Below are 144,179 nucleotides of genomic sequence, written 5' to 3'. Positions count from 1 at the left end.
ATTATCCATTTTTTCAACCTTTGAGAAGAAATAAATTGAAGAGCCAGATAAACCGCATGGCATTCAGATGTAAATACGGAGCATTTTGAATGTAATTTTTCAGATATTGTGGAGATAGGGGTAACAACAGCGCTTGCAACATGTTCAAGGCCTTTAGAGCCATCTGTAAAAATGGAATTAAAATTACTATATTGTTCTTGGTGTGAATTAAAAAGCTGTAAGTAAATGTCAGCAGCAGTTTGTGCTTTTGTCAGATTGTTAAAAATATCAATAGTTTGGAGAGAAATGACGTCCCAAGGAGGTCTTAATTCGCTCGCAGGTAAAATATTAAAGTCTTCTAGGTTTAGGTCAGATAAAAGCTTTCTTACTCTCAAACCAAAAGTCGGTATTGCAGAGGGTCTGTTACTAAATAATCTTTCATAAGATGGAGTTGTAACATTTGAAAACATGGAATGTATATGATGGCTTTTGACATGAAAATAGTATCTTAATGTTAACTTATTGCGTCGTTCAGCAAGAGTTGGTTCATGATATAAAACGTTTAGACTTTTTATGGGTGATGTGCGAAATGCTCCTGTTGCTATACGTATGCCGGAATTATGGATGGTGTCAAGATATTTAAGAACAGATTTTCTAGCTGATCCGTAGACAACGCAACCATAGTCGAGTTTAGATCGAATGATACACCTATAAATTTTGAGCATGGCATCTGTATCTGCACCCCAAGAGGTGTTTGTCAAAACTTTAAGTAGATTTAATTTCAGTCCACAGGTTTTTCTTAAGTGCTTAATATGAGATGCAAAAGTAAGTTTAGAGTCTAAGATCAAACCAAGAAATTTTGTTTCGCTTAAAACGGGAATGCGGAAGTTTTTGAGATACAGTTCAGGATCGGGGTGGAGCCCTCGTCGTCGACAGAAGTGTATACTTGTTGTCTTAGTTGTAGAAAAATTAAAACCATTTAACTCAGTCCATTGGGATAATTTATTAATAGCGAGCTGCAATTGTCTTTCGATAGTGTGCATATGAGATGCTTTACAGGAGATCCGCAGATCATCAACGAATAACCTGCCGTCCACTGTAGGTGGTAATGTAGTTAAAATATCGTTAATTTTTATAAGAAATAAGGTTACACTAATGACACTACCTTGAGGAACACCTTCTTCTTGATTAAAGGTGTCAGATAAAGTGTTATTCATTCTAACTTGAAATGTCCTGTCTGTTAAAAAGTTTTTAATAAAATAAAACAAATTTCCATTAATATCATAATTTAAAAGGTCCCTTAAAATACCATATCTCCACGTTCGATCGTACGCTTTCTCAATATCAAAAAATATTGTCACAAGATGTTGCCTTTTTAAAAATGCTTCACGTATATCAGTTTCTAAAAGCATTAGATTGTCAATAGTTGAATTACATTTGCGAAATCCGCTTTGTCTCTTAGATAATATGCAACGAGATTCCAATAAATATATTAACCTTGTGTTTATTATTCTCTCTAAAAGTTTGCAAAGACAACTAGTAAGAGCGATTGGTCGGTAATTAGTAGGATGAATAGGGTCCTTACCTGGTTTAGGAATGGCAACTATATATGATTTTCTCCATATTGATGGGAATTGTCTATTCAGCCAAACTCTATTAAACAGTTTTAAAATTATTTCCAAATGCGTATCAGAGAGATGTTTAAACATACTATTGTGAATTTTGTCGGGTCCTGGAGATGTTTCTTTACATTTATTAATAGCAGATTTTAATTCAGTTATTGTTAGAGGAGAATTGTAGTCATTATGAAGTTCAACAGAGGGTTTAAATACATTTTTCTCAGTTTGAGTTTTGTATTTTTGGAAAGTTTGAGAGTAATTTTCTGTACTAGAGGCTCGGGAAAAACTTTCAGCTAAAGTATTTGCTATTTCTTTAATCTCTGTTATTTTATTTCCATTTACTTCAAGATGCGTAATAGGTAAAGGGTTGAAGTGTCCAGATATTTTTTTTATTTTAGTCCAAATTTCTTTTGCTTTCGTATTGTTATTTATGGTACTTATATATTTAATCCAAGATTCTCTTTGGCTGTGCCTTCTAGTTTTCCTTGCAAGTGCACGGGATTTTTTGAACAGAATTAAATTTTCAACAGTTGGGTATCTACGGAATATTCTCCAGGCTCGTCTTTGTGCTTTATGTGTTTGTCTGCATTCTTCGTTCCACCATGGTTTTGGGTATTTAGGTAAATTATTTGAAGTACGTGGAATGGAATTTTCAGATGCGGATATTAGAGAATTTGTAATATGTTGTGCAGCTTCTTCAATATTACCATTATAAACGATTTCTTCGTCGAATGCTAGGGACTCTTGAAAAAGTGTCCAGTTTGCTAAGTGTGTTAGCAGTCTAGGGGAGTGCACTGTATTCGTATTTCCAGGTTTCAAAATATTGATGATTAGTGGAAAATGGTCGCTATGATAAAGGTCATTCCAAACAAAAAATTGTAATAAGGTATAAATGCATGGTGAACACAGTGTCAAATCAATGGAATGGAATGTACGAGATGGAAAGTGGAAATGTGTTTTTTCATCAGTATTTAGTATACAGAGTTGGTGGTCGTCTATTAATGTTTCTATTTGATTCCCGCGAGAATTTGTGTTATCACTTCCCCAAGTTATGCTATACCCATTTAGATCACCTGTGATTATAAACGGTTCTGGTAGTTCAGCTATTAGTTTGTTTAGATCTGATTGCAATATTGATTGGTTTGGTGGAAGGTACAGACTGCATATTGTGATGAGTTTTGATTGAAATGTAACTTGTGCTGCTACTGCTTGCAAGGTAGTTGTCAATAGAACAGGTGAAAATGGATAACTTTTTGAAATCAAGAGAGATACACCTCCGCATGCCTTATTTCCATCAATAAAATCTTTCCTTAGATGCGAATATCTTTGTACATTAGCTTTGTGGTTAGGTTTCAAAAATGTTTCCTGAAGTGCGAAACAAGCGGGATTATGTTTTTCAATTAAATTTTTGATATCTGGAAAATTAACATAAAACCCACGACAATTCCACGATATGAGTTTATCGGCCATTATTTTTTATTTTTAATGTTTTTGGGTTTCAGGTTTTCTGGAGTTTCCATCCCTTTTTCTATTTGCATTTGAGAGTTTTGAGAAGCATCTGAGCAATTCTCGTCGTCTGTAATCATCGTATCAGATGAAAGCTGATCCTGTTGGCTGTTTGGTTGTTTTTTCCGGTTTTTATTGAAACGATTTTGTCTGCTTTTAGATACATATTTAGGTTTACTTACCAATGGGGATTGAGTTAATTTTTTGTGAAGAACATTGACCATTTGCGGGGTTATTTTCAGGTATTGACTGTTTTTAATAGTATTTTGAGATAACTGATCAGAAGTTGATGGGGTTGAGACTTTGGATTGCTGAGAAAGCTGTACAGTTTTAGATTTTAACGTATTGGATGTCTGAGAAGGAGTTGTTGTCAGAGCTTTTGAACATTTGGGTGATATGGTAAGTTTTGTATTTCGAAGTTCAGATTCACTATTGTCAGTCTGTATACCTATGGATTTAGTTGTTTTTGAAGTTTTTACCACTGAAGCATAAGAAACATTAAGTCTAGGTTGTGAGCTTAAAAATTTACTTTTGGCTTCAAAATATGACAAGTTTTGCATTACTTTAATATTTAATATTTGTTTTTCCTGTTTCCATTTAGGACATTGGCGAGAATTTGCAGAGTGAGATTCGGAACAGTTAGTACATTTTTCTGGCTGATTACAGGTTTTAAAAGTGTGACCGGTTTCGCTGCAGTGAGAACAAGTCTCTTTTCCTCTACAATTGTTGGTGGAATGTCCGAACTTTTGACATTTAAAGCATCGGAGGGGATTGGGAATGTAAGGGCGAACTTTACAGTTTCGGTACCCTGCCTTAATATCATCAGGTAGTATAGAAGTGTTGAATGTTAAGATTATGTGTTGAGTGGTAATTATATCTGGACCTTTTTTTATGGTTATATGCCGTGCATCTATAACTCCTTGACTGGAGAGACCTTCGATTATTTCAGAAATTGGGAGTGATTGTAATGTCTTATCAGAAATGACTCCTTTGGATATATTTAGAGTGTTGTGGGGGATTACTGTGATTTTAACGTTTCCGAGTTGAGTTAATTTCAAAAGTGAAGCAGTTTGTTTGTTTGAATTTGTTTCGATTAATAAATCTCCGGATGGCATCTGTTTGACATTTTTAGGATTACCAATGTTTGTTTCCAGTGATTTTTGAACTAAAAATGGTGACATAGATGATAGTTTCCTTTCTGTAGAGCTTAGTATCAAAAATTTTGCTGTAGTTGGGTCATAATTTAAGCATTTAGCACGATTGAAGCTGGGTGAGGAGTTTGTTCCGCTTTTGTTTCGGTGTGCAGAACTGAACACCATCTCTTCATTTTCAGCCATAGAAAAAATAATCAACTTCCGCTATCAACTGCACCACCCACCACGGAGTCCAACTTAGGGGATGCAAGTAACAAAAAGAAATGCATTACTTAACACCAGTGCTGGTCAATAGCTATACGCCCGAGAGTCACCCCTGAAGCAGCCTCCACCCTTAACGAGGTGCCCAGTAAGTGACCCCGGGCTTGACCCTAGCCAACAGATGAAGTTTGTGACTAGCCGATTGATGCATACGGGCCACTATGCACCTCCCGTTTACCTGAAGCAGGGGCCAAAGCAGTGTGTTGGGGTACCAAGATGCCCCTCAACTACCAGGATCCCCTTTTCCAGGGACACGGGTCTCCACGCACGGCGAACACGCGGGTGGTTTTCTTCCCATCAGAGTTCGATATAAAACCGAAACAAAGACGAAACGCCCTTTACCAGTCAACTTGGCAACCACGACAAGAATGAAAATTTAATAAATAACTATAATACGAACGAAGAAGTGAAACACAATTAATAAATATACATTTATATATATAAACGCAACAAAATAATGCATTATCAAAAGTATAAAAACTTATAAATATTTGCTCACTAGGTCAATGTAATAAATAATGAAAGTCAGAAACTCAAAACAGGACCGTCGCAAGAGAGAAATAGAAAAATGCTCAGGTCCAGCTCGGGGCCCCGGGTGCGCCGTGCCCGTCACACAAGAGTGTGCCCCTGGGGGTCATATAGACAAGAATCGAGAAATATTCCAACACCCTATTCACGCAGTCACTAAACTAAATCTAAGTATCTATTTTCGCAATTAATTGTATACTTCATTGATATGTTGTAGTTATTGCTTTATTTAGAGAGAAAACTAGTTTCCTCCAATCTTTGCTTCATATTTAATTATTTCCTCAGAACTTTTATATTTGTCTTGCATATAGACAAGAATCGAGAAATATTCCAGCACCCTATTCACGCAGTCACTAAACTAAATCTAATAATTGTATATTTCATTGATATGTTGTAGTTATTTCTTTATTTAGAGAGAAAACTTGTTTCTTCCAATCTTTGATTCATATTTAATCATTTCCTCAGAACTTTTATATTTGTCTTGCATATAGACAAGAATCGAGAAATATTCCAGCACCCTATTCACGCAAACACTAATCTAAATCTAAGCATCTATCTTCTCAATTAATTGTTTACTTCATTGATATGTTGTAGTTATTTCTTTATTTGGAGAGAAAACTAGTTTCCTCCAATCTTTGCTTCATATTTAATTATTTCCGCAGAACTTTTATATTTATCTTACATATAGACAAGAATCGAGAAATATTCCAACACCCTATTCACGCTGTCACTAATCTGAATCTAACTATCTATTTTCTCAATTAATTGTATACTTCTTTGATATGTTGAAGTTATTTCTTTATTTGGAGAGAAAACTAGTTTCCTCCAATCTTTGCTTCATATTTAATTATTACCGCAGAACTTTTATATTTTTCTTGCATATAGACAAGAATGGAGAAGTATTCCAACACCCTATTCCCGCAGTCACTAATCTAAATCTAAGTATCTATTTTCGCAATTAATTGTATGCTTCATTAACATGTTGTAGTTATTTCTTTATTTAGAGAGAAAACTAGTTTCCTCCAATCTTTGCTTGATATTTAATTATTTCCGCAGAACTTTTATATTTATCTTACATATAGACAAGAATCGAGAAATATTCCAACACCCTATTCTCGCAGTCACTAATCTAAATCTAAGCATCTATTTTCTCAATTAATTGTTTACTTCATTGATATGTTGTAGTTATTTCTTTATTTAGAGAGAAAACTAGTTTCCTCCAATCTTTGCTTGATATTTAATTATTTCCGCAGAACTTTTATATTTATCTTACATATAGACAAGAATCGAGAAATATTCCAACACCCTATTCACGCTGTCACTAATCTAAATCTAAGCATCTATTTTCTCAATTAATTGTATGCTTCTTTGATATGTTGTAGTTATTTCTTTATTTAGAGAGAAAACTAGTTTCCTCCAATCTCTGCTTTATATTTAATTATTTTCGCTGAACTTTTATATTTATCTTACATATAGACAAGAATCGATAAATATTCCAACACCCTATTCACGCAGTCACTAAACTAAATCTAATAATTGTATATTTCATTGATATGTTGTAGTTATTTCATTATTTTGAGAGAAAACTAGTTTCCTCCAATCTTTTCTTGATATTTAATTATTTCCGCAGAATTTTTATATTTATCTTACATATAGACAAGAATCGAGAAATATTCCAACACCCTATTCACGCTGTCACTAATCTGAATCTAACTATCTATTTTCTCAATTAATTGTATACTTCTTTGATATGTTGAAGTTATTTCTTTATTTGGAGAGAAAACAAGTTTCCTCCAATCTTTGCTTCATATTTAATTATTACCGCAGAACTTTTATATTTGTCTTGCATATAGACAAGAATGGAGAAGTATTCCAACACCCTATTCCCGCAGTCACTAATCTAAATCTAAGTATCTATTTTCGCAATTAATTGTATGCTTCATTAACATGTTGTAGTTATTTCTTTATTTAGAGAGAAAACTAGTTTCCTCCAATCTTTGATTCATATTTAATCATTTCCTCAGAACTTTTATATTTGTCTTGCATATAGACAAGAATCGAGAAATATTCCAGCACCCTATTCACGCAAACACTAATCTAAATCTAAGCATCTATCTTCTCAATTAATTGTTTACTTCATTGATATGTTGTAGTTATTTCTTTATTTAGAGAGAAAACTAGTTTCCTCCAATCTTTGCTTCATATTTTATTATTTCCGCAGAACTTTTTTATCATTCTTACATATAGAGAAGAATCGAGAAATATTCCAACACCCTATTCACGCAGTCATTAATCTAAATCTAAGCATCTATTTTCTCAATTAATTGTATGCTTCTTTGATATGTTGTAGTTATTTCTTTATTTAGAGAGAAAACTAGTTTCCTGCAATCTTTGCTTGATATTTAATTATTTCCGCAGAACTTTTATATTTATCTTACATATAGACAAGAATCGAGAAATATTCCAACACCCTATTCACGCAGTCACTAAACTAAATCTAATAATTGTATATTTCATTGATATGTTGTAGTTATTTCTTTATTTAGAGAGAAAACTAGTTTCCTCCAATCTTTGCTTCATATTTAATTATTTCCGCAGAACTTTTATATTTATCTTACATATAGACAAGAATAGAGAAATATTCCAACACCCTATTCTCGCAGTCACTAATCTAAATCTAAGCATCTATTTTCTCAATTAATTGCAAGCTTCTTTGATATGTTGTAGTTATTTCTTTATTTAGAGAGAAAACTAGTTTCCTCCAATCTTTGCTTCATATTTAATTATTTCCGCAGAACTTTTATATTTATCTTACATATAGACAAGAATCGAGAAATATTCCAACACCCTATTCACGCAGTCACTAAACTAAATCTAATAATTGTATATTTCATTGATATGTTGTAGTTATTTCTTTATTTAGAGAGAAAACTAGTTTCTTCCAATCTTTGCTTCATATTTAATCATTTCCTCAGAACTTTTATATTTGTCTTGCATATAGACAAGAATCGAGAAATATTCCAGCACCCTATTCACGCAAACACTAAACTAAATCTAAGTAGTATCTATTTTCTCAATTAATTGTATACTTCATTAACATGTTGTAGTTATTTCTTTATTTAGAGAGAAAACTAGTGTCCTCCAATCTTTGCTTCATATTTAATTATTTCCCCAGAACTTTTATAGTTGTCTTGCATATAGACAAGAATCGAGAAATATTCCAACACCCTATTCACGCAGTCATTAATCTAAATCTAAGCATCTATTTTCTCAATTAATTGTAAGCTTCTTTGATATGTTGTAGTTATTTCTTTATTTAGAGAGAAAACTAGTTTCCTGCAATCTTTGCTTGATATTTAATTATTTCCGCAGAACTTTTATATTTATCTTACATATAGACAAGAATCGAAAAATATTCCAACACCCTATTCACGCAGTCACTAAACTAAATCTAATAATTGTATATTTCATTGATATGTTGTAGTTATTTCTTTATTTTGAGAGAAAACTAGTTTCCTCCAATCTTTGATTGATATTTAATTATTTCCCCAGAACTTTTATATTTATCTTCCATATAGACAAGAATCGAGAAATATTCCAGCACCCTATTCACGCAGTCATTAATCTAAATCTAAGCATCTATTTTCTCAATTAATTGTATGCTTCTTTGATATGTTGTAGTTATTTCTTTATTTGGAGAGAAAACTAGTTTACTCCAATCTTTGCTTCATATTTAATTATTACCGCAGAACTTTTGTATTTGTCTTGCATATAGACAAGAATCGAGAAGTATTCCAACACCCTATTCCCGCAGTCACTAATCTAAATCTAAGTATCTATTTTCTCAATTAATTGTATACTTCATTGATATGTTCTAGTTATTTCTTTATTTAGAGAGAAAACTAGTTTCCTCCAATCTTTTCTTCATATTTAACTATTTCCGCAGCACTTTTATATATAGACAAGAATCGAGAAATATTCCAACACCCTATTCACGCAGTCACTAAACTAAATCTAATAATTGTATATTTCATTGATATTTTGTAGTTATTTCTTTATTTAGAGAGAAAACTCGTTTCTTCCAATCTTTGCTTCATATTTAATCATTTCCTCAGAACTTTTATATTTGTCTTGCATATAGACAAGAATCGAGAAATATTCCAGCACCCTATTCACGCAAACACTAATCTAAATCTAAGCATCTATCTTCTCAATTAATTGTTTACTTCATTGATATGTTGTAGTTATTTCTTTATTTAGAGAGAAAACTAGTTTCCTCCAATCTTTGCTTCATATTTAATTATTTCCGCAGAACTTTTATATTTGTCTTGCATATAGACAAGAATCGAGAAATATTCCAACACCCTATTTAAGCAGTCACTAAGCTAAATCTAAGTATCTCTTTCTCAATTAATTGTATACTTCATTGATATGTAGTTATTTCTTTATTTAGAGAGAAAACTAGTTTCCTGCAATCTTTGCTTGATATTTAATTATTTCCGCAGAACTTTTATATTTATCTCACATATAGACAAGAATCGAAAAATATTCCAACACCCTATTCACGCAGTCACTAAACTAAATCTAATAATTGTATATTTCATTGATATGTTGTAGTTATTTCTTTATTTTGAGAGAAAACTAGTTTCCTCCAATCTTTGCTTGATATTTAATTATTTCCGCAGAACTTTTATATTTATCTTACATATAGACAAGAATCGAGAAATATTCCAACTCCCTATTCACGCAGTCACTAATCTAAATCTAATCATCTATCTTCTCAATTAATTGTTTACTTCATTAATATGTTGCAGTTATTTCTTTATTTAGAGAGAAAACTAGTTTCCTCCAATCTTTGCTTCATATTTTATTATTTCCGCAGAACTTTTTTATCATTCTTACATATAGACAAGAATAGAGAAATATTCCAACACCCTATTCTCGCAGTCACTAATCTAAATCTAAGCATCTATTTTCTCAATTAATTGTAAGCTTCTTTGATATGTTGTAGTTATTTCTTTATTTAGAGAGAAAACTAGTTTCCTCCAATCTTTGCTTCATATTTAATTATTTCCCCAGAACTTTTATATTTATCTTACATATAGACAAGAATCGAGAAATATTCCAACACCCTATTCACGCAGTCACTAAACTAAATCTAATAATTGTATATTTCATTGATATGTTGTAGTTATTTCTTTATTTAGAGAGAAAACTAGTTTCTTCCAATCTTTGCTTCATATTTAATCATTTCCTCAGAACTTTTATATTTGTCTTGCATATAGACAAGAATCGAGAAATATTCCTGCACCCTATTCACGCAAACACTAAACTAAATCTAAGTAGTATCTATTTTCTCAATTAATTGTATACTTCATTAACATGTTGTAGTTATTTCTTTATTTAGAGAGAAAACTAGTTTCCTCCAATCTTTGCTTCATATTTAATTATTTCCGCAGAACTTTTATATTTATCTTCCATATAGACAAGAATCGAGAAATATTCCAACACCCTATTCACGCAGTCACTAAACTAAATCTAATAATTGTTTATTCCATTGATATGTTGTAGTTTTTTCTTTATTTAGAGAGAAAACTAGTTTCTTCCAATCTTTGATTCATATTTAATCATTTCCTCAGAACTTTTATATTTGTCTTGCATATAGACAAGAATCGAGAAATATTCCAGCACCCTATTCACGCAGTCACTAAACTAAATCTAATAATTGTATATTTCATTGATATGTTGTAGTTATTTCTTTATTTAGAGAGAAAACTAGTTTCTTCCAATCTTTGCTTCATATTTAATCATTTCCTCAGAACTTTTATATTTGTCTTGCATATAGACAAGAATCGAGAAATATTCCAGCACCCTATTCACGCAAACACTAAACTAAATCTAAGTAGTATCTATTTTCTCAATTAATTGTATACTTCATTAACATGTTGTAGTTATTTCTTTATTTAGAGAGAAAACTAGTGTACTCCAATCTTTGCTTCATATTTAATTATTTCCCCAGAACTTTTATAGTTGTCTTGCATATAGACAAGAATCGAGAAATATTCCAACACCCTATTCACGCAGTCATTAATCTAAATCTAAGCATCTATTTTCTCAATTAATTGTAAGCTTCTTTGATATGTTGTAGTTATTTCTTTATTTAGAGAGAAAACTAGTTTCCTCCAATCTTTGCTTCATATTTAATTATTTCCGCAGAACTTTTATGTTTATCTTACATATAGACAAGAATCGAGAAATATTCCAAAACCCTATTCACGCAGTCACTAAACTAAATCTAATAATTGTATATTTCATTGATATGCTGTAGTTATTTCTTTATTTAGAGTGAAAACTAGTTTCTTCCAATCTTTGCTTCATATTTAATCATTTCCTCAGAACTTTTATATTTGTCTTGCATATAGACAAGAATCGAGAAATATTCCAGCACCCTATTCACGCAGTCACTAAGCTAAATCTAAGTATCTCTTTCTCAATTAATTGTATACTTCATTGATATGTTGTAGTTATTTCTTTATTTAGAGAGAAAACTAGTTTCCTGCAATCTTTGCTTGATATTTAATTATTTCCGCAGAACTTTTATATTTATCTTACATATAGACAAGAATCGAAAAATGTTCCAACACCCTATTCAAGCAGTCACTAAACTAAATCTAATAATTGTATATTTCATTGATATGTTGTAGTTATTTCTTTATTTTGAGAGAAAACTAGTTTCCTCCAATCTTTGCTTGATATTTAATTATTTCCGCAGAACTTTTATATTTATCTTACATATAGACAAGAATCGAGAAATATTCCAACTCCCTATTCACGCAGTCACTAATCTAAATCTAAGCATCTATTTTCTCAATTAATTGTATGCTTCTTTGATATTTTGTAGTTATTTCTTTATTTAGAGAGAAAACTAGTTTCCTCCAGTCTTTGCTTCATATTTAATTATTTCCGCAGAACTTTTATATTTGTCTTGCATATAGACAAGAATCGAGAAGTATTCCAGCACCCTATTCACGCAAACACTAAACTAAATCTAAGTAGTATCTATTTTCTCAATTAATTGTATACTTCATTAACATGTTGTAGTTATTGCTTTATTTAGAGAGAAAACTAGTTTCCTCCAATCTTTGCTTCATATTTAATTATTTCCCCAGAACTTTTATAGTTGTCTTGCATATAGACAAGAATCGAGAAATATTCCAACACCCTATTCACGCAGTCATTAATCTAAATCTAAGCATCTATTTTCTCAATTAATTGTATGCTTCTTTGATATGTTGTAGTTATTTCTTTATTTAGAGAGAAAACTAGTTTCCTCCAATCTTTGCTTCATATTTAATTATTTCCGCAGAACTTTTATATTTATCTTACATATAGACAAGAATCGAGAAATATTCCAACCCCCTATTCACGCAGTCACTAATCTAAATCTAAGTATCTATTTTCTCAATTAATTGTATACTTCATTAACATGTTGTAGTTATTTCTTTATTTAGAGAGAAAACTAGTTTCCTCCAATCTTTGCTTCATATTTAATTATTTCCCCAGAACTTTTATATTTATCTTCCATATAGACAAGAATCTAGAAATATTCCAACACCCTATTCACGCAGTCACTAATCTAAATCTAAGCATCTATTTTCTCAATTAATTGAATGCCTCTTTGATATTTTGTAGTTATTTCTTTATTTAGAGAGAAAACTAGTTTCCTCCAATCTTTGCTTCATATTTAATTATTTCCGCAGAACTTTTATATTTATCTTACATATAGACAAGAATAGAGAAATATTCCAACACCCTATTCTCGCAGTCACTAATCTAAATCTAAGTATCTATTTTCTCAATTAATTGTATACTTCATTAACATGTTGTAGTTATTTCTTTATTTAGAGAGAAAACTAGTTTCCTCCAATCTTTGCTTCATATTTAATTATTTCCCCAGAACTTTTATATTTATCTTACATATAGACAAGAATAGAGAAATATTCCAACACCCTATTCTCGCAGTCACTAATCTAAATCTAAGCATCTATTTTCTCAATTAATTGTAAGCTTCTTTGATATGTTGTAGTTATTTCTTTATTTAGAGAGAAAACTAGTTTCCTCCAATCTTTGCTTCATATTTAATTATTTCCGCAGAACTTTTATATTTATCTTACATATAGACAAGAATCGAGAAATATTCCAACACCCTATTCACGCAGTCACTAAACTAAATCTAATAATTGTATATTTCATTGATATGTTGTAGTTATTTCTTTATTTAGAGAGAAAACTAGTTTCTTCCAATCTTTGCTTCATATTTAATCATTTCCTCAGAACTTTTATATTTGTCTTGCATATAGACAAGAATCGAGAAATATTCCAGCACCCTATTCACGCAAACACTAAACTAAATCTAAGTAGTATCTATTTTCTCAATTAATTGTATACTTCATTAACATGTTGTAGTTATTTCTTTATTTAGAGAGAAAACTAGTGTCCTCCAATCTTTGCTTCATATTTAATTATTTCCCCAGAACTTTTATAGTTGTCTTGCATATAGACAAGAATCGAGAAATATTCCAACACCCTATTCACGCAGTCATTAATCTAAATCTAAGCATCTATTTTCTCAATTAATTGTAAGCTTCTTTGATATGTTGTAGTTATTTCTTTATTTAGAGAGAAAACTAGTTTCCTCCAATCTTTGCTTCATATTTAATTATTTCCGCAGAACTTTTATGTTTATCTTACATATAGACAAGAATCGAGAAATATTCCAAGACCCTATTCACGCAGTCACTAAACTGAATCTAATAATTGTATATTTCATTGATATGCTGTAGTTATTTCTTTATTTAGAGTGAAAACTAGTTTCTTCCAATCTTTGCTTCATATTTAATCATTTCCTCAGAACTTTTATATTTGTCTTGCATATAGATAAGAATCGAGAAATATTCCAGCACCCTATTCACGCAGTCACTAAGCTAAATCTAAGTATCTCTTTCTCAATTAATTGTATACTTCATTGATATGTTGTAGTTATTTCTTTATTTAGAGAGAAAACTAGTTTCGTGCAATCTTTGCTTGATATCTAATTATTTCCGCAGAACTTTTATATTTATCTTACATATAGACAAGAATCGAAAAATATTCCAACACCCTATTCACGCAGTCACTAAACTAAATCTAATAATTGTATATTTCATTGATATGTTGTAGTTATTTCTTTATTTTGAGAGAAAACTAGTTTCCTCCAATCTTTGCTTGATATTTAATTATTTCCGCAGAACTTTTATATTTATCTTACATATAGACAAGAATCGAGAAATATTCCAACTCCCTATTCACGCAGTCACTAATCTAAATCTAAGCATCTATTTTCTCAATTAATTGTATGCTTCTTTGATATTTTGTAGTTTTTTCTTTATTTAGAGAGAAAACTAGTTTCCTCCAGTCTTTGCTTCATATTTAATTATTTCCGCAGAACTTTTATATTTATCTTACATATAGACAAGAATCGAGAAATATTCCAACACCCTATTCACGCAGTCACTAAACTAAATCTAATAATTGTATATTCCATTGATATGTTGTAGTTTTTTCTTTATTTAGAGAGAAAACTAGTTTCTTCCAATCTTTGATTCATATTTAATCATTTCCTCAGAACTTTTATATTTGTCTTGCATATAGACAAGAATCGAGAAATATTCCAGCACCCTATTCACGCAGTCACTAAACTAAATCTAATAATTGTATATTTCATTGATATGTTGTAGTTATTTCTTTATTTAGAGAGAAAACTAGTTTCTTCCAATCTTTGCTTCATATTTAATCATTTCCTCAGAACTTTTATATTTGTCTTGCATATAGACAAGAATCGAGAAATATTCCAGCACCCTATTCACGCAAACACTAAACTAAATCTAAGTAGTATCTATTTTCTCAATTAATTGTATACTTCATTAACATGTTGTAGTTATTTCTTTATTTAGAGAGAAAACTAGTGTCCTCCAATCTTTGCTTGATATTTATTTATTTCCGCAGAACTTTTATATTTATCTTACATATAGACAAGAATCGAGAAATATTCCAACTCCCTATTCACGCAGTCACTAATCTAAATCTAAGCATCTATTTTCTCAATTAATTGTATGCTTCTTTGATATTTTGTAGTTATTTCTTTATTTAGAGAGAAAACTAGTTTCCTAAAGTCTTTGCTTCATATTTAATTATTTCCGCAGAACTTTTATATTTATCTTAGATATAGACAAGAATAGAGAAATATTCCAACACCCTATTCTCGCAGTCACTAATCTAAATCTAAGCATCTATTTTCTCAATTAATTGTAAGCTTCTTTGATATGTTGTAGTTATATCTTTATTTAGAGAGAAAACTAGTTTCCTCCAATCTTTGCTTCATAATTAATTATTTCCGCAGAACTTTTATATTTATCTTACATATAGACAAGAATCGAGAAATATTCCAACACCCTATTCACGCAGTCACTAAACTAAATCTAATAATTGTATATTCCATTGATATGTTGTAGTTATTTCTTTATTTAGAGAGAAAACTAGTTTCTTCCAATCTTTGATTCATATTTAATCATTTCCTCAGAACTTTTATATTTGTCTTGCATTTAGACAAGAATCGAGAAATATTCCAGCACCCTATTCACGCAAACACTAATCTAAATCTAAGCATCTATCTTCTCAATTAATTGTTTACTTCATTGATATGTTGTAGTTATTTCTTTCTTTAGAGAGAAGACTAGTTTCCTCCAATCTTTGCTTCATATTTTATTATTTCCGCAGGACTTTTATATTTGTCTTGCATATAGACAAGAATCGAGAAATATTCCATCACCCTATTCACGCAGTCACTAAGCTAAATCTAAGTATCTCTTTCTCAATTAATTGTATACTTCATTGATATGTTGTAGTTATTTCTTTATTTAGAGAGAAAACTAGTTTCCTCCAATCTTTGCTTGATATTTTATTATTTCCGCAGAACTTTTATATTTATCTTACATATAGACAAGAATCGATAAATATTCCAACACCCTATTCACGCAGTCACTAAACTAAATCTAATAATTGTATATTTCATTGATATGTTGTAGTTATTTCTTTATTTAGAGAGAAAACTAGTTTCCTCCAATCTTTGCTTCATATTTTATTATTTCCGCAGAACTTTTTTATCATTCTTACATATAGAGAAGAATCGAGAAATATTCCAACACCCTATTCACGCAGTCATTAATCTAAATCTAAGCATCTATTTTCTCAATTAATTGTATGCTTCTTTGATATGTTGTAGTTATTTCTTTATTTAGAGAGAAAACTAGTTTCCTCCAATCTTTGCTTCACATTTAATTATTTCCGCAGAACTTTTATATTTATCTTACATATAGACAAGAATCGAGAAATATTCCAACCCCCTATTCACGCAGTCACTAATCTAAATCTAAGTATCTATTTTCTCAATTAATTGTATACTTCATTAACATGTTGTAGTTATTTCTTTATTTAGAGAGAAAACTAGTTTCCTCCAATCTTTGCTTCATATTTAATTATTTCCCCAGAACTTTTATATTTATCTTCCATATAGACGAGAATAGAGAAATATTCCAACACCCTATTCACGCAGTCACTAATCTAAATCTAAGCATCTATTTTCTCAATTAATTGAATGCCTCTTTGATATTTTGTAGTTATTTCTTTATTTAGAGAGAAAACTAGTTTCCTCCAATCTTTGCTTCATATTTAATTATTTCCGCAGAACTTTTATATTTATCTTACAGATAGACAATAATCGAGAAATATTCCAGCACCCTATTCACGCAAACACTAATCTAAATCTAAGCATCTATCTTCTCAATTAATTGTTTACTTCATTGATATGTTGTAGTTATTTCTTTATTTAGAGAGAAGACTAGTTTCCTCCAATCTTTGCTTCATATTTTATTATTTCCGCAGGACTTTTATATTTGTCTTGCATATAGACAAGAATCGAGAAATATTCCATCACCCTATTCACGCAGTCACTAAGCTAAATCTAAGTATCTCTTTCTCAATTAATTGTATACTTCATTGATATGTTGTAGTTATTTCTTTATTTAGAGAGAAAACTAGTTTCCTCCAATCTTTGCTTGATATTTTATTATTTCCGCAGAACTTTTATATTTATCTTACATATAGACAAGAATCGATAAATATTCCAACACCCTATTCACGCAGTCACTAAACTAAATCTTATAATTGTATATTTCATTGATATGTTGTAGTTATTTCTTTATTTAGAGAGAAAACTAGTTTCTTCCAATCTTTGCTTCATATTTAATCATTTCCTCAGAACTTTTATATTTGTCTTGCATATAGACAAGAATCGAGAAATATTCCAGCACCCTATTCACGCAGTCATTAATCTAAATCTAAGCATCTATTTTCTCAATTAATTGTATGCTTCTTTGATATGTTGTAGTTATTTCTTTATTTAGAGAGAAAACTAGTTTCCTCCAATCTTTGCTTCATATTTAATTATTTCCGCAGAACTTTTATATTTATCTTACATATAGACAAGAATCGAGAAATATTCCAACACCCTATTCACGCAAACACTAATCTAAATCTAAGCATCTATCTTCTCAATTAATTGTTTACTTCATTAATATGTTGTAGTTATTTCTTTATTTAGAGAGAAAACTAGTTTCCTCCAATCTTTGCTTCATATTTTATTATTTCCGCAGAACTTTTTTATCATTCTTACATATAGAGAAGAATCGATAAATATTCCAACACCCTATTCACGCAGTCACTAAACTAAATCTAATAATTGTATATTTCATTGATATGTTGTAGTTATTTCTTTATTTAGAGAGAAAACTAGTTTCCTCCAATCTTTGCTTCATATTTTATTATTTCCGCAGAACTTTTTTATCATTCTTACATATAGAGAAGAATCGAGAAATATTCCAACACCCTATTCACGCAGTCATTAATCTAAATCTAAGCATCTATTTTCTCAATTAATTGTATGCTTCTTTGATATGTTGTAGTTATTTCTTTATTTAGAGAGAAAACTAGTTTCCTCCAATCTTTGCTTCACATTTAATTATTTCCGCAGAACTTTTATATTTATCTTACATATAGACAAGAATCGAGAAATATTCCAACCCCCTATTCACGCAGTCACTAATCTAAATCTAAGTATCTATTTTCTCAATTAATTGTATACTTCATTAACATGTTGTAGTTATTTCTTTATTTAGAGAGAAAACTAGTTTCCTCCAATCTTTGCTTCATATTTAATTATTTCCCCAGAACTTTTATATTTATCTTCCATATAGACGAGAATAGAGAAATATTCCAACACCCTATTCACGCAGTCACTAATCTAAATCTAAGCATCTATTTTCTCAATTAATTGAATGCCTCTTTGATATTTTGTAGTTATTTCTTTATTTAGAGAGAAAACTAGTTTCCTCCAATCTTTGCTTCATATTTAATTATTTCCGCAGAACTTTTATATTTATCTTACAGATAGACAATAATCGAGAAATATTCCAGCACCCTATTCACGCAAACACTAATCTAAATCTAAGCATCTATCTTCTCAATTAATTGTTTACTTCATTGATATGTTGTAGTTATTTCTTTATTTAGAGAGAAGACTAGTTTCCTCCAATCTTTGCTTCATATTTTATTATTTCCGCAGGACTTTTATATTTGTCTTGCATATAGACAAGAATCGAGAAATATTCCATCACCCTATTCACGCAGTCACTAAGCTAAATCTAAGTATCTCTTTCTCAATTAATTGTATACTTCATTGATATGTTGTAGTTATTTCTTTATTTAGAGAGAAAACTAGTTTCCTCCAATCTTTGCTTGATATTTTATTATTTCCGCAGAACTTTTATATTTATCTTACATATAGACAAGAATCGATAAATATTCCAACACCCTATTCACGCAGTCACTAAACTAAATCTTATAATTGTATATTTCATTGATATGTTGTAGTTATTTCTTTATTTAGAGAGAAAACTAGTTTCTTCCAATCTTTGCTTCATATTTAATCATTTCCTCAGAACTTTTATATTTGTCTTGCATATAGACAAGAATCGAGAAATATTCCAGCACCCTATTCACGCAGTCATTAATCTAAATCTAAGCATCTATTTTCTCAATTAATTGTATGCTTCTTTGATATGTTGTAGTTATTTCTTTATTTAGAGAGAAAACTAGTTTCCTCCAATCTTTGCTTCATATTTAATTATTTCCGCAGAACTTTTATATTTATCTTACATATAGACAAGAATCGAGAAATATTCCAACACCCTATTCACGCAAACACTAATCTAAATCTAAGCATCTATCTTCTCAATTAATTGTTTACTTCATTAATATGTTGTAGTTATTTCTTTATTTAGAGAGAAAACTAGTTTCCTCCAATCTTTGCTTCATATTTTATTATTTCCGCAGAACTTTTTTATCATTCTTACATATAGAGAAGAATCGAGAAATATTCCATCACCCTATTCACGCAGTCATTAATCTAAATCTAAGCATCTATTTTCTCAATTAATTGTATGCTTCTTTGATATGTTGTAGTTATTTCTTTATTTAGAGAGAAAACTAGTTACCTCCAATCTTTGCTTCATATTTAACTATTTCCGCAGAACTTTTATATTTATCTTACATATAGACAAGAATCGAGAAATATTCCAACACCCTATTCACGCTGTCACTAATCTAAATCTAAGCATCTATTTTCTCAATTAATTGTATGCTTCTTTGATATGTTGTAGTTATTTCTTTATTTGGAGAGAAAACTAGTTTACTCCAATCTTTGCTTCATATTTAATTATTACCGCAGAACTTTTGTATTTGTCTTGCATATAGACAAGAATCGAGAAGTATTCCAACACCCTATTCCCGCAGTCACTAATCTAAATCTAAGTATCTATTTTCTCAATTAATTGTATACTTCATTGATATGTTCTAGTTATTTCTTTATTTAGAGAGAAAACTAGTTTCCTCCAATCTTTTCTTCATATTTAACTATTTCCGCAGCACTTTTATATATAGACAAGAATCGAGAAATATTCCAACACCCTTTTCACGCAGTCACTAAACTAAATCTAATAATTGTATATTTCATTGATATTTTGTAGTTATTTCTTTATTTAGAGAGAAAACTCGTTTCTTCCAATCTTTGCTTCATATTTAATCATTTCCTCAGAACTTTTATATTTGTCTTGCATATAGACAAGAATCGAGAAATATTCCAGCACCCTATTCACGCAAACACTAATCTAAATCTAAGCATCTATCTTCTCAATTAATTGTTTACTTCATTGATATGTTGTAGTTATTTCTTTATTTAGAGAGAAGACTAGTTTCCTCCAATCTTTGCTTCATATTTTATTATTTCCGCAGGACTTTTATATTTGTCTTGCATATAGACAAGAATCGAGAAATATTCCATCACCCTATTCACGCAGTCACTAAGCTAAATCTAAGTATCTCTTTCTCAATTAATTGTATACTTCATTGATATGTTGTAGTTATTTCTTTATTTAGAGAGAAAACTAGTTTCCTCCAATCTTTGCTTGATATTTTATTATTTCCGCAGAACTTTTATATTTATCTTACATATAGACAAGAATCGATAAATATTCCAACACCCTATTCACGCAGTCACTAAACTAAATCTTATAATTGTATATTTCATTGATATGTTGTAGTTATTTCTTTATTTAGAGAGAAAACTAGTTTCTTCCAATCTTTGCTTCATATTTAATCATTTCCTTAGAACTTTTATATTTGTCTTGCATATAGACAAGAATCGAGAAATATTCCAGCACCCTATTCACGCAAACACTAAACTAAATCTAAGTAGTATCTATTTTCTCAATTAATTGTATACTTCATTAACATGTTGTAGTTATTGCTTTATTTAGAGAGAAAACTAGTTTCCTCCAATCTTTGCTTCATATTTAATTATTTCCCCAGAACTTTTATAGTTGTCTTGCATATAGACAAGAATCGAGAAATATTCCAACACCCTATTCACGCAGTCATTAATCTAAATCTAAGCATCTATTTTCTCAATTAATTGTATGCTTCTTTGATATGTTGTAGTTATTTCTTTATTTAGAGAGAAAACTAGTTTCCTCCAATCTTTGCTTCATATTTAATTATTTCCGCAGAACTTTTATATTTATCTTACATATAGACAAGAATCGAGAAATATTCCAACCCCCTATTCACGCAGTCACTAATCTAAATCTAAGTATCTATTTTCTCAATTAATTGTATACTTCATTAACATGTTGTAGTTATTTCTTTATTTAGAGAGAAAACTAGTTTCCTCCAATCTTTGCTTCATATTTAATTATTTCCCCAGAACTTTTATATTTATCTTCCATATAGACGAGAATAGAGAAATATTCCAACACCCTATTCACGCAGTCACTAATCTAAATCTAAGCATCTATTTTCTCAATTAATTGAATGCCTCTTTGATATTTTGTAGTTATTTCTTTATTTAGAGAGAAAACTAGTTTCCTCCAATCTTTGCTTCATATTGAATTATTTCCGCAGAACTTTTATATTTGTCTTGCATATAGACAAGAATCGAGAAATATTCCAACACCCTTTTCACGCAGTCACTAAACTAAATCTAATAATTGTATATTTCATTGATATTTTGTAGTTATTTCTTTATTTAGAGAGAAAACTCGTTTCTTCCAATCTTTGCTTCATATTTAATCATTTCCTCAGAACTTTTATATTTGTCTTGCATATAGACAAGAATCGAGAAATATTCCAGCACCCTATTCACGCAAACACTAATCTAAATCTAAGCATCTATCTTCTCAATTAATTGTTTACTTCATTGATATGTTGTAGTTATTTCTTTATTTAGAGAGAAGACTAGTTTCCTCCAATCTTTGCTTCATATTTTATTATTTCCGCAGGACTTTTATATTTGTCTTGCATATAGACAAGAATCGAGAAATATTCCATCACCCTATTCACGCAGTCACTAAGCTAAATCTAAGTATCTCTTTCTCAATTAATTGTATACTTCATTGATATGTTGTAGTTATTTCTTTATTTAGAGAGAAAACTAGTTTCCTCCAATCTTTGCTTGATATTTTATTATTTCCGCAGAACTTTTATATTTATCTTACATATAGACAAGAATCGATAAATATTCCAACACCCTATTCACGCAGTCACTAAACTAAATCTTATAATTGTATATTTCATTGATATGTTGTAGTTATTTCTTTATTTAGAGAGAAAACTAGTTTCTTCCAATCTTTGCTTCATATTTAATCATTTCCTTAGAACTTTTATATTTGTCTTGCATATAGACAAGAATCGAGAAATATTCCAGCACCCTATTCACGCAAACACTAAACTAAATCTAAGTAGTATCTATTTTCTCAATTAATTGTATACTTCATTAACATGTTGTAGTTATTGCTTTATTTAGAGAGAAAACTAGTTTCCTCCAATCTTTGCTTCATATTTAATTATTTCCCCAGAACTTTTATATTTATCTTACAGATAGACAATAATCGAGAAATATTCCAGCACCCTATTCACGCAAACACTAATCTAAATCTAAGCATCTATCTTCTCAATTAATTGTTTACTTCATTGATATGTTGTAGTTATTTCTTTATTTAGAGAGAAGACTAGTTTCCTCCAATCTTTGCTTCATATTTTATTATTTCCGCAGGACTTTTATATTTGTCTTGCATATAGACAAGAATCGAGAAATATTCCATCACCCTATTCACGCAGTCACTAAGCTAAATCTAAGTATCTCTTTCTCAATTAATTGTATACTTCATTGATATGTTGTAGTTATTTCTTTATTTAGAGAGAAAACTAGTTTCCTCCAATCTTTGCTTGATATTTTATTATTTCCGCAGAACTTTTATATTTATCTTACATATAGACAAGAATCGATAAATATTCCAACACCCTATTCACGCAGTCACTAAACTAAATCTTATAATTGTATATTTCATTGATATGTTGTAGTTATTTCTTTATTTAGAGAGAAAACTAGTTTCTTCCAATCTTTGCTTCATATTTAATCATTTCCTCAGAACTTTTATATTTGTCTTGCATATAGACAAGAATCGAGAAATATTCCAGCACCCTATTCACGCAGTCATTAATCTAAATCTAAGCATCTATTTTCTCAATTAATTGTATGCTTCTTTGATATGTTGTAGTTATTTCTTTATTTAGAGAGAAAACTAGTTTCCTCCAATCTTTGCTTCATATTTAATTATTTCCGCAGAACTTTTATATTTATCTTACATATAGACAAGAATCGAGAAATATTCCAACACCCTATTCACGCAAACACTAATCTAAATCTAAGCATCTATCTTCTCAATTAATTGTTTACTTCATTAATATGTTGTAGTTATTTCCTTATTTAGAGAGAAAACTAGTTTCTTCCAATCTTTGCTTCATATTTTATTATTTCCGCAGAACTTTTTTATCATTCTTACATATAGAGAAGAATCGAGAAATATTCCATCACCCTATTCACGCAGTCATTAATCTAAATCTAAGCATCTATTTTCTCAATTAATTGTATGCTTCTTTGATATGTTGTAGTTATTTCTTTATTTAGAGAGAAAACTAGTTACCTCCAATCTTTGCTTCATATTTAACTATTTCCGCAGAACTTTTATATTTATCTTACATATAGACAAGAATCGAGAAATATTCCAACACCCTATTCACGCTGTCACTAATCTAAATCTAAGCATCTATTTTCTCAATTAATTGTATGCTTCTTTGATATGTTGTAGTTATTTCTTTATTTGGAGAGAAAACTAGTTTACTCCAATCTTTGCTTCATATTTAATTATTACCGCAGAACTTTTGTATTTGTCTTGCATATAGACAAGAATCGAGAAGTATTCCAACACCCTATTCCCGCAGTCACTAATCTAAATCTAAGTATCTATTTTCTCAATTAATTGTATACTTCATTGATATGTTCTAGTTATTTCTTTATTTAGAGAGAAAACTAGTTTCCTCCAATCTTTTCTTCATATTTAACTATTTCCGCAGCACTTTTATATATAGACAAGAATCGAGAAATATTCCAACACCCTTTTCACGCAGTCACTAAACTAAATCTAATAATTGTATATTTCATTGATATTTTGTAGTTATTTCTTTATTTAGAGAGAAAACTCGTTTCTTCCAATCTTTGCTTCATATTTAATCATTTCCTCAGAACTTTTATATTTGTCTTGCATATAGACAAGAATCGAGAAATATTCCAGCACCCTATTCACGCAAACACTAATCTAAATCTAAGCATCTATCTTCTCAATTAATTGTTTACTTCATTGATATGTTGTAGTTATTTCTTTATTTAGAGAGAAAACTAGTTTCCTCCAATCTTTGCTTCATATTTAATTATTTCCGCAGAACTTTTATATTTGTCTTGCATATAGACAAGAATCGAGAAATATTTCAACACCCTATTTCAGCAGTCACTAATCTAAATCTAAGCATCTATTTTCTCAATTAATTGTATACTTCATTGATAAGTTGTAGTTATTTCTTTATTTAGAGAGAAAACTAGTTTCCTCCAATCTTTGCTTCATATTTAATTATTTCCCCAGAACTTTTATAGTTGTCTTGCATATAGACAAGAATCGAGAAATATTCCAACACCCTATTTAAGCAGTCACTAATCTAAATCTAAGCATCTATTTTCTCAATTAATTGTATACTTCTTTGATATGTTGAAGTTATTTCTTTATTTGGAGAGAAAACTAGTTTCCTCCAATCTTTGCTTCATATTTAATTATTTCCGCAGAACTTTTATATTTGTCTTGCATATAGACAAGAATGGAGAAGTATTCCAACACCCTATTCCCGCAGTCACTAATCTAAATCTAAGTATCTATTTTCGCAATTAATTGTATGCTTCATTAACATGTTGTAGTTATTTCTTTATTTAGAGAGAAAACTAGTTTCCTCCAATCTTTGCTTGATATTTAATTATTTCCGCAGAACTTTTATATTTATCTTACATATAGACAAGAATCGAGAAATATTCCAACACCCTATTCACGCAGTCACTAAACTAAATCTAATAATTGTATATTTCATTGAAACAGTGGCGTACCTAGGGGGGGGGGCGGTGGGTGCGGTCCGCACCGGGCGGCACTTCCCTTTGGGCGGCATTTTTTATATTTACTTATAGCTGTAAAAAGCAACTTATTCATTTCATATTTATTTTCTTTCTTGAATAATATATGATTATTATGATTATTATAAGTTTAATATTTGGTTTATATAAATTATGATTAACTATATAATTTCGAATATTATTCCTCGGTTTATATAAATGCATTTCAGTGTAAATTTTGAATTCTAATTCAAGAACAAGATAATAATTTTATTTTATTGTATTCATTAAAATTCGTTGAATTCGTAAAAGGATCTTTACGATTTTGTTCGGCAATTTTTCCTAACTAAAATTTTTTGATATCAGTTTATAAATATCAGTTTAGAGAGAAAACTAGTTTCCTTCAATCTTTGCTTCATATTTGGGTTGTTTGGGTTTTTGGCGCAAGAGCCAGTTTTGGCTATATCGCGCCTCCAACTAGGTAGATATTCTACAGCTAGGTTCACAATTCTGTTTTGGTTTAAAAACTAGATAGATGTATAAATGCCAATATCTTTAAGGTATGAGAAAATGTTAGAGTGAAAATCATCTCCAATTAGTGAAAACAATGACGGATGGAAGGTACCAAAATGACGCAGTCTCTGGTTTTTAAATTTACTGCATTCTTTAAAAAAATGTATAACAGTTAAAGGTTCTTTACAATTTGTGCATTCTGGTTCTGGTTCGTTTAGAAAAAGGTGTTTATGAGTTATTCGTGTGTGGCCAATACGCAAGCGGTTTAAAAGCACTTCAAGTCTTCGACTGATGTTTAACTGTTTATAAGGCTGTATGTAAGTTTTAATGGCGTGTAGTTTGTTATTAGTTTCATTCTTCCAACAGTTTTGCCATTATGATTCGAGAATATTTTGAATTGATTTTTTTACGTCAGAATAAGTCAGCGGATTGTTCGATAGATTGTTTGTTGATTTTGCTATTGAGTCAGCAACTTCGTTTCCTGCTATATTTGTATGACCTGGGATCCAGCAAAAAGTTATTTTATGTCCTACCTGTAACAAATTATCATAAGTGTCTAAAATTTTATTGAAAATGGAGTGAGGATTAGGAGATCGGTTATGTAGAGCTGCAATGCAACTTTTTGAATCAGAATATATAAACCATTTTGTGCGTTTCTGGGTTAATATGTACTGAAGAGCTAAGAGTATGGCATGAGATTCAGCAGTAAATACTGAACAGTTTGGATGAAGTTTTTCTGAAATGGTACAATCAGGAAATTTAACTCCGCTCTCCGTGTGACCTGCACTTTTAGACCCATCGGTATAGATAGATTTATAGTCAGAATATTCTTCTCTATGAGATTTAAAAGTCTGTTGATAAATGACATCTGTAGTTTGTCCTTTTGTCAAATTTTTAAAAACGTCTAGGGTTTGAACCTGGGTCAATTTCCAAGGAGGTTTTGGCGGAAAAGTCGGTAAGATACTAAAATCCTCTAGATTAAGATCAGCTAAAAGTTTTTTCTTCCTCAAACCGAAAGTTGGTATTGAAAATGGTCTGTTCATAAAAAGTCTTTCGTAATTGGGCATTAAAATGTTATGATAAATAGGATGGTAAGGATGGCTCTTGATATGAAAATAGTAATTTAATGATAACTTTTTTCGCCGCGTAGAGAGGGATGGTTCATGATAGAGTACATTTAAACTCTTAATTGGAGAGGTTCGGAATGCTCCAGTGGCAATACGTATTCCTGCGTTGTGAATTGTGTCAAGATATTTTAGAGCTGATTTTCTAGCAGAACCGTAAACAATACAGCCATAATCAAGTTTTGATCGGATAACACTTCGATAGATTTTTAACATTGAATTCGTGTCTGCCCCCCAAGATGAGTTTGTTAAAACTTTCAGTAAATTTAGTTTTGTGTTACAAGCTTTTCTTAAATATTGAATATGGGGTTTAAAAGTTAATTTTGAGTCAAAAACCATACCAAGAAACTTTGTCTCATTTAAAACTGGAATGCGAAATCTATTCAGGTAAAGTTCGGGCTCAGGATGTAGTCCTCTTCGTCTACAAAAATGCATACAAGATGTTTTACTCGATGAAAAGGTAAAACCATTTAATTCTGCCCACTTCAATAGTTTATTAATGGAATTTTATAATTGTCTTTCAATTGTGTTCATGTGAGAAGCTTTACAAGAAATGCGGAGATCGTCAACAAATAATCTTCCATCCACTGTGGGAGGTAAAATAGATAAAATTTCATTTATTTTTATTAGGAATAGCGTTACACTGATTACACTGCCCTGAGGTACACCTTCCTCTTGAATAAAAGTATCTGATAAAATATTATTCATTCTTACTTGAAATATCCTGTTAGTTAAAAAGTTTTGTATAAAATAAAACATATTACCGGTAATATCATGGTTTAAAAGGTCTCGTAAAATTCCATATCGCCATGTTCGGTCGTAAGCTTTCTCTATGTCGAAAAATATTGTTACGAGATGTTGTCTCTTGAGAAAAGCCTCGCGAATGTCTGTTTCCAGGAGCATGAGGTTGTCAACTGTGGAGCTGCATTTGCGAAAGCCGCTTTGCTTATTTGATAAAATTTTTCGGGATTCTAATACGTATACTAATCTTGAATTTATAATGCGTTCAAGAAGTTTGCACAGGCAGCTAGTTAGAGCAATTGGTCGATAATTTGAAGGATTTTCCAAATCATTTCCTGGCTTAGGAACAGCAACAACATATGATTTGCGCCAAACTGAAGGAAACTGTCTTTCTAACCATACTTTATTGAAAAGACGTAAAAGTGAGTGGAGTTGAGAGTCTGATAGATGCTTAAACATATTATTATGGATATTATAAGGGCCTGGGGATGTTTCTTTGCATTTAATTATAGCAGACTTTAGTTCATGCATCGTTAAAGGTGAATTATAATCGTCACTACGTAAAGGGGGTTTTAGAGCTATTTTCTCTATTCGGGATTTATAGTTTTGAAAGGATTGGAGGTAATTTTCTTTACTGGTGGCGAAGGAAAAGTTTTTGGCTAATGTGTTAGCGATTTCTTTAAGGTCTGTGATTTTATTACCGTTCTCTATTAAATGTGGAATTGGAGAGGAAGTATACTTTCCAGAAATTATTTTAATTTTCTTCCATACTACTGCTGATTTAGTATTACTTGTTATTTCACTTACATATTTAATCCACGAATCTCTCTGACTTTGTCTGCGAATTCTTCGAGCTAGTGACCGCGCTTGTTTAAATAGTATTAAGTTTTCAATTGTTGGATTACGACGAAATTTTCTCCAGGCTTGTCTTTGTTTTCTAATAGTTCTATTGCAATCTTTATTCCACCACGGCTTAGGATATTTTGGTAGTTTTTGTGTTGTATACGGAATGGATTTTTCGGCTGCAGATATTAAAGCGTTTGTAACATATGATGTGGCTTCTTCAATATCGGTATTATCAATGATGTCTTCATTTAGAAAAAATTATTTCTGAAAAAGAGGCCAGTTTGCTAGATTTATACGTAATTTTGGAAAATGCCCTGTAGTTGCAGATCCAGGTTGTGAAACTTTAATTATGAGAGGGAAATGATCACTGTGATAGAGATCACCCCCGACAGAAAACTTCAATACTGGATAAATACGTGGTGAGCATAGCGTTAGATCGACAGCATGAAATGTTCTAGATGGGAAATGGAAGTGCGTTTTTTCATCGGTATTCAGTAAACAGAGTTGGTGATCGTCAATTAACTTTTCTATTTGATTGCCGCGTGAATTATTATCATCACTTCCCCACATTACACTATGCCCATTTAAATCTCCCGTGATTATGAAAGGTATTGGTAATTGAGTAACTAGTTTGTCAAGTTCTAATTGTGTAACAGTTTGGTTCGGTGGGAGGTAAATACAGCATATTGTTATGAGTGATTGAAACGTTATTTGTGCTGCTATAGCTTGTAATGGAGTTGAAAGTGGAAATTTGGAAAATGGATAATTTTTTGATATCAAAATTGATACACCACCGCATGCTTTATTACCAGTTATACAGTCTTCTCTTATGTGGGTATATCCTTTTAACGTAGCATTTTGCTCTGATTTCAAAAATGTTTCCTGGAGAGCAAAACAGACGGGATTGTGTTTTTCGATAATGTCTTTGATATCGGGCAAGTTGATATAAAAGCCCCGACAGTTCCAAGATAGTATTTTTTTTCCCATTATTTATTTTTTAAATTTTGTGTTTTTAGGGCTTAGGTTAACAGGCGTTTCCATACCCTTTTCAATTTGCATTTCCGAGTCGGTGCCATCTTCATCAGTGTACATTTCTTCAGATTGAGAATCTTTTTTGTTATTTATAAGTTTTTTACGGTTTTTGTCAAAACGATTTTGTCTGCCTTTAGAAACAAACTTAGCTTTGCTAATCATTGGTGATTGAGATAGTTTTTTATGCAAGACACTTGCTAGTTGAGGTGTAATTTTTATATATTGATTGCTACTAGGATTCTTTTGCGAAGGAGTCTGTTGAGAGGGTTGTGGAGAGGGCTGAGAAGGTAATGATTTTGAAGTGCTGGGTGTCGGTTGAGTTGCATTAGAGTATTTTGTTGTGGATGTACTGACAAATTTTTTGGGAAGTAAGGTTTTAAATTTCGTATTCTGTGGGTCTGTTTCTTCTTCATTGTATTGTATGCCAATGGATTTCGTTATTTTAGAGTTAGATACGGCAGCTGCATATGAAATGTTTGGGCGCGGCTGTGAATTTAGAAATTTTGTCTTAGCTTCTGTATAGGAGAGATTTTGTGTTACTTTAATGTTTAAGATTTGCTTTTCCTGCTTCCATTTTTGGCATAATCGTGAATTAGCAGAGTGAGATTCATGGCAGTTAATACATAGTTCAGGTGATGTACAAGACTTGAATATATGCCCCGTTTGGCCGCAGCGGGAACATGTTTCCTTCCCTCTGCAATTGTTGGTAGAATGGCCAAACTTTTGGCATTTAAAACAACGTAATGGATTGGGAATGTAAGGTCGGACTTTGCAATTTCTATATCCAGCTTTTACGTTAGTGGGTAATGTGGCTGTGCTGAAAGTTAAAATTATGTGTTGAGTTTCAATAATTTCTGAACCTTTTTTAATAGTTATGTGTCGGGCATCAATAACGCCTTGAGTAGAGAGTCCTTCAATGATTTCAGATATAGGGAGATATTGAAGAGCTTTATCGGATATGACACCTTTTGATATATTTAGAGTATTGTGTGGAGATGCTGTTATAGTAACATTGCCAAGTTTATGAGATTTTAGTAGTGCAGTTGTTTGTTTAACAGACGAAGTTTCCACTAATAAATCCCCTGAGGGCAGCTGTCGGACATTTTTAGGGTTTCCCATGAGTGATTCTAGTGATTTTTGTACGAGGAATGGAGACAAGGTAGAAAGCTTCTTTTCGGTAGAACTAAGTATTATAAATCTTGCTTGTGTTGGGTCGTAATTTGTACAATTTGAGAGGTTAAAACTAGGTGTGGATTTACTTTGATTGTGTGAAAAAGTTGCTTTCTCCATAATGCAAGAGGTTGTTCCGCTGGACACTCCCATGCCCACCATCGAGCCCAACGAGGGGAACAGAGATATCGGCTCTGAATATTTCAGCCTCGGCACTCTGTTCAGGGTAGCTCCAGTTATAGCACTACACCAGAGGAATGTGGATCCGCCAAAACTATTATAGCTCAGGGGCATTCCAATGGCGCAGCACGTAGTCCCAAGCAGGGTGCTGTTAAGCATGCCCCACCAGCCGGTTGAAAGAGAGGGGGACCTATCCTCCTTCCACTCGTCTACAGTGAAGCATGGGCCAAAGAGCACGCAGTCTACTAACTCCAAGATGAAAATGCCCCCTTGGGCGCCACACTCGTATGAGAGAGCAGACAGATTGCTCCAGGTTCCCCTTTTCCACCTTACGAGACGCAGCACACGGCAAACGTGCTGGTCAGCAAAAGCTAACGTTCTTAGTCTGTTTACTTTAAAGGAAAATTGGTTATTTAAAATTAATAGGTGAAACATCATAAATCAGGAAACCCGACAAAAATAGTATAAAACAAACAAAAATCTAAAGATCTACCATCTGTAAATGATAAACAGTGCTTCTGAATGAAATGAAATAAAATTCGCTCACTAGGTCAATATAAATTTTTGATAAAATGTCGGAAACTCAAAACAGGACCGTCGCAAGAGAGAAATGGAAAAATGCTCAGGTCCAGCTCGGGGCCCCGGGTGCGCCGTGCCCGTCACACAAGAGTGTGCCCCTGGGGGGGGTTGTTCAAGAGGAAAGACCTGCTTCACACGCTGGCGAAGAAGTAGAAAGTTCATCAAGTTCTGATGAAGAATCTGCTGCACAAATTATTCCGTCTATTTCTATGAAAGATATTGGATTATGGCCTAACAAAATTGACAATACAAGAGTATTTCTGGTACGTCAAGGTCCCTTTGCAATTCAAAATTTGGACGCCGACTTCAGCGAAGGAGTAAAACGTCCTAATAATACAATCAAAGCCAAAGGTGAAACAAGAAAACTGAGTCAGGACTGGTTTTTTCAAATTTTGCCTAATGGCGAAAAGCTCTTAAGATCGTGGATGGTATATTCACCATCGAAGAAAAGTATTTATTGTTTCTGCTGCAAACTGTTTGATAATCTTTGTCAAGCAGGTTTTAATACGGAAAATGGTTTTAACAAATGGTGGAAACTTAATCCCAAAATTAGTCAACATGAGGTGAGTCCACTGCACATTCGATCATATTCCAAATGGAAGGAATTAGAAATAAGACTTGGACGTGGCGCAACTATTAACAAACTACAAGAACAGAATATTGATAAAGAAATAAAAAAATGGAAGGAAATTCTAACAAGAATACTTGATATAATTAGATTCTTAGCAAAACAAAATGTGGCGTTTCGAGGACATCGTGAAAGTGTTCATCAGGAAAACATCGATTCAATGGAAAATAGAGGAAATTTTCTTGAGCTTGTTGACTTATTGGCTAAGTACGACCCAGTATTACGAGAACACGTAGTAAAAATTAAGATGGGTAATAAATGTAGTATCTCTTATTTGTCGCCGAAGATCCAGAACGAATTCATAGAGCTATTGGGAGGCGCAGTCAGAAAAACAATTATGGATCAAATAAAGCAGGATAAATACTTTTGCATTATATTTGACGGCACTTCTGACATTTCACACAAAGATCAAACCAGTCAAATTATTAGATATGTAGTTATTGATGGTAGCGAAGTTAAAGTTGTAGAATCGTTTATTAACTTTGTAGAAACTAAAGGAAAAACTGCTGGTGAAATCACAGATATGATTTTAACGAAATTAGAAAATGACGGTTTAGATATAAAAAATTGCAGAGGACAGGCTTACGATAATGCTGCCGTCATGGCAGGAAAGCACAGCGGTGTTCAAACTCGTATTAAGGAAATAAATCCAAATGCAGAATTTGTAGCATGTACAAATCATTCTTTAAACCTGGCATGTTTACACGCAGCTTCTACAGCTATCAATTCCATCACATTTTTTGGAACTATCGAACAGTTGTTTTCGTTCTTTTCTTCTTCCACTCATAGATGGAATGTTTTACTTTCTGTCACTGGTCAAGGTGTTAAACGTATTGTAGAAACTCGGTGGAGCACTAGAGCTGCCGCGGTAACTATAGTAAAAAAACATTTTTTTTTTACATTTTAAGCGCTTTGGAAAAATTGACATCTGAAGAAGAAAATAGTAAAACGAGATCAGATGCTGGAGTATTACTCAATTCTATGCAATCTTTTTCTTTTCTATGTTACCTTCATTTATGGGAACCCGTCCTTTTGGAAATTAATGACGCTCAAAAATACCCGCAAATAAAAGGGTTAAATGTCCACCAATGCCATATAAAACTAAATTCTTTGCAAACACATTTCATGGAACAAAGAGATACGCTAGTACAAAACGCTGTTATAGCAGCCAAAATAATTTGTGAAGAGTTGGAGACATCGACTGAGCGTCGAGTTAGAAGGAGAAAAAATATGAGTGGGGAAAATTCGCGAGACGTGAGGCTATCCTTAGAAGAAGAAGTACGAAGAGAAATGTTTTCGTCTATGGACAGAATTATAAAGGAAATAAAAGAACGCTTCGAGCAGTTGCATGGCCTTGTAAGAAAATATTCGTGTATGATACCGTGTAACCTACTAAATGAAGAATTTGAATGTCAAATAAATGACTTGATTGACATTGATAAAGAACAGTTCCATATTGAAAGAAAAAGGATCCAGGTTTTTATGGCTGTACCTACACTAAAAGAAGAGGCAAAACATTGGAAAAACGGGGAGAAGGGCCCTCTTGATCTGCTAAAATTTATTCAGCAGTATAGGTTGGAAAATTCTGTTCCCAACATTGTAATTTTGTTAAGAATTTTTTTAACAATTTCAATCAGTGTCGCTAGTTGCGAAAGAAGCTTCTCAAAATTGAAGTTGATAAAAATTATCTTCGTTCTACAATGAGTCAATTAAGACTACAAAATCTTGCAATAGTGTCAATAGAACAAGAAATTACAAATAATATAAATTTTGAGAGCATTATATACGATTTTTCTAGTATGAAAGCTAGAAGAGTAGATATTATATAAATATATTTACGAGTGCATACAAAAATGTCTAAAAAAATTTACTCTGTGTATTAATTAATATTGATAAAATAACTTAATAATTTATTTATGTGTATTAATTTATAAAAACCACTATTTGATTGACTTATAATAGAAAGGGCGGCAAACTGGAGATCGCCCCGGGCGGCAAAAGTTCCAGGTACGCCACTGCATTGATATGTTGTAGTTATTTCTTTATTTAGAGAGAAAACTAGTTTCTTCCAATCTTTGCTTCATATTTAATCCTTTCCTCAGAACTTTTATATTTGTCTTGCATATAGACAAGAATCGAGAAATATTCCAGCACCCTATTCACGCAAACACTAATCTAAATCTAAGCATCTATCTTCTCAATTAATTGTTTACTTCATTGATATGTTGTAGTTATTTCTTTATTTAGAGAGAAAACTAGTTTCCTCCAATCTTTGCTTCATATTTAATTATTTCCGCAGAACTTTTTTATCATTCTTACATATAGACAAGAATCGAGAAATATTCCAACTCCCTATTCACGCAGTCACTAAGCTAAATCTAAGTATCTCTTTCTCAATTAATTGTATACTTCCTTGATATGTTGTAGTTATTTCTTTATTTAGAGAGAAAACTAGTTTCCTCCAATCTTTGCTTGATATTTAATTATTTCCTCAGAACTTTTATAGTTGTCTTGCATATAGACAAGAATCGAGAAATATTCCGACACCCTATTCACGCAGTCATTAATCTAAATCTAAGCATCTATTTTCTCAATTAACTGTATGCTTCTTTGATATGTTGTAGTTATTTCTTTATTTAGAGAGAAAACTAGTTTCCTCCAATCTTTGCTTCATATTTAATTATTTCCGCTGAACTTTTATATTTATCTTACATATAGACAAGAGTCGAGAAATATTCCAACACCCTATTCCCGCAGTCACTAATCTAAATCTATGTATCTATTTTCTCAATTAATTGTATGCTTCATTGATATGTTCTAGTTATTTCTTTACTTAGAGAGAAAACTAGTTTCCTCCAATCTTTGCTTCATATTTAATTATTTCCGCAGAAATTTTATATTTGTCTTGCATATAGACAAGAATCGAGAAATATTCCAACACCCTATTCAAGCAGTCACTAATCTAAATCTATTTCCTCAATTAATTGTATGCTTATTTGATATGTTGTAGTTATTTCTTTATTTAGAGAGAAAACTAGTTTCCTTCAATCTTTGCTTCATATTTAATTATTTCCGCAGAACTTTTACATTTATCTTACATATAGACAATAATCGAGAAATAATCCAACACCCTATTCACGCAGTCACTAAACTAAATCTAATAATTGTATATTTCATTGATATGTTGTAGTTATTTCTTTATTTAGAGAGAAAACTAGTTTCTTCCAATCTTTGCTTCATATTTAATCATTTCCTCAGAACTTTTATATTTGTCTTGCATATAGACAAAAATCGAGATGAATTCCAGCACCCAATTCACGCAGTCACTAATCTAAATCTAAGTATCTATTTTCTCAATTAATTGTATACTTCATTAACATGTTGTAGTTATTTCTTTATTTAGAGAGAAAACTAGTTTCTTCCAATCTTTGTTTCATATTTAATTATATCCCCAGAACTTTTATAGTTGTCTTGCATATAGACAAGAATCGAGAAATATTCCTACACCCTATTCACGCAGTCATTAATCTAAATCTAAGCATCTATTTTCTCAATTAATTGTAAGCTTCTTTGATATGTTGTAGTTATTTCTTTATTTAGAGAGAAATCTAGTTTCATCCAATCTTTGCTTCATATTTAATTATTTCCGCAGAACTTTCATATTTATCTTACATATAGACAAGAATCGAGAAATATTCCAACACCCTATTCACGCAGTCACTAAACTAAATCTAATAATTATATATTTCATTGATATGTTGTAGTTATTTCTTTATTTAGACAGAAAACTAGTTTCTTCCAATCTTTGCTTCATATTTAATCATTTCCTCAGAACTTTTATATTTGTCTTGCATATAGACAAGAATCGAGAAATATTCCAGCACCCTATTCACGCAAACACTAATCTAAATCTAAGCATCTATCTTCTGAATTAATTGTTTACTTCATTGATATGTTGAAGTTATTTCTTTATTTAGAGAGAAAACTAGTTTCTTCCAATCTTTGCTTCATATTTAATTATTTCCGCAGAAATTTTATATTTGTCTTGCATAGACAAGAATCGAAAAATATTCCAACACCCTATTCAAGCTGTCACTAATCTAAATCTATTTCCTCAATTAATTGTATGCTTATTTGATATGTTGTAGTTATTTCTTTATTTAGAGAGAAAACTAGTTTCCTTCAATCTTTGCTTCATATTTAATTATTTCCGCAGAAATTTTATATTTGTCTTGCATATAGACAAGAATCGAGAAATATTCCAACACCCTATTCAAGCAGTCACTAATCTAAATCTATTTCCTCAATTAATTGTATGCTTATTTGATATGTTGTAGTTATTTCTTTATTTAGAGAGAAAACTAGTTTCCTTCAATCTTTGCTTCATATTTAATTATTTCCGCAGAACTTTTACATTTATCTTACATATAGACAATAATCGAGAAATAATCCAACACCCTATTCACGCAGTCACTAAACTAAATCTAATAATTGTATATTTTATTGATATGTTGTAGTTATTTCTTTATTTAGAGAGAAAACTAGTTTCTTCCAATCTTTGCTTCATATTTAATCATTTCCTCAGAACTTTTATATTTGTCTTGCATATAGACAAGAATCGAGAAATATTCCAGCACCCTATTCACGCAAACACTAATCTATATCTAAGCATCTATCTTCTGAATTAATTGTTTACTTCATTGATATGTTGAAGTTATTTCTTTATTTAGAGAGAAAACTAGTTTCTTCCAATCTTTGCTTCATATTTAATTATTTCCGCAGAAATTTTATATTTGTCTTGCATAGACAAGAATCGAAAAATATTCCAACACCCTATTCAAGCTGTCACTAATCTAAATCTATTTCCTCAATTAATTGTATGCTTATTTGATATGTTGTAGTTATTTCTTTATTTAGAGAGAAAACTAGTTTCCTTCAATCTTTGCTTCATATTTAATTATTTCCGCAGAACTTTTACATTTATCTTACATATAGACAATAATCGAGAAATATTCCAACACCCTATTCACGCAGTCACTAAACTAAATCTAATAATTGTATATTTCATTGATATGTTGTAGTTATTTCTTTATTTAGAGAGAAAACTAGTTTCTTCATATCTTTGCTTCATATTTAATCATTTCCTCAGAACTTTTATATTTGTCTTGCATATAGACAAAAATCGAGAAAAATTCCAGCACCCAATTCACGCAGTCACTAATCTAAATCTAAGTATCTATTTTCTCAATTAATTGTATACTTCATTAACATGTTGTAGTTATTTCTTTATTTAGAGATAAAACTAGTTTCCTCCAATATTTGCTTCATATTTAATTATTTCCGCAGAACTTTTATATTTATCTTACATATAGACAAGAATCGAGAAATATTCCAACACCCTATTCACGCAGTCACTAATCTAAATCTAAGTATCTATTTTCTCAATTAATTGTATACTTCATTAACATGTTGTAGTTATTTCTTTATTCAGAGAGAAAAATAGTTTCCTCCAATCTTTGCTTCATATTTAATTATTTCCCCTGAACTTTTATAGTTGTCTTGCATATAGACAAGAATCGAGAAATATTCCAACACCCTATTTAAGCAGTCTCTAATCTAAATCTAAGCATCTATTTTCTCAATTAATTGTATACTTCTTTGATATGTTGAAGTTATTTCTTTATTTGGAGAGAAAACTAGTTTCCTCCAATCTTTGCTTCATATTTAATTATTACCGCAGAACTTTCATATTTATCTTACATATAGACAAGAATCGAGAAATATTCCAACACCCTATTCACGCAGTCACTAAACTAAATCTAAGTATCTATTTTCGCAATTAATTGTATGCTTCTTTGATATGTTGTAGTTATTTTTTATTTAGAGAGAAAACTAGTTTCCTCCAATCTTTGCTTCATATTTAATTATCTTTGCAGAACTTTCATATTTATCTTACATATAGACAAGAATCGAGAAATATTCCAACACCCTATTCACGCAGTCACTAAACTAAATCTAATAATTGTATATTTCATTGATATGTTGTAGTTATTTCTTTATTTAGAGAGAAAACTAGTTTCTTCCAATCTTTGCTTCATATTTAATCATTTCCTCAGAACTTTTATATTTGTCTTGCATATAGACAAGAATCGAGAAATATTCCTGCACTTTATTCACGCAAACACTAAACTAAATCTAAGCATCTATCTTCTCAATTAATTGTTTACTTCATTCATATGTTGTAGTTATTTCTTTATTTAGAGAGAAAACTAGTTTCTTCCAATCTTTGCTTCATATTTAATCATTTCCTCAGAACTTTTATATTTGTCTTGCATATAGACAAGAATCGAGAAATATTCCAGCACTTTATTCACGCAAACACTAAACTAAATCTAAGCATCTATCTTCTCAATTAATTGTTTACTTCATTCATATGTTGTAGTTATTTCTTTATTTAGAGAGAAAACTAGTTTCCTTCAATCTTTGCTTCATATTTAATTATTTCCGCAGAACTTTTACATTTATCTTGCATGTAGACAATAATCGAGAAATATTCCAACACCCTATTCACGCAGTCACTAAACTAAATCTAATAATTGTGTATTTCATTGATATGTTGTAGTTATTTCTTTATTTAGAGAGAAAACTAGTTTCCTCCAATCTTTGCTTCATATTTAATTATTTCCGCAGAACTTTTATAATTATCTTACATATAGACAAGAATCGAGAAATATTCCAGCACCCTATTCACGCAGTCATTATTCTAAATCTAAGCATCTATTTTCTCAATTAATTGTATGCTTCTTTGATATGTTGTAGTTATTTCTTTATTTAGAGAGAAAACTAGTTTCCTTCAATCTTTGCTTCATATTTAATTATTTCCGCAGAACTTTTATATTTATCTTACATATAGACACGAATCAAGAAATATTCCAACACCCTATTCTCGCAGTCACTAATCTAAATCTAAGCATCTATTTTCTAAATTAATTGTACACTTCTTTGGTATGTTGTAGTTATTACTTTACTTAGAGAGAGAACTAGTTTCCTCCAATCTTTGTTTTATATTTAATTATTTCCGCCGAACTTTTTAATCATTCTTACCTATAGACAAGAATCGAGAAATATTCCAACACCCTTTTCATGCAGTCCACTAATCAAAATCTAAGCATCTATCTTCTATATTAATTGTATATATCATTGTTATGTTGTAGTTATTTCTTTATTTATAGAAAAAACTAGTTTCCTCCAATCTTTGCTTCATATTTGATTATATCCGCAGAACTTTTATATTTATCTTGCATATAGACAAGAATCGAGAAATATTCCAACACCCTATTCTCGCAGTCACTAATCTAAATCTAAGCATCTATTTTCTCAATTAATTGTATGCTTTTTTGATATGTTGTAGTTATTTCTTTATTTAGAGAGAAAACTAGTTTTCTCCAATCTTTGCATCATATTTAATTATTTCCGCAGAACTTTCATATTTATCTTACATATAGACAAGAATCGAGAAATATTCCAACACCCTATTCACGCAGTCACTAAACTAAATCTAATAATTATATATTTCATTGATATGTTGTAGTTATTTCTTTATTTAGAGAGAAAACTAGTTTCTTCCAATCTTTGCTTCATATTTAATCATTTCCTCAGAACTTTTATATTTGTCTTGCATATAGACAAGAATCGAGAAATATTCCAGTACCCTATTCACGCAAACACTAATCTAAATCTAAGCATCTATCTTCTGAATTAATTGTTTACTTCATTGATATGTTGAAGTTATTTCTTTATTTAGAGAGAAAACTAGTTTCTTCCAATCTTTGCTTCATATTTAATTATTTCCGCAGAAATCTTATATTTGTCTTGCATAGACAAGAATCGAAAAATATTCCAACACCCTATTCAAGCTGTCACTAATCTAAATCTATTTCCTCAATTAATTGTATGCTTATTTGATATGTTGTAGTTATTTCTTTATTTAGAGAGAAAACTAGTTTCCTTCAATCTTTGCTTCATATTTAATTATTTCCGCAGAACTTTTACATTTATCTTACATATAGACAATAATCGAGAAATATTCCAACACCCTATTCACGCAGTCACTAAACTAAATCTAATAATTGTATATTTCATTGATATGTTGTAGTTATTTCTTTATTTAGAGAGAAAACTAGTTTCTTCATATCTTTGCTTCATATTTAATCATTTCCTCAGAACTTTTATATTTGTCTTGCATATAGACAAAAATCGAGAAAAATTCCAGCACCCAATTCACGCAGTCACTAATCTAAATCTAAGTATCTATTTTCTCAATTAATTGTATACTTCATTAACATGTTGTAGTTATTTCTTTATTTAGAGAGAAAACTAGTTTCCTCCAATCTTTGCTTCATATTTAATTATTTCCCCAGAACTTTTATAGTTGTCTTGCATATAGACAAGAATCGAGAAATATTCCAACACCCTATTCACGCAGTCATTATTCTAAATCTAAGCATCTATTTTCTCAATTAATTGTAAGCTTCTTTGATATGTTGTAGTTATTTCTTTATTTAGAGAGAAAACTAGTTTCCTCCAATCTTTGCTTCATATTTAATTATTTCCGCAGAACTTTTATATTTATCTTACATATAGACAAGAATCGTGAAATATTCCAACACCCTATTCACGCAGTCACTAAACTAAATCTAATAATTGTATATTTCATTGATATGTTGTAGTTATTTCTTTATTTAGAGAGAAAACTAGTTTCTTCCAATCTTTGCTTCATATTTAATCATTTCCTCAGAACTTTTATATTTGTCTTGCATATAGACAAGAATCGAGAAATATTCCTGCACTTTATTCACGCAAACACTAAACTAAATCTAAGCATCTATCTTCTCAATTAATTGTTTACTTCATTCATATGTTGTAGTTATTTCTTTATTTAGAGAGAAAACTAGTTTCTTCCAATCTTTGCTTCATATTTAATCATTTCCTCAGAACTTTTATATTTGTCTTGCATATAGACAAGAATCGAGAAATATTCCATCACTTTATTCACGCAAACACTAAACTAAATCTAAGCATCTATCTTCTCAATTAATTGTTTACTTCATTCATATGTTGTAGTTATTTCTTTATTTAGAGAGAAAACTAGTTTCCTTCAATCTTTGCTTCATATTTAATTATTTCCGCAGAACTTTTACATTTATCTTACATGTAGACAATAATCGAGAAATATTCCAACACCCTATTCACGCAGTCACTAAACTAAATCTAATAATTGTATATTTCATTGATATGTTGTAGTTATTTCTTTATTTAGAGAGAAAACTAGTTTCCTTCAATCTTTGCTTCATATTTAATTATTTCCGCAGAACTTTTATATTTATCTTACATATAGACAAGAATCAAGAAATATTCCAACACCCTATTCTCGCAGTCACTAATCTAAATCTAAGCATCTATTTTCTAAATTAATTGTACACTTCTTTGGTATGTTGTAGTTATTACTTTACTTAGAGAGAGAACTAGTTTCCTTCAATCTTTGCTTTATATTTAATTATTTCCGCCGAACTTTTTAATCATTCTTACCTATAGACAAGAATCGAGAAATATTCCAACACCCTTTTCAAGAAGTCACTAATCAAAATCTAAGCATCTATCTTCTATATTAATTGTATATATCATTGTTATGTTGTAGTTATTTCTTTATTTATAGAAAAAACTAGTTTCCTCCAATCTTTGCTTTATATTTAATTATTTCCGCCGAACTTTTTAATCATTCTTACCTATAGACAAGAATCGGGAAATATTCCAACGCCCTATTCACGCAGTCATTAATCTAAATCTAAGTATCTATTTTCGCAATTAATTGTATACTTCATTAATATGTTGTAGTTATTTCTTTATTTAGATAGAAAACTAGTTACCTCCAATCTTTGCTTCTTATTTAATTATTTCCTCGGAACTTTTATATTTGTCTTGCATATAGACAAGAATCGAGAAATATTCCAACACCCTATTCTCGCAGTCACTAATCTAAATCTAAGCATCTATTTTCTAAATTAATTGTACACTTCTTTGGTATGTTGTAGTTATTACTTTACTTAGAGAGAGAACTAGTTTCCTCCAATCTTTGCTTCATATTTAATTATTTACGCAGAACTTTTATATTTGTCTTGCATATAGACAAGAATCGAGAAGTATTCCAACACCCTATTCACGCAGTCACTAAACTAAATCTAATAATTGTATATTTCATTGATATGTTGTAGTTATTTCTTTATTTAGAGAGAAAACTAGTTTCTTCCAATCTTGGCTTCATATTTAATCATTTCCGCAGAACTTTTATATTTATCTTACATATAGACAAGAATCAAGGAATATTCCAACACCCTATTCTCGCAGTCACTAATCTAAATCTAAGCATCTATTTTCTAAATTAATTGTACACTTCTTTGGTATGTTGTAGTTATTACTTTACTTAGAGAGAAAACTAGTTTCCTCCAATCTTTGCTTTATATTTAATTATTTCCGCCGAACTTTTTAATCATTCTTACCTATAGACAAGAATCGAGAAATATTCCAACACCCTTTTCATGCAGTCACTAATCAAAATCTAAGCAACTATCTTCTCAATTAATTGTATACTTCATTGTTATGTTGTAGTTATTTCTTTATTTTGATAGAAAACTAGTTTCCTCCAATCTTTGCTTCATATTTAATTATTTCCTCAGAACTTTTATATTTGTCTTGCATATAGACAAGAATCGAGAAATATTCCAACACCCTATTCACGCAGTCACTAATCTAAATCTAAGCATCTATTTTCTCAATTAATTGTATGCTTCTTTGATATGTTGTAGTTATTTCTTTATTTAGAGAGAAAAATAGTTTCCTCCAATCTTTGCTTCATATTTAACTATTTCCGCAGAACTTTTATATTTGTCTTGCATATAGACAAGAATCGAGAAGTATTCCAAAACCCTATTCACGCAGTCACTAATCTAAATCTAAGTATCTATTTTCTCAATTAATTGTATACTTAATGATATGTTCTAGTTATTTCCTTATTTAGAGAGAAAACTAGTTTCCTCCAATCTTTGCTTCATATTTAATTATTACCGCAGAACTTTCATATTTATCTTACATATAGACAAGAATCGAGAAATATTCCAACACCCTATTCACGCAGTCACTAAACTAAATCTAAGTATCTATTTTCGCAATTAATTGTATGCTTCTTTGATATGTTGTAGTTATTTTTTATTTAGAGAGAAAACTAGTTTCCTCCAATCTTTGCTTCATATTTAATTATCTTAGCAGAACTTTCATATTTATCTTACATATAGACAAGAATCGAGAAATATTCCAACACCCTATTCACGCAGTCACTAAACTAAATCTAATAATTGTATATTTCATTGATATGTTGTAGTTATTTCTTTATTTAGAGAGAAAACTAGTTTCTTCCAATCTTTGCTTCATATTTAATCATTTCCTCAGAACTTTTATATTTGTCTTGCATATAGACAAGAATCGAGAAATATTCCAGCACCCTATTCACGCAGTCACTAATCTAAATCTAAGTATCTATCTTCTCAGTTAATTGTTTACTTCATTGATATGTTGAAGTTATTTCTTTATTTAGAGAGAAAACTAGTTTCCTCCAATCTTTGCTTCATATTTAATTATTTCCCCAGAACTTTTATAGTTGTCTTGCATATAGACAAGAATCGAGAAATATTCCAACACCCTATTCACGCAGTCATTATTCTAAATCTAAGCATCTATTTTCTCAATTAATTGTAAGCTTCTTTGATATGTTGTAGTTATTTCTTTATTTAGAGAGAAAACTAGTTTCTTCCAATCTTTGCTTCATATTTAATCATTTCCTCAGAACTTTTATATTTGTCTTGCATATAGACAAGAATCGAGAAATATTCCAGCACTTTATTCACGCAAACACTAAACTAAATCTAAGCATCTATCTTCTCAATTAATTGTTTACTTCATTCATATGTTGTAGTTATTTCTTTATTTAGAGAGAAAACTAGTTTCCTCCAATCTTTGCTTCATATTTAATTATTTCCGCAGAACTTTTATATTTATCTTACATATAGACAAGAATCGAGAAATATTCCAGCACCCTATTCACGCAGTCATTATTCTAAATCTAAGCATCTATTTTCTCAATTAATTGTATGCTTCTTTGATATGTTGTAGTTATTTCTTTATTTAGAGAGAAAACTAGTTTCCTTCAATCTTTGCTTCATATTTAATTATTTCCGCAGAACTTTTATATTTATCTTACATATAGACAAGAATCAAGAAATATTCCAACACCCTATTCTCGCAGTCACTAATCTAAATCTAAGCATCTATTTTCTAAATTAATTGTACACTTCTTTGGTATGTTGTAGTTATTACTTTACTTAGAGAGAGAACTAGTTTCCTCCAATCTTTGCTTTATATTTAATTATTTCCGCCGAAATTTTTAATCATTCTTACCTATAGACAAGAATCGAGAAATATTCCAACACCCTTTTCATGCAGTCACTAATCAAAATCTAAGCATCTATCTTCTATATTAATTGTATATATCATTGTTATGTTGTAGTTATTTCTTTATTTATAGAAAAAACTAGTTTCCTCCAATCTTTGCTTTATATTTAATTATTTCCGCCGAACTTTTTAATCATTCTTACCTATAGACAAGAATCGGGAAATATTCCAACACCCTATTCACGCAGTCATTAATCTAAATCTAAGTATCTATTTTCGCAATTAATTGTATACTTCATTAATATGTTGTAGTTATTTCTTTATTTAGATAGAAAACTAGTTTCTTCCAATCTTTGCTTCATATTTAATCATTTCCTCAGAACTTTTATATTTTTCTTGCATATAGACAAGAATCGAGAAATATTCCAACACCCTATTCACGCAGTCACTAATCTAAATCTAAGAATCTATTTTCTCAATTAATTGTATGCTTCTTTGATATGTTGTAGTTATTTCTTTATTTAGAGAGAAAACTAGTTTCTTCCAATCTTTGCTTCATATTTAATCATTTCCTCAGAACTTTTATATTTTTCTTGCATATAGACAAGAATCGAGAAATATTCAACACCCTATTCTCGCAGTCACTAATCTAAATCTAAGCATCTATTTTCTAAATTAATTGTACACTTCTTTGGTATGTTGTAGTTATTACTTTACTTAGAGAGAGAACTAGTTTCCTCCAATCTTTGCTTCATATTTAATTATTTACGCAGAACTTTTATATTTGTCTTGCATATAGACAAGAATCGAGAAGTATTCCAACACCCTATTCACGCAGTCACTAAACTAAATCTAATAATTGTATATTTCATTGATATGTTGTAGTTATTTCTTTATTTAGAGAGAAAACTAGTTTCTTCCAATCTTGGCTTCATATTTAATCATTTCCGCAGAACTTTTATATTTATCTTACATATAGACAAGAATCGAGAAGTATTCCAACACCCTATTCACGCAGTCACTAATCTAAATCTAAGCATCTATTTTCTCAATTAATTGTATGCTTCATTGATATGTTGTAGTTATTTCTTTATTTAGAGAGAAAACTGGTTTCCTCCAATCTTTGCTTCTTATTTAATTATTTCCGCACAACTTTTATATTTGTCTTGCATATAGACAAGAATCGAAAAATATTCCAACACCCTATTCACGCAGTCGCTAATCTAAATCTATGCATCTATTTTTTCAATTAATTGTATGCTTCTTTGATATATGGTTTTGATATATGGTTTTAATATGGTAGTTATTTCTTCATTTAGAGAGAAAACTAGTTTACTCCAATCTTTGCTTCATACTTAATTATTTCCGCAGAACTTTTATATTTATCTTACATATAGACAAGAATCGAGAAATACTCCAACACCCTAGTCACGCAGTCACTATTCTAAATCTAAGTATCTATTTTCTCAATTAATTGTATACTTCATTGATATGTTGCAGTTATTTCTTTATTTAGAGAGAAAACTAGTTTCCTCCAATCTTTGCTTCATATTTAATTATTTCCGCAGAACTTTTATATTTGTCTTGCATATAGACAAGAATCGAGAAATATTCCAACACCCTATTTACGCAGTCACTAATCTAAATCTAAGCATCTATTTTCTCAATTAATTGTATGCTTCTTTGATATGTTGTAGTTATTTCTTTATTTAGAGAGAAAACTAGTTTCCTCCAATCTTTGCTTTATATTTAATTATTTCCGCAGAACTTTTATATTTGTCTTGCATATAGACAAGAATCGAGAAATATTCCAACACCCTATTCACGCAGTCACTAATCTAAATCTAAGCATCTATTTTCTCAATTAATTGTATACTTCTTTGATATGTTGTAGTTATTTCTTTATTTAGAAAGAAAACTAGTTTCCTAAAATCTTTGCTTCATATTTAATTATTTCCTCAGAACTTTTATATTTGTCTTGCATATAGACAAGAATCGAGAAATATTCCAACACCCTATTCACGCAGTCACTAATCTAAATCTAAGTATCTATTTTCTCAATTAATTGTATACTTCATTAACATGTTGTAGTTTTTTCTTTATTTAGAGAGAAAACTAGTTTCCTCCAATCTTTGCTTCATATTTAATTATTTCCGCAGAACTTTTATATTTATCTTACATATAGACAAGAGTGAGTGAGTGAGTGATGTGAATTTTTGGCGCAAGAGCCATGATTTGGCTATACCGCGCCTAAAACTAGGTTAAAAGTTCAAATAAATTAATAAAAATTTTATTACTTGTTTAAAATTTATATAACTTGGTTAAAATCAAAACTAAATTAAAACTAGAATACTTTTTCTAAAATCAATATAACTCGGTAAAAACTGGTCAATTTATTAAAAATTTGAGCTAAATCAAATTATAAAATCCGATGTCTTTGAGGTAAGATATTAAGTTGGGATGAGGTGAGTCTCCAAGTAAAATTGCTAAAGTCGGGAAGTCACAGTTAAAATACTGTCATCTTTTGATTTTAAATTTCAAACATTGGGTCAGAAAGTGCTTCACGGTTAGATGCTCTCGGCAAAAACTGCATTCTGGTGGTGCTTCGTTTAAAATTAAATATTTGTGTGTTAAACGGGTATGTCCAATGCGCAGTCTGTTGATGATGACTTGCGATTTTCTATTGTAGTTTAATGTTTTAAATGGCTTGATTTCCGATTTAATTTCGTGCAATTTATTGTTAAATTCAGTGTCCCAGTTTAGTTGCCTGAGCTGTGTTAGAGAGTCTGTTATCAAATTTTGAATGTCATAGAAACAGAGAGATTTATTTGAGAGGTTGTTTGTTGATTTGGCTATGTAATCTGCTACCTCATTTCCCGTAATGCCCACATGTCCTGGAATCCAACAGAATATTATATCATAATCTTTATTGCACAAGTCAAAGTATAAGTTTAATATATGCGGGATAATAGAGTGTGGTTTTTTGACCGAATTACTTAATGCATCAATGCAATTCTTTGAATCAGAAAAAATTACCCATTTTTTGAACGGTTGCTTTGAAATAAACTCGAGAGCTACTAGAATGGCATTACATTCTGCGGAAAATACAGAATAGATAGAAGGCAGTTTCTCGGATATTACCTCTGTATTGCACACAACTGCACTAGCAACATGGTGATTAAAATTTGAACCATCCGTATACAACACGTTAAAGTTGTTAAAATTTTGTATTTGAGCATAAAATAACTGTCGGAATATAGCTGGAGATGTATTATCCTTTGTTAACCTGCCATCGAAAATGTCAACAATTTGGACACGTGCTTTGTTCCAAAACGGAATCAGTTCTGCAGTTTCAAATACATTAAAATCTTCTAAATTCAAACTAGTTAAGAGTTTTTTCATCCTCAATCCAAAAGTAGGAATTAAGGCAGGTCTGTTGTTAAAATGTGTAGTACATGATGGTGTTAAAATATGAGAGTATAATGGATGTGAAGGATGGCATTTAATATGAAAGTAAAAGTTAAGAGACAGTTTATTTCGCCTTGAATCAAGTGAAGGTTCGTTGTGCAATGTATATAGGCTATTCATAGGTGATGTACGAAATGCACCCGTGGCACTTCTTAGTCCCTGATGATGAATAATGTCTAGATATCTTAAAACGGACCTTCTAGCAGATCCATAAACAGTTGCCCCATAGTCAAGTTTAGATCTGATTAAAGCATGATAAATTTTAAGCATCAATTGAGTATCTGCCCCCCATGATGTATTTGTCAGTACTTTTAGAATATTTAATTTTGCAAAACAGGATTTTCGTAGTTTTTGAATGTGAGCTGAAAATGTCAATTTAGAATCCAGAGTTAGACCTAGAAATTTTGCTTCTTCAACTACAGGAATGAGAGTGTTATTTATGAAAAGCTCCGGTTCAGGATGAATTCCGCGTTTTCGGCAGAAATGAATACATGATGTTTTGGAGGGTGAAAAAGTAAAACCATTTAGCTCAGCCCATTGTAGAATTTTATTTATTGCAAGTTGCAGTTGTCGTTCTATTGTGCGCATGCATGAAGCTCTGCAGGTCAGGCGAAAGTCGTCCACAAACAGCTCCCCATCGACAGTATTTGGTAGAATGGATAAAAGTTCATTTATCTTAATGAGGAATAACGTCACACTAATAACACTTCCTTGAGGTACACCTTCCATCTGGTCAAAATCATCTGATAAAATAGAATTAATACGTACTTGAAAGGTTCTGTCAGATAAAAAGTTTTTGATAAAATAAAACATGTTTCCCGTAATATTATGCTTAATCAGGTCCATTAAAATGCCGTGTCTCCAAGTTCTATCATATGCTTTTTCTATGTCAAACAGTACAGTTACAAGGTGTTGTTTTTTCAGAAAGGCTAATCTTACTTTTGTTTCAAGCATTAAAATGTTGTCAATAGTGGAAAACATTTTCTAAACCCGCTTTGATTTGTATGGTATATTTTACGGCTTTCAAGAATTTGGACAAGTCTGTTATTAATGATCTTTTCAAGCAGTTTACAAAGGCAACTTGTCAATGCTATTGGTCGATAATTAGTTGGGTTTTTAAGATCTTTTCCAGGTTTCGGGATTGCTATGACTATAGATTTACGCCATGTAGATGGGAATTCTCTTTCTAACCATATACGATTAAACAATTTTAAAATTACTATTAAGTGAGGATCAGTAAGATTTTTTAGCATAGAATTGTGGATATTGTCAGGACCTGAAGATGTAAGTCGAGCATGGTTAAGAGCGAATTTTAATTCTGAAAATGTTATTGGTGAATTATATTCATCAGATGGGTATAATGAGGGTTTCAGAGGTATTTTTTCAACTTTGTTTTTATGAAATTGGAACTTGGAGGGATAGTTACTAGGATTTGAAACGTTGCTAAAAAATTTTTGCCAGAACATTAGCTATGTCTTTAACATCTATTATTTTATTTCCATTCACAAGCAGATGAGGGATTGATTGATTTGGATAGTGACCATTAATAGTTTTAATTTTTTTCCAAATTTCTCGGGATGTAGTATTACTGTTAATATTGGAGACATATTGGATCCAGGATTTTTTTTGACTATTTCTTCTAATTTTTCGTGCCAAAGCTCGTGATTTTTTAAATATAATCAGGTTATCAAGTGTGGGAAGCCGACGAAATTTTCTCCACGCTCTTTTTTGTGCCTTGTGGGCGGAACTACATTCTGGGCTCCACCAAGGCTTAGGATACCTTGGAAGATGGCCAGAAGTGCGAGGTATACTTTTGTCAGCTGCTGTTAAAATGGAGTTTGAAATATTTAATGTTGCTTCTTCAATAGAATTGTCATACACTAAATCATCAGTTAATGTAACACAGTTTTTAAATAGGTTCCAGTCAGCATGCATAAATTTATATTTAGGTTGTATAGTTGAGATATTTCGTATAGATCCTGAGATATTTAAAATTAAGGGATCACTCTGACATAAATCATCGTGAACGCCTAGGTTTAGTGAACTGTAGATATTTGGAGAACTAAGTATTAAATCTATGGAGTGGAATGTTCTGGTTGGAAAATGGAAGTACGTTAATTCATTATTATTGAGTAAACAGAGTTGGTGGTCATCAATTAATTTTTCTATTTGTGCACCGCGTGAATTAGTATCTTTACTTCCCCAAATTATATTATGTCCGTTAAAATCTCCCAATAAGACAAAAGGTTCTGGCAGCTGGTTAATTAAATCATCAATATCGGATTGCGGGATTAATTGACTTGGAGGAAGGTAAATAGAACAGAAAGTTATGAGAGATGTTATTGTGACTTGAGCTGCGACGGCTTGAAGATTTGTTTGAAGATTTACAGTTGAAAATGGATAGCTGTTAGATATCAGAAGGGACACTCCTCCACATGCTCTATTCCGTGATGTGTCGTCCTTTCTCAAGTGTGTATATCTGCGTATTTTTGGTGTGTGAGAAGGTTTTAAAAATGTTTCTTGTAGAGCAATACAAGCAGGATTATATACCTCAATTAAGTTCTTAATATCTGGCGAACTTGTATGAAATCCGCGGCAATTCCAAGTTAAAACTTTTCTTTCCATTATCTTTTAATTTTTAATTTTGAACTTTTTGGAAGAAGGTTGGTTGGCGTTTCTAATCCATCATCAATTTGCATTTGTGGTCCTAGAGGATCATCTGAGTTTTCTTCTTCAGTACTCATAGCATCTGAGGATGGCTGCTGGGTATTTTGTTGTGCTTTTGGACGAAATTTAAATTTATTTTGCCTGCTTTTGGGAATGTATTTCTGTTTGCTTATGACTGGTGACTGAGATAATTTTTTGTGTAGAACATTTACCATTTGAGGTGTTAGTTTCAAATATTTACTAGTTTCAGTGTTGCAAGGTGTTTTAGATTGTGTGGTTGTAAGTTTTGAAGTGTTTGAGTTTTGTTGATTTACTTGAGATGATATTGATTTTGACTTAACTGATGTCTTACTAGGCGACAGAATTTTTAGTTTTGTGCTTTGTGGATCTATTTCTGTTGAGTCATACTGGATTCCCATAGATTTTGAAGATTTTTTTGCTACTACTGCAGCATATGAAAGGTTAGGTTTTGGTTGGGAACCTAACAGTTTAGCTTTGGCTTCAAAATAAGTTAGATTCTGTGTTACTTTTATGTTTAATATTTGTTTTTCTTGTTTCCATTTTGGGCAATTTCGGGAATTAGCAGAATGTGATTCAGTACAGTTGACGCATTTTTCTGGGAGACTACATGTTTTAAAATTGTGATCGGGTTGGCTGCAGCGTGAACAGGTTTCATTTCCTCGGCAGTTGCTAGTTGAATGACCGAATTTTTGACATTTAAAGCAGCGTATTGGATTTGGGATATACGGACGGATTTTACAGTTACGATAGCCAGCTTTAACATCAGTAGGTAATTGAGCAGTATTGAATGTTAATATTAAGTGTTGTGTATTTATTATTTCTGAACCTTTTTTGATTGTAATATGACGTGCGTCTATAACACCTTGATCTGATAGGCCTTCTAAGATTTCTTCGATAGGGAGGGACTGGAGAGCTTTATCGGAAATTACGCCTTTTGAAATATTTAATGTATTATGAGGTGTGACAGTTATGGGTATGTTGCCTATTTTATGTGTTTTCAGGAGTGAAGTAGTTTGTTTTTCCGAGGTAGTTTCAACTAGTAAATCGCCTGAAGGTAGCTGTTTAACATTCTTTGGGTTACCTATTGATGATTCAAGTGACTTCTGGACAAGAAAGGGGGATACAGTAGATAGCTTTTTTACTGTTGAGTTTAAAATTAGGAATCTAGCTTTAGCTGGGTCGTAATTCGGACATTTAGATAAATTAAAACTGGGTAACAAGGTTGTTCCGCTTTTGTTTCGGTGTACGGAACTGAACACCATCTGTTCATTTTCAGCCATAGGAAAAAATAGGCAAACTTCCACTATCGGCGGCACCACCCACCACGGAGTCCAACTCAGGGGATGAGAGAAATAGATTGAAATCTGTTACTCAACACCGATGCTAGCCAATAGCTATACGCCTGAAGGCCACCCCTGAAGCAGCCTCCACCCTTAACGAGGTGCCCAGTAAGTGACCCCAGGCTTGACCCTAGCCAACAGATGACATTCGTGACTGGCCGATTGATGCATACAGGCCTATATGACCTCCCGTTTACTTGAAGCAAGGGCCAAAGTAGTGTATTGGGGTACCAGGATGCCCCTCAACTACCAGGATCCCCTTTTCCAAGGACACGGGTCTCCACGCACGGCGAACACGCGGGTGGCTTCTTTTCATCAGGGTCCAATGTAACACCGAACCAAGACGAAAAGTTCTAACCACGATAAGGATGAGAATCGATAACAAATTAGGAATTGCAACAAGATAAATAATTATATCAACGTAACAATTTTTTTTTTAAATCAAAAGTCTAGAAACCAATTTTCTGCAAATGATATCCAGAATTTGGAGGTAAATATAATAATATTCGCTCACTAGGTCAAAGAAATTATAAAGTGAAAGTCAGAAACTCAAAACAGGACCGTCGCAAGAGAGAAATGGAAGTATGCTAAGGTCCAGCTCGGGGCCCCGGGTGCGCCGTACCCGTCACACAAGAGTGTGCCCCTGGGGGTCATATAGACAAGAATCGAGAAATATTCCAACACCCTATTCACGCAGTCACTAATCTAAATCTATGTATCTATTTTCTCAATTAATAGTATACTTCATTGATATGTTGTAGTTATTTCTTTATTTAGAGAGAAAACTAGTTTCCTCCAATCTTTGCTTCATATTTAATTATTTCCGCAGAACTTTTATATTTATCTTACATATAGACAAGAATCGAGAAATATTCCAACTCACGCAGTCACTAATCTAAATCTAAGCATCTATTTTCTCAATTAATTGTATGCTTCTTTGATATTTTATAGTTATTTCTTTATTTAGAGAGAAAAATAGTTTCCTCCAATCTTTGCTTCATATTTAATGGACAACTGCAGTCAATTTTTTTTATGTTCTTAATGAATTCAGAATGATGGAAAAGTCCTGAAAAACATCTTTTTACCTCCCAAAAAATGCTACTTTTTTAATTAAGAGCAATTAAAAATCGTGTACTTTCGTTTTCAGTTTAAAAAGGAAGTCACGTGACTTTTAAGAAAGTGACGCCATTCGAGCCTGACTCGCGTTTGTTTACACTTTTTCTCCTTGGTGATTTAACGCTTGTTTACGTGCCTAGTTGAACGTCGTTTGTTTTTTTAAAAATATATTTTAAAATCGAAGTGTATTGCTGTTTGATGTCTTCATCAAGTAAATATAAGTACTGTATAGTGCCTATGTGCACTAACACAACTTCCACAGCTCCTGAAAAGATATTTTTTGATGTGCCAAGAAAAGCTGAGATAAGGAAAAGATGGTGCCATCTAATGAAGCGTGATGAGAATAAAAATCCTGAATTTTCTGAAAAATGCCCATAGCCTATAGCATTATCCCCATATGTTTGTCTTGCTGATCTGAAGTTAAAATATATATATATATATATATATATATATATATATATATATATATATATATATATATATGTGTGAAAAAGATGATTTAAAAACTGAAAAACAGAATCTTATTAGACTAAACAACCAATTGAGACAGACCTGGCCTCCCCAAGGCCATAGTGTCGATAAAGAAGAAGAAGTTTTTTATAGCTTTCCTATGTCCATGTAATATTAGTTTGTGTTAATCGCTATTTCATATCTTTCTTTTCCGTAAAAATTCCAAAAGTTTCTGGAAACCTTAAATTATGAAATAGTTATTTAATATAAAATTTAGTATACATTAATTTTTTCTTTTTTTTACAGAATAGGGATAAAAACTATTATATTTTTTTAAATCCTTCAATATGCACACTATCTGCATAACTAGACGCTTTAAAATATAATGTAATAAAAATCTTTTTGATTTTTAATACATCATTCATAAAATGTACCAGTATCTTTCAAAATGGTTCATGTTATTATTTACACCTTGGATTTAACACTTTAAAAAATATTATGAATCAAAACTTATTTTTAAATTTAATAAAAAAATTCGATAAAAAAACATTAGCAGGTGTAGTTAAAGTAAAATATACTAAAATTGAAGATGTGTATTTATGTTTGACAGTAGAAAGGGTAAAAATATTCTATAACTAGCTTGCCTCTGACTATTTCTTTAATTTTTTTTATAAATTAGAATCTAATTTTCTTTAATTTTATTTTATTAAATATTAATTTTTGATAAAACAATAATTTTTAATAAAAATAATAGCTTATTTATTTTTATAAAATCGTTTATAAATTACACTGGTTATCATAAATTAAGGAAAATTCACAAAAATCGCGATAACTCAAGAAATTACACATGGAATTTTATGAAACTTACCCACAATATACAACACATAGTAAGGTATTAAACAACATAAAAAGAAATTATCAGACATTAATAGTAGTATAGAAATTAGCACATGTATAAAATAAACAAATTGGAAGTATCGGTTTGCAATAGAAAAAGTACCTTTAATATGGAATATGATTGCCTCTAGAAGCAATACAGCACAAACAGCGATGTGTGATGCTTTCAATTATGCGGTCTATCAGTTCAATAGGAAGTGAGAGCCATTGCTCTTGTAAAGCAGTTGCAAGCGTGGCAAGGGTCTGAGGGGGCGGATTGATGGCAGATACACGCCTCCCTAGAGCATCCCAAACGTGCTCGATAGGATTCAAGTCCGGGGATCGAGCTGGCCACTCCATGCGAGTAATTGTTTCCTGTTGAAGATAATCATCAACAATGCGAGCTCTGTGTGGTCTTGCATTATCGTCCTGTAACAGGAAGCAATCACCAATTGCCCCGGCATATGGGCGCACATAAGCATCAAGGATGTTGTCTCGATAAACCTGAGCATTCACGGTTCCCCTTGGAAAGACATGGAGGTATGTGCGCCCTCCTAAGGATATGCCTCCCCAAACACAGACACTGCCTCTTCCGTATGCATCTCTTTCACGGATGTTTGATGGATGATAACGGGTCCCAGGTTCTCTCCATATCAAATAACGTCTACTGTCACTTTCTAGACTAAACCTGGACTCATCCGTAAAGAGAACAGGCCTCCATTGATCTGACGTCCAGTGGACATGTTGTCGGGCCCACTGCAAACGGTCTCTCCTATGGCGTGATGTGAGCGGCACGCAAATGGCTGGTCGTCTCGCATACAGACCACCTTCGAGGAGCCTTCTGCGCACAGTTGACGTTGACACCAACCTTCCGGTGGCTGCAGCAAGAGAGGATCTAAGATGTGTCGGAGTAGCGGTTCTATTCCTGCGTGCACTTAATGTCAAATATCGGTCATCGGCACTGGTCGTAACAGTTGGCCGTCCTTGACTGAACCTCCTAGATGCTGAATCTGTGGTTTGAAATTGCCTCCAAAGTCTATGAACCACAGATGGACTCACATTTAGCCATCTGGCCACTTCTGATTGACTCTGCCCTGCCTCTAGTCTCCCGATGGCTCTCCATCGTAGTTCTTCAGGCAAATGATGCCTAGAGGTCATTATTACGAATTGGCTATCTCAGATTTTCAATGTCGCAATCACAGTAAAATTTGTGTGCTTTCTCTCAAACTTGGACTTTTATGCTCCAGGCAGATGACGTAAGCCGAGTGCAGCGCCACTAATTTGCATATTGCAATTTTACTCAGCTACTCTTAGTGGACAACATATGCAAATTTTGCACGGTTTGGCTTACTTTTGAAAGAGTTATCGCTATTTTTGTGATTTTTCCTTAATTTATGATAACCAGTGTATTTTTAATAAAATTGACTTCAATTAATTTTTAACTAAATTAATTTTAATAAAATTGATTGTAATTATTACAAAGTTGTTTATAATTGGTCTTTAATAAAATAATAACTTTAATTCAAATTAATTTTTAATAAAATAATACATTTTATTAAAATTAATTTTTAATAAAATAATTTTAATAAAAGAGTAAGTATAACGTTTATAATAATAATTTTGTGAGTAAGTATAATTATTTGTTTTTGTGAGTAATAATAATTTAGTGTGTAAGAATAGCGTTTAGTTTTATACTTTTATGAAAGTGGAAAGATGTTTTTAGTATACTTAAATCCTTGCTATATTTTAACGTGTACCTATATGTGTTATAACAAATCGCCGTTCCATTTTCACACACAAAATTATTTACAGCCAGGGGCGCCGGTAGAATAAAATATAGGGGGGTGCAACCCTCTAACAAACTACCATCCCCACAAAAAAAAAAGATTAAAACTATTCTGTATGATTGCAATTCTTGTTTGATTAATCAATTTTTTACATAAAATTTTATAACTAAATTGCTTTTCTATTTATTTTTAATTGCTTAAAGAAAATCCAGGGTAGTGCAAGTGCACCTCCTTGCCGACGCCCTTATTTACAGCTACAGTTTATAAATAAACAAATTTATACCTTTGAGCCTTTATGCCTTTGATTTCAGGCGAAATGAAATCTTGGTTCGTTCGGAAAAAATCCATAATCATCTCTTCAGTAACTTGCGGCAAATTGTCCGTTTGAGCTTTTTGAAACCCCTCTTCCATTTTGATTCTATATATGCAATAGATTTCAAAATATTTGCTGCTAAGTACGCATTTAAATACACGCGGGAAAATTTGGAAAAAATAAGTTAAAGAAGAGCTAGTTAAAACCGCAAGAAAGAAAATGCATAATAACAACGGGAAGGTCGTGAGGAGTAAGGCTCTAATGACGTCACACCAATCAGCGGTCGTTTTCGAGTGAGGGCGTTTTCGCTCAAATTAAAATATTAATAATTAAATAAATATTTATTTGTCAGAGTTAAAAATTATATTTTCGTAATCAGGAAATCAATCTTAAGAAGTAATGACTATAATTTGGAAAATTTAAGAGATGCTGCAATTGTCCATTATTTCCGCAGAACTTTTATATTTATCTTACATATAGACAAGAATCGAGAAATATTCCAACACCCTATTCTCGCAGTCACTAATCTAAATCTAAGCATCTATTTTCTCAATTAATTGTATACTTCTTTGATATGTTGCAGTTATTTCTTTATTTAGAGAGAAAACTAGTTTCCTTCAATCTTTGCTTCATATTTAATTATTTCCGCAGAACTTTTATATTTGTTTTGCATATAGACAAGAAACGAGAAATATTCCAACACCCTATTCACGCAGTCATTAATCTAAATCTAAGCATCTATTTTCTCAATTAATAGTATACTTCATTGATATGTTGTAGATATTTCTTTATTTAGAGAGAAAACTAGTTTCCTCCAATCTTTGCTTCATATTTAATTTTTTCCGCAGAACTTTAATATTTATCTTACATATAGACAAGAATCGAGAAATATTCCAACACCCTACTCACGCAGTCACTAATCTAAATCTAAGCATCTATTTTCTCAATTAATTGTATGCTTCTTTGATATTTTGTAGTTATTTCTTTATTTAGAGAGAAAACTAGTTTCCTCCAATCTTTGCTTCATATTTAATTATTTCCGCAGAACTTTTATATTTATCTTACATATAGACAAGAATCGAGAAATATTCCAACACCCTATTCACGCAGTCACTAATCTAAATCTAAGCATCTATTTTCTCAATTAATAGTATACTTCATTGATATGTTGTAGTTATTTCTTTATTTAGAGAGAAAACTAGTTTCCTCCAATCTTTGCTTCATATTTAATTATTTCCGCAGAACTTTTATATTTATCTTACATATAGACAAGAATCGAGAAATATTCCAACACCCTATTCACGCAGTCACTATTCTAAATCTAAGCATCTATTTTCTCAATTAATAGTATACTTCATTGATATGTTGTAGTTATTTCTTTATTTAGAGAGAAAACTAGCTTCCTCCAATCTTTGCTTCATATTTAATTATTTCCGCAGAACTTTTATATTTGTCTTGCATATAGACAAGAATCGAGAAATATTCCAACACCCTATTCACACAGTCACTAATCTAAATCTAAGCATCTATTTTCTCAATTAATTGTATACTTCTTTGATATGTTGTAGTTATTTCTCTATTTAGAGAGAAAACTAGTTTCCTAAAATCTTTGCTTCATATTTAATCATTTCCTCAGAACTTTTATATTTGTCTTGCATATAGACAAGAATCGAGAAATATTCCAACACCCTATTCACGCAGTCACTAATCTAAATCTAAGCATCTATTTTCTCAATTAATTGTATGCTTCATTGATATGTTGTAGTTATTTCTTTATTGAGAGAGAAAACTAGTTTCCTCCAATCTTTGCTTCATATTTAATTATTTCCGCAGAACTTTTATATTTATCTTACATATAGACAAGAATCGAGAAATATTCCAACACCCTATTCACGCAGTCACTAATCTAAATCTAAGTATCTATTTTCTCAATTAAGAGTATACTTCATTGATATGTAGTTATTTCTTTATTTAGAGAGAAAACTAGTTTCCTCCAATCTTTGCTTCATATTTAATTATTTCCGCAGAACTTTTATATTTATCTTACATATAGACAAGAATCGAGAAATATTCCAACACCCTATTCACGCAGTCACTAATCTAAATCTAAGCATCTATTTTCTCAATTAATTGTAAGCTTCTTTGATATGTTGTAGTTATTTCTTTATTTAGAGAGAAAACTAGTTTCCTCCAATCTTTGCTTCATATTTAATTATTTCCGCAGAACTTTTATATTTATCTTACATATAGACAAGAATCGAGAAAAATTCCAACACCCTATTCACGCAGTCACTAATCTAAATCTAAGCATCTATTTTCTCAATTAATTGTATGCTTCTTTGATATTTTATAGTTATTTCTTTATTTAGAGAAAAAACTAGTTTCCTCCAATCTTTGCTTCATATTTAATTATTTCCGCAGAACTTTTATATTTGTCTTGCATATAGACAAGAATCGAGAAATATTCCAACACCCTATTCACGCAGTCACTAATCTAAATCTAAGCATCTATTTTCTCAATTAATTGTATGCTTCTTTGATATGTTGTAGTTATTTCTATATTTAGAGAGAAAACTAGTTTCCTCCAATCTTTGCTTTATATTTAATTTTTTCCGCCGAACTTTTTTATTTTTCTTACATATAGACAAGAATCGAGAAATATTCCATCACCCTATTCACGCAGTCACTAATCTAAATCTAAGGATCTATTTTCTCAATTAATTGTATGCTTCTTTGATATGTTGTAGTTATTTCTATATTTAGAGAGAAAACTAGTTTCCTCCAATCTTTGCTTTATATTTAATTTTTTCCGCCGAACTTTTTTATTATTCTTACATATAGACAAGAATCGAGAAATATTCCATCACCCTATTCACGCAGTCACTAATCTAAATCTAAGCATCTATTTTCTCAATTAATTGTATGCTTCTTTGATATGTTGTAGTTATTTCTTTATTTAGAGAGAAAACTAGTTTCCTCCAATCTTTGCTTCATATTTAATTATTTCCGCAGAACTTTTATATTTATCTTACATATAGACAAGAATCGAGAAATATTCCAACACCCTATTCACGCAGTCACTAATTTAAATCTAAGTATCTATTTTCTCAATTAAGAGTATACTTCATTGATATGTTGTAGTTATTTCCTTATTTAGAGAGAAAACTAGTTTCCTCCAATCTTTGCTTCATGTTTAATTATTTTCTCAGAACTTTTATATTTATCTTACATATAGAGAAGAATCGAGAAATATTCCAACACCCTATTCACGCAGTCAGTTATCTAAATCTAAGCATCTATTTTCTCAATTAATTGCATGCTTCTTTGATATTTTGTAGTTATTTCTTTCTTTAGAGAGAAAACTAGTTTCCTCCAATCTTTGCTTCATATTTAATTATTTCCGCAGAACTTTTATATTTATCTTACATATAGACAAGAATCGAGAAATATTCCAACACCCTATTCTCGCAGTCACTAATATAAATCTAAGCATCTATTTTCTCAATTAATTGTATACTTCTTTGATATGTTGCAGTTATTTCTTTATTTAGAGAGAAAACTAGTTTCCTCCAATCTTTGCTTCATATTTAATTATTTCCGCAGAACTTTTATATTTATCTTACATATAGACAAGAATCGAGAAAAATTCCAACACCCTATTCACGCAGTCACTAATCTAAATCTAAGCATCTATTTTCTCAATTAATTGTATGCTTCTTTGATATTTTATAGTTATTTCTTTATTTAGAGAAAAAACTAGTTTCCTCCAATCTTTGCTTCATATTTAATTATTTCCGCAAAACTTTTATATTTATCTTACGTATAGACAAGAATCGAGAAATATTCCAACACCCTATTCACGCAGTCACTAATCTAAATATAAGCATCTATTTTCTCAATTAATTGTATACTTCATTGATATGTTGTAGTTATTTCTTTATTTAGAGAGAAAACTAGTTTCCTCCAATCTTTGCTTCATATTTAATTATTTCCGCAGAACTTTTATATTTGTCTTGCATATAGACAAGAATCGAGAAATATTCCAACACCCTATTCACGCAGTCACTAATCTAAATCTAAGCATCTATTTTCTCAATTAATTGTATGCTTCTTTGATATGTTGTAGTTATTTCTATATTTAGAGAGAAAACTAGTTTCCTCCAATCTTTGCTTTATATTTAATTTTTTCCGCCGAACTTTTTTATTATTCTTACATATAGACAAGAATCGAGAAATATTCCATCACCCTATTCACGCAGTCACTAATCTAAATCTAAGGATCTATTTTCTCAATTAATTGTATGCTTCTTTGATATGTTGTAGTTATTTCTATATTTAGAGAGAAAACTAGTTTCCTCCAATCTTTGCTTTATATTTAATTTTTTCCGCCGAACTTTTTTATTATTCTTACATATAGACAAGAATCGAGAAATATTCCATCACCCTATTCACGCAGTCACTAATCTAAATCTAAGCATCTATTTTCTCAATTAATTGTATGCTTCTTTGATATGTTGTAGTTATTTCTTTATTTAGAGAGAAAACTAGTTTCCTCCAATCTTTGCTTCATATTTAATTATTTCCGCAGAACTTTTATATTTATCTTACATATAGACAAGAATCGAGAAATATTCCAACACCCTATTCACGCAGTCACTAATTTAAATCTAAGTATCTATTTTCTCAATTAAGAGTATACTTCATTGATATGTTGTAGTTATTTCCTTATTTAGAGAGAAAACTAGTTTCCTCCAATCTTTGCTTCATGTTTAATTATTTTCTCAGAACTTTTATATTTATCTTACATATAGAGAAGAATCGAGAAATATTCCAACACCCTATTCACGCAGTCAGTTATCTAAATCTAAGCATCTATTTTCTCAATTAATTGCATGCTTCTTTGATATTTTGTAGTTATTTCTTTCTTTAGAGAGAAAACTAGTTTCCTCCAATCTTTGCTTCATATTTAATTATTTCCGCAGAACTTTTATATTTATCTTACATATAGACAAGAATCGAGAAATATTCCAACACCCTATTCTCGCAGTCACTAATATAAATCTAAGCATCTATTTTCTCAATTAATTGTATACTTCTTTGATATGTTGCAGTTATTTCTTTATTTAGAGAGAAAACTAGTTTCCTTCAATCTTTGCTTCATATTTAATTATTTCCGCAGAACTTTTATATTTGTCTTGCATATAGACAAGAATCGAGAAATATTCCAACACCCTATTCACGGAGTCACTAATCTAAATCTAAGCATCTATTTTCTCAATTAATAGTATACTTCATTGATATGTTGTAGTTATTTCTTTATTTAGAGAGAAAACTAGTTACCTCGAATCTTTGCTTCATATTTAATTATTTCCGCAGAACTTTTATATTTATCTTACATATAGACAAGAATCGAGAAATATTCCAACACCCTATTCTCGCAGTCACTAATCTAATTCTAAGCATCTATTTTCTCAATTAATTGTATGCTTCTTTGATATGTTGTAGATATTTCTTTATTTAGACAGAAAACTAGTTTCCTCCAATCTTTGCTTCATATTTATCCATTTCCGCAGAACTTTTATATTTGTCTTACATATAGGCAAAAATCGAGAAATATTCCAACACCCTATTCCCGCATTCACTAATCTAAATCTAAGCATCTATCTTCGAAATTAATTGTATTCTTCTCGTTGCATAAAGAAAAACAGTTCTGTTTTTCAGAGCTTATACTAATCTCGGACAGCATGCGTACACTCATTATTTTAAAATCATAATGCGCTAGCCATTATCTAAATACAGCAATAATCACTGGGGTACCTCGGGATTGTGACACCCGTGTTTACTCAAAAGTAAACCCCCTGAGAAATTATTTAGATCATAATTAACTACTTCAGACAGAAAATAATTACTTTTTTACTTATTTAATATTTTTAAAAATTATAATTGGAAACAATTTATAATTAATAGCAGATCAGTATAATAAATTCAAATCAAAGACATATGAGCTCTTTCATGTCTTCCTCTTTTCATAAAAAAAAATTATATTTATTATTCAATAATTTAATGAGATCATTAAAATAGTGAAATAATTAAGTTAATAGATAATCACTGAATTCTCCTTTTTAAAATTCTATATCACTCTATTTTTGACTGAAATCAAACATTTTCATCGCTAGAGCTACCGTCAATTAGTAGTTTTCTAGTTTATTTCAGATTTGAAAATAAATTATGCATAGTTTTAAGATATTTTGACAACTTTTAGTCAATTATTAGAGAAGTTATACTTCCCTCGGCAATGTCCCTGGCTATTCTTTACTTTCATGATATGTATAACCAATACAAATTAACAGTAATTGCTTCCAGTGTTTGCTTTTCCAGCACTTTGATTTCGCCAGTAAAATTCCTAAACACCTGATAATAGCTTCAACATCGAAATTCTCTTAATTTTCTCTTTATGTAAATTCTATAAGCTCAGGTATTATATCGTCATATTATCAAGCAGTCTGGTTGCGTAAAGAAAAACAGTTCTGTTTTTCAGAGCTTATACTAAACTCGGACTGCATGCATTCACTCATTATTTTAAAATCATAATGCGCTAGCCATTATCTAAATACAGCAATAATCACTGGGGTACCTCGGGATTGTGACACCCGTGTTTACTCAAAAGTAAACCCCCTGAGAAATTATTTAGATCATAATTAACTACTTCAGACGGAAAATAATTACTTTTTTCCTTTTTAATATTTTTAAAAATTATAATTGGAAACAATTTATAATTAATAGCAGATCAGTATAATAAATTCTAATCAAAGACATATGAGCTCTTTCATGTATTCCTCTTTTCATAAAAAAAATCATATTTATTATTCAATAATTTAATGAGATCATTAAAACAGTGAAATAATTAAGTTAATAGATAATCACTGAATTCTCCTTTTTAAAATTCTATATCACTCTATTTTTGACTGAAATCAAACATTTTCATCGCTAGAGCTACCGTCAATTAGTAGTTTTCTAGTTTATTTCATTGTAATTTTGAAAATAAATTATGCATAGTTTTAAGATATTTTGACACCTTTTAGTCAATTATTAGAGAAGTTATACTTCCCTCGGCAATGTCCCTGGCTATTCTTTACTTTCATGATATGTATAACCAATACAAATTAGCAGTAATTGCTTCCAGTATTTGCTTTTCCAGCACTTTGATTTCGCCAGTAAAATTCCTAAACACCTGATAATAGCTTCAACATCGAAATTCTCTTAATTTTCTCTTGATGTAAATTCCATAAGCTCAGGTATTATATCGTCATATTATCAAGCAGTCTGGTTGCGTAAAGAAAAACAGTTCTGTTTTTCAGAGCTTATACTAAACTCGGACTGCATGCGTTCACTCATTATTTTAAAATCATAATGTGCTTGCCATTATCTAAATACAGCAATAATCACTGGGGTACCTCGGGATTGTGACACCCGTGTTTACTCAAAAGTAAACCCCCTGAGAAATTATTTAGATCATAATTAACTACTTCAGACGGAAAATAATTACTTTTTTACTTATTTAATATTTTTAAAAATTATAATTGGAAACAATTTATAATTAATAGCAGATCAGTATAATAAATTCAAATCAAAGACATATGAGCTCTTTCATGTCTTCCTCTTTTCATAAAAAAAATTATATTTATTATTCAATAATTTAATGAGATCATTAAAACAGTGAAATAATTAAGTTAATAGATAATCACTGAATTCTCCTTTTTAAAATTCTATATCACTCTATTTTTGACTGAAATCAAACATTTTCATCGCTAGAGCTACCGTCAATTAGTAGTTTTCTAGTTTATTTCATTGTAATTTTGAAAATAAATTATGCGTAGTTTTAAGATATTTTGACAACTTTTAGTCAATTATTAGAGAAGTTATACTTCCCTAGGCAATGTCCCTGGCTATTCTTAACTTTCATGATATGTATAACCAATACAAATTAGCAGTAATTGCTTCTAGTATTTGCTTTTACAGCACTTTGATTTCGCCAGTAAAATTCCTAAACACCTGATAATAGCTTCAACATCGAAATTCTCTTAATTTTCTCCTTATGTAAATTCTATAAGCTCAGGTATTATATCGTCATATTATCAAGCAGTCTGGTTGCGTAAAGAAAAACAGTTCTGGTTTTCAGAGCTTATACTAAACTCGGACTGCATGCGTACACTCATTATTTTAAAATCATAATGCGCTAGCCATTATCTAAATACAACAATAATCACGGGGTACCTCGGGATTGTGACACCCGTGTTTACTCAAAAGTAAACCCCCTGAGAAATTATTTAGTTCATAATTAACTACTTCAGACGGAAAATAATTACTTTTTTACTTATTTAATATTTTTAAAAATTATAATTGGAAACAATTTATAATTAATAGCAGATCAGTATAATAAATTCAAATCAAAGACATATGAGCTCTTTCATGTCTTCCTCTTTTCATAAAAAAAATTATATTTATTATTCAATAATTTAATGAGATCATTAAAACAGTGAAATAATTAAGTTAATAGATAATCACTGAATTCTCCTTTTTAAAATTCTATATCACGCTATTTTTGACTGAAATCAAACATTTTCATCGCTAGAGCTACCGTCAATTAGTAGTTTTCTAGTTTATTTCAATTTTGAAAATAAATTATGCATAGTTTTAAGATATTTTGACACCTTTTAGTCAATTATTAGAGAAGTTATACTTCCCTCGGCAATGTCCCTGGCTATTCTTTACTTTCATGATATGTATAACCAATACATTAGCAGTAATTGCTTCCAGTATTTGCTTTTCCAGCACTTTGATTTCGCCAGTAAAATTCCTAAACACCTGATAATAGCTTCAACATCGAAATTCTCTTAATTTTCTCTTTATGTAAATTCTATAAGCTCAGGTATTATATCGTCATATTATCAAGCAGTCTGGTTGCGTAAAGAAAAACAGTTCTGTTTTTCAGAGCTTATACTAAACTCGGACTGCATGCGTTCACTCATTATTTTAAAATCATAATGCGCTAGCCATTATCTAAATACAGCAATAATCACTGGGGTACCTCGGGATTGTGACACCCGTGTTTACTCAAAAGTAAACCCCCTGAGAAATTATTTAGATCATAATTAACTACTTCAGACGGAAAATAATTACTTTTTTACTTATTTAATATTTTTAAAAATTATAATTGGAAACAATTTATAATTAATAGCAGATCAGTATAATAAATTCAAATCAAAGACATATGAGCTCTTTCATGTCTTCCTCTTTTCATAAAAAAAATTATATTTATTATTCAATAATTTAATGAGATCATTAAAACAGTGAAATAATTAAGTTAATAGATAATCACTGAATTCTCCTTTTTAAAATTCTATATCACGCTATTTTTGACTGAAATCAAACATTTTCATCGCTAGAGCTACCGTCAATTAGTAGTTTTCTAGTTTATTTAAATTTTGAAAATAAATTATGCATAGTTTTAAGATATTTTGACAACTTTTAGTCAATTATTAGAGAAGTTATACTTCCCTCGGCAATGTCCCTGGCTATTCTTTACTTTTTTGATATGTATAACCAATACAAATTAGCAGTAATTGCTTCCAGTATTTGCTTTTCCAGCACTTTGATTTCGCCAGTAAAATTCCTAAACACCTGATAATAGCTTCAACATCGAAATTCTCTTAATTTTCTCTTTATGTAAATTCTATAAGCTCAGGTATTATATCGTCATATTATCAAGCAGTCTGGTTGCGTAAAGAAAAACAGTTCTGGTTTTCAGAGCTTATACTAAACTCGGACTGCATGCGTACACTCATTATTTTAAAATCATAATGCGCTAGCCAATATCTAAATACAACAATAATCACTGGGGTACCTCGGGATTGTGACACCCGTGTTTACTCAAAAGTAAACCCCCTGAGAAATTATTTAGTTCATAATTAACTACTTCAGACGGAAAATAATTACTTTTTTACTTATTTAATATTTTTAAAAATTATAATTGGAAACAATTTATAATTAATAGCAGATCAGTATAATAAATTCAAATCAAAGACATATGAGCTCTTTCATGTCTTCCTCTTTTCATAAAAAAAATTATATTTATTATTCAATAATTTAATGAGATCATTAAAACAGTGAAATAATTAAGTTAATAGATAATCACTGAATTCTCCTTTTTAAAATTCTATATCACTCTATTTTTGACTGAAATCAAACATTTTCATCGCTAGAGCTACCGTCAATTAGTAGTTTTCTAGTTTATTTCATTGTAATTTTGAAAAAAAAATTATGCATAGTTTTAAGATATTTTGACAACTTTTAGTCAATTATTAGAGAAGTTATACTTCCCTCGGCAATGTCCCTGGCTATTCTTTACTTTCATGATATGTATAACCAATACAAATTAGCAGTAATTGCTTCCAGTGTTTGCTTTTCCAGCACTTTGATTTCGCCAGTAAAATTCCTTAACACCTGATAATAGCTTCAACATCGAAATTCTCTTAATTTTCTCTTTATGTAAATTCTATAAGCTCAGGTATTATATCGTCATATTATCAAGCAGTCTGGTTGCGTAAAGAAAAACAGTTCTGTTTTTCAGAGCTTATACTAAACTCGGACTGCATGCGTACACTCATTATTTTAAAATCATAATGCGCTAGCCATTATCTAAATACAACAATAATCACTGGGGTACCTCGGGATTGTGACACCCGTGTTTACTCAAAAGTAAACCCCCTGAGAAATTATTTAGTTCATAATTAACTACTTCAGACGGAAAATAATTACTTTTTTACTTATTTAATATTTTTAAAAATTATAATTGGAAACAATTTATAATTAATAGCAGATCAGTATAATAAATTCAAATCAAAGACATATGAGCTCTTTCATGTCTTCCTCTTTTCATAAAAAAAATTATATTTATTATTCAATAATTTAATGAGATCATTAAAACAGTGAAATAATTAAGTTAATAGATAATCACTGAATTCTCCTTTTTAAAATTCTATATCACTCTATTTTTGACTGAAATCAAACATTTTCATCGCTAGAGCTACCGTCAATTAGTAGTTTTCTAGTTTATTTCATTGTAATTTTGAAAATAAATTATGCGTAGTTTTAAGATATTTTGACAACTTTTAGTCAATTATTAGAGAAGTTATACTTCCCTAGGCAATGTCCCTGGCTATTCTTTACTTTCATGATATGTATAACCAATACAAATTAGCAGTAATTGCTTCTAGTATTTGCTTTTACAGCACTTTGATTTCGCCAGTAAAATTCCTAAACACCTGATAATAGCTTCAACATCGAAATTCTCTTAATTTTCTCCTTATGTAAATTCTATAAGCTCAGGTATTATATCGTCATATTATCAAGCAGTCTGGTTGCGTAAAGAAAAACAGTTCTGGTTTTCAGAGCTTATACTAAACTCGGACTGCATGCGTACACTCATTATTTTAAAATCATAATGCGCTAGCCATTATCTAAATACAACAATAATCACTGGGGTACCTCGGGATTGTGACACCCGTGTTTACTCAAAAGTAAACCCCCTGAGAAATTATTTAGTTCATAATTAACTACTTCAGACGGAAAATAATTACTTTTTTACTTATTTAATATTTTTAAAAATTATAATTGGAAACAATTTATAATTAATAGCAGATCAGTATAATAAATTCAAATCAAAGACATATGAGCTCTTTCATGTCTTCCTCTTTTCATAAAAAAAATTATATTTATTATTCAATAATTTAATGAGATCATTAAAACAGTGAAATAATTAAGTTAATAGATAATCACTGAATTCTCCTTTTTAAAATTCTATATCACGCTATTTTTGACTGAAATCAAACATTTTCATCGCTAGAGCTACCGTCAATTAGTAGTTTTCTAGTTTATTTCAATTTTGAAAATAAATTATGCATAGTTTTAAGATATTTTGACACCTTTTAGTCAATTATTAGAGAAGTTATACTTCCCTCGGCAATGTCCCTGGCTATTCTTTACTTTCATGATATGTATAACCAATACATTAGCAGTAATTGCTTCCAGTATTTGCTTTTCCAGCACTTTGATTTCGCCAGTAAAATTCCTAAACACCTGATAATAGCTTCAACATCGAAATTCTCTTAATTTTCTCTTCATGTAAATTCTATAAGCTCAGGTATTATATCGTCATATTATCAAGCAGTCTGGTTGCGTAAAGAAAAACAGTTCTGTTTTTCAGAGCTTATACTAAACTCGGACTGCATGCGTTCACTCATTATTTTAAAATCATAATGCGCTAGCCATTATCTAAATACAGCAATAATCACTGGGGTACCTCGGGATTGTGACACCCGTGTTTACTCAAAAGTAAACCCCCTGAGAAATTATTTAGATCATAATTAACTACTTCAGACGGAAAATAATTACTTTTTTACTTATTTAATATTTTTAAAAATTATAATTGGAAACAATTTATAATTAATAGCAGATCAGTATAATAAATTCAAATCAAAGACATATGAGCTCTTTCATGTCTTCCTCTTTTCATAAAAAAAATTATATTTATTATTCAATAATTTAATGAGATCATTAAAACAGTGAAATAATTAAGTTAATAGATAATCACTGAATTCTCCTTTTTAAAATTCTATATCACGCTATTTTTGACTGAAATCAAACATTTTCATCGCTAGAGCTACCGTCAATTAGTAGTTTTCTAGTTTATTTCAATTTTGAAAATAAATTATGCATAGTTTTAAGATATTTTGACACCTTTTAGTCAATTATTAGAGAAGTTATACTTCCCTCGGCAATGTCCCTGGCTATTCTTTACTTTCATGATATGTATAACCAATACATTAGCAGTAATTGCTTCCAGTATTTGCTTTTCCAGCACTTTGATTTCGCCAGTAAAATTCCTAAACACCTGATAATAGCTTCAACATCGAAATTCTCTTAATTTTCTCTTTATGTAAATTCTATAAGCTCAGGTATTATATCGTCATATTATCAAGCAGTCTGGTTGCGTAAAGAAAAACAGTTCTGTTTTTCAGAGCTTATACTAAACTCGGACTGCATGCGTTCACTCATTATTTTAAAATCATAATGCGCTAGCCATTATCTAAATACAGCAATAATCACTGGGGTACCTCGGGATTGTGACACCCGTGTTTACTCAAAAGTAAACCCCCTGAGAAATTATTTAGATCATAATTAACTACTTCAGACGGAAAATAATTACTTTTTTACTTATTTAATATTTTTAAAAATTATAATTGGAAACAATTTATAATTAATAACAGATCAGTATAATAAATTCAAATCAAAGACATATGAGCTCTTTCATGTCTTCCTCTTTTCATAAAAAAAATTATATTTATTATTCAATAATTTAATGAGATCATTAAAACAGTGAAATAATTAAGTTAATAGATAATCACTGAATTCTCCTTTTTAAAATTCTATATCACGCTATTTTTGACTGAAATCAAACATTTTCATCGCTAGAGCTACCGTCAATTAGTAGTTTTCTAGTTTATTTAAATTTTGAAAATAAATTATGCATAGTTTTAAGATATTTTGACAACTTTTAGTCAATTATTAGAGAAGTTATACTTCCCTCGGCAATGTCCCTGGCTATTCTTTACTTTTTTGATATGTATAACCAATACAAATTAGCAGTAATTGCTTCCAGTATTTGCTTTTCCAGCACTTTGATTTCGCCAGTAAAATTCCTAAACACCTGATAATAGCTTCAACATCGAAATTCTCTTAATTTTCTCTTTATGTAAATTCTATAAGCTCAGGTATTATATCGTCATATTATCAAGCAGTCTGGTTGCGTAAAGAAAAACAGTTCTGGTTTTCAGAGCTTATACTAAACTCGGACTGCATGCGTACACTCATTATTTTAAAATCATAATGCGCTAGCCAATATCTAAATACAACAATAATCACTGGGGTACCTCGGGATTGTGACACCCGTGTTTACTCAAAAGTAAACCCCCTGAGAAATTATTTAGTTCATAATTAACTACTTCAGACGGAAAATAATTACTTTTTTACTTATTTAATATTTTTAAAAATTATAATTGGAAACAATTTATAATTAATAGCAGATCAGTATAATAAATTCAAATCAAAGACATATGAGCTCTTTCATGTCTTCCTCTTTTCATAAAAAAAATTATATTTATTATTCAATAATTTAATGAGATCATTAAAACAGTGAAATAATTAAGTTAATAGATAATCACTGAATTCTCCTTTTTAAAATTCTATATCACTCTATTTTTGACTGAAATCAAACATTTTCATCGCTAGAGCTACCGTCAATTAGTAGTTTTCTAGTTTATTTCATTGTAATTTTGAAAAAAAAATTATGCATAGTTTTAAGATATTTTGACAACTTTTAGTCAATTATTAGAGAAGTTATACTTCCCTCGGCAATGTCCCTGGCTATTCTTTACTTTCATGATATGTATAACCAATACAAATTAGCAGTAATTGCTTCCAGTGTTTGCTTTTCCAGCACTTTGATTTCGCCAGTAAAATTCCTAAACACCTGATAATAGCTTCAACATCGAAATTCTCTTAATTTTCTCTTTATGTAAATTCTATAAGCTCAGGTATTATATCGTCATATTATCAAGCAGTCTGGTTGCGTAAAGAAAAACAGTTCTGTTTTTCAGAGCTTATACTAAACTCGGACTGCATGCGTACACTCATTATTTTAAAATCATAATGCGCTAGCCATTATCTAAATACAACAATAATCACTGGGGTACCTCGGGATTGTGACACCCGTGTTTACTCAAAAGTAAACCCCCTGAGAAATTATTTAGTTCATAATTAACTACTTCAGACGGAAAATAATTACTTTTTTACTTATTTAATATTTTTAAAAATTATAATTGGAAACAATTTATAATTAATAGCAGATCAGTATAATAAATTCAAATCAAAGACATATGAGCTCTTTCATGTCTTCCTCTTTTCATAAAAAAAATTATATTTATTATTCAATAATTTAATGAGATCATTAAAACAGTGAAATAATTAAGTTAATAGATAATCACTGAATTCTCCTTTTTAAAATTCTATATCACTCTATTTTTGACTGAAATCAAACATTTTCATCGCTAGAGCTACCGTCAATTAGTAGTTTTCTAGTTTATTTCATTGTAATTTTGAAAAAAAAATTATGCATAATTTTAAGATATTTTGACAACTTTTAGTCAATTATTAGAGAAGTTATACTTCCCTCGGCAATGCCCCTGGCTATTCTTTACTTTCATGATATGTATAACCAATACAAATTAGCAGTAATTGCTTCCAGTGTTTGCTTTTCCAGCACTTTGATTTCGCCAGTAAAATTCCTAAACACCTGATAATAGCTTCAACATCGAAATTCTCTTAATTTTCTCTTTATGTAAATTCTATAAGCTCAGGTATTATATCGTCATATTATCAAGCAGTCTGGTTGCGTAAAGAAAAACAGTTCTGTTTTTCAGAGCTTATACTAAACTCGGACTGCATGCGTACACTCATTATTTTAAAATCATAATGCGCTAGCCATTATCTAAATACAACAATAATCACTGGGGTACCTCGGGATTGTGACACCCGTGTTTACTCAAATGTAAACCCCCTGAGAAATTATTTAGTTCATAATTAACTACTTCAGACGGAAAATAATTACTTTTTTACTTATTTAATATTTTTAAAAATTATAATTGGAAACAATTTATAATTAATAGCAGATCAGTATAATAAATTCAAATCAAAGACATATGAGCTCTTTCATGTCTTCCTCTTTTCATAAAAAAAATTATATTTATTATTCAATAATTTAATGAGATCATTAAAACAGTGAAATAATTAAGTTAATAGATAATCACTGAATTCTCCTTTTTAAAATTCTATATCACGCTATTTTTGACTGAAATCAAACATTTTCATCGCTAGAGCTACCGTCAATTAGTAGTTTTCTAGTTTATTTCAATTTTGAAAATAAATTATGCATAGTTTTAAGATATTTTGACAACTTTTAGTCAATTATTAGAGAAGTTATACTTCCCTCGGCAATGTCCCTGGCTATTCTTTACTTTTTTGATATGTATAACCAATACAAATAAGCAGTAATTGCTTCCAGTATTTGCTTTTCCAGCACTTTGATTTCGCCAGTAAAATTCCTAAACACCTGATAATAGCTTCAACATCGAAATTCTCTTAATTTTCTCTTTATGTAAATTCTATAAGCTCAGGTATTATATCGTCATATTATCAAGCAGTCTGGTTGCGTAAAGAAAAACAGTTCTGTTTTTCAGAGCTTATACTAAACTCGGACTGCATGCGTTCACTCATTATTTTAAAATCATAATGCGCTAGCCATTATCTAAATACAGCAATAATCACTGGGGTACCTCGGGATTGTGACACCCGTGTTTACTCAAAAGTAAACCCCCTGAGAAATTATTTAGATCATAATTAACTACTTCAGACGGAAAATAATTACTTTTTTACTTATTTAATATTTTTAAAAATTATAATTGGAAACAATTTATAATTAATAGCAGATCAGTATAATAAATTCAAATCAAAGACATATGAGCTCTTTCATGTCTTCCTCTTTTCATAAAAAAAATTATATTTATTATTCAATAATTTAATGAGATCATTAAAACAGTGAAATAATTAAGTTAATAGATAATCACTGAATTCTCCTTTTTAAAATTCTATATCACGCTATTTTTGACTGAAATCAAACATTTTCATCGCTAGAGCTACCGTCAATTAGTAGTTTTCTAGTTTATTTCAATTTTGAAAATAAATTATGCATAGTTTTAAGATATTTTGACACCTTTTAGTCAATTATTAGAGAAGTTATACTTCCCTCGGCAATGTCCCTGGCTATTCTTTACTTTCATGATATGTATAACCAATACATTAGCAGTAATTGCTTCCAGTATTTGCTTTTCCAGCACTTTGATTTCGCCAGTAAAATTCCTAAACACCTGATAATAGCTTCAACATCGAAATTCTCTTAATTTTCTCTTTATGTAAATTCTATAAGCTCAGGTATTATATCGTCATATTATCAAGCAGTCTGGTTGCGTAAAGAAAAACAGTTCTGTTTTTCAGAGCTTATACTAAACTCGGACTGCATGCGTACACTCATTATTTTAAAATCATAATGCGCTAGCCATTATCTAAATACAACAATAATCACTGGGGTACCTCGGGATTGTGACACCCGTGTTTACTCAAAAGTAAACCCCCTGAGAAATTATTTAGTTCATAATTAACTACTTCAGACGGAAAATAATTACTTTTTTACTTATTTAATATTTTTAAAAATTATAATTGGAAACAATTTATAATTAATAGCAGATCAGTATAATAAATTCAAATCAAAGACATATGAGCTCTTTCATGTCTTCCTCTTTTCATAAAAAAAATTATATTTATTATTCAATAATTTAATGAGATCATTAAAACAGTGAAATAATTAAGTTAATAGATAATCACTGAATTCTCCTTTTTAAAATTCTATATCACTCTATTTTTGACTGAAATCAAACATTTTCATCGCTAGAGCTACCGTCAATTAGTAGTTTTCTAGTTTATTTCAATTTTGAAAATAAATTATGCATAGTTTTAAGATATTTTGACAACTTTTAGTCAATTATTAGAGAAGTTATACTTCCCTCGGCAATGTCCCTGGCTATTCTTTACTTTTTTGATATGTATAACCAATACAAATAAGCAGTAATTGCTTCCAGTATTTGCTTTTCCAGCACTTTGATTTCGCCAGTAAAATTCCTAAACACCTGATAATAGCTTCAACATCGAAATTCTCTTAATTTTCTCTTTATGTAAATTCTATAAGCTCAGGTATTATATCGTCATATTATCAAGCAGTCTGGTTGCGTAAAGAAAAACAGTTCTGTTTTTCAGAGCTTATACTAAACTCGGACTGCATGCGTTCACTCATTATTTTAAAATCATAATGCGCTAGCCATTATCTAAATACAGCAATAATCACTGGGGTACCTCGGGATTGTGACACCCGTGTTTACTCAAAAGTAAACCCCCTGAGAAATTATTTAGATCATAATTAACTACTTCAGACGGAAAATAATTACTTTTTTACTTATTTAATATTTTTAAAAATTATAATTGGAAACAATTTATAATTAATAGCAGATCAGTATAATAAATTCAAATCAAAGACATATGAGCTCTTTCATGTCTTCCTCTTTTCATAAAAAAAATTATATTTATTATTCAATAATTTAATGAGATCATTAAAACAGTGAAATAATTAAGTTAATAGATAATCACTGAATTCTCCTTTTTAAAATTCTATATCACGCTATTTTTGACTGAAATCAAACATTTTCATCGCTAGAGCTACCGTCAATTAGTAGTTTTCTAGTTTATTTCAGATTTGAAAATAAATTATGCATAGTTTTAAGATATTTTGACAACTTTTAGTCAATTATTAGAGAAGTTATACTTCCCTCGGCAATGTCCCTGGCTATTCTTTACTTTTTTGATATGTATAACCAATACAAATTAGCAGTAATTGCTTCCAGTATTTGCTTTTCCAGCACTTTGATTTCGCCAGTAAAATTCCTAAACACCTGATAATAGCTTCAACATCGAAATTCTCTTAATTTTCTCTTTATGTAAATTCTATAAGCTCAGGTATTATATCGTCATATTATCAAGCAGTCTGGTTGCGTAAAGAAAAACAGTTCTGGTTTTCAGAGCTTATACTAAACTCGGACTGCATGCGTACACTCATTATTTTAAAATCATAATGCGCTAGCCATTATCTAAATACAACAATAATCACTGGGGTACCTCGGGATTGTGACACCCGTGTTTACTCAAAAGTAAACCCCCTGAGAAATTATTTAGTTCATAATTAACTACTTCAGACGGAAAATAATTACTTTTTTACTTATTTAATATTTTTAAAAATTATAATTGGAAACAATTTATAATTAATAGCAGATCAGTATAATAAATTCAAATCAAAGACATATGAGCTCTTTCATGTCTTCCTCTTTTCATAAAAAAAATTATATTTATTATTAAATAATTTAATGAGATCATTAAAACAGTGAAATAATTAAGTTAATAGATAATCACTGAATTCTCCTTTTTAAAATTCTATATCACTCTATTTTTGACTGAAATCAAACATTTTCATCGCTAGAGCTACCGTCAATTAGTAGTTTTCTAGTTTATTTCATTGTAATTTTGAAAAAAAAATTATGCATAGTTTTAAGATATTTTGACAACTTTTAGTCAATTATTAGAGAAGTTATACTTCCCTCGGCAATGTCCCTGGCTATTCTTTACTTTCATGATATGTATAACCAATACAAATTAGCAGTAATTGCTTCCAGTGTTTGCTTTTCCAGCACTTTGATTTCGCCAGTAAAATTCCTAAACACCTGATAATAGCTTCAACATCGAAATTCTCTTAATTTTCTCTTTATGTAAATTCTATAAGCTCAGGTATTATATCGTCATATTATCAAGCAGTCTGGTTGCGTAAAGAAAAACAGTTCTGTTTTTCAGAGCTTATACTAAACTCGGACTGCATGCGTACACTCATTATTTTAAAATCATAATGCGCTAGCCATTATCTAAATACAACAATAATCACTGGGGTACCTCGGGATTGTGACACCCGTGTTTACTCAAAAGTAAACCCCCTGAGAAATTATTTAGTTCATAATTAACTACTTCAGACGGAAAATAATTACTTTTTTACTTATTTAATATTTTTAAAAATTATAATTGGAAACAATTTATAATTAATAGCAGATCAGTATAATAAATTCAAATCAAAGACATATGAGCTCTTTCATGTCTTCCTCTTTTCATAAAAAAAATTATATTTATTATTCAATAATTTAATGAGATCATTAAAACAGTGAAATAATTAAGTTAATAGATAATCACTGAATTCTCCTTTTTAAAATTCTATATCACTCTATTTTTGACTGAAATCAAACATTTTCATCGCTAGAGCTACCGTCAATTAGTAGTTTTCTAGTTTATTTCATTGTAATTTTGAAAATAAATTATGCATAGTTTTAAGATATTTTGACAACTTTTAGTCAATTATTAGAGAAGTTATACTTCCCTCGGCAATGTCCCTGGCTATTCTTTACTTTCATGATATGTATAACCAATACAAATTAGCAGTAATTGCTTCCAGTGTTTGCTTTTCCAGCACTTTGATTTCGCCAGTAAAATTCCTAAACACCTGATAATAGCTTCAACATCGAAATTCTCTTAATTTTCTCTTTATGTAAATTCTATAAGCTCAGGTATTATATCGTCATATTATCAAGCAGTCTGGTTGCGTAAAGAAAAACAGTTCTGTTTTTCAGAGCTTATACTAAACTCGGACTGCATGCGTACACTCATTATTTTAAAATCATAATGCGCTAGCCATTATCTAAATACAACAATAATCACTGGGGTACCTCGGGATTGTGACACCCGTGTTTACTCAAAAGTAAAACCCCTGAAAAATTATTTAGTTCATAATTAACTACTTCAGACGGAAAATAATTACTTTTTTACTTATTTAATATTTTTAAAAATTATAATTGGAAACAATTTATAATTAATAGCAGATCAGTATAATAAATTCAAATCAAAGACATATGAGCTCTTTCATGTCTTCCTCTTTTCATAAAAAAAATTATATTTATTATTCAATAATTTAATGAGATCATTAAAACAGTGAAATAATTAAGTTAATAGATAATCACTGAATTCTCCTTTTTAAAATTCTATATCACGCTATTTTTGACTGAAATCAAACATTTTCATCGCTAGAGCTACCGTCAATTAGTAGTTTTCTAGTTTATTTCAATTTTGAAAATAAATTATGCATAGTTTTAAGATATTTTGACACCTTTTAGTCAATTATTAGAGAAGTTATACTTCCCTCGGCAATGTCCCTGGCTATTCTTTACTTTCATGATATGTATAACCAATACATTAGCAGTAATTGCTTCCAGTATTTGCTTTTCCAGCACTTTGATTTCGCCAGTAAAATTCCTAAACACCTGATAATAGCTTCAACATCGAAATTCTCTTAATTTTCTCTTTATGTAAATTCTATAAGCTCAGGTATTATATCGTCATATTATCAAGCAGTCTGGTTGCGTAAAGAAAAACAGTTCTGTTTTTCAGAGCTTATACTAAACTCGGACTGCATGCGTACACTCATTATTTTAAAATCATAATGCGCTAGCCATTATCTAAATACAACAATAATCACTGGGGTACCTCGGGATTGTGACACCCGTGTTTACTCAAAAGTAAACCCCCTGAGAAATTATTTAGTTCATAATTAACTACTTCAGACGGAAAATAATTACTTTTTTATTTATTTAATATTTTTAAAAATTATAATTGGAAACAATTTATAATTAATAGCAGATCAGTATAATAAATTCAAATCAAAGACATATGAGCTCTTTCATGTCTTCCTCTTTTCATAAAAAAAATTATATTTATTATTCAATAATTTAATGAGATCATTAAAACAGTGAAATAATTAAGTTAATAGATAATCACTGAATTCTCCTTTTTAAAATTCTATATCACTCTATTTTTGACTGAAATCAAACATTTTCATCGCTAGAGCTACCGTCAATTAGTAGTTTTCTAGTTTATTTCATTGTAATTTTGAAAATAAATTATGCATAGTTTTAAGATATTTTGACAACTTTTAGTCAATTATTAGAGAAGTTATACTTCCCTCGGCAATGTCCCTGGCTATTCTTTACTTTCATGATATGTATAACCAATACAAATTAGCAGTAATTGCTTCCAGTATTTGCTTTTCCAGCACTTTGATTTCGCCAGTAAAATTCCTAAACACCTGATAATAGCTTCAACATCGAAATTCTCTTAATTTTCTCTTTATGTAAATTCTATAAGCTCAGGTATTATATCGTCATATTATCAAGCAGTCTGGTTGCGTAAAGAAAAACAGTTCTGTTTTTCAGAGCTTATACTAAACTCGGACTGCATGCGTACACTCATTATTTTAAAATCATAATGCGCTAGCCATTATCTAAATACAACAATAATCACTGGGGTACCTCGGGATTGTGACACCCGTGTTTACTCAAAAGTAAACCCCCTGAGAAATTATTTAGTTCATAATTAACTACTTCAGACGGAAAATAATTACTTTTTTACTTATTTAATATTTTTAAAAATTATAATTGGAAACAATTTATAATTAATAGCAGATCAGTATAATAAATTCAAATCAAAGACATATGAGCTCTTTCATGTCTTCCTCTTTTCATAAAAAAAATTATATTTATTATTCAATAATTTAATGAGATCATTAAAACAGTGAAATAATTAAGTTAATAGATAATCACTGAATTCTCCTTTTTAAAATTCTATATCACTCTATTTTTGACTGAAATCAAGCATTTTCATCGCTAGAGCTACCGTCAATTAGTAGTTTTCTAGTTTATTTCAATTTTGAAAATAAATTATGCATAGTTTTAAGATATTTTGACAACTTTTAGTCAATTATTAGAGAAGTTATACTTCCCTCGGCAATGTCCCTGGCTATTCTTTACTTTTTTGATATGTATAACCAATACAAATTAGCAGTAATTGCTTCCAGTATTTGCTTTTCCAGCACTTTGATTTCGCCAGTAAAATTCCTAAACACCTGATAATAGCTTCAACATCGAAATTCTCTTAATTTTCTCTTTATGTAAATTCTATAAGCTCAGGTATTATATCGTCATATTATCAAGCAGTCTGGTTGCGTAAATAAAAACAGTTCTGTTTTTCAGAGCTTATACTAAACTCGGACTGCATGCATACACTCATTATTTTAAAATCATAATGCGCTAGCCATTATCTAAATACAACAATAATCACTGGGGTACCTCGGGATTGTGACACCCGTGTTTACTAAAAAGTAAACCCCCTGAGAAATTATTTAGTTCATAATTAACTACTTCAGACGGAAAATAATTACTTTTTTACTTATTTAATATTTTTAAAAATTATAATTGGAAACAATTTATAATTAATAGCAGATCAGTATAATAAATTCAAATCAAAGACATATGAGTTCTTTCATGTCTTCCTCTTTTCATAAAAAAAATTATATTTATTATTCAATAATTTAATGAGATCATTAAAACAGTGAAATAATTAAGTTAATAGATAATCACTGAATTCTCCTTTTTAAAATTCTATATCACGCTATTTTTGACTGAAATCAAACATTTTCATCGCTAGAGCTACCGTCAATTAGTAGTTTTCTAGTTTATTTCATTGTAATTTTGAAAATAAATTATGCATAGTTTTAAGATATTTTGACAACTTTTAGTCAATTATTAGAGAAGTTATACTTCCCTCGGCAATGTCCCTGGCTATTCTTTACTTTCATGATATGTATAACCAATACAAATTAGCAGTAATTGCTTCCAGTGTTTGCTTTTCCAGCACTTTGATTTCGCCAGTAAAATTCCTAAACACCTGATAATAGCTTCAACATCGAAATTCTCTTAATTTTCTCTTTATGTAAATTCTATAAGCTCAGGTATTATATCGTCATATTATCAAGCAGTCTGGTTGCGTAAAGAAAAACAGTTCTGTTTTTCAGAGCTTATACTAAACTCGGACTGCATGCGTACACTCATTATTTTAAAATCATAATGCGCTAGCCATTATCTAAATACAACAATAATCACTGGGGTACCTCGGGATTGTGACACCCGTGTTTACTCAAAAGTAAACCCCCTGAGAAATTATTTAGTTCATAATTAACTACTTCAGACGGAAAATAATTACTTTTTTATTTATTTAATATTTTTAAAAATTATAATTGGAAACAATTTATAATTAATAGCAGATCAGTATAATAAATTCAAATCAAAGACATATGAGCTCTTTCATGTCTTCCTCTTTTCATAAAAAAAATTATATTTATTATTCAATAATTTAATGAGATCATTAAAACAGTGAAATAATTAAGTTAATAGATAATCACTGAATTCTCCTTTTTAAAATTCTATATCACTCTATTTTTGACTGAAATCAAACATTTTCATCGCTAGAGCTACCGTCAATTAGTAGTTTTCTAGTTTATTTCATTGTAATTTTGAAAAAAAAATTATGCATAGTTTTAAGATATTTTGACAACTTTTAGTCAATTATTAGAGAAGTTATACTTCCCTCGGCAATGTCCCTGGCTATTCTTTACTTTCATGATATGTATAACCAATACAAATTAGCAGTAATTGCTTCCAGTGTTTGCTTTTCCAGCACTTTGATTTCGCCAGTAAAATTCCTAAACACCTGATAATAGCTTCAACATCGAAATTCTCTTAATTTTCTCTTTATGTAAATTCTATAAGCTCAGGTATTATATCGTCATATTATCAAGCAGTCTGGTTGCGTAAATAAAAACAGTTCTGTTTTTCAGAGCTTATACTAAACTCGGACTGCATGCATACACTCATTATTTTAAAATCATAATGCGCTAGCCATTATCTAAATACAACAATAATCACTGGGGTACCTCGGGATTGTGACACCCGTGTTTACTAAAAAGTAAACCCCCTGAGAAATTATTTAGTTCATAATTAACTACTTCAGACGGAAAATAATTACTTTTTTACTTATTTAATATTTTTAAAAATTATAATTGGAAACAATTTATAATTAATAGCAGATCAGTATAATAAATTCAAATCAAAGACATATGAGTTCTTTCATGTCTTCCTCTTTTCATAAAAAAAATTATATTTATTATTCAATAATTTAATGAGATCATTAAAACAGTGAAATAATTAAGTTAATAGATAATCACTGAATTCTCCTTTTTAAAATTCTATATCACGCTATTTTTGACTGAAATCAAACATTTTCATCGCTAGAGCTACCGTCAATTAGTAGTTTTCTAGTTTATTTCATTGTAATTTTGAAAATAAATTATGCATAGTTTTAAGATATTTTGACAACTTTTAGTCAATTATTAGAGAAGTTATACTTCCCTCGGCAATGTCCCTGGCTATTCTTTACTTTCATGATATGTATAACCAATACAAATTAGCAGTAATTGCTTCCAGTATTTGCTTTTCCAGCACTTTGATTTCGCCAGTAAAATTCCTAAACACCTGATAATAGCTTCAACATCGAAATTCTCTTAATTTTCTCTTTATGTAAATTCTATAAGCTCAGGTATTATATCGTCATATTATCAAGCAGTCTGGTTGCGTAAAGAAAAACAGTTCTGTTTTTCAGAGCTTATACTAAACTCGGACTGCATGCGTACACTCATTATTTTAAAATCATAATGCGCTAGCCATTATCTAAATACAACAATAATCACTGGGGTACCTCGGGATTGTGACACCCGTGTTTACTCAAAAGTAAACCCCCTGAGAAATTATTTAGTTCATAATTAACTACTTCAGACGGAAAATAATTACTTTTTTACTTATTTAATATTTTTAAAAATTATAATTGGAAACAATTTATAATTAATAGCAGATCAGTATAATAAATTCAAATCAAAGACATATGAGCTCTTTCATGTCTTCCTCTTTTCATAAAAAAAATTATATTTATTATTCAATAATTTAATGAGATCATTAAAACAGTGAAATAATTAAGTTAATAGATAATCACTGAATTCTCCTTTTTAAAATTCTATATCACTCTATTTTTGACTGAAATCAAACATTTTCATCGCTAGAGCTACCGTCAATTAGTAGTTTTCTAGTTTATTTCATTGTAATTTTGAAAATAAATTATGCATAGTTTTAAGATATTTTGACAACTTTTAGTCAATTATTAGAGAAGTTATACTTCCCTCGGCAATGTCCCTGGCTATTCTTTACTTTCATGATATGTATAACCAATACAAATTAGCAGTAATTGCTTCCAGTATTTGCTTTTCCAGCACTTTGATTTCGCCAGTAAAATTCCTAAACACCTGATAATAGCTTCAACATCGAAATTCTCTTAATTTTCTCTTTATGTAAATTCTATAAGCTCAGGTATTATATCGTCATATTATCAAGCAGTCTGGTTGCGTAAAGAAAAACAGTTCTGTTTTTCAGAGCTTATACTAAACTCGGACTGCATGCATACACTCATTATTTTAAAATCATAATGCGCTAGCCATTATCTAAATACAACAATAATCACTGGGGTACCTCGGGATTGTGACACCCGTGTTTACTAAAAAGTAAACCCCCTGAGAAATTATTTAGTTCATAATTAACTACTTCAGACGGAAAATAATTACTTTTTTACTTATTTAATATTTTTAAAAATTATAATTGGAAACAATTTATAATTAATAGCAGATCAGTATAATAAATTCAAATCAAAGACATATGAGTTCTTTCATGTCTTCCTCTTTTCATAAAAAAATTATATTTATTATTCAATAATTTAATGAGATCATTAAAACAGTGAAATAATTAAGTTAATAGATAATCACTGAATTCTCCTTTTTAAAATTCTATATCACGCTATTTTTGACTGAAATCAAACATTTTCATCGCTAGAGCTACCGTCAATTAGTAGTTTTCTAGTTTATTTCATTGTAATTTTGAAAATAAATTATGCATAGTTTTAAGATATTTTGAAAACTTTTAGTCAATTATTAGAGAAGTTATACTTCCCTCGGCAATGTCCCTGGCTATTCTTTACTTTCATGATATGTATAACCAATACAAATTAGCAGTAATTGCTTCCAGTGTTTGCTTTTCCAGCACTTTGATTTCGCCAGTAAAATTCCTAAACACCTGATAATAGCTTCAACATCGAAATTCTCTTAATTTTCTCTTTATGTAAATTCTATAAGCTCAGGTATTATATCGTCATATTATCAAGCAGTCTGGTTGCGTAAAGAAAAACAGTTCTGTTTTTCAGAGCTTATACTAAACTCGGACTGCATGCGTACACTCATTATTTTAAAATCATAATGCGCTAGCCATTATCTAAATACAACAATAATCACTGGGGTACCTCGGGATTGTGACACCCGTGTTTACTCAAAAGTAAACCCCCTGAGAAATTTAGTTCATAATTAACTACTTCAGACGGAAAATAATTACTTTTTTACTTATTTAATATTTTTAAAAATTATAATTGGAAACAATTTATAATTAATAGCAGATCAGTATAATAAATTCAAATCAAAGACATATGAGCTCTTTCATGTCTTCCTCTTTTCATAAAAAAAATTATATTTATTATTCAATAATTTAATGAGATCATTAAAACAGTGAAATAATTAAGTTAATAGATAATCACTGAATTCTCCTTTTTAAAATTCTATATCACGCTATTTTTGACTGAAATCAAACATTTTCATCGCTAGAGCTACCGTCAATTAGTAGTTTTCTAGTTTATTTCATTGTAATTTTGAAAATAAATTATGCATAGTTTTAAGATATTTTGTCACCTTTTAGTCAATTATTAGAGAAGTTATACTTCCCTCGGCAATGTCCCTGGCTATTCTTTACTTTTTTGATATGTATAACCAATACATTAGCAGTAATTGCTTCCAGTATTTGCTTTTCCAGCACTTTGATTTCGCCAGTAAAATTCTTAAACACCTGATAATAGCTTCAACATCGAAATTCTCTTAATTTTCTCTTTATGTAAATTCTATAAGCTCAGGTATTATATCGTCATATTATCAAGCAGTCTGGTTGCGTAAAGAAAAACAGTTCTGTTTTTCAGAGCTTATACTAAACTCGGACTGCATGCGTTCACTCATTATTTTAAAATCATAATGCGCTAGCCATTATCTAAATACAGCAATAATCACTGGGGTACCTCGGGATTGTGACACCCGTTTTTACTCAAAAGTAAACCCCCTGAGAAATTATTTAGATCATAATTAACTACTTCAGACGGAAAATAATTACTTTTTTACTTATTTAATATTTTTAAAAATTATAATTGGAAACAATTTATAATTAATAGCAGATCAGTATAATAAATTCAAATCAAAGACATATGAGCTCTTTCATGTCTTCCTCTTTTCATAAAAAAAATTATATTTATTATTCAATAATTTAATGAGATCATTAAAACAGTGAAATAATTAAGTTAATAGATAATCACTGAATTCTCCTTTTTAAAATTCTATATCACTCTATTTTTGACTGAAATCAAACATTTTCATCGCTAGAGCTACCGTCAATTAGTAGTTTTCTAGTTTATTTCATTGCAATTTTGAAAATAAATTATGCATAGTTTTAAGATATTTTGACAACTTTTAGTCAATTATTAGAGAAGTTATACTTCCCTCGGCAATGTCCCTGGCTATTCTTTACTTTCATGATATGTATAACCAATACAAATTAGCACTATTTTGATTCCAGTATTTGCTTTCCCAGCACTTTGATTTCGCCAGTAAAATTCCATTTCCTCTTATAATAGCTTCTACATCAAAATTGGTCTCTCATATGACGCCGAAATTCTCATGCGAATCAGCGACTTGTTACTACACCAAAAATTATTACGAATTACTCCAAAAGTTATTTACGAAACTATTACTATTGCGAACTTTTACTTTTGCTAGCTTTGATGTCCACGAAAGAAAAATGGCGACGAAAGAAGGACAAGTGCAGCAATTGAAGCGTAAACGAAAAACTATTCGAAGTAACATAACTCGTTTCTCTACTGAGATTCACAACATGACAGAAGTTACTTCGAATGAAGATATGGAATTTGCGATAAATCGTTTAACAACTATCTTAAATGAAATGAAAACGGTTGATAATGAAATCCATGTTCTTTTCAAGGATGACGATTACGAAAATGTTATTACCCAATGTGAAACTTATACAGAAAGTGCTCAGCCTCGCAATTTTTATAGCCCGAAGAATCATCCAAAATTAATTATCGCCGACTATTAACATCAGCTACAATCTTTATTTGTGCCCTGATAATTCGATTAATTCGGTTACTAATCCATCACTTGCTGGTCAGATAACAACGGTTAGACAACGTACACAGTGAAACTGCCGACGATTAAGTCAGAACCATTTTGCGGTGAAATTGAAAATTGGTAAAGTTTTAGGGAACAATTCCAGTCTTTAGTTAACACCAATCCAAACCTTTCAACTATTGATAAACATGTGCTCCTAAGAGATTATTTGTAAGACGAACCAAGACTTTTAGTTGATGGTATCAGTATTGTTGCTGTCTCATATGAAACCACTAAAAAGCTACTAATGAATAGATATGGGGACAAAAATAGAATTATCCAAGAACATTTGGAAAATCTAACACCCGTACGGCAACTGACCTAAATGAAACCTACATTGAATGTAATAGAAGATTGGAGGCCTTACGCGCACTTGGTGAGGACATTGGAAGCTACGGTCGTGTATTAGCTCTAAAATTTCTACAAGCGTTTCCAGACGACACTTGTAGACAGGTCATTGGGCTCAGAAATGCAAAACCATAACTGACTATGACACTCACATACAAAAGTTAAAAGGCTCTAACCGTTGTTTCTTATGTACTAATAGAGGACACAGAATGGCAAATTGTCCTCGTAAAGACACTGCTAGCTGTAGAAAATGCAAGAAGAAAAACCACGTATCCATTTGTTCATCTGCACTGAACACTGCAATCCGAAATAGCTAAGTTCATCACATTAACATACCTAAGTCTAGCTTTACCCATTTACAAACTGCACGCGTGCATGTTACTGGCCCCACGGGTCTTACGTAGTTAACCCGATGCATTTTGGATGGAGGTAACCAAACAAGCTTCGTCAATGCAAACCTCATTCACAAACTGAAACTTACAATTGTAAGCACTGAGAAACTAAACGTACATGTTTTTGAATCTCCCAGTACTTCACGAAACATGCGATGATGTGTGCAACTTTCACTTTCAAGTTTGTGGAACAAAAACACTGTTTCTGTAGCAGCTTTCGAAAGTTCCAACAGATATACCCCACACCCTGCTGCCCCTGCGGACGTTGTTCGATTTACTCGAAGCCGAAAACTAACACTTACAGACCCTCCAGGAAACGACAACTTACCCATCAAATTGCTCATTGGTGGCGATTATTATTGCCATGTGGTCACTACGGAACCTCCGATTAAAGTTACAGAATCTCTTGCCATAGTACCCTCTATTTTTGGATGAATCCTTAATGGGTCGCGAACATCAAACATGATTCATCAGTTCATCATGTTTCTGTTCAAATTTTTGGTGATTGTTTGGACGACGAAGTGCGTTGCTTGTGCGAGTTGGATTGTATTGGTATCAAAGACACTCAAATACGGAACAAGACTGTTCGAGAGAATGAAATTACGAGAGAATTTCACGAAACCTACCAAAGTGAGGGAAATCGTAGAGTTTTATCTCTGCCTAGGAAGCATACAACATCAATTTTGTCTACCAACATAGCTACTACCGAAAAACGTTTGAAGTTTCTCCAGAAACGACTTGCATACAATGATGCTATGAAGAAAGAATACGATAGTTGCATGCTAAAGTACATTGTGCAAGGACACGTTGAAGTTTACGAGCTAGAACCTTCGAATTTAAACGCTGTATTTCACCTACCCCATCATGCTTTCAAAAAAGTGAAACTTAACGAGACCAAATGGAGGATTGTGTTCGATATCTCATCACATGATCCAGGAATGCCCTCACTGAATGATACTTTAGAAATCGGTCCAAATCTTTTACCTGAGACAATTGGTTGTCTACTCAGACTGCGAATGCACAAATTTGCAATCACAGGTGACGGAAAAAAGGCCTTTCTACAACTAAGCCTACACGAAAGAGATAGAGATTCCATAAGATTTTTCTGGTACAGACTATCACAGGACAAAACTAACCCAGCTTTCACGGACAAAATAATTACTTACAGATTTACTCGTCTACCTTTTGGACTAGCATGCAGTCCCTTTTTGTTATGTGCAGCAACACGCGAAGTAGCTTCTAAGCACATACATGAATTCCCGATTGCTGCTCCAATGATCGATAAGCATCTTTACATGGACGATACTGTTGCTAGTGTTGAAACAGAATTTGAAATCACCACACTACATAAAGAAGTCAAAGAACTGATGCAATTGATTGAAATTCCAATTGAAAAATGGGTTACAAACTCCACAATGCTTCAGAGCCAATTACGAGATCAAGATGAAGGATTCAAAACAACTGTTAAAGTTTTAGGCATAGAGTGGAATACAGAAACTGACACCCTAGGAAATACTTTCAAAACCTGTCTCTGCGCTGTTCAAGACAAACCACTAACAAAGAGATTTCTGTACTTTTTCAGTGACGAGATTAAATAAAAATGTCTTTTTATTTTTTAAATTTTTTGTAAAACGGAGACAATCTTTGCTTAGTCGAATTCATATCGCTTGCATTTTCTTCTTTACTGAGCATTTCTTCTCTGTGGAATGCTTCGAATATGTAAGGGTTTCGGGGTGAAAGAAAAAAGTCTGACTAAAGCTGAAATACTCCTTGGTGTTATGCCTTTTACAGTGTTCCTCCATAACTTTCAATCTATTTCTCCCCATCCTGTTTTATTTTGTGTAAGGTTCCACCTCTTGAGAATTCCAATCCTATCTAGTGTTTCTCAGTAGCGTCCTTGCTGTCCTTGTTAAACAATCTCTGTACTTATTCCTTCCAGTTGGTTTAGTAATCAGTTAGCTCCCATAGGATTTTAACTTCCTGATTTGTCACAAAATCAATTGTATTATCAGATACCAATTACTGTTCTTTTTAAATAGAAAAAAAAATTACAAAGTTTGCTGGAAATTTGCTATAAATTATAAATTATATATAATTGTGTATTTACATTTTTTTACTAACTTTACATTGCAATACAGAATTTACAATACAGAATAAATTTAACAAATGTGCACATTTTAGTTACTGATTCAATTATATTTAATTTACTCTTCATAACGTACATGCCTTTAACTGTGGTTTATTGTATAATTTACTCAAATTATTCATTTCAATAAAAACTATTTAATAGAAAAATCCTATTTTAAGTTCTTTTGAACTTTTTTGGTAAAGATTGCTCTTTTCTCAGACCAACAACTAAAGGATAAGCTGTCTCAGTAGTTGCAGCACTCTTGAAATGCTGAAAGGCTTAAGCAAGCATTCAAACTCACATAATGACGACACTTATTAATAATTTAAGTTCTTTAGATAATTATGCTTTATAGTACCTGGTATTCATCGATTCCTTCGGATAAAAAAGCAGTGTTTGTTGTTCATTTAATTGTCTGGAATACATTAATTGTTAAAACTTAGGGGATATTCTTCACACAATTAAAAAGTTTATTAAAACATACTTTAAAACTAATTAAATAAATAATTTACTATTATATATCACTCATAGTTATTCCTACCGTCATTTAGCTCCTCTGATCTCTGTTGATTAGCATGTGAATAATGCACTGGATATTCCAAACTATCGCCATTCTTCCTTTTCCATGCATGGTTTCCGAACCACAGATGATGGCATCCAGTAGGAAAACGCACCAAGTCACAGTGAGCTTGTATTGCACAGGAGTAGTTCGAGGAACACAATCAACCTAGGTCGCCCATCTTACAGCCGCCTAATTTCTATCCGGTGAATATGTATGGGATGAGCTTGAAAGATGCAGTGCCAATGAATTTTGATGAACATCCCATTCACAATGCATGGTCTTAGACGGTACAAAAAATGATTCAACATTTCGAGAAGCCCATACCAAAATCAATCGTACTGAATAAAAGCTAAAAGAAGAATAAACGGAATGGGTGATCCTAGTATTTTGGTTGCCCAGTGCATAGTTCTCAATAAACTCATTTCCCGGTATTTTTTACATAAAGTTATATTTTATTAGATATTTTAGGAATTTGGTTGCATTAAAGGCTGTTTTTACGGCTACATGTTTCATGTATGATCTTCTCTTCTGCTTATTTTCTACTACAATTTCTATTCTTCTTAATCCCCCAAAACATTAAATGTTTTTTTTCCAAAACATAGACGACTTTTCCTTTAATTAAAAAAGTAGTTACATGGGTTGCCATGAATTGGATATGCGTAGGAACAACGCGCAATTACTGGTTTTTTGATAAGATGAGATTTCATTTGTTTTAGTTTCTGATGTAATTTACAGATTTTCATTTATCAATTGTAAAATTAATTTCATGTATTGTAAAATATTACTGTTTTTTTAAAGTTGCCCAGAAACTGAAAATTCTATGTGCAGTATTATTTTTTGGAATTAATTGGAATAGCCTAATCAATCTTTAAGTCACTTTGATGATCGCGAAGGATTTTCTTTCTTTATCGCAACTTTTTGAATACTACTATAATCAAATTATGTTGCAAGTAAATAAGACAAAATTTATTTTAAAATAATAAAATTAAAAGAGTTTCAAGCCGCAAGCAGTATGGTAAAAAAGCTTTTAAAATGTCTACAAGCTATTTTATGGAGAAAAAAATTATTAGCAGATGCAAAATGGGATTATTTGTCCTAACTTTAATACGAATTTACTTCGAAATAATTTTTTGTGACGTATGTATAATATTCATCAAAAGCGATTTGAAAAATACATTTAATAATCTTCGCACATAGTTTAAAAATAATTTTTTATTTATTAATATAACAAAATTATAAACCTTGGAAAAAAGATAACTATTCTTCCATTAGGTACTTTTGTAAAAAAACTAATACATAGTTAAAAGTTATTGGTGTTTTCTTAAAACATCCTAACGAATGCTACAGTGGTGTGTAAAATATTAATTCTATAAAATCTTACAACGAAAACTTAGAAAAATGTTACTAATATCAATATTTCAAACATAGACTTTTTCAAAGTACTTACCTAGAGCTTGTTTCCTTAAATCCAATGCATATAACTGCTTTTTAACGCCTGTGGCCTTGTCTCTTTCAACACTAAATATTTCCAAAATTTTTGAGGATGTGTTCTGCAAGTTAGGGCATTATCAGACTAGACTGATGCTTTTAAATCTTATCCTGTGTTTTATGTCACCCACCCCTTGAAAATAACCTCCCGAAGACAAACCGATGAGCTTTTACTTCTTATTCTGTGTTAAACCTTCCATCCCATGAACATAGATACTTCCACCTGATCAAAGGGACTCTGTAAGCATGGAATTCCTTGTTTCCAACCTACCAAAAGTCAGTTTAGGAATTTGGTTGCATTTTATCCCGTATTCCCTGTTTTTCAGTTGTCTTGTCTCTTTCAAAGCTAAATATTTCCAAAATGTGGACCTTTCAGCAAATTAAGGTACTATGAGACTAAGCCTCATGCTTTTACATCTTATTCTGTACTTTATGCCCCCCCCCATCAGGTGAACATAAATATATCCGACTGTTGAATGAGACTGCCTAAACATGTGACTGCTTGCTTACTCCCTATCACTAAGACAGTTTAGGAGTGCAGTTGCATTTATCCCATTTTTCATGTTCAGTTCCATTACCATACATTTTTATTGTTTCATATTTTATATCCATTGAGTTTGAATGATTCCAACGTTATATGCTGAGATGGTTTAGGATTTTGGTTGCCCTTTTTCATATTATGTGTTGAAACATTTAGCATGTATGGAAAAAATACGAACACTTAAATTGTAAGAATAAAAATACGAGTAATTCAAATTGTATAAAAAAATTGCTTAAAACAGAACGTGGAATAAAATACAACCAGAATCCAAAAACAGAAGGAAAAAAATAATAGAAAGAAGGAAACTTTCATAATCAAAGAACAAAAATACGAAACATTCAAAATGTAAAGTAAAACAAAACAAATCAACTAAGAATATAGAATAAAATGCAACCAAAGTCCTAAATTATTTAATTGGAAAGGGAAAGCATTCATACACAAGGGATAGAAATAGGAAAGCATTCATACACAAAGGATAGAAATAGGAAAGCATTCATACACAAGGGAGAGAAATAGGAAATATTTAGAGCGCATGGAAAAAAAATACGAAACATTTAGAACGTATGGAAAAAATACGAAACATTCAAAATATACGGAAAAAATACGAAACCTTCAAAATGTATGGAAAAAAAACAAAACCTTCAAAATGTATGGAAAAAAACGAAACATTCAAAATGCATGGAGAAAAATACGAAAAATTCAAAATGTATGGAAGAAATACGAAACCTTCAAAATGTATGGATGAAATACGAAACCTTCAAAATGTATGGAAAAAACACGAAACATTGAAAATGTATGGAAGAAATACGAAACCTTCAAAATGTATGGAAGAAATACGGAACCTTCAAAATGTATGGAAGAAATACGAAACCTTCAAATTGTATGGAAAAAATACGAAACCTTCAAAATGTATGAAAAAAATACGAAACCTTCAAAATGTATGAAAAAAATACGAAACCTTCAAAATGCATGAAAAAAATACGAAACCTTCAGAATGTATGGAAGAAATACGAAACCTTCAAAATGTATGGAAGAAATACGAAACCTTCAGAATGTATGGAAGAAATACGAAACCTTCAAAATGTATGGAAGAAATACGAAACTTTCAAAATGTATGGAAGAAATACGAAACCTTCAAAATGTATGGAAAAAATACGAAACATTCAAAATGTATAGAGAAAAAAATACGAAAAAATTGAAAATGTATGAAAAAAAAACGAAACATTGAAAACGTATGGAAAAAAACGAAACAATCAAAATGTAAGGAAAAACATTAAACACAGAATATGAAATAAAATACAACCAAAATCTTTAACGATCTTAGTTAACACTCATACATAAGGGATAGAAAATACGAAATGTATAAAATGTATGGGAAAAATACTCATCACATAAAATGAGGAAAATGCACCCTAAATCCAAAATAATCTCAGTAGAAAGGTGGAAACATCAAAAATAGTAGGAAAAATATGAGACATGCCTCAGTGGAAGAGTAGAAACATTTATACCCAAGAAATAGAAGCACGAAACAATCAAAATGTTAGAGAAAAAATAAAGCACTAAGAAAGGTGGAATATGATGCACAGAACAACCAAAATTCTAAACTATATCTTTGGAAACAATGATACAGATATGATAAAAAGTTCGAAACATCCCAAAATATATGAAACATCAATCAAAATAGTTAATGGGGTAAAATACAACCACAATCCGGAACTGTTTCGGTGGAAACATTCATATCCAAATTAAAGATAATACGAAACCTTCAAAATACATGGAAAAGCACTCAACACATAATATGGAAAAGGGCAACCAAAATCCTAAACCATCTCAGCAGAACGGTTGAAACATTTAAACTCAATGATATTAAATACGAAAAAATCAAAATGTATGGTAGTGAAATTAAGCATGAAGAAGCATGAATAAATGCAACTGCACTCCTAAACTGTCTTAGTGATAGAGAGTAAGCAAGCAGTCACATGTTCAAGCAGTCTCATTCAACAGTCGGATATATTTATGTTCAACTGGTGGGGGGGGGGCATAAAGTACAGAATAAGATGTAAAAGCATGAGGCTTAGTCTCATAGTACCTTAACTTGCCGAAAGGTCCAAATTTTGGAAATATTTAGCTTTGAAAGAGACAAGACAGCTGAAAAAAAAACACAGGGAATACGGGATAAAATGCAACCAAACTCCTAAACTGACTTTTGGTAGGTTGGAAACAAGGAATTCCATGCTTACAGAGTCCCTTTGATCAGGTGGAAGTATCTATGTTCATGGGATGGGAGGTTCAACACCGAATAAGAAGTAAAAGCTCATCGGTTAGTCTTCGGGAGGTTATTTTCAAGGAGTGGGTGACAAAACACAGAATACGATTTCAAAAGCATAAGGTTTAATCTGATAATGTCTTAACTTGCATGACATATCCTCGAAATTTTTGGAAATATTTAGTGTTGAGAGACAAGACAACAAGCTCTAAAAAGCAGTCATGTGCATTGAATCGAAGGAAACAAGCTGACCATCATAAGTATTTTGAAAAAGTTCATGATAATATGGAAAAGTCTATGGGATGGGTGGTTTAAAACACAGAATAAGAAGTAAAAGCTTAACGGTAAGTTTTCGAAAAACTGATCCTCCTAATTTTAAAAATATTTTACACTGAGCGAGACAAGGCAAAAGCAAGAATTTAAAATCAGTTACATGCAATAAAGGGGGAAACCACTGAATTTGGTTCGCATAGTGTAAAAGTTGCATGATTGAGAAATGGATATTACATTTTTCTAATTTTGCAATGTAAGATTTTTTAGTATTTGTGAAGTTAAGAAAGCTTTCAACAACTGTCTTACTATTTTAGTTATCTATTCGAAATTTATTCAGTTAAGCAAAGTTATTCTTGTTTACTTCGTTACTTTAGCAAAATATTATAGTGAAACTAATGAAAATAGAGTTTCACTTAATTGCCTTCCTTAATAACTTTAAACAAGTAAAAAAACTGCTTCCTAATGATTAGAAAATCAGAAAGTAATAATATTAATAAATAATTTTGAAAAAGAGAGTTTTACTAGCCTTTAGCAGTTTTTGCTTCGGTTTCTCTTTAGGGAGTAATTTTTTTTTCTTTTCATAAGCATCGAAAATTTTAAATACTCATTTGAAAAGTCAGATTAAATTTTTAAATCTACTCTGTATCTCATACAAAAGCTGTATACAAAATGTATTTTAGATTTAAATATATTTTTCTTTTTAAAATGTGTGACTGATAAAACGAACAATTGCCATAATTTTATGCATGGTACTTTTTTTTCTATCTAATGTATTCCCAATTTGTCTCACAACAATCAATTAATATTAAAGTCGATTCAATGTTATTACAGGCTGAATTGAACCAGCATAAAAATGTTTATTCTAATCAAAAAGCAATTTGAATGAGTTTTTTCTATTTAATTAGTCTTTAATTTTAGCATTAAGTTAATTGGTATGCTATTTTATTGATGGGTTGAGAATATATGAAATATTTAGGTCATGGTTAGCTGTCTATTGATATAGTGGCAATTTTTGTTTAATAAAGCTAAACATTTAAACAAGTTATGAACATTTTGCCTTTTTGTTAAGTAATAATTTTGAATTTACTTCATTATTTGAGATAGGAAAAGATGATTGGAAATTTCAAATACTCGGCAGTTGGTATCAGAATTTCATATTAAATTTGCCTTCAATGCAAACAAGAAATGAAACAGGTCTGCACAAAAAAGTTTTTTTTTTATTTTTTAGCCAACAAACACTTTTTTGCTATATATATAAAAAAAATTAAAATAACTAATACGATTAAAGTATTTCCTATAAAAGAAAACTGCAAAACTCATCTCATCAAAAAAATATTAAAAGTATGTTATTCCTTGGCATGTTCCCAATGGCTTTCCCGCTACACCCCTTCTATCCCCTGAGACTGATGCAGACATCCGTCACAAAATTAAAAAAATCCTAAACAGTGTTTTATAAATTTTTTTCCAAATAATTTACTGTTAAAAATACTTACGCATTTTTAAAAGATTTATACTTGATATTTGGGAAACGCAATTGGAAATTGGGGAAAAGCAACAACATTAATAACTATTGAAGTTAATGTACATAATTGTGAACTGAAGACAAATTCGGGTTAAGAATATCCTTCAGTAAAAAATTATTTAAAAAAACATCCCTTTCCCAAAATAGGCACTCTAAAATAACAGAAAGATCTAAAATTGTTTGTGGCAAAAAACTTTAAAGTAATTATAAAATTTTTGAAAAATGCCCAATCTCAATAAAAAGCTATGACAATTCGCGCGTCTTAAATCCCTCCGTGAGTTACCATGATTAACTACAAAGAATTAGAACAATTACGAAAAATGTGGGTATGAGAAAATGATTTTAAACTAAGCATGGACCAAAATACCATTCTGCGTCTTCTTTTAAACTATGGCAATTCAAATTGGCATGGGAATAATATTGAATAATTGCTTGTTTCATTACTAGAACAGGCACCATGAATGGAATGTTTAGTCATCAGGATTCTAAGGTACTGTGTCTTCCAAGTGCATCACAAACATGTTCAACTGGATTGGGATCAGGTGACTGGAGAAGGAGAGATTTGAGAAGATTGACGATCCCTCGTACTCTTCAAACCTATCATGTACAACACCAGCACTAGGGCATGGTGTGTCTTCTTGTTGGAGGTCATCGACCGTAATAGGAGAAAACATGCACAAAGTAGGAAGAAACAGTTTAGTAACAATAGGTTGGAATGGTTTTGCATTCATATGTTGATCAACATGGATCAGACAAGCCAAATTACAGCAGGAACATCTAGAACCTATTACTTGAACACAAAATTCAGTCTCAAATTCTAATTCCTACAGTTTCATAGATCTGGAAATTTTTCCTCCACGCAAGTTTGTAAACTTTTGTAGTTCATGGATTCAAAAATTGCAAAAGATAATAGTCTAGACTTCGAACAGGGGATAGTTTTTGAAGATGATCTTAGCTCAAAATTAGTTCAACCAAGGTCCTAAAAAATATATATAGATAGAGAGCAATATCGGGATTTCTTTTAAGATGATCGAAATAAGTTCCACAAATAAACAGATCCTACTAGACAAATCTATGCAAGCTGAGTTAGGGGTATAAAATTTACCTGTTTTAGAAAATTCGTAGGGCCTTTGCCTACTAGCGTTTTTTTTTTAAAACAGGCGATTCTTATAATTCAGTTCTTGTGCCAGATGCCCTTTCTAATTCAAATATCAATTTTCATTTGTTGAAAAAAATCACGGTACCTTCTTTAATATTTCATTTCTGTCTCTTAATTGTTTTCCCTTTAACTCCTCTCAACAAATTGAGATAAATTTGCCAACAAATTATGTTCATTTTGTTTGTTCATTTTGTTTATATGCTAAAATTTGAACTAAAATGTGTGCATGAACTTATTAATTTTGGTCTAGTAACATTAGATTAGTATGTAGCCATTTAAAAGATAGTTATTAACAAACTGTTTCACAATTACGTTAACTTCCTACTAGATTAATATTTCTTTAAAAATTCAAGAACAGATAATTGGTATCAAATAATAAAAGAAATGGACAAAAGTAACAAACTTGTTCAGACTGCATCACAAATAATGGAAAACACTGAAAAAAGAAAAGAATTTTAGTTATAATAAAAGAAGTTCGAGAAATAAATTTTAAAGTAATTAAGAAATTATATTCATCAAGTTTATTTAAACATTTCTTGGGAAGATGAGAGCTCTCAAATTAAATAATAAAAGAATACAAGAATTTTTTCCTCAGCACAAAACTACAATTTTTTCATAACTGTTTATTATTCTATCTGGACGCAATCCACAGGACCGTGAAATGACTAAAAAAATGTGAAACACTTCTTTTTAATTCTCAGCCAGTGGCCAGTTATTTATATTTATAGTTTTTAAATACTACCATTCTAGTTTTAACAAAAACCAAACTTACAGGAAACCTTCATAAAAAGTAATACATTTTTGTAATTTGGTTACGATCATGATTACGAGCCATAGAGTGAAACAAAACAAGGTTTCCATTACTTCAAGTCTAATATTAATCTCTTAATAGTAATCAGTTTCATGAGAAAAACGTTTCGTTCGTTGTTTTAAACCGATTCTTTTAAATCTTTTTCTCAATAATTTTTAAAAAGAAAAGATTTAAGAATTTACAAAGCATTTTAATATGTGAACCCTATTTTTCGAATCTATTTCGAGCAAAAAAAGTAGTTTATTTAGATTGAGATTATCATTTCTATATCTGATGTTTCATTAAATAATAGTGTTCAAAAATCACATAAATTGATTACTCTTTCCAATATTTTTAAATTTATTCAAACATTAACTTTTAAAAACCTTAGACTTATGCCATTTTCAAAAAAATAATGACGCATGCAATCATTAGGCATTTACAAGGCAGATTTGTTAGACACTCACCGTATTAGGTGCGCCAACATTGCTCCCATGGTAAGGACATATAGCACAGAGAAGGAAAAAGCATCCATGCCTTGCCCAGAATTCAAACTCAGAACCTTTCCGATGCAAAGCCTTGATCCTTACGCAGTCCGGTCGGCACAGCTACTATTGTTGTTATATGCTCACCTCATGCTTAAGAAGCAATCTGAGAAGCTTCCGAGTTTAAGTCTTAATACGTAATCATAATTTATGTTTTTAACTATCATTTTCTTAGTTTAATTAAATATGTTGATTTTTATTAATTCTACATTTATTTTTTAAAGATTTCACCTAATTCTTATAAACTGATGCAGGTCTTTTTCTGACAAGGTGAGTTTGGCATTTCAGTAACTTAAAGATGCTCTGGAGTTAAAATAATTTAATGGTAGTAAAATCTAAGGAGAATTAAATGGATTTTTATCGATTAAGCTAATATTTTGGAGCATTTTTTTTAAATATTTTGTCAATCACTAAAATACATATTATGGAACTAAATATATTTTCAAAGCTACTATTGGTGAAATATAATCTTTAAGGAATATATTAGGTTCATTAATACTTAAAATCCTTATCCCGTAACTAAAATCAATGAAATATATTTTAATGAATGAAAAACATTTCATTTTTTGAAGTTCAACTAAAACTATATTTTATGGATTAAATTTAAATAAAGGAAAGCTTTTGTTAAAAAAAAATAAAAAAAAAATTATTTTTATAAGGTTTTATCATTCTGGAAGAAAAGAGTAAAATTTTAATTTACTTGAAAAACTAGCAAATACTTCTAAGAATCGATATTAATAAAATGATTTCAATAATAAAATATTTTGTCTAATTATGTGTGTTGCATACATACTTAAGATACGAAAATGAAGAATTTAAAACACAAACAAAAAAATTTATTGCGGCAATTTAAGTATTAAATCTGGTTTATAATTAATTATAAATAGTTAAAATTCTATATTGTGATACTATGGCATTAACAAGTCATTATTAATGATTACGGATAAACTTCGGCAATAAATAGACAACAGCTATTAATAATGAGTTTTTAATAATAACTAGTTAATATGATAAATTCTCAGAAATTATTCACTTTAACCAACTTATTTATCATTTCAGGTTGAATTTGTACAGAAGCTTTTCTCAATTAAAATATACGTGTTTTTAAGAAAATTAATCATAAATATATGTCAAAATTCCGCACATAGAATATTAGGTTAAAAAATGCAAGCTTGGCATGCTTTTATTTGGGCAAACAGTTCTTTCTTGATGCCATAAATTGACAAGAGGATTCCGTCTGGGGTTAGAAGTACATGCTAGTTTGTATTTATTCCAGCCACAATAAGGATCCATAACAGACAGACATTCTCTGTAATTTTCTTTTTTTTTGGAAAAACAGAACATACATTAACTATGTAAATGGGTGGTTGTTAACTGACACAAAAAAAATCACAACATCAAATACACTGAACATCCCATTAGTACACTGAATGACTATTATATTATACATAACAATAATTAGATTTAAAAAAATTTACCTTTTACTACGTAATTTTTCACATCTATGTGTAATTTTCCTTGAAACAGTTTCTTCAGTTCCAATATACAAACTCTAAAATAAATATTAAATTTTAATATGGTATAAAAACTTAAGATTGCAATAATTCAAAAATATGATGTTTTTACTTGATTGCTTACAGTGTCTAAGATGTTTCAAAACTTTAATATTATTATTACTGCCTTATGGAAATACTTTAATTTTCTCAATTAAGCAGGTCTCTTTAGTGTAAGGGATAACCACATATCTCCAAATAATTCCTTCCACTGATGCTACGGGAACACTGACTAATTATTTTGCAGGCACCGTGTCTATCACAATATGATTGAACCTAAAATAAAAGATAATAATCTATTAAATTATTATGTATTTATGAATTTCATATATATATATATATATATATATATATATATATATATATATACATATGCATATACATATATAATAATAAGAATAATAATAATTCTTATATGGCTCATATTTATGATCTCACATACTTGGACATTTAATTATCATACTTGCCTACTCTTACGCTCTTTAAAAAAGCATTTTCTTAGCTGTAGTGGAACTCCAATTGAAGTGATATTGAGAGAAGTTCAATTATTTGACTAACACAGTGACACGAAGGCCAGACGTAAGTATCTTTAAACTATTAAAACGTAGCTCTTCTCAAAATCAATGTAAGTTGTTAAAGCAGGACTCATCTACGAACATACAAGTATTTTTTTATATTACAACAGACCTAATTTGGAGCAGAAGACCAAATTTTGAGTTTACCAATGTTCACCGCCATAGCCTCGTTATTTCGAAACCAATGTAGAGAAATTTCATCTTCATGGAGGACTTTTCGAAGGAACGCATTTGCATTACATTGAGAGAATAACTACGGAAATGGACAGCAAGGGGACGTCTACCAATGAGGATATTTTAAGTCAGTACTGCGGTCAGCGCAAGCCGGGAGTGGATTTGGAACCAATCAGTCATCGCTGGGATTCGAACTCGAATTACCTCATTGGAAGTCGCACGCTCTATCTCCTGACCCTCTACAAGTCTTACAAATAATTATACCACATTAAACATAATAGCCTGGTTGGTAGGGCACTGGGCCCATGTCCAAGAAGTAGTGGGTCTGATCCCTGTCGGCCGAAGACTCCCCGTGCAGTAAACGGTGACTGATGCTCGTTAAATCTGTCGAGCCTCAAAGTCCTCCATGTTCCCATAACAAATCAATACATCTGGGGATACTGAATTGGAGATTGATCGTTCTCTGATTTAGGTCAAAATTACGATCTGTGGATGAATGAATGGATGTATGAATGGCTCCGACCCATAAACGGGTGTGACGTATGGGTGTAGCAGAAGTCGAATTCTCGGCCATAGATGGCACCACTAGAAAACAAGAACAACCGCACCCCATCCGCCTAAATGGCATACGTCAACAACAACATTAAACATAAAAATAAAATCTTCTCCAAAATGCGTTAGAATACGTGAAAAAAATCAGAAACCACCACTAGAGGGAATCATTGAACTCAATTTGTAACCATAACCTTTCATCAAAAAAACTTGTGACAAAAGCATTTTCTTAGTACTCTTCTGTCTCATGAACATCACGTTATACATGCGTGTATTATATATAGATATATAAGTTCAAAATGTGGAACAAACAAGGGAAAAATTACAGTATTTACTTATTATGATATGTGAAATACAAAACATTTTACGTAGCTATCATACATATGGTCATATTCAAATATCTTTGAACAGTAACAGACATAGATGATGTTGAAAATGTCTCCGTACGAATAATAAGCGTTTCCTTAAAACCTTTTAAATTTTTGAAATCTATAATTATATTTAAATCCAATAAACAATCCATTATCTGTTTAATATTTAGTAAAATGTATTTAGTATCTATTTAATATAAGTAAAATTTTAGTGAAAAAGTAATTTTTTCAAGAATTATCATTTTCTAGAATTACATTTCATAAAAAAACTTGAAAAATTTAAATACTTGTGTAGTCACATTGAATCAAAGTGTTACACCACACATTAAAATATGGAGTTAGCGTCACTTCCATATTCATGTAAGTCATTGCTATTTTAAGATCAGTAAATTATAGCCTATTTCAGATGCAAAACAAAATAGAAAAGAAAGTCATTCATTTACAGTATACGACGGTGATAAAAAAAAACAAAGCAAACAATTTTTTACGTAATTTCATTAAAAATAAACAAATAATAATAAGAATGGTGGCCGTGATGCAGATGCATGAACAGTTATTTAACTTTTCAGATATGGGTCGCAAATCAGTGCTGGGAGAGACGCACTTTTATCATTAAACAAATTTTTAAATCCCAGAGTCTGTTTACCCTCCGATCAATGCTGGAAATTGCTCATCATCACCAAGATACAAAGTTAGTCATGATCTGGGGCGGGATTTCCGAAAGCGGCATAACACCTAGGATTTTTGTCGATGAAGGTGTTAAAATAAATCAATAGGTGTGTGTGTAGCGTTTTCCCCCACAGTGTGTATGCCAGACATTCGAAAAGTTCTCTTGTAGGCATTCAGCGTTGTAAACTGGATGCTTCAACAACGCTCCACACTAGCTCAGAAGGTCAAAAAGAGTGGTACATTTTCTGGACATGATTGAATGGCCACCCTAACTGCCGGATCTCAATCCCATAGATTTCAGTGTATGGCCAGTTCTAGGTTCTTCAGTTTATGGCAAGTCTAGACTCTACACTAAACCACACAAAAATTTATTAACCTATTTATTATTAAGTTATATTTAAAAAAAATGTTTGTGTTGTTTCTTGCAGCATTACTTTATTAGAGGTACAGGATTAAAATCTCATATTGAACAAAAATGGACCGGAACTGCTATTCAAATAAAAACTTAATATAGGCAGAAATAAAATAAACCAGATTGAACCTAAAATTAAGTGCTTATACCAAATGAGAAAAGTCGAAATAATTAAACAAACCCAATTTAAAATGATTAATTTAGAAATTATTTAAAAGAATCAACTACGGAATCATCGTGGCAATTAACTTACTATTACAAAATTCATCTTTTAGCTTTTTGATAGTAAAATATAAGCAAATATAGTAAAATAAAAAACATTAAGCAACTACTCATAAAACAAATATTTAAAGATTGAACAGAAAAGAAAATTCTATTTTTGGAAAAGTTCAGGAGAAAACTTGGAGTGAATTATTTTGCACACGTAAGAAGGAAACATTTTTTTAAAGTATTAAAACCATTTTATAATTTCTTGGTGGTGCTTGAGATTCCCATGTAGATTTAAAAACACCGAGAGAAGGAATTTTCAATCTCTGATAAATTGTACACACAAATATTAAAGTTCCATAAATATTATTCCTACAAATATATATATATAGGGGAGAGTCGGGTAGCCCCGCTCACTTGAGGAGTATTGCTTATATTTCTGTATAATACTGAGTAATAATCAGCATTTTTGTATGTTTCTATTGTTTTATCATCTAATTAAATAATGCAAAGAGAATAAACCAAAAAAAGAATAAACTTAAAAAAATAGAAATTTAAAAAAACATGTTTTTCAGCTCTTTTCAAAATGTGTCGGGTAGCCCAGCCCAGTTACAAAAATTGTGTTTTTAAGCTATTTTTTCAGGTATAAGTGAGAATGACTAATGTATTGACAATAGATAAACCTCATTTATTATTTTTATCACAAAATTATTTTATTTATTACATATCTATATACTTTTAGTGAATTCTATCATTTAATAACAACAAATGTCATACTTTTTATCATTATTAATGTATATTAATATATTATAATATTAATATATATTTATATTAAATATTTAACGAAAATAATTTAATTTAAGTAACAATAATTAATAACAATAGTTGTTTTTCAATATAAACTTATTTGGTTGATCTCTTCTTATAAACTTAATATAAAATACTTCTTATAAAATTACAAATTTCACTTTGTATTTTGTTTGCATTCAAATGCTTCTGTAGATTGATTTGTTCACAAATCAGTGAAAATAAATAAGTAAGCAAATAGCTTATCATAATATTTATGATTTCTTGATATTAAATTTAATTTGGATATATCAATTACATTTTAAAAATATTTAATTCTTCATTTTTAAATATATAAATTTATGTTTCACATAATATTAAAACATGTATTTGTTGTTAAAAATGCATATAACATTCAAATTTGAAGCAATAAAATAATAATCTTTGCAACCGTACATTTATCGACGAAATAAAATTGGGCGGCGATACCCGACATTCATGTGAGCGGGGCTACCCGAAATCCAATTTTTTTGTAAATTTGTAATTACTCGAACAATTTTTTACATGCAAACTTCTTTCTTTGTGCAAATTAAACTTAAGACTACCTACTTTAATGCTGTATGTACAGAAAAAATTATTTTTTTAGTGTTAAAATGAAGTTTAATCGAAACATTCAACCAATTTTTCTTAATTTCATGACTACTGTATTCAACATATTTTCAAAACTATTGTTTACCATGTTAACAGCTGCATAAATACTTGAAACTTTGAAAATAATCTTTTTTTAATACAACAATTAATGTCCGATGGCCCATTGACTTGAAAAAATATTCTATACATATGAAATTGACTGTGGGCGGGGCTACCCGACTCTCCCCTAATATATATATATATATATATATATATATATATATATATATATATATATATATATATATATATATATATATATATATATATTATTTTTTTAAGTTAGGAGATTAAACATCAATAAAAAATATTTTTAAACAGATATAAAGATTGACTTAAATAAAAATAATTATCAATATACTTTAGCACCAAAACATTATATTCATGAAATAAAGAGTTGAAACAATGGTTCAGGCTTAAATTTATTTGTGATAAAATTCATTTTAAAAATTTATTATAACTTAGACAACATTTATAACTTTCAAATTGACAACTTTAAACATTTATAACTTCAAAGTTGGATCAATTGTTTTAATTGGGATTTATAAATTATCTTACAAATATGACACTTCAAGAGTATGTAGAGCAATTTAAGTTCACTTAGTTACTTTTTTGAACTATTTTTCAAGAACTAAAGCGAAAAACCATTAGTTTTTATAGATACTACGTAAAATTTATTATTATAACTCAAATTTATATAACACATGAAATTTTGATTACGTCAAATAGTTTGTAAGAACTATGCTAAAGACATAAAATTTTTACAATAATAAATGAGACAAAAGTATTTTTCTGCAAAACAAAGGAGTAAGAAATCAATACATTCATTCATTTTTTTTCCTACGTAAAGTAACTGGTAATGGTTTTAAATATGTCTATTTATTAATCTATTAATTCTAAAAATTTAAAAGATTATATCATACACATTAATGTTAAACATAGCCCTAGCAGCAAAATATCTTGGGAACTCATTCGGCCAATATTTACCAATCTTGGCTCAACAAAGTTTTAATGGGCCATTATTTTGCCAATATTTGACCGATATAGAAATGTTCGATTCACCCGATATTTTATAGCCACTATTCAGCCGATGTTTACCCTATATAAATTGTCTAATTCACCAGATATTTTATTTCCCTTATTTACCCAATATCGGCTCTATTCAGATTTGTGCATCCAGTATTTTAAAGCCGTTATTCGATTCGATGTGGAAGATTTTGACTCAACCGTTATTTTATAGCCATTATTCGGCCAATATGGATGATTCACCTGATATTTTAAAGCCAGTCAACGCAGCGTCCTATATAGAATAGTTCGATTCATCCAATTTTTTTAGCAGTTAATCAGCCAAAATAGACCCCATTTGTGAAATTGACCAGATATTTTATAGCCATTACTCAACCAATATAGGCCATATATAGAATTGTTCAATTCACCCGATATTTTATAGTCACTTTTCAGCCAAAGTTTACGCTATATAGAATTGTCCAATTGGTTCAATATTTTATTGCCCTTATTTCGCCAATATCGGCCCTACACAGATTTGTTAAGTCACTATTACTATGTTACTACATTAAATTTCTTGCATGTCGGTTCGACATAGAAGTGTTCGACTCAACCGTTATTTTATAGCAGTTATTTAGGAAATATAAACCCTACTTAAAATTGGACGATTGACCCGATATTTTTTAGCCGTTACTCAACCAATGTAAACCCTATTTGAAATTGACCTATAAACCAGATATTTTATAGCCGATAAAAAAACCTAAAAGGTAAAATAATAAGCGCTTTTCTCTAAAATAATACTTGGTTTTCAAATCTCGTGGGAGGATAGCTATCAATATAATTCAAGTGCTACTTCTATAATATGATCAAAACATTTAATGCTTCTTGGTAATTCGATTTTCTACTATCAGAACTTGTCATTTTGAACAAGCTAAATGTTTTATTTTATAACCGCTGTTGAACAGCCGACCCAATTCTGGGTTTACGACTACCAATGTTCAACTCCGTAGACTTGTAATTTTGAACCTAGTCCAGAAGACAAGGGAACTCCTGGATCAAGTATTGGGAGAAATTAGCAATTTGATTTTATTAGAAAATATTCACATTTTCGTGGATAGCACAAACACGTTTTATATAGTGTTTTACCTACGCATAAAATATGGATGGGTCGTAGTACAGCAAAACTTAGGTTTGCTAATTTTTATGTTTGGATGCATCTGCTTTGATACTTGATATGCTTTCATCATGGTGCGCATTGTGGGCTTTCTGTCAATTTTCTTTGACAGCCATGCACTACCGGAAGTCTGGCAAGAAAGTTAATCAGATAAGTAGAAATTGATTACAATTTTTTTTTGTTTCACCAGAAACTTTGTTACTGGGCTATTTCTTTTGTTTTGGTAGAAGGTTACAGTGTATGCAAAGAACAGTGCAGCATTTTCTTGGAGATACAGGTAATGCACTGTTTGCTTTTTTAATAGCTTTCCCCTATGCTTAAGTAATATTATAAGGAGAATTTCCTTACTGAATTTCTAATACTTGTATCAGTACCTTTTTATTTTTCCTTTGTCTTCCTTTTTTCAATTTATCTATATCTCGGTTAAGATTTTTTTTTTCAAAATATTTCTGTTATCAAAAATTTTCGTTTAATATTCTTTATCTTCTTCCTTACAAATATCTTTTTGTTTTGGAAAATTCTAGTTCTATATTCTCTCATTCTTTCAGCTGCTGTTTTCCCCATATTAACTACTCACTTAAAAAACTTTTGACTATAAACTAAAGACACTTTTAAATGAAAATGGCACAACTTTGTATAAAAAGGTGTACTCTAATAGTGGAGGAACTGGTTTCAGCTAGTTGAACCGAGATGCATTAGCACTTGTTTACATTCCTGGAGTTCCTTTTTAATGGTCAACCTATCAATTTTGTGTAACTGAGTGGACATTTAGTTTTGTCCACTCTGTTATATGAGAAACTTAAAAAAATTTAATCTTTTTTCTTCAAAAATATAACATAACATGATTGTACTAATAGACTTAATTGTAAAAACCAAATATTATGTTAAAAAGATTTTTGTGTAATGAATAAAATAAACTTTAAAGAATAATTGCAACAGAGAGGACAGTATATATTTGAAATAATTTCTGATTTAAAAAATTAGAAGAAAATTTTTTTTTGACGGTAATTACTGCATAATTAGACTCAAGAACAATTTATTATGCAATATAAATCAAACTACATGTAAAATCTCAATATTTTTAATAACTTATTCTTGTTTAAAATAGACAGTTTTTTTTCGTAGAATGAGTCAAAAGCATGAATGCTCTCTATTTATGATGCATTTTACTATAATCATGCATAGCTCTAAGAAATAACTTTTTAATTCATAAATTACAGCAAATTTCCTTTAAAATGATACCAAATACAAGGACATTGCTTAAAGCTTCCCTACTGGTTTCAGTTGGCATAGAATTCAACATGTCTCTATCACTGAGGACATTTAATGCTAGCTCGCACTCGGTACGACCTGGGTGCGGAATTCGTATCGAACACCCGTTGCTGGGATTCGAACCCGGTTCACCTCATTGGAAGGCGAACGTTCTATCGTCTAAGCCACCAAGGTCCTTGCTGAAAATGTTTGTAGTTATCATTTCCAGTAATTGGGTAAGGACTGAGTGTTTAAGTGAATTGTGCCTTGCATCTTCTAAGCCAACTCTAAAATGTAGCTGATAGTGTCGCTTTTGCAATCTAACATCCTGCAATATCAAGAATAAGAATAAATTTTTAAGGCCCTTTACGTCGCTTAATTTTCTAGCCCAATCACACCGTATTAACCCAAAAAGCTGGATACCGTATTACCCCAAAAAGCAGAAGCAATTTTCCCTTTTTAAGCAATGTGTGCCTAAATCTTCTATTAAGTAATTAATTTTCAAATTATTTGGATCAGCTCAGATTTTAAGACAAAGCATTTACGCAGTGGTTTTCTTATTTCATGATAAATAATCCTAAGCAAAAAATTTATTTCAATCCTGTACAATTTTACCAAAATGTTATATGAACTATCAGAAGTTTAATAGACAAAGAAAATTATTTTTTCAAAACGTGAAGGCTTATATTGTACTTGAACTATTTTGAAAAACAGAAAACAAAAATGAGCTAAAGAAGAAAGATCTATAAATGGTAGATTTGTTTGTATTGTAAATCACTCATTAAGAAACTAGATACAGAAATGTATATTATTAAAATATTTCAAATCTTTCCCGGTTCAATAGATTTAAATACGAAACTGGTCCTTGATTGCAAGTTTATAATGGTCCATATATTTTTAGACAATGGTCTTAGAAGGGCTTTCGATATCAGACAGAGACTGAGGTGTTTAAGTTTCGTAATAATAGGTTGTAGAATGATTTTATGTTCTGGTCAAATATTTATTTTTATGTAGTAGGACCTTTTATAGGTTTACAAAATAGAGCCACTTTTGGGGTGTCTAAATGATTTAATATTGACTCTTTATATGCAATGAAGAATAATGGTACAGCAAATACTTACTCAAGTGTGGTAAATTAATACTTCTTCCTTTTCTCTTTGAAGTTCGTTAAAGTAATTTCTTGGAAAAGAACAGGTCAACCGGCATTTCACAAAAATGGTAAATTTTCGTTTCGAAAAAAAAATCTCCTCCTGGGTCATTCTGACAAATCCTGTCAACTCGTGAATAAATTGTCTGAAATTATGAAATTGCAATCAGAAAGTGAAAAAGTGGAAAAAATAAAAAAATAAAAAACAAAGATGTGCCTCACTTTTCCACAGTTTATGTATTCCACAGCATCTTCTCGAAAGAAACAATAAGTGTAAACTTCAATTTCATAAAATGCACCAAAATTTGGCTCTGCAAAGAGTATTTAAATTGACAAATAAAGAACAAGGATATTAATTTTTAATTATACGTTGAAAATTCAGGGTAGCTGCAAACAATTAAGAAACAAAAAAAATATCAATTTTTTTAAAAGGATCGTACATTTTAATTCTGTCTTATTCTTAATCATAAAATACAATATACTTTTCATAATTCGGAAGCTTTTGTTATGTCGAATACTTTTTGAAGTCAAAAATTAATCTTTTCAGAAAAATCACAGCGTACCACCACTCAACAGTACTGCGTCCCCCTGTGGCAGAATTTTTCGTGCTTTCTGCGACATACCTCTTTAATACTAATGTCGTTCTGAAAGATAATTTTAACAATAACAAATATACATGTTACTAATTTAAAGTAACAGAAGAGTCAAGTTCAAAAAGAAAAAAAAAAACTTTTGGGATCAAATAAAGTACCGTCATTCGGGGCTACTTTGTGCAGGATTTCGCAGTTTTTGAACTTTGACATGCAAAAAAACTATGTTAATTCAAACTTTAGTAAAATTTATCGATATTATATTCATAACTGGATTCAGACGAGTGAATTTGATCAATATTGGCATTATTTGTATGTAATATTTACGAATAATAAGTCAAAACATACCTTGCACAAAGTAGCCCCCAAATGGGGCTACTTTGTGCAGCGATAGAAATTGAGTTTAATAATCATGTTTTTAGTAAAATATTGATATAAAATTGTTACAAAAGTTAATTGTTGACATTTTTAAAGACAAAAACATCAAGATATGTAAAGATATTAGTTTCAAAATAATTTTCAGCGTTAAAAAACCATTTTTTTTTGAAGAATTGTTTCTTAAAAAGAATGTTTATTTCAAAACATTTGAGTTTAAACAAAAGGAAACCATATACATTTTTAAACATTGAAATGGATGAAATTTTGAAAATAATAATTATTACACATTCATTAACATTTATAATATTGCTAAATTTGAACATAACATCCTTGAATGAACATGACAGAACTTTCTCTTCAGTTTCTGTCAAAATCACCTAATGTCCTATAAAATATTTTTTTATGTGTTAAATCGTTTGATTAATTCATTAGAAAAATCTTTGTAGAAGAAAAATAATAGTTTACCCGGAAGTTTCACGTGTTTCTTGTGAATTTTATTAGAGATAGTATTTCTGTGGATTTTGTTCTTCCGAGAAGCTTCTGCAATCGACATACCACCAGCAACTGCTTGCAAACATTGTTGCAGCTTTTCTAAAGTGTAATCACGGTAGTTTCTCGCTCCAGGTATTTTTTTATAACTCCCGACCATTTTTCTGTCGAAAAAAAAAACGAATGAAACTTTGCAGAAAGTAGCCCCAAAGTGCATTTTTTTTTCATTTTCCGTTTATTTGTTATTAATTTTCAAATTTTTTTACCACTAACATGATATAATTGTTTATTAATATATAAATAAAAAATTTTGCAGTTACGACAATTGTTTTATCAACGTCTTTGCATTTCACAGCTAAAGTTTCCACACACTCTTTTCGACATCCGACGTCCTCGGAAAGTTGTTGACATTGGATGAACGAAACACACTCTGAGATTGTTTTAAAATTCGAAAAAATGCTTGTAGTAATAGAAGAGATTTCTATCTTCAAATTCCGCACATTTTTAACGTGAAATAAACATAATACTGAATAGCAGCACTTGAAAAATGCCAATTTCGAATTTGCACAAAATAGCCCCCGCTGCACGGTAACTATTTTTAATTGAATATGTAATATTTTTTATTCTAATAATATGGGCAATATTTTCATATATAGTAGGGGTGAAAACACAATTATTGTTTCCTTTTTCGCCTTTTGCAAAATATTATAACATTAAAAAAAATCTTGAAATACGAAGCATTAAATGACGAAAAAAAAATTACAAAAAACAAGCGAATCAAGCAGACTCTTCAAAAAAGGGTAACTAAATGCTTGTTTTCGTTTCGAGATTCAGTTGTAATCAATAGTATCGTATTAAAATTATCGGATTTTAAAAGCTGTGAGGAAATTAATAGTAATAACTGCATAAAAAAATAGAATAAAAATTTCTACAGAAAAGACAACCTAATTTTTTTACTTCCCGAAGGAAGAATCTTTTTTCAAGAACGTTTTGCAACAATGTCGCAACGATTCTACCACGGAGGACTCTGATAGTTTATTAAGACTACAAAGGAAAATATTATAAAAATATTAAAACAGTGTGTATGAGTTGAAATTAAAAATATTTTAAATATATTCAATTTCATTTAAAATGTATCCAATATATTTCATTTAAAATATATCCAATATTAATTGAAATGATTTATTAGAAAAATATGCAGGTGACATATTTTAATCATTTTGCAAATAAACATTTAAAATCAACTTCACAAGATCCGTTTTATAACATACTAGTAGATTCTAGGCACAGTGAATAATTTTAAGAACTTTCACAGTCAATAAAGCGAAAAACTATTGCACTTATTAATAAAGTTAAAATGACTGCAATATTATCTATTCATGAATGATGTAAATAATAGACTTGAATATTAATCTTGAATATTATCTTACTTTTAAATAGTGATAGATATTGAATTTAAGAGTTCTGACTTTAAAATAAAAAATATCTTAAAACAATAAAGATTCAAAATATTCTAAAAATGCATATAGCTTCAAATTGATCACTAGTTTTAGGGATTTTTTTAAAAGTTCATTGAACTAGTTAGTAAACTTGAATAAACCAGAAAAAGGAAAAATTAGGAAAATCTAACAATTTATTAGGGACTTCACTTAAAATTAGTTGAAAAAATTTAGAAATGTGAGCAGCTTCTGTTAGAAAATAAATAATTGTGAAAAAAATTGCTCAATAAATAACAATAAAAGTACTGAAATCAATTATATTATAATCATACTTTTAATTGCATCTTTTTTTCAACATTTGGAAAAGAATCTAATGACTGGCATATCAATAATATTCTTTCATTAAAAAAGCAATGTCTATTAATATGATAAAAAAAAATCATTTTGCACTATGGGTGTAATTTTATTTGGAAGCATGGAGGAAAGAAATCAACTAATACTTCAACTGAGTTTATTCAGTTATGCTTAATATGTAGGCTTTATATGAACACGCACAAATGACTAACAGATAATTTTTTTGATTTTTATTAAAATTTAACAAAAGGTACTTGTTTTTACAAAATTCAGAAAATCAATAAAAATAATTTATAAAGAGTTTTCGAAATCAAACTTTAATATTGTAATAAAGTGAAACAATAAAGTGTTTTACAAAAAGGAACATGACAGTGTAATTATAATAAAAAACAAGTAATTTCATCTCATTTCATAATGATACTAAAATTTTGACTTTCATTCTAGTAAATTTATAATTACCTTTCTCCTTCAGACTTTCAAGGGATTCTTCGAGGACGATCTCGCTTTGTACCTCCTCACTTTCTGCTGTCCTTAAAATAAAACATTGTTTAGCTATAAGTAATTGCATTAAAAAAAAACTTTAAACAATATATAAATAACTATACCAGAAATTTTATGCAGTAAAATTTGATAATATATTATTTCATCGATTTTATTAATTAATTTCATAAATCATCTATTTTTTTACCACATTTATTTTACCCATTAAATATCCCCACATAGAAACAACGAACATTTTTTTAATGATTTGAGGTTTAAAATATGTCTATGCATACTTAATATTTTCTAAAAAAAATAAAGATTTAATAAGTACCAAATTAAAAGTTAAAAAAAAAAAAACTTTTGACTCCTTCTTTTAAAAAAAAAATTGCATACACGAATTACAATACAACAAAAAGTAAATCATTTAAAAAAGCTGGAATAGCATTTTTAAATTTTATGAACCAACTTAAGAAAATTTAAAAACGAAGCTTTGAGCAGAGAAATAGGAAATATTTAAAATAAAAACTGGTATTCATGAAATTAAGCTTACCAATTTAATTTTTTTCCAGGGCAGGTTGTTCTTTGTATAATCTCGTTCCATAAAAGTACCAGTACTTATTTCCACCATTATCACATCCTAATATTTAGGCTCTTAAAATATCCGAATCCCTATTCTGAAAATAATAAAGATCAAACAAATAAATAATGCAAAATCATGTGTTATAATAATTCATTCAGAATAAAATCAAATTTTGAAACAAAATTCCTAAAAAAAAATTTTTTTTTTTAAAAATCTGTAATACTTGCTTATTTTTAACTTTGAAAATGAAATTTCTAAAATACACCACTGTTTATTTACTCTTAAAAAGTGAGTTATAATTTTTATCAAGACTTAAAGCAAGTAGCTTCGTTGCCGCGTCAAACAAAATTTTCAAATTTTTTCTTCAACTTATGGGGAGTTTGAAAATTTAGTTACATATTTGCGATTTTTGAGATAGATTGTTGTTACATATACTTTCAAAAAAATTTAAATTTTTAAAAGCAACTATGTTAATGTGGCAGTATAGACAAAGAGATTAGAGTAAAATAGTTATAACCTCATTTTTTTCTTGAGTACTATTCCTAAACAAGCAATTTACAACTCAGTTATTTTCACTAAATGGTAGCAAAATAAGCAGAAGCATTTTATTGTCAACATGAAAATCTTGGTTTTTTTCACCGAAAATGCTCTGCAGGAAAATTTTTAATTTGTGGCTTATACATAATTGTCATCATGGATAGGAAAAATTCCTGTAGATTTTACGAAATATAAATTTCATGATAATTGTTGGGAGTTTTATAGGCATCAGAATAGAAAAACTGAAATATTTTCCACTTATGATTGACATTAAACATGCTTGAAATGTTATGTATTAAGTTTACTCCTAATTTTGAATATTAATAGGCATATAATATATCAAAGATCGTCAAAAGATTTTTTTTAATTTAAAAAGAGTTCTAAATAAAAATTAACAGAAAATTTTAGAAAAAAAAAAAGTTTTGAACTGATTTCTATAAATGAGGTTCACTTCATTATGTATTAGTAATACTTATTTTAATATTTAAACAATCAAGCAATAATCTGTTCAAAAATTCTACTTCAGTAGGGATTTTTTTAGGAAATTTACTCAATTTTAGGGAATTTTCTAAAATGTCCAAAAACCAGGATTTTAACAATTTTATTTAAACCAGTAGACCAGGAGAAACTGCCAAAATCCAGTATCTACTGAAAATCCAGTAGAGTTTGCAGTTATGATTACATTAGCCCTGCATAAGCACTCATCAAGAGCGATTGGTTTCTTTTCAGGATTTTTAACCCTTTAACTATAAACCTCAACTCAACTTATAACAATATCGGACTTCGTCCCTGAACAATTTGGTTTATTCCAACACATGTGGATAAGCACTATTCTGTCATGGAGATGTTTTAACATTCCTTCATTATAAATCTACAATTCAAAGTTATCTTACTGCAATGCACGGTTAGATAGAAGATTTATCTATCAGTCTCTACAAACTAGTCACTAAAAGATATAACGTACGCATTTACTGTGGTACAACACACTTACATACAACTATTTGAATTTTTGTTAACAAAAAAAGTTAATAAAGTGAGTTTAAATGAAAAATTACAATACAGAAAGTGTGTAACTTTCACAATTTTGAAATATGATAATTTGTGGCGATAACACAAACCAAAACATGAAACTGAAAATCAATCATCTGCAACATCATACCATTTCAGAACTGGGGGGGGGCATAATATTATATGTGATGTTCCAAGTCAAATTTGGTTCCATACATAGTTTAATAAAACCATACTCTATCACAAAATTTAAATTTCAATAGAATTTCAATTCAATCTATAAGCATAATGTCTTAAAATTCTAACAAGTTTAACTGCAACTCAACTTCTACGAAACTAACACGCCTAGCAATTCAACTTTATAGAAAATAACATATCAACAGAACGAACTTAAAAAATGCAGAGTGTGAATCAAGACAAAAAATTTAAACTAATTTTGTACCTTCATGGCTTCTGCAGCATTATTTCCATCCAGGAGCATATAACATTAGAAAAGTGGCACGTATAGCACAATCAGCCTGAATCCCAGAAACTGGTGTTTATCTTACAAACCAGAATATCGGCAAAAACTACTTTCTATCTAATTGAAATCCTTCAGAAAACTATTTGTTGTATCCAAACTTTTTAAAAAGTTGAAAGTCTGGTTGCCTCCTCCTTCCTCGGGATTTTTTTTTCTGAACTCCTTTTTAAAAATAAAAATATATGTATACATAGATATATGTATGTATATTCGCATAAATTACATGCATTTTATTTATTCATTGCATTTTATTTATTCATTTTATTAGCATTATATTTCAATAAAATCTTCAAAAAAGTTAAAACTTTATTTTTATGCATTACAAAACCTAATTCAATAGGAATGAAATATTTTAAACCATTGGGATTCATTTACAAGATTTACACATTATTTATAGAAAAAAAAATTCTCTTAATATCCAAAGGAAGCTTCTCCACAATATGCCTTATAACAAGGGGAAAAAAACAGGTTTTGCAATGCAAGAAGGTCAAAATACGATTTCTTACATGCAGAACCATCAGTGAGTTATACTTATATTACGATATACCCACTCATTAATATGCTTACAAACCAAGCTCTTGAATTCAACACTTTTAAGTATTTTTAACAAAAGACTGTTTATTGTAAACCAAGCACATACTTTGAAATAATTACTTTTAGGAGCTTTCGACCACAAAATAAATCAAAATTCTCATTAAAATTGCATCTTAAAAAATTTTAAAAATATTACAAATGATAAATTTTAATAAAACTTCCCTATAGGGAATTAAGGGACCACTCCCAAAAAATAAGACGTAATCGCTACAATGTTTTTTTAAATTGATTCTTATTTTTCGAATATAATCAATTATAAGCTTATTGCTGTGTTCATGAATTTTAATTAGTAAAATTGCATTAATACTTCCAGTACTTTTAAAATGTCGTTTTAAAAATCTTATATTTCATTTGGATTTTTCAAAATGTAAGAAAAGAAAGTGGAATCTTTGCACATGCATCATCTGTAAAGAATACTTATTTAATATGGATTATTATTTTTTTCAATAAACATGATAGTAAGGAATATGCTATTTATTCCTAGCTCTAAAATACAATCTTAAAAACTACATTTCATTGCAAATATATTAAATACAAAAAAAATTGAAATAAATATTTATTTATTTTAACCTCTTTTTCAGTTGTTAATACATAATTCTATATTTAATAATTTTTACGTATTTGCATTTACAATACATTAAATCAGTTTTTTAATGCAGTATTAGTTTCAATTTAAAATTGTTATGATTTATTTATAACAACATTTAATCTACAATTGCATTTTTAAAATTTAACTACTTACAAATTGAAAGCTTTCAATTTTCAAAAAAAATAATTTAAAAAAAAATTTATTTTATTACCAAAAAAAAGGATGTCGAACCTTGATTTCAAGAATAAGGCTAGCATAGTTTAGGGTAATTCTTAGAATTATTTAATCAATTTCATTCAATTTTCGTATTTAGGTATTATATTCTTTAAAATGATGTAAAAATTTGCATATTGTTGACTTTTGACAATTTTTAAATAAAACAATGAAAATATATATTTATTAAAAATTTTCTTTTGTATGGAATTATCAATGGATAAATTAATTTAATAATTGAAAAAAAAATGTTTTTCATTTCTTTAAGTTCTCGTGATATTGCGAATTAAGAAGAAAGTATAATTGGCATTAAGAGAACGCTATATAGCATGGGAGAAACTTTTCATCATAAATTCTCATTGATTAACCATGACTAATTTAAAATTTAATGGGCAGAAAAAGTGAATTCAGACTAATCTGGAGTAAGACATGAAGCTTCGAATACTAAAAAGAAATTCTTAAAATATCAGAGTGAAAATAAAGGAGAAGATAACATAGACTTACGCAATGACGAAATTATCTTTCAATAATTTGTTTGCATTGATATTTTTAACTTTTTTCAGAGATTGAAACTTCATGGATTACTCTAGGTTTCCCAGAACACACTCTATCTTTTAAATTAGTAATGAAAGGGAAAGAATTTAAAACTGGTGCTCTACTATAACAAAGGCAAATATTAACATAAAATAATAAACTATATTATTTTTTATATCAGAATAACTTTGCTTAGAACATCAAGTTATTTTGCAAGTTTGCTTAGAACAGCAACTGAACAAGTCAAGTTTTTATGGTACTGCTGCCTTAAAAAAATAACCAGCTTCAATTTGCTAATATCATTATACTATAGCGTATCTACAACTACAAAAATACTACTCCAATTCACTAGTATACAAGACATGTTAACTCGATTCTATGGTGGTGTACTATTTCATAAATGAAGGTCGACATTGTCGATAGCAACTGGCCCACATTGGTGACCCGGACGTGATCATATCACGTCCGGGTCACCACAATACCAATGCATATTTAAAATTTGTAACGATCAAAATCAAATAATTTTAAAGTAATGTTTCAATATTTCCGTAATGGCAAAGATAAGTTTCAGCCTGTATCTAGCAATACGCACTATTAAATATATATATATATATATATATATATATATATATATATATATATATATATATATATATATATATTGAATGAAGTACATTAATATTACATATTTCATTTAGTTTTTTTTTTATTTAAAAGAATTTTAAGTGTGCAATTAACAGTTTACAATTGTTTATTAAACAGTTTACAATCTAGTTCCGCTTGATTTAGCGACAAATTTCGTTCTTTTGCATATTATAAAATGATTGGTTCTTAGTTTATTTTTATAAATATCACATATGAAAAAGAATCTCTAAAAATAAGAACACAATTATTAACTTTTGCCATTTTATATCCCATCACTAGACACACATATCAAAATATAAGAAATAAATTTTTAAGACAATCATCGAAAATAGAAAATATTTAAAGTTTTAGCAGTAAAATTTCAGTTCGAAATGAAATCGGATGAATTTTTTATTGGATATTTATTTAAAAAAATTATAATCTACATGAAAATATTGATTCTATAACTTAAATTATAGATAACACTTACTATTAAACATATTTATTTTACATTTAGAGTTTAACCTTAGAGGGGGAAAATGATCTGTAAAGGAAAAGTTATCGTTCTTTTCTTTACTCATAATTGAATTCTATAAGAAACTGAATGAAATAGAACTTACCATAACATGACTCATCATCTTCTTACGTCAGAGCATCACAACAATCCAAAAAGCAGTCTGGATTCCAAAAAGCAGTCAAATCAACTGCATAAAATTTTTTGATAAATGAAATGTTTAAACTTGAACAAAATGAACTGAACAGGGGCATCAAAGAACTTTCTGAACAATTTTTTCAGTAAAATTTAACAATAATTAAGTAACTGGAACAGTAGAACTAAAACAATTTCAAGACCGATCTGAAAAACAAAAGATAGACATTTTTATTCTGTAACTCAATTACTTCTATATTACAGGTAACTGCATAAAGATTTATTCGATAAACCTAACACAGAAAATAAAAGCAAAAGCAGGATAAAAGAAACTTACTCACCAGAAGCACTAGCACATTCCTTTATAACAGACTTTGAATTTTTTCCTATCTCTCAGTCTCATTTGTGGCTCTAGCAATTGTTTCATGGAGAGAGGTCGACCTATGTTTTGAGAATACTCCCTCAGTCGTGAAGCCTCCGTTGTTCTTTCGCCTTTCTTTCTCTTTACTGGGCTTTGATAAGCTGGCGAAGACCCAGTGGAAGGTCTGCCTATAAGAGAAAAATACAAAATTAAGCGAGATGACATAAGAGGGTGTTGAAATTAGTTCCGTTTTTAAGTGGACCACATTTCTGAATTGTACTTAACTAGTGAAGTGAGTTGTTGTCGATTATTTCATGGAGTCTGTGCAGATATTTAACTTTGCCAACTATCCATTGTTTTTAAATTATCCTTTACTATGGGACATTACAATAAAAATAATTATTTTAAGATCAGCTTATTATAACCAGGTAACAAAATGATATTATGTAGCATTAGAAAGAGGAAATATAATACTGCCGTGCTCGAAAAATGCTAGACTCATAAATCCTATCTTCTAATATTGGAGATAATGTAATATAACATTAAATAGTACTCAATCTAACATTCGAGCTTATGAAATTATCATCTATTTCATTACTTTTGTTCAAGTGACACTTTTTGTGAAAGGGCATCCCATATTATTAATAAACAAACATGTATTTATGAAAGAAAATAATTTAAATATTACTTAAAATATCATTTTCAGACAATGCAATTTTATGTCAGAAAACGTACGAAAATATTAGTTTAAGTAAATTCTGTTCGCGAACAATATAAAACTGGAAAAACTTTTTCAAATGCTGAGTTGTAATTTCTTCACGATTGCTTACTTCCAATTGCCAAATTCTTTGTGGTCGGCAAACTGGTATGAACTGCTTCAACTTCTTAAGGTATTTATAATTTAGTAATTTTTAGTAAACTTTATAAATTTCAGTGACAGTTACTTAGAACATTAAAAAAGTATCGTAGGTAGTTTTTTTCTTAAGATGATTATCAATAAGAAAAGTAATATAAAGCACAATATGTTAGAGAGATGTTACAGAAACATCTAGTGTACTTTAACGCTTAATCAATACATTTAAGAATTAATTTATTGATCATGTATCTAATAAAGTAAGAAAATATTGTGAATTGTGATCATTATTGACTTCATGAACATTATAGTCCGTGCGCATTAGTTGACTTCTTATGTAAAACATGTTGTCTTGTTATAAATACTGCAAATTAGTTCAGAATATGTTCGTAAAACAACGTTTGTTTAGTTAATCGTCTGTGATAGAATTTTTCTGCAACGATGAAAAAGAAATATATAATTGTCTGTAAACAAATAAGCCATGTTAGGACAATTAAAAAATTAATAATCTGCTACTTTTAGCTCAGTTAGAGTCATTACATTGTAGAATGTTGAAAGTTTAATACAAACAATATTGTAACCATATTAAAATTTCATGTTTAAAATATTGTAAAACAATGAATTAAAACGTTTTAAATTAAATTTCTTGAAAGCCGACTGATCTATATGTTTTTGATGCATCATTATTTATATTAATTTGTAAATGATTAAAAAGTAAACTATAATGTGGTCCATTCAAAATGGTGCTTATGTTGAATGAAGAGTAAAGTTGGAAAGTTGGTACAATTTTATTAAGCAAAAAATGCAACGTTTCCTGTTGGCTTCGTATAACCTTGTCTTAAAATTAAAATCATTGAATTTGATATATTTTCTTATCGGAATATGCCTGAATGCTCACTCCAACTAAAAAATAGACCTGAAAATTTAAATCTTACAGTTAATAACCTGGTATACTATGTCTTAGCTGCCATTTGTTTCTTAAAACTAATGAGTTGATGACCAATATCAATAGGATGCCATTTAAGACATTTAAAAGCCACATTTTGCAAACTTAATTTTTACTTTGATTAAATTATATTTTTTTAAAAATACTATTAGAAATAATCTAAAGCTGAAAAAATTTAAATAAACCATAAAAATAATAAATATGTGAAAAAAATTTAATCAAGCATACTGATTTTTAAAGAACGACATGTAAAAATATTTAGGGGGAAGAATATATTTAATGTAAATATTACAATTTTGAAATATGTGAATTGTTAAAGAATTCTCCTTCTACAGGACTTTTTCAATCACGAATTGATGGAATTCCTAGAGTATATTTTTACAATGACGTACATTAAACGATTTTTAAACTAATCAATGGAAGAAAATAAACAGTTGTATGTTTAACATTTTTCGCCACGTTGACTTGCAACATAGCGAGTTGTTATTTTCAGGTCTATTAAAAGGGGGTTTCGCAGTTTTAATTTATCAAAACAAAATTTGATACTTGGGAGTACTTATGATCTTAGTTAATCTCCTTCCCACTGTATTGATTTGTGCTTCTTGTGTGGCGCTACCGAGATTTTTTTATGTAGGTATCGATACCGGAATTTACACATTGAATTTCATTTTAAAGGATGTTATAATTTCCTGAAAACATTTTCAAATTATATAATTTAAGTTTCAAATAATAGTTTTAAATTTGGTATTTTCCTTGAAAATTTTATTTTATTTTTTTCAATTTCAGCGATAGCTCTTCATTTTCAAGAAAATCTACAACGAAGAAACTGTTTTTAAATGTTCTCAAGGCTGGTTCATTTTTGATAAGGGCAGCTGGACACTGAAAATGGAGATTGCACACCCTGATGGAAAGCTGTGAGTAATATGCTGGGATGATATTTAAAAAGGTGTATTTTAAATAGGGGAAGTTCTCATGTTGATTGCGATGTTATAAGAGAAAATGAAACCTGTGATCCCTGTTTTGTGTGGTTACATTGTTTCTGAACGTTTCCTAAAAACTTTCAAAAATGCATTTTATGGATATTAATTTCAAGTGAACAAAACTTGCAATTGGAAGAATAAACTGAATCAAATAGTCATGAAAAAAATTATTTTTCTTATAACAATTATGTATTTTTAACTAATGTTTTACGAAAAGGTTATAGATGTTAATTTTAAACACTGAAGGTAATGTATCACATTTATAGTGTGTTTAATTTTTAAGTATAATTACTTTGCTTTGAAATAGTTCTAATGTGTATCATGTGTTTTTGTCTTAATTACTGTAGTGTGTGGTTTCTTCTACAACTTTGTAATAAATCTTCAAAATTTTAAAAAATTGGATTTGTCAGGTATCATATTTGCAATGATAAAATTTCATAAAATATAAGGTTGGCAAGTTCTTGCGGTAGATGGTGCTTAAGAGTCATGAAAACAGGTAAATTTATTTAAAGTTTGATTATATTTAATCTTTTGATATGGAAATTTTCCTTCAACGCTGATCTCAAAGTCCATCTAAAACTTGTGATTATTTTTATTGTCAACATTGTGCTTATTACTTCAATTTTGGAAATTTTCCCATGAATATTCGCTTGAAATTTGATTTTTTCAAAGAGTCCCGTTTAAGACGTATACCTGCCATGATATGTTTGTTTTTACTATGCTTGTAATGCATAATATCTTATCAACGAAAGACAAACAATGGAATTGATAAATTTTGAACAAACGTTTTGTGATTTGAGACAAATTTTGTGATTGAACAAAAAATAATTTTGAACAAAATACTGATGGTAGTCAAATTCGGGTCATTAATACTAAAGGAAAGTTAAAAAAGATTTTATGTTTTTCCGTCTCATTCTTGTAAGCAGATAAATGTTTGTGCAAATTTAGTTAATTTTGATAAAACACAATATTTTCTGCTTTTCTTTCTTTCTTTTTTTTTTTTCTTTTTTTTTTTTTTTTTGGATTTCGAACCATATGTGATACCTAAATTTTTCGGCTAAAAATGCTGGTTAGTACATAGTACCTTTAACTAATGAACGAATTTTTAAAAATTTCTGATGCACCAATGTAACATTTTTACAGTACAAAAAATTATTGGCAAATTTTTTAATTAAAATTCATAAAGGCTTTCCTGGTTTCAGTCCCTGAAAATATTTCTACGTGTGCCTTAGAGTTTTATCTTTCAGTGTTAAGTAAAATTTCAGATTTTAAAAGAATAAATATACTTAAGTATTTTTCCATTTATTTTCAGTGAAATAAGAGGGAAAAAAATATGCAAGAGATTTATGCAAATAAATAATTTGAATATATTTAAAATTTCTGAATCGTCCTAATTATTACAAAAAATAACAATTTAAAAATTCGAGATATAATTTTATTTTAATATTTTTGGAAATTAATGACAGTTCTATTTAAAAAAATTTCTAAGGAAAACATTTAACTCAATTCAAATGTAAATTTAACTTAGTAATTAAATAGTGTGGTTTCTTATCATAAAGTTTCAGAATATAAATAATGAATGATAATTGTGAAATTGCAAATAGCTTAAATTACGACTTTTAAAAAGCATGTCTTACAAACTAACAAATTCAATTAAAATTTTGATAAAATAGGTAAATATCTAAAAAAATTAATACATTTTGAAACTAAAAGACTTGAAATGTATTAATGTGAGAAAATTAGTCAGGAAACCCATTGTATACAGAAAAGAAAAAAATATCCATATCAATAAAAATTACAATATAACATTATTTCTGAAATAGGTCAGAAATATTCAAAAATTTAACAGAACATAATAAATACTTTGGAGTAAGAAGGAGGAAAATGGATGGTAGCAGAATTCCCTAACATAATTTTATTTAGTATTTCTGTATTGCTAAGTAAATAATGCATTGAATGACATTATAAAACTTTTGTTCTATATTTTACTGCTTTACAGCAATACAGAAAATTAAGTAAAATTTTCTGGCCGAATTATTCTTTTGTCATCCAAATCTTCCTCTTGCTTACTCCAAATATAAAAAGCAACACTACTCTTTTGTTACTTTCTAATATTAGAAGTTATTCTCTAATATTAAAAGATGTTATCTAATATTAGGTGCTACTTTGGTAAGTTCAAGAAAGTGACATAAGACTGTAAAGACCCTACGAACAAGCAATCGATGGGAATATAAACCATACGAAATAAAGATAACTTCCGATTTATCAATCCGCCTATGTTACGATACGAGTGATATTCCAGGAATCAATCTTTCTAAATTTGTGCGTAATTTTTCTATTCATAAGAATATTTTCTACCACACTCAGTATTGACGATCAATTAAGTATCCAGAGCTTTAAGACATGGATGAATAAGCTTCCTAAAGTTCATCCGCTTGCAATATGCTTAACGAGGCGATCTGTGATTTATTGTATTTTTTGTGTTTAAATTTACGCGTAAAATTTTACCCTTTCATAAGATGTAATTTATAAATTCTAACAGAGTCAAATGAAACGCAGCATAAATAAAGGTTTGCCATGTTTTGAGTTTTTTTAAGCTCAGGCTTAAGAGTCAGTTGGGAGTATTAACTCGATAGTCTTACGGCGATGTCAATCGACATATATAAAATAGTGACACTTACGTGCCCTGGCAGAAGGTGGTGGAGTAGCATGAACAGGTGGTGGAGTAGCAGGAGCCAGCGGTGGAGTAGCAGGAGCCAGCGGTGGAGTAGCAGGAGCCAGCGGTGGAGTAGCAGGAGCCAGCGGTGGAGTAGCAGGAGCCAGCGGTGGAGTAGCAGGAGCCAGCGGTGGAGTAGCAATAGCCAGCGGTGGAGTAGCAATAGCCAGCGGTGGAGTAGCAATAGCCAGCGGTGGAGTAGCAATAGCCAGCGGTGGAGTAGCAATAGCCAGCGGTGGAGTAGCAATAGCCAGCGGTGGAGTAGCAATAGCCAGCGGTGGAGTAGCAATAGCCAGCGGTGGAGTAGCAATAGCCAGCGGTGGAGTAGCAATAGCCAGCGGTGGAGTAGCAGGAGCAGGCGGTGGAGTAGAAGGAGCAGGCGGTGCAGTGGCGGGAACCTAAAGAAATTACGTTTGCTATTTGTTCATAATTTTTGTGTGATTATTTGACTATTGATTTAACACTAGAACCACAGAATGGGTCTTTTTGACCCAAAATGAAAATAAAAAAATATTTAAATAGAGTTGATTACGAAAAATATTCTTTTTTTTAAACCTATAATTAAATCCAGTGAAAAGTTCTCTATAGGTGTATTAATATGACGGAAGTCAAAAACATTGATGTTTAAATAGTGTATAATAATGTAAAACATTAGCCTACCTGTTCATTTTCATCTGCAATCATCGCTCGTAGCCTGGCATTCTCTTCAGCCAGCCGTTGATTTTCTTGCTGAGATTCACTCAACCGGTTAGTTAAGTCTTGCTGCGTGACATAAAAATAGAAAACACTTAAAGTAAAAATGAGTAGTAAACAATTTTAAAAACTACATCAAAAGGCATCATGTTCGACAGCTATCAAATTATTTAATAGCATTTGTTGTTCTTAAACTGTTTGACAATCTGTTGTAACAATTGACGGGCAGGATGATTGGCATAAACACGTATAATGCATATAGTAATTAATTAAAATCTCGAATGTACCATTCCGAAAGTAGTCATCAAATGTCTTTTGATACATGGGTAATAATAATAAAAATATAGAGGAATTTTTTTCTTTAGTAAACACGAAGAATAACTTAACAGGAGGTGAACGGTTTGCTTTACAATCAGCAAAGCAAAGTACTATAAGATGAAGTAATGCAATTCTCTTAACTATAATTCTGCATTAATAACAGACGTAAAAAAGTTATAATTCTTCGTTGAACATTGCTAATTTAAGCAGTATAAATATTAATTTGCTCCGAAACATTTTCACAATAGAGGAAGACCAGCAATTTTTTTCCTATTTATAAATAAATAAAATTTTATCTTTCATTTCTGTCTTTTGAGGGTGTTTTGAAAAATTTGTCATAATAACGGAAATATTATATCAATATTACACAAAGTTTATAATGCAGTTATGTTACAGATACATTTTAATACATTGTTCTGTGTCTAATCAATATGCAAATCCTATTACATTGCAAAATGTAAATGATTAAAACTGCTGAAATTTCTCATTCGAGTTATTTAAGGCCAATTATTAAGGCCAAAGTAGTCGAAGAGTAGTGAATGAAAAAAGCGATTTGGGTTCGCAAATCGATTTCATTGAATTTTTGACTGAGAGGAATGGTAATGAAACAGGTTAAAAGGTTTAATTCATGCATTAATTTTGGCTTTGGAAGAAACAATTCAAAACGCTTAATTTCTTTTGTCTAACCAATATCTTTTAAATTTTGAACATTTAGAATAACATAATTTGAAATAAAGAAATAAATTTTCTATCTTACTTCTTTTTCAAAACAAATTAAATAACAAAAAGTACAAAAGTTGCTTAATTCACTTTTAATATTTTTAGAGACAACGATTATAAAGATTAAGGATTTTTTTACTGTTTTCCTTACTAGAACCATAATTGCCACATTTTGCGGTGTAAAAAGTGTTCATTCAAAAAAGGAAAGTTTTGTGTGTCTTATTGAGTTTAAAATGAAGGTTTTTTTCCCTTATGTCGCATCTAAATTATCTATTTAAAATACTCTTTGGAGTTGAAAAACATCCTTAAATACATGGCAGCGACTACGCTAATCACAAATAAATTATGAAATACTTTCCTCATTATTTGAATAGATACATTTCTGGTAAGTAGAATTGTATCATAATACAAAACTGAATGTTCAACTTAAATGTTTCAACACAATGGAAAAATTCCACATAATGACAAAATATTTAATACATCACTTCAAAATAATTCATTTATAAAACAATATATTACCTTCTTTTAAGATATGATACAAAAATAATTGTTTAAAATATATCTGGCCAAAAGTATCCGAGCACTCTAAAAAAGTTAGTCCAACAGAAAACTACTCCAGCAACCCTTTCGTCAAACCTCATGTCTTGATGTTTTAATGTAGACTGCTTTAAGAGAAATAGGCCTACATTGTTCCATCATGCAGTTAACAAATAATATCAGTGGCCGAACCGCGAAATAGTATACCACTAAAAATAGCCTGATTGATGGCAGATCGTCCACAAGTTTCCATGACAAATGAATTGAAGATTGCCCACTCTCTGGTTCAGGTCAAAATTACGGTCTGTGGATGAAGCCTTCTAAACCAGGCTGTGTGTGTGGCTGAAGTCGTATTCTCGGCCATAGATGGCGCCACTGAAAAACAAGAAATTCCACAACTGCCTCAAATTCCCTTGGTTTCATCAACCAGGCTTGCTGGTGTATTGGCAAATGGCATTAGAAACACCAGCACCACGAAATAATGACTTAGTTGGGGTGTCCGAATACTTTTGTCCTGACAGTTAACAAAGTTTCTAGTTTCAAGAAGCAATAAAAAAATCTTACATTTTGGGACTCAACGGTAGATAAGTTACTTTGCAGGGCCGAAATTTCCTCTAACAAGGACTAAAAGAGAAAACAGAGTAAAATCTTACTTAGGAAGTCATACATAAAATTTGAAAGCATAAGAAATAAATAATAATGAATACTATTTTTTTTTTGCACCTCAGGCAAATTAAGTTATATTTATTAGTTTAAGTGAACTTTGTTCTAAAAAACTACCAGGTAAACTTAGTAAGTACATCAAAGGGTTCCATAAATGAAGTCTGTCTAAAAGACTAGTAAAATAACGAGTTTACTTTTTCGTGAGAATTTTCGCTTGTTATTTAGGACTTCAGGATCTGCCTACTGAATCTTTCTAATGATGCCCTCAATCTTATATTTTTCGTGGCCGAATACTTTCGCGAAGTTGCCTTTTTCTGTTGCCTCGAAACAAACTTTCCTAATCTATGTAAGTTTTAAAAAAATCTTTATACATAGCTTTCTTGAATTTAAGAAATGCTCTAAATTTTTTTTCGTCTAAATTTAAGTTTATATATTTTTTTATTGTATGTTTTTTTTGTGTTTTTTTTCAAAAGACAGACAATATTTAAAGTTAATAAAAAAAAAATCTATTACGTATCTATTGAGTATGTTGTAACAATGAGAAGAGTTTACTAAAGCTTTGCTACAACGATTGTTATCTAATTAAAAAATAAAACTAAAGTTTTACCAGCATTTTACCTAGCTTAAATACATAATTATCATGTCTCGATATTATTCCGGAAAAATCGTTGAACCTAAAACAAAATAACCGCATCTATGATTCCCTCATACTTAATATTTTTAATTAGTTTTTCTTTTTCTTTTTTTTTTCAAAAAAGAAATCTATTGTTTGAGTTTCTACTGGGATCCTTTATTCGACTCCCTTTATCTACTCGAATTGAAATGCCAGAGTCTGGTTTTGAGCCTAACACGTTCTGAAACTTTTTTATTGAAACATTTCGCTTTATAAGCAGCAGATAGCATTAATTGGGATTCTTGGAAATAAGTTACAGTTTTGAATCCATTGCTTAAAAAAGTATTGTTTGTAATTAAGACTTAATATTATCCTTTAACATGGTTTTTCGAAGCACCAATGGAAGTAAAAAAAAATCCAGAGTTTAAGTTCCTTACACTTGAAGTAAAGCTAAAATTTTTAACTATATATTCCATCTTTGCTGTGAAGAATTATCTGGGCTTTAGAACAGAAAAATAGCTTAAATATCTTAAAAAGTATGAAACTCTTTTAGAAAAATCGCCTTTTTGGTCATATTTTTCCACAAAGATCAAAATTATAGAAAACAATGTCTTATTTTTATTTCTTACAAACTATTATGGGCCCAGATAATGCAGAATTTGAGTAAGTTTTCAAATGTTACAAAATTAGATCACAAATGTTTTTCATTTTCTCAAAACTTCGTCTTTTCCCCCTACTGAGAATTCGAGGCCTATTTTCAGAATTAGCATAAAAGCTCTGACTAAAAATTGGACAAACATTCAGGGGTTGCAAACTAGCCTATTATTCGCAAGAAAAAAGTATAATTTTTTGCTATAACAGAACCTTTGAAAAACAGCGGTTTCATATATTCGAACAAGAATGTTCACGATATGATGTTGAGACCTCTAAAGAAAATATTCTCCCTCTGAGCTGCATATAAATAATTTTTATAACTCTTTTTGAAAAACATTTTCACCAACTCTAAACTTCGAATTAAGTTTTGAAAAATTTTCAAATTCGTAGTGCGGAAAAAAATACGGAACGCCGTGAATAATTTTTGATCGGATTTTCACGTACTCAATCTTAATGGTTCAAGGGGGGGGGGGGTTTCAAGTATGCTAATTAATTAGTACCGACGATATTTTAAATTACAAAATCAGACACTAAAACGTACTTTCTCTGAACAAAAACACCTTTTTACAGAGGATTTCTGACTAGCAAAATATAACTGGTAAGCGCAATCTGAGAGATAGTTTAGTCAGAAGAGTGCTTCTAAGTTTGAACCACTTAATGTTAGTTATTTCGAATTTCCCCTCATATAGAGCTTTTTGAATGAATAGAAAATTTTTCACCCTCAATTATGAATTTTTTTTTAAACCAAAAGAGTGCAAAAAGTTACTTTTAATGCTGCATATTTCCGAACATAAACCGAAAGAAATCTCTTCTTATAAACGGACATCTTAAACAGAAATATTCTGTTTAGCGATAATCAGTGAATATTACGAAAAATACTTACAAAACTAGATCTTTGAAAACGGAATTCCTAAAAAGTTTAAAATTAGAAGAAGGAAAATTGCAAGGTATGTTTTTCAGCTCAGCTTTGTTTAGGGGAATGACAATATACAAACAAAAGGAATTAAATAACATCCGATAAATTCAGTATATCCGTTAATTCCTGTTCAGTCATTTTAATGTCTGGATATTCCGATGTTATCATCTTTACTTGAGTCTTCATAGTGATCCCCACTTCTATTCATATTGTTAGTTATCTTTTAAAAGAACTAATTAAATATTCGCTTCTCTTACCCACTGCGAGAGCATTCATTTCCAACATCATACCTTATTTATATTAGTCTTTAATTTCAGGAGAAATTCCGTCGGCATCAACACGAATTGGCTTAGATTCGGAAATATATGCTAAATATATTTGTTATATATTTTATTACTTTGATTTGATTTTTATTTTATTATTTTATTTTATATTTCAAAGAACTTTTAAATATCAAAATATATACAAAATTTTAAAGAATGTACTTATATCGCTAAATACAAAATTTGTAAAATATCTGACTTTTTTTAAGTTATTTTTTAAGGAATTAAGATTAAGTTAAAGTACTAAAAAAGCTAATTACTAAATCAAAAGTAATTTAGGCTGATTTATTATTCTTAGGGCACATTACTTTGCTGTATACCATCATCATCCATTGTATCAATAAAATATATGAGAAATGTTATTTAAATAAATTTGTTATAATGCATAAAAAAAAGATATACAGAATATTGTTTTCTTACAGAATTCTCCTCCTCAATGATGGAGCAGTTGTGCTTTACAATCTCAACTTTCCTAAAATAGAAAAAGAGAAGAAAATAAATTTTCTTCAAACCCCACTATAGTGAAACTTTAAGAGACCGAAATTTCGATTCACTATTACCGGGACGTCACTATATCCAATCCGCAACCAATTTTAAGTAATGGTTCCTTTTTATTATACATTATTTATGTAAATAACTAAAGAATGCAATACAAAAATGACAAAAATTATTCGTAGCAACAAAAATGTGTTAACTTTTATTTTTTATTACTCTTCGTCTTGAGTACAAAAAAAGGAAGAAAAAAAGAATTAGTAATCTTCAGCTGATGAGCAATCCTCCACATCAGATATGGAAACATTTCCCGACTCTCAGATAATTTTTCTAGAATTTTTAATCTGCTAATTATTCAGCTTTTTAAACCTATCAGCATAAAAGTAGTCTCACCAAATCGCTCAGAAAAATGCATCTGCTTTGGCCTGAAGCATTTATTCCTCATACTGGAAGAATGCGGCTTTCTTGAATGCTGAACCAATTCAATAATGAAACAAACAAGAAAAAATGCATACTGCCACATTCCATGGTATAGATGGTTTTAAAAATCGGTATATCCTAGAGTTCACTATAAAAAGTATTTATAGCGGAGTTTGACTGTATTATGAATAATACTGAAAGATATATAAATGATGAGTTGATCTTAAGGACAAAATCAGTTTGATAAAGTTTTGTAAAAAAGCTTAAAGTAAAACTAAGAGTAGTTTCCATTGAACCAATAAGAGTTCAAATATGTGATTCTCCACAAACAAAAATGCATATAAAATTTTTAATAACAATTTTTTTAGCTAATTCTTATTATCCATATCTGAACGATCTCAATTGAATTCACGGATAGAAATATTTCATAAAACGTTACATTTTAAGAACACAAGAGTCATAATGTAAAACTGACTCACTAAATCAAGATTCTCTTTAAAAACTATATCAATAGAACGACCCAAAGTTCCAAAGTTACATTTAAATAAATGTTTAATTACGTTAAATAAGATACTTTTGAAGAAATCAATTTATATATGTTCAGGACTAATCTGAAGTGTGCGGAAAGAGGTTAAAAGAACTTGAGTTTTTTTTTTTAATTACCTCGTATGATGGTATATTATATATCAATTAGCAATAATCTCTCAGTATGTAATTCATATGATTTCAAAATATTTACAAAAATGATGAAATACGTCATTATATTATGCAATTTTCCTTTTAAAAAAAGCTTTTAGTGATTATCATATTACATATGATTAGGGCAATTATTGGAAACAGAAAATTTTTGGAAATTCGATATATGAAATGAAAGTATTAAGTATGAAATGTGCGAGGTTTCTTACTACAAAACTCAAATTTATTCTTGTATATTAATTCATTTTGAAAAGTAATTAATCGATAATTAAATAATTCCTAAACTTTCACACAGGCTCAATTTCGTATAGCAATGATTTTACCTGCTTTTTTTTTAATTTCTTTTTTGTTTTAAGCTGCTTTTTTTTCCAGCGGCTTTTCTTGTTACCAGAGAGAGCATCAATTCTCAAGCTTGACGGAGAATGTATTTTCTTAAGTCTAATTTTTTTCCGCAGAACAATTTTTTAGTTGCCTCCCCCCTTTAAAAAATATAGGAAACAAAAGAATCTGTTGAATAATTGGAGCGGTTACGAAAAACTTTTTTAACTCTACTTTGCTTCCAACATTTAATTCGAGAAAACCTCTATTAAGATTCTCATCTCACAACAATATCAATATTCTAATCACACTACAGTACGATCATCAATAAAATGAAATAGTTGCTTAAAACATAAAAGAAAAACGTTTTACGTTATGTTTTGAAAGTAAACCTTACGTAAAACAATGTTCTGTAATAAATTTTTAAAAAAAGCACTATATAAAAATAATTTTTACTGATTTAGCAAATACAGTAAAAAAAATTTAGACCTTGAAAATATTGATCCCAAGAAAATTAAACAAATGTCATATTTACTTTGGGGGAGGTTCTCTCCCTGGTGACTTCTCATCAGGATATCTCTTTACGATTAATGAAGACCTGCGATGTTCTGGGCGCTACAAAATACAAAAAGAATGTTGAAAACTTATTGATAGAGCTATGTAAGAGTAGAAATACCACGAAATTGGATATAGCCAAAGAAATATTTCCTTTTCAAAACTCGCCAGAGGAAAAAAAAATTTTTTTTTTGATATTATAGTAATAATTTTTTACGTCACATTACAGCTGCACAAAGGGATATTTGCAAGGGTCGGGAGCTGACCTGAAGACTTGCCATCATAAATTTTATCTTCCGAAGAAGGGATGGACCTCTCTTTTTTGGACATCTCTTGGTCCTCAAGTCTTTTGAACAACTCTTGGTCCCGCTTGTCATTAGAACAGTTTAACGAAGACCGATACCGCGCACTCTCGGCCACTTCACGGAATGATCAAAGTGGTCACCCAGCCACTCATTGATCACTGCCGCAAGTCCTTGATCTCCCAGAATAGTCTTACGGTCAGTCCTTTGTGCTACTTTTTTAAACGGAAAAATGAACTTAGAATGATATAAATTTTAATATGATTCAAAAAGCATTGACATGAAAAGTCTGATTAGTAACATAACCTCTCTATAACAGGAAAGATTCATTTTTCCTTTCTATAACGGAACTGAAATTCTAGGGAAAAATCCGTTGCAGCATTCAAATAATAACACCTTAGTCGTAAATTGTAATAGAGTAATCATGAGGGAATGTTTTAAAAACTGCATGAAAAAATTTCAAATGGGTCAACAAACCTATGAAATTAATTTATAGTAATTTGTAACTTCCTTTTTCAAATTTTCATAACTTACTAAAAACAAATGTAGCATTTATTTAGCCATTCCATTTATATAGTACAGTTAACTTCGCTATTGCTTTCAGAAAGAAAACAATGTTTTCATTTATTTGCTAACAAATAATCTCTTCTTCGTACTATTACAAAGCTCAATATATATTAATGCATTACTGAATATCCATTTCATCTATCGGGGTAAAATTGAATGAATTTAGTTATTCTTAGCTTTAAGGAATTTGCAAAATGCATTAAATAGAATTTAGCTAAAAAATTTATTACAAAAAAGGTATTAATTCTTTTAACATTTCAAATAGAAAATATTACTTTACTTACTACAGGCTCACTGTTACTCCTGCGCCTATAATCTCTAAAAACGTCCGCTATGTCAACACATTCATCTACAGTCAACCTACTGCAAAGAATATAGCATTTATTGAACAATAATTTTACATTAAATTAAATGAAGGCTAATCATTATTGTGATGCCCCGGAAGGCATTTCTCAACTTTTAAAATTTCTTTGACTTCATAAATTTTTAACAGTTCTTAATCCAATTTTAAATTGAAACGGATTATTTAATTTTTATTACATTTAAAAAAAATTAATATCAATATTTTATTTTCTTCTTATCAATCCATGTAACTGCTAACTTTTTGATTCAATACCCAATGCATAACTCGCGATCAAGCATCTATTTTTAACTCTTTGAAATTTCTCTTGCCACAGTTATATTAATTCTCACGATCTTTATGGTGATTGAGTGAAATTATTTAAACTTTAATATGAATAACGTGGGATTGACTTAGTTGGATATTTTATCTTTCGATGAATTTCCAGCAATGCATTGGATTTCTTCTCACGCCCCTAACTGTCCGTTGGGAACAATTCAATCACCTGGGTGTTAGAAAAGAGGGGATTCAACCCCAAGAATAATCTTTAAAAAATTCTTCATCTTAAAGGAATCTCTTCGTCCTTACATCCTCATGTTTTATCATCATGGCTATGATGTAATAATATTTCCTAAATTAAGCATCAATTTAAAAGAAAAAAATCTCAATTTCCTCGAATCGTAAGAAGCTCAACTGTTCCAGAAATTACTACAATGGCCATTCATGATAGGGGAAATTTTTGATTCCTTCAGTCAATGATTAGTTTAAGATTGTGATACTTTTTCTGCTTGCTTTACCCAATAAAAGTTTGCTGAAACTGCAGGGGAAAATGATTTAGGAGGTTGAGTTAAAATCTGGGATGAATGCTATAGTTAAATATTAATAAATTTAAAAATTGTTTTTAACAAAAAAACTGCAATGATTTTACCTCCACCATAAAAGCTTGAGCGATTTTCCAAATACAGTTATCAATTACTGGATGATAGAGTAATTCTTATGTTTAAAAGAGAAAAATTATCACTTTTACAAATTAACCAAAGCTGTAAAACTGAAAAAAGTATACATTTTTTACCAATTAAATTCATTTTATAGCGACAAGAATCTTTATTTCCCTTAAGAAAAAGTCAAATAAGGCATTTTAATATTTACTCATTATTTTACAATTCAATGTCATTAACATTTCGTAAAAATCCTCGATCAAAATTTTTAAATAAAAATTTTGTTCGCTACCAATTAATAGGAATCCATTCTAAACTCATTGTCTCATAATTGGAACAGAGAATTAATACTCTATTACGCTAACTGTAGAAAAATGCTTACAGAGGATAAAAAAAAAGTTATTGGTAACTGTTACTCCAAATTACTTGTAATTCTTAAATACAAATGACTCAAATTCCAAAATAAATTCAATGATTTTCCAAAAGATAATGTCCATATTTCACACGGGGTAATTTAGTTGTCATGTATAACTAAAAAGCATTGGTAAATATTCAAATAACTATTCTCTCATCTAAATAAAAAAAATTATGAAAATGCGATCGTACCAATTGTCTTATTTTCCTTAGTCTTTTAAAAAGCAGTGAAGAGGAAAAAAAACGCTTCAATTTTCAAAAACAATTACCAACTAGAGAAACTAAAATTTCAATTTGAAATTTGCATTTTTTTTACTTAGTTTGCTTTAACTGTAATCGTGTGGCAAGTTTCTAAACAAAAAGCGACATTGACTATGAAAAAGGGTATTGAAAATTATAATATATAAAAGAAATTGATAATAAAGTGTAACACAAAAATTGAAAAAAAAAATACTTACTGTTGTTGGGTTGATCCACTGGTACCAGGTTCCGCCTGCAAGAGAAATGCGAAAGTTGTAAAACAAAGCATTCATTTCTCTTTTTTTTTCACCAGATTCACAACTAATTACATGTTTATAAATTAACTAAAAAAAAAGAATAAACTTTTTCATAATATCTTGCGAAGTTAATTATGTCATTTCTAAAACATAAGGGTTTTAGGTACTTATTGAAGCAAATTAACAAAATAGCTTCCACTCGAATATTGCAAAAAATTAAGTATCTCAACCCGAACAAGCTATTTCGTAACAAATTTATAATTGAGAAGATATTTTTAACAGCTTTAAATTTTAGTTGCTAATATATTTAGAAGCCCCAAACTTTAGTTATCGTTCAGAAAACTACATGACTGACTACATCAGAAAATTACATGACTAAACTAGTGCAAATACATCACTAAAAACGTGCTTGTTTTTTTTAACGATAATTTTTTGCAATAAAGTTATTAAATTGATTTTAATGCGCATCAAAACATGCGCTGTCAATAAAGCTAAAAAAAAGATGGAAGAAATAAATAAAACTGTAACATTATAAAGGTAACTATAACTACTCTATAACATCAAAAGTAGAAAAAAAAGTGTGACTGCCTCCCCTTTAGTTTGTCTCAACATCAAAAATGGTGGCACAACTACTTTTTCTTAACAGTATACTTTAACACAATAGGTCACTCTCGGTGCCTCATGATACCAGGAGAATGTTCTTTTATACAATAAAGTATCCTTTTCTATTATTAAGGAACACTAAAATTCGTAATTACAGTAACATATGATCCACACAAGAGAGAGTAAAACTATTTTTTACCTTGCAGCAAAATTCATTCATTCGAGATGAGTGCATACAATATTTCTTAAAATAAAATTAGTCTGTTAATCAAGCATACTCACAACGCAAAGAAAATACAAATTCGAACAAGGTTTAACTGAAACGAAGAAATGAAATAATTTAAAACTATTTTGTACATTTATATTGATAAATTTTTTTTGTAAGAACGTAATTATCTTTCTTAAGCTAAATACATGCCTTTTTAAAACAGTTAACTTCTATTTCCGTGAAATGTTCAGCATCGTGTGAGACGAAAATAAACGTGCACCTTCTCTGCCCAATTGTAAATAATGCCGTCCAACTGTTTCCAAACATACACCAAAATTAGCACATATAACTCATGAATGGAGTAAAGGCATCTGAGCTTGGTGTGAGCAGTGAACAATTATAGGATTTTAAATTTAACTATACCCTTTAAAGTAACGTTCGATTCTGCATTAACTTGAAATTACATACAATGTTTCTAGTTTTTAGAGCTTTAAAAAAGTAAATATTTTTTAAAAGCCTTTAAAAATGAAAATGTTGAGATATATTCCTCTCATTCATTGAATTCTTGAAATGAGAAAAAAAACACGATGCAAAAAGTGTATAATAAATAGAATTAAATTTTCTATAGATGATTTTTTCTAAATTAACACATACTATAAGAAAATTATACTTTCATAGACTATTTGTTCAATTGACTAAATTTTGATTTGGTTTTAGCGTTGTATCTGAAAATTTTACTGATCTAGTATCAGGCGCATTAATAATAAAAAATTGTTCTTTGTACACACGAAACCATTAAGAAAATGAAAAAATTTCCACAGGGTTTCGCTTTAATTTTTTATTCAGAATAAGAAAAGTATAGTATTTGATTCAGTAATAGAAAATAAATAAGAAACAAAATCTCACTTGTCTAGATAACTATGTTAGACTTGTGAATAGGAATAAGTTTTTCTTTTATAATTAAAACCTAAATAGCTTCTGAACTTTTATTTCAAACGTTTAATTTCCTTTGATTTTGCGAAAAAGAATAATTCAGAAATAATACCTCACTTGTCAAGGTAGCAATGTTTAGGTTTGCTTCGCGCGCTTCCTCTCCTTAGTCATGCTTCCCGAATGTTAACCCTTATTTTACAAACAGGGAAAGAATGAAACCATTCTCTTAATTTTAATAAATATTGATACATAGAAAATCCACTTTATTTAAAACCGACTTTGAAAGTTGCATGCAAGTTATTTGTTCATATATTTAACTCTTTGATGACAACATTTCATAAACAAAAAAATTATAATGAAAATTTGCGCTTTTTTCTCTTCTATCGATTACGTTAGAGATGACGATTACTTACAGATCAAAAAGGCGATAGGAAAAAAAAGTGTTTATACTTTTGAAGGTACTGTAAATAACCTTCCCACTCTCAATGTGGTACAAAAAATCAGGATCCTTCGATCCACGATGGCTCAGGGGATACAGCTTTCGCCTTACAATGAGGCGAACCGGGTTCGATCCCCAGTCGATACGAATTCCGCATCCGGCTTGCACTGACCACAGTCCTGACGTGAAATATCCTCAGTGGTAGACGGAACATGGGTGAGATTCCCCTTGCCGTCTGGCTAAACTTAGGTTCTCGTGGTCTTCCTCTCCATGTAACGCAAATGCGGGTTAGCTCATTCAAAAAATCCTCCACGGAGGCAAATTTCTCCCAATACTCGATCCATGAGTTGCCTTGTCTTCTGGATAGGGTTCAAAATTACAAGGCTACGGAGTTGAACATTAATAGTCGTAAATCCATAAAATTGGGTCAACGACGGTTATAAAACAGTTATGTGTATCCTCACCTACTGAACGTAGTGCAAATAATTGCGTGTAGTAACTCTACCAAACTTCAAAAATTTCATACTTTTAAACCTGTTTTAACAAGCATATTTTAGAGAGTACGAATTTTACAATGATTTTTTCTTCTTCTGGTCAAACTATTTTGAAATAAAAAAGGATAACTTTAACTGAAACAAAAATAACTAGGCCCTTGTCCAAGAGGTCGTGGGTTTGATCTCCACCGGCCGAAGACTCCCCGTGTAGTAAATGATGACTGGTGCACGTTGAATCAGTCATATCATAAAATCCTCCATGTTCCCATAACAAATCATGTCTCTGGGGGTACTGATCCAGAAGTTTCCTTGTCTTCTAGATTGGATCAAAATTACAAGACTAAGGAGTTGAACATTGGTAGCCGTAAACTCAAAATTGGATAGGCTGTTCAACGACGGTTATAAAATAAAAATTTATAACAAATTCAGCAATATGTAGGGCCAGATGCAGTTGGACTAGCAAAAAGTTAAATTTAGTTTTTCGTCAGAAACTTGTATCTACTTTTGCGTGTATTTGTAACAAGCTCGAATATCTTTTAAAATCTTGAACATCTTTGTTCAACTTTTTTTAAGTCAAAGGAACATTAGAATGTGGAAACACTTTTTAATGACCTGATCATAACACATTATTTTTACTCTATTATATTTTACATAGATTATGTTTAAAGTATTATTACATTTTACCTTATCATTAATTATTATATAATTAATAATAATGTAAATAATGATAATAACAATATAAATTAATTATATTATTACATTCTCATGTAATTGAAAAGCTCAACGCTTCTTCATATTAGTCTTAAAAAGATAAGAAAAAAAAAGCTTTCATTCTTTGCTAATCGAATTGATCCATCAATATTAAAAAATTTAAAAATAAAAACTTTAGTTGTTAAATGTGCAACCATAAAACTAAAACAGAGAATTCGAACTATAATATTTTTTTAAAGGATGCTATAAAAACTAAAATATTGAAATGAGTATTACCAACCTTTAATTAGTTACAATATTTTTAACAAATAAAACTATTTTGTGTAAATGAACAGGGCGTTTATACTCTTAAACTAGAGTCTAATAATAGAAAGACCACCAAATTTGGTTGAGACAGCACGATAATGGGAATAATTTTTCCCCTTCAAAACTTTGCCTATATGGCAAGCAAATTTTGTCCAAACAAAGCTTGAAGTGTTTAAGTGGCTTCTTAAAACTCTTTGATTAAAAAAGTCTTATTTAATAAATTAAAAATTAAGGGAATCTTGATACTTTATTGTTCGCCATGAAAACTAGGCTTGAAATTTGGAAACATGTTCGCCTAGACGAAATGACCCGTTAGGTAAAAAGGTCTTCACCTGTGAATCTTCAGACCCCTGTGCTGATGTTCCAGTAGCAGCCTCCGGTGATTCATCGCTAACGTTGATGATTGGAACACTGAAAAATAAAGAATGATATATTAGTTTAATTTCAGGGTAAATATGCAAGTTACTTATAAATGGCAAAGTTACTAATTCATTTTAAACCGTAGATTTTTCATACGAAATTAAAATAACAATGCCCATATTTTTATTTCACACTATCAAAAGAAATCTGTATTCATGATTTTTCAATCACAACCTGCTTCTTTCAATCCTGGAATTCTTTAATTCATTATTTGATTTAATGTCTACATTATTTAAGTGAATTTTTGGAATTGTCAATTTCTTATTCTACTTATATCAAATGACGTCACTCAATTATTAAAATCTCAATGAAGTTCAAAAATTCTGATTTAATGCTTTTTTTTCCTCCATTTTCGAACTTTTCTCTTTGATTTTTAAAAAGTTTTAAGAGAAATGTATGTACTGGGTGTGAAGGGAGAGCATAAAATTGAAAAAAGTATTATTGTGCTTAGTTAATTGTGATAATAAGTACAATTAGTGTTATGGAAATAGACACCTTATGTAGAGCAGTGCTGGGTTTCAACTTGACTTGGGAGTAATGATTGCCTGAGCGCAATGCTGACTGACCGCATTGCTAGAATGATGCCCTAAATCACGAAATACTGGAGCTTAAATCTTCATGTGGAGGAGATGTTAAACTTTTATAAACTAATATAAGTACTCTAAAATGAGTTAAGTTGAGTTAAACGGAATAGAGCTGAAAGATGCATAAATCAAACGATGAATCTGTTTTTTACCTTAAGAACTCTTGATGAAATAAAGAATATCATTTATAAAAGCTGTACAAAGATTAATTAGTGTAAAAAAAGGAATGAACTGATGCTTTAATTTGTGCATTTAGTCTAGCATAAACTTACTTATTCAAGCTTAGATCTTGCATTTCTTCATCAGCATCATCAGTGCTAAGATCTTCCTATAAAGGGACAACAAGATTTTACATAACATTGAAATTTACATTAATTTAAATTTAACCGAAAATTCCACAAGTTACCAGAATGCGTAAAAACTAGAATATTGTAAAAATTTAATGAATCGCAAATCACAAATTTGAATAAAGTGTAAAATTTAAACCTTAAGTTGAAGTCTATTTTAAAAACTAATATTTAGGGGTCCTGGGCAAATGCTTCTCAGATCATGCTACATTCAGGCCCTGACAAAATAGTGTAAGATAATTATCGTGTAGAAAAATGACCTATCAAACCAATAATCTAAGCTCAATAAAATTATATTCATAAGAGAATTTGATTTATCTTCATATAACTTTTAAATACTTCGCAACTTAGCTAATTTACAAACTTTAAAATTTAATTGCAAAACTTAACCCCGCATTTCGATAAAAGCTGCTATAGTGAAAGTATTAAATAAAAAATCTTTTCTTTGTTCAATATTTAATAAAGAAAATTTTAAAAAATAAAAGTATTATAATATAACAATGTAAATAATTAAATATTACAATAAATATCAAATGTTAGAGAACGCATTCTCATAGTTTACAATTGTTGAAAGGAATCCGAGAAGTGTTTTGAAATTAAGAAAAACTTCCTTAAGGTGACAGAAAGTGCATTACATTCCGTTCTATTTGTTTGAAAACAAAAATTATTTGAGATCTGAAATATTCTGAAAAATTTTCATCGAATTAGTATTTGCTGTATGCCTATAAAAGTTAATGAGATTGGAAAAAAATGATCTGTAATTTCAATATTCGAATACCTTTGAGAGTGAAAAACAAGATTTTATTTAATTTATCTCTTAAACTACTTTTGAATTATTTCAACAATAGCGTAGTTCTGCTAGCAGATAATTCAGTTTAATCAACATTTGGTTTCACTGAGAGTTCATGCTAGCTTTTTAATAATCTTAAATATTTCATTGCTTATATGAAGTGAGCACAAGCACTGAGTGAAAAGAATAACTTTCTTTCCCCAATTATCAGATTTTCAAGTTTTAGGATTCAATCTTAATGATAAGAGGGGATGATTTCAAATATGTTTATTAATTATTGTAAACACTATTTCAAAATATGAAATCAGACACAAAAATCGAACTTTTTCTGAATAAACATGTCTTTCTTTTGGCTGATTTGGATTTTTGATCCCCAAAATTTAGGATCTGAAACCATATGAAAAATATAAACCCAATAGTTTGGTCAGGAGAATGGTCGAAATCTGGTCTCCTTAATGATAATTTCACTTTCTGCGTCTTTCATAGAAGTTTTTTTTTTTTAGTGAATTGAAACTGCTTTGCATACAAGTATAAAATTTATTTTTCCTAAGAAAAATCCATGCAAAAAATAAGTTTTAGTAAATATTTATTAGTTTATTTATGAATAGTCGAACAAATTTCGAATTGTAAGGTTAAAAATTTTTAGACAAGGAACTCCTGGATCAAATATTTTGAAAATTTTGTATTTGGGTAAAACATTTTTATGGAACTAATCAGTATATGCGTCACATGGAAAGGAAAACCTCGACCAGACCCAGTTAGCCCAATGACAAAAGGATTAACCCATTACCCGTCTACCACTGATATTTTACGTCAGCACTGTGGTCGGAGCGAACTGGATACGAAATTCGTATCTCCCAGCCCTCGCTGGGATTCGAACCAGGTTCACCTCGCTGGGATTCAAACCAGGTTCACCTCGCTGGGATTCGAACCAGGTTCACCTCGCTGGGATTCGAACCAGGTTCACCTCGCTGGGAGGCGAACGCTCTATCTCCTAGGCCATTACAGTTTTCTGATTCAGTTTTTCTGGACTGAATAACTTGATCTTTCTCGGTAATCCTTTTTTTAAAAGAAATGCTTAAATAAAGGTAAGGGAGAATAGGGTAAGGCCGGGTACTTCGACTGCGTGGGAAAAAAAATTTTTTTTTAGAACACAGACTGGATTTCACTTTAATAGTCAAGAAAACGTATCATACGGGCGTCCTGTTGTTCTTTAATTAATGGCGTCTGTATAAATAAGTTATTTCTAAGTTAATTTATTGGTCAATAGAGCTATATGGAGTGTTTTTAGTTTAGATTATTATTCGTTTACTTTAAGTTACAATAAGATTACGTTTAAGTACAATAAGGATAACCTCTGCTCTCAGGGCAAGACTGGGTAATCTCTAACTGTGGAATGAGTAAGCCTACATGAAAAACTACATTACAACTATATTTTTTCAGGGGCTGATGGTAAGGGAAGGATAAGGAATATAAACAGACATTTTAAAATACACTTACTAGCAGTATAGCTTGATTGAGATCAACTGGATCAGCCTGATTAGCAGGCGGGTTAGCATCAGTGCTATCGTTATTTCGCCTGGTGGAAAACGATGCCGACCGTTCATTCCTTCTTTCATCATTTCTGTAAGAAATACAGCCCCGAAATATAAATAATTTGATGATCGCATTAGATAAATTATAGAATGTGTTCGTTGCTGAATTTAACTTGAAACCAAATTCTCATTAGAAAAAAAAAGAAAAACAGTCGTATAGATGGAGGACTGACGTCAGAATTAAATATGATGAGAAGTAAATGAATTAATAACTTAACATGTTAAATAATTGATCAAGAATACATATTTAAAAGAATATTTATCGATCATTAATTAACTTATTATTTAGTAGTTAATTATTAAGTAATTATTTAATTATTAATAATCAAACATTATTCAATTACTTAATAATAAACTATTAATTTTTTTTCAATGAAATATTTATCGGTAACTAAATTATTTAGTAAAAATAATTAATTGAAAATGATAACAAAACTATTAATCATTTAAAAGTTATCAAATTTACAAATTAGAATTTAATTATTAATCGAATATGTATCTATCAATTCTTTTATTTTTGTTGATATTCTTGTTTTTAACTTCAAAAATTGTTAAACTTATTTTGTGAACATTTTATATAAAAGTAAATGACAGATCAGACAAATCAAATCGATAAATGAAGAATTACAAGAAAATAATATATTTAAGAGATTCACTCTCTGTTCTATGCAAATGTATTAACTTTAAAGTTAATATACTATTAATAATGGTCACCTAAATAAAATATTTCTTCAAAATGAATAATAAAAATTCCACTAGCCTTTCCGAACGGCGTTCCTCTCTCCTATCATTCACATCTTTGACTGGTGACTTTTTGATGTTCTTCTGATCCATAATATCTAAAAGTAAGACATTGAGATTATTCTTCTTAATAAAATCTCCAAATAACAAATTTATATTGCAACAGTATCTAATGTCACTTTATAAATGAAACTACTCATCATAGCTTTTATTCGACCTTTTTAAGCTGTCTAAAATAAAGTTTTTCTCATTTTTATGAAAAATGAAACCATGAACTTACTAAAACAGTTTCTTTTCTACTACAAATTGAATAAAAACTGATTTGAAAAGAAATGCATATCGGTTAAATAAATATTCATAAAAAGATAAAATGGTAAAATAGACTGGATTGAAAAATTTTTAAAAAAAATCATTACCTTCGTAAAAAAATATTCGCAGACTTGACATATTTTTTAAACCAATGAGAGACAAGTATATCTATATTAGTTAAACTTATAATTGTCTTCTTTTTTTCTTCCTTTACCACGAAACCAATGTTTCGGTAATTTTCTTGCATTTGAATATACACTTTTATATTAAATTCATATTATATATTTATATGAAAATATCTGTAAATGTTAAAATTGTTCCAAATATTGGTTGCTTGAATGTATCGTAAGAAATGAACTAATTCCGAACTGAGACCATCTTCTTCGAGAATATATAAATGAGTTTTATCTGAAATCGCAATTTAATAGATAACACTAATTAATTAGCGTATTTGTGGCCAATCCCTGAGAACTATTGGAATTCACACTTAGTACGCGAAAATCTGATTATTAGAACAAAAGTTATTCAAGGTGACTGTACCCTGTAATGCAGTTTCTCCCAAAGTGTGGTACGTGTACCCCTCGGGGCACGGTTTAGTGGGGGTGTGCGTTCTTACGCGAAACATCTCAAAAACGAAAATTTCAAAACATTTTATTTGAAAACAATGCTATCCATAAAAATTAACGATTACATATTTTTCTTTTGCCTATTTTTTGCAGAGTTAACAGTTATTAGTGATGTCAACGGCTAGTTGTGATTTTTAATTTTTGCTCAATTTTTTTTTTATTGTAAAGGTTTGTAATAAACTCCACTTATTTTGATTATTTTTAAAAAATGTAATTTTTGTGCCTAACATAGAATATAGATCGCTGGTTAATATCTACAACACTCAGTGATGATAGTAGCAATTAACTGAAAGAACCTGTGAAGAAAAAGTGAAGAAAACCCGCAATTATGACCAAGAATATCTTCAGTTTGGATTCTCATGGACTGGAGAAGAAAATGAGTCTTTTCCACTTTGCCTCATTTTTTCTGAAAA

General features: G+C 30.0%; 6 protein-coding genes and 1 long non-coding RNA gene across 8 annotated transcripts in view; 2 read left to right on the top strand and 5 right to left on the bottom strand.

The window, feature by feature from the left end:
* The window catches only part of LOC147802051 (uncharacterized), a 3,690-nt gene extending 622 nt beyond the window's left edge, over window positions 1–3,068 (bottom strand). Inside the window, exons 1-2 of the mRNA XM_087154563.1 lie at window positions 1,691–3,068; window positions 1–1,216 (exon numbers count right to left, since the gene is read on the bottom strand). The exon at window positions 1–1,216 is cut by the window's left edge and continues 622 nt beyond it. Coding sequence (XP_087010689.1) covers window positions 1–1,216; window positions 1,691–3,068 — 2,594 coding nt within the window. The remainder of the gene's footprint in view (window positions 1,217–1,690) is intronic.
* Window positions 3,069–26,131: 23,063 nt separating this feature from the next.
* LOC147802050 (uncharacterized) lies at window positions 26,132–27,097 on the bottom strand. The gene has a single exon (XM_087154562.1). The coding sequence runs from the start codon at window positions 27,095–27,097 to the stop codon at window positions 26,132–26,134; it is 966 nt and encodes a 321-aa protein (XP_087010688.1).
* A 3,910-nt stretch (window positions 27,098–31,007) lies between these two features.
* On the top strand, window positions 31,008–37,560 carry LOC147802049 (zinc finger MYM-type protein 1-like). Its single transcript, XM_087154560.1, has 4 exons — window positions 31,008–31,135; window positions 31,443–32,903; window positions 32,966–33,656; window positions 37,549–37,560. The coding sequence occupies exons 1-4, from the start codon at window positions 31,008–31,010 to the stop codon at window positions 37,558–37,560; spliced, it is 2,292 nt and encodes a 763-aa protein (XP_087010686.1).
* A 9,515-nt stretch (window positions 37,561–47,075) lies between these two features.
* On the bottom strand, window positions 47,076–49,007 carry LOC147802048 (uncharacterized). Its single transcript, XM_087154559.1, has one exon. The coding sequence runs from the start codon at window positions 49,005–49,007 to the stop codon at window positions 47,076–47,078; it is 1,932 nt and encodes a 643-aa protein (XP_087010685.1).
* Window positions 49,008–85,281: 36,274 nt separating this feature from the next.
* LOC147802047 (uncharacterized) lies at window positions 85,282–88,005 on the top strand. Its single transcript, XM_087154558.1, has 2 exons — window positions 85,282–85,531; window positions 86,882–88,005. The coding sequence occupies exons 1-2, from the start codon at window positions 85,282–85,284 to the stop codon at window positions 88,003–88,005; spliced, it is 1,374 nt and encodes a 457-aa protein (XP_087010684.1).
* Window positions 88,006–93,585: 5,580 nt separating this feature from the next.
* On the bottom strand, window positions 93,586–114,712 carry LOC147802046 (uncharacterized). 2 transcript variants are annotated; one of them, XR_015430389.1, is made up of 8 exons: window positions 114,548–114,712; window positions 112,531–112,654; window positions 111,957–112,027; window positions 108,470–108,558; window positions 108,222–108,393; window positions 99,320–99,510; window positions 99,160–99,233; window positions 93,586–96,782 (listed from the first exon to the last, which is right to left on the bottom strand). It is a non-coding gene; the product is annotated as an uncharacterized LOC147802046 (long non-coding RNA). The 2 variants fall into 2 exon arrangements; XR_015430390.1 differs by having other exon boundaries at window positions 111,957–112,022.
* Window positions 114,713–117,799: 3,087 nt separating this feature from the next.
* LOC147802045 (uncharacterized) lies at window positions 117,800–142,238 on the bottom strand. The gene is made up of 12 exons (XM_087154951.1): window positions 141,996–142,238; window positions 139,631–139,686; window positions 138,687–138,765; window positions 134,622–134,656; window positions 132,756–132,834; window positions 131,583–131,662; window positions 129,542–129,593; window positions 126,517–126,576; window positions 124,345–124,446; window positions 123,650–124,082; window positions 118,170–118,377; window positions 117,800–118,035 (listed from the first exon to the last, which is right to left on the bottom strand). The coding sequence occupies exons 2-11, from the start codon at window positions 139,651–139,653 to the stop codon at window positions 118,178–118,180; spliced, it is 1,143 nt and encodes a 380-aa protein (XP_087011077.1). The 5' UTR covers window positions 139,654–139,686; window positions 141,996–142,238; the 3' UTR covers window positions 117,800–118,035; window positions 118,170–118,177.
* Window positions 142,239–144,179: the final 1,941 nt, after the last annotated feature.

Source organism: Parasteatoda tepidariorum, chromosome 11 (genome assembly GCF_982258835.1).
Source record: "Parasteatoda tepidariorum strain Cologne lab strain chromosome 11, Ptep-v5.0, whole genome shotgun sequence".
Lineage (NCBI taxonomy): Eukaryota > Metazoa > Arthropoda > Arachnida > Araneae > Theridiidae > Parasteatoda > Parasteatoda tepidariorum.
The sequence above is the reverse complement of the archived record's forward strand: the minus strand, read 5'-3'. Positions and strand labels throughout refer to the sequence as shown.

What these genes read in the sequence shown, in the direction of transcription:
- LOC147802050 (XM_087154562.1), bottom strand. Translation starts at nt 27,097, where the DNA reads ATGTTAAAAATCTATCGAAGTGTTATCCGATCAAAACTTGATTATGGC.
- LOC147802049 (XM_087154560.1), top strand. Translation starts at nt 31,008, where the DNA reads ATGCCCCACCAGCCGGTTGAAAGAGAGGGGGACCTATCCTCCTTCCAC. An exon ending in CCCCCTTGGGCGCCACACTC is followed by an intron (nt 31,136 to 31,442) that starts GTATGAGAGAGC and finishes AACTCAAAACAG; the next exon opens with GACCGTCGCAAGAGAGAAAT. An exon ending in AAACGTATTGTAGAAACTCG is followed by an intron (nt 32,904 to 32,965) that starts GTGGAGCACTAG and finishes TTACATTTTAAG; the next exon opens with CGCTTTGGAAAAATTGACAT.
- LOC147802048 (XM_087154559.1), bottom strand. Translation starts at nt 49,007, where the DNA reads ATGTTTTCCACTATTGACAACATTTTAATGCTTGAAACAAAAGTAAGA.
- LOC147802047 (XM_087154558.1), top strand. Translation starts at nt 85,282, where the DNA reads ATGGCGACGAAAGAAGGACAAGTGCAGCAATTGAAGCGTAAACGAAAA. An exon ending in ATGTGAAACTTATACAGAAA is followed by an intron (nt 85,532 to 86,881) that starts GTGCTCAGCCTC and finishes ATGATTCATCAG; the next exon opens with TTCATCATGTTTCTGTTCAA.
- LOC147802045 (XM_087154951.1), bottom strand. Translation starts at nt 139,653, where the DNA reads ATGCAAGATCTAAGCTTGAATAA. An exon ending in AGTGGATCAACCCAACAACA is followed by an intron (nt 132,835 to 134,621) that starts GTAAGTATTTTT and finishes TATTCTTTGCAG; the next exon opens with TAGGTTGACTGTAGATGAAT. An exon ending in ACCACCTTCTGCCAGGGCAC is followed by an intron (nt 118,378 to 123,649) that starts GTAAGTGTCACT and finishes TTTCTCTTATAG; the next exon opens with GCAGACCTTCCACTGGGTCT.